At 50.2% G+C, this 128,897-nt stretch overlaps 1 protein-coding gene and 2 non-coding genes across 5 annotated transcripts; 1 reads left to right on the top strand and 2 right to left on the bottom strand.

Moving 5' to 3' along the window:
• Window positions 1–10,975: 10,975 nt before the first annotated feature.
• On the top strand, window positions 10,976–125,296 carry SLC6A9 (solute carrier family 6 member 9). Of its 3 annotated transcripts, none has more exons than XM_061567824.1 (15): window positions 10,976–11,400; window positions 29,045–29,185; window positions 83,035–83,200; window positions 101,385–101,516; window positions 103,030–103,212; window positions 103,932–104,052; window positions 105,985–106,117; window positions 111,991–112,125; window positions 114,104–114,207; window positions 119,227–119,464; window positions 120,060–120,194; window positions 121,746–121,845; window positions 123,014–123,114; window positions 123,721–123,891; window positions 124,960–125,296. In XM_061567824.1, the coding sequence occupies exons 2-15, from the start codon at window positions 29,153–29,155 to the stop codon at window positions 125,233–125,235; spliced, it is 2,028 nt and encodes a 675-aa protein (XP_061423808.1). In that variant the 5' UTR covers window positions 10,976–11,400; window positions 29,045–29,152; the 3' UTR covers window positions 125,236–125,296. The 3 variants fall into 3 exon arrangements, with proteins under 3 accessions (XP_061423808.1, XP_061423809.1, XP_061423807.1); XM_061567825.1 differs by having other exon boundaries at window positions 29,042–29,185; window positions 83,038–83,200; XM_061567823.1 differs by having other exon boundaries at window positions 29,042–29,185.
• TRNAQ-CUG (transfer RNA glutamine (anticodon CUG)) lies at window positions 107,024–107,095 on the bottom strand. The gene has a single exon. It is a non-coding gene; the product is annotated as a tRNA-Gln (tRNA).
• On the bottom strand, window positions 115,978–116,049 carry TRNAQ-CUG (transfer RNA glutamine (anticodon CUG)). Its single transcript has one exon. It is a non-coding gene; the product is annotated as a tRNA-Gln (tRNA).
• Window positions 125,297–128,897: the final 3,601 nt, after the last annotated feature.

Genomic DNA, 128,897 nt, shown 5'->3' with positions numbered 1-128,897 from the left:
GTCTAGAATGTCAGGATGTTGCAATGTATGATGTGATGATGTGGAATAAAAATATTTTATAAAAAAATATATATTATCGACTACTTACAATGCATTCGTGTGTGTACAAGAATCAATCCACTCTTATCGGTGTTACTAGTGCAATGAAATTCACGTAAGAAGAAGGGATATTTCCCGAATCGCAGGGCCGGATTCAGGTTCTTGTAGACCCCGAGGTACTTAAGTGATAACTTTCTACACAGTTAAATTTCGATTTAAAGCTTTCGTGACTGCAGGGATTCATCTTCTTGGTTCTTTCGGTAAAGTCACGTAGAATGGAAATAATAAAATAATAAAAAATAAAACATAATAAAATTATTCTCACGACGTTTCGGCCACAACGCAAGCAACCGTCCTCAGGTGGAGAGCAGGTCTGTCGAGGAGACAGAGTCTGAATGAGACAGAGTCTGAAGACAGAGTCTGAATGTCTCCTCGACAGACCTGCTCTCCACCTGAGGACGGCTGCTTGCGTTGTGGCCGAAACGTCGTGAGAATTATTTTATTATGTTTTATTTTTATTATTTTATTATTTCAATTCTACGTGACTTTACCGAAAGAACGAAGAATATTTCTACACAGTTGTGACCGCTGCTGCCCCAGGTCACCACTCACGCCGCTGTCACCACGCTTGTTTCACGCATAGCTCAACAACGCCGCCGTGACTTCCCTGGCACCGCTACTCACCATTGAGAATGAGGTTGTGCGAAAAACACCATTTGAAGATGTTCATTGATAATTTTACAAAAATCTCGAGAAGTTCATCTCCGGTGTTAATTTCTCTCACCTCGTGAAAAAAACGAGTGGCACACACATGACTCTGCCTCTTTGTATAAACACTGTGGCTATCCTTGCTATATAAATATATTTATTCAAGAAGATATCTTGGTTACATTTTTTTTATCATACAAAAAAAACATGGTCAGTACCTACTGAAGGGTCTGCCGAAACGTCGCCTATTGTGTATATATATGTTCTAGTGTTATCGACTAATGCGTTTATTTATTTTATTTCTACAATGCAGTAGTGTACAGCGTGGTCCAGATGTCTTGTGACCCCATGTAATTATTCGGCACACTTAGCTTTGCAGTGCAGAGCTTGTCTGTTCGATCTCCCGGCTCGGCAGTTACAATAGGGCGGCATGTAAACATCGCCACTGGGGAAACAAAGACGGTCGGGCGTGGTATTAGCCACCCACCCCCTCGCCTTAATAGGTGCAACTTGCTAACAGAACTTGCTCCAACAGTCTGTAAAGGCTATACCGTGGACCTTTGTGTTTGTCTTTGTACCAGGATGTGAACTAAATTATGAAATGTAATACTTACAGGGATCGTTTTGCAAGGACCCTACAAAGGGATAGAATTAATATGGTATGCTACCCCTAACGCTGTCGAATAGATTTCCAAACTCAACACACACAGAGTTATAAACTTTGCTCAAAATGCCACTCGTGTGGAGAAATCTCCTGTCCAGACATGTCGTGGACAGGCCACACAGAAGCTACGCATTCTCCGCGTGTCCGCACGTGGAGCTAGGGCGCATGAGTGATAAATATGTGCAGCCGTAGGGAAGAGGAGGCCATGCAAACAGGCACAAGGTCGACCAAAGGATCGTTGTTCAATTGTGGCCAGGAATTGAACTCAACGAGACGGCTTAATAGTGCAGCACGCTAACCACATACATGGCTCAATGTCCCACTTAATATTTTTTTCGGAGCGCTTGTAGATCTGGAGTTGGCACGTGGCTGTAGTAGCCACAGATATAGGAAGAGATGTACTGGATGTGGTGTGCCGGGTATGGACATATATTCCGGATCTCAGCCCGGCACAGCATCGGCTGAAAGTGGGCCCTGTCCATACATAAACACTGCAAAGACTGGAAGACTTTGCAGTTTTTTCCTGGATTTTTCAGTTTGCGCATAGTCACATAGTCACTTTAAGATGTTTTCTTGTTCATGTTTTTGTTTTTTGTTTGTTGCGGTTGCACCCGATTCAAAAGCCGAATGGCTCACAGGGCTAAACCAAATAAATGAATCTGAAAACTGAAATACTGTACACACTAAGACAGATCTTCCTCCTATAGCCTTCACTGGCTTTAGGTGCAAGTGCTGCTATCGATGAAAGCCGGCACGGCGCACGAGGTGGTTGGTGGCGAGCACCACGCCCGGCCGCCTTTGTCTCCCCTAAGTACTCATTTGAGGTTGAGTCGACCAAGGGGAGAGGTCCAGGACCGGTTCAGATAATCGTCACTGGTGTTGGCCGTGAGTGGAAATCGAACTCGGGACCCCACTAAGTACATACACGTCACGCACAGACGCACGCGCGTTATTTAAAAGAAACTCCGGGTATTTAGCAACAACTCCAGCGGCTGTGCTTGGAGCGCTGACCATTGCAGATGGAAATCTCACCGTGCCTTCGTTACACAACCCCGGGCAGCCGGAGCAGCAAGGGAACATCCTTAGAGGCAGAAGAAGCGAAAGGCAATGGAACCCCTGGGTTCGTGGTCCAGGACTCTCGGAAGATATCGCAGTCTCGTTTGGGTGAGTCACAGAGAGACAGGCGGAGAGTGGCTCATTTGAGTGAGTTCCAGAGAGTCAGGGGAGATGGCTCATTTGAGTCAGTCACAGAGAGACAGGGGGACCTGGCTCATTTGAGTGAGTTCCAGAGAGTCAGGGGAGATGGCTCATTTGAGTCAGTCACAGAGAGACAGGGGGTGATTGGCTCAGTTGAGTGAGTCACAGAGAGTCAGGGGGAGAGTGACTCAGTTGAGTGAGTCACAGAGAGTCAGGGGAGATGGCTCATTTGAGTCAGTCACAGAGAGACAGGGGGTGATTGGCTCAGTTGAGTCAGTCACAGAGAAACAGGGGGACCTGGCTCAGTTGAGTGAGTCACAGAGAGTCAGGGGAGATGGCTCAGTTGAGTCAGTCACAGAGAGTCAGGGGAGATGGCTCAGTTGAGTGAGTCGCAGAGAGTCAGGGGGAGATGGCTCAGTTGAGTGAGTCACAGAGAGACAGGGGGCGTGGCTCAGTTGAGTGAGTCACAGAGAGACAGGGGGACCTGGCTCAGTTGAGTGAGTCACAGAGAGTCAGGGGAGATGGCTCATTTGAGTCAGTCACAGAGAGACAGGGGGAGATTGGCTCAGTTGAGTGAGTCCCAGAGAGACAGGCGAAGAGTGGCTCAGTTGAGTCAGTCCCAGAAACAGGGGGAGCGTGGCTCAGTTGAGTGAGTCGCAGAGAGTCAGGGGGAGATGGCTCAGTTGAGTGAGTCACAGAGAGTCAGGGGGAGATAGCTCAGTTGAGTGAGTCACAGAGAGTCAGGGGAGAGTGGCTCAGTTGAGTGAGTCACAGAGAGTCAGGGGGAGATAGCTCAGTTGAGTGAGTCACAGAGAGTCAGGGGAGAGTGGCTCAGTTGAGTGAGTCACAGAGAGTCAGGGGGAGATGGCTCAGTTGAGTCAGTCTCAGAGAGTCAGGGGCAGATGGCTCAGTTGAGTCAGTCACAGAGAGTCAGGGGAGATGGCTCAGTTGAGTGAGTCTCAGAGAGACAGGGGGAGCTGGCTCAGTTGAGTCAGTCACAGAGAGACAGGGGGACCTGGCTCAGTTGAGTGAGTCACAGAGAGTCAGGGGAGATGGCTCAGTTGAGTCAGTCACAGAGAGACAGGGGGACCTGGCTCAGTTGAGTGAGTCACAGAGAGACAGGGGGACCTGGCTCAGTTGAGTGAGTCACAGAGAGTCAGGGGAGATGGCTCAGTTGAGTCAGTCACAGAGAGTCAGGGGAGATGGCTCAGTTGAGTGAGTCGCAGAGAGTCAGGGGGAGATGGCTCAGTTGAGTGAGTCACAGAGAGACAGGGGGCGTGGCTCAGTTGAGTGAGTCCCAGAAACAGGGGAAGAGTGGCTCATTTGAGTAAGTCCCAGAGAGACAGGGGGGCGTGGCTCAGTTGAGTGAGTCACAGAGAGTCAGGGGGAAATGGCTCAGTTGAGTCAGTCTCAGAGAGTCAGGGGAGATGGCTCAGTTGAGTCAGTCACAGAGAGTCAGGGGGAGATTGGCTCAGTTGAGTGAGTCACAGAGAGACAGGAGGAGATGGCTCAGTTGAGTCAGTCTCAGAGAGTCAGGGGAGAGTGGCTCAGTTGAGTCAGTCACAGAGAGCCAGGGGGAGATGGCTCAGTTGAGTGAGTCACAGAGAGACAGGGGAAAGTGGCTCAGTTGAGTCAGTCTCAGAGAGTCAGGGGAGATGGCTCAGTTGAGTCAGTCTCAGAGAGTCAGGGGAGCTGGCTCAGTTGAGTGAGTCACAGAGAGTCAGGGGAGAATGGCTCAGTTGAGTGAGTCACAGAGCGTCAGGGGGAGCTGGCTCAGTTGAGTGAGTCACAGAGAGTCAGGGGAGAGTGGCTCAGTTGAGTGAGTCGCAGAGAGTCAGGGGGAGATGGCTCAGTTGAGTGAGTCTCAGAGAGACAGGGGGAGTGGCTCAGTTGAGTGAGTCACAGAGAGTCAGGGGGACCTGGCTCAGTTGAGTCAGTCACAGAGAGTCAGGGGAGAGTGGCTTAGTTGAGTGAGTCACAGAGAGTCAGGGGAGATGGCTCAGTTGAGTGAGTCACAGAGAGTCAGGGGGAGATGGCTCAGTTGAGTCAGTCACAGAGAGTCAGGGGGAAATGGCTCAGTTGAGTCAGTCCCAGAGAGACAGGGGAGAGTGGCTCAGTTGAGTCAGTCACAGAGAGTCAGGGGGAGCTGGCTCAGTTGAGTGAGTCACAGAGAGTCAGGGGGAGATGGATCAGTTGAGTGAGTCACAGAGAGACAGGGGGAGAGTGGCTCAGTTGAGTCAGTCACAGAGAGCCAGGGGGAGATGGCTCAGTTGAGTCAGTCTCAGAGAGACAGGGGAGAGTGGCTCAGTTGAGTCAGTCCCAGAAACAGGGGGAGCGTGGCTCAGTTGAGTGAGTCGCAGAGAGTCAGGGGGAGATGGATCAGTTGAGTGAGTCACAGAGAGACAGGGGAAGATGGCTTAGTTGAGTGAGTCTCAGAGCGACGGGGGAGATGGCTCAGTTGAGTGAGTCATAGAGAGTCAGGGGAGAGTGGCTCAGTTGAGTGAGTCACAGAGAGTCAGGGGAGCTGGCTCAGTTGAGTGAGTCACAGAGATACAGGGGAAAGTGGCTTAGTTGAGTGAGTCGCAGAGAGTCAGGGAGAGCTGGCTCAGTTGAGTCAGTCTCAGAGAGACAGGGGGAGTGGCTCAGTTGAGTCAGTCACAGAGAGTCAGGGGGACCTGGCTCAGTTGAGTCAGTCACAGAGAGTCAGGGGAGAGTGGCTTAGTTGAGTGAGTCACAGAGAGTCAGGGGAGATGGCTCAGTTGAGTGAGTCACAGAGAGTCAGGGGGAGATGGCTCAGTTGAGTCAGTCACAGAGAGTCAGGGGAGATGGCTCAGTTGAGTGAGTCACAGAGAGACAGGGGGAGAGTGGCTCAGTTGAGTCAGTCACAGAGAGTCAGGGGTAGATTGGCTCAGTTGAGTGAGTCACAGAGAGTCAGGGGAGAGTGGCTCAGTTGAGTGAGTCACAGAGAGTCAGGGGAGCTGGCTCAGTTGAGTGAGTCACAGAGATACAGGGGAAAGTGGCTCAGTTGAGTCAGTCACAGAGATACAGGGGAAAGTGGCTCAGTTGAGTCAGTCACAGAGAGACAGGGGTAGATTGGCTCAGTTGAGTGAGTCTCAGAGAGACGGGGGGGGGGGGGCATTCCAGTGGTTCCCAGAGAGATAGGAAGAGAGGGATTGGCTCATTTGATTGACACACATCGCAAGGGAGATGGTATTTCCCCCAGCGTTGATGACCATACCCTGTAAGTCATCTCGAGAGTAGTCCAAGATCCCTGGACGTGGGTAGTGGTAGTTGGCACAGCAGTGCCGAGGAGTCCGGTGACGTTCAATGACTGCATTGGAAACCACCAAGTTGCCGCATGTTCCTCTTCTTGAAACATAAAGCCGTGAGTGGGGATTACGAATTGCAGCGTCCCTGGGGGGTAGGGGTGGTTGGGAACCACAACTTGGAGAGGTTTTGAGACGGAGGGTGATGTCGGTGTGACGGATGACTATTGTATCGATTGTTATATTTAATGAATGTAGAGATACGTGTGATTTAGCTACCGATGCGTGCGCCGAATCGCGCAAGTGAGAAAACGATTGATTTCGATGCGTATGTGCTGTGTGCGTGTGTACGTTGAACTTCTTTCACACCGTACGTAGCCAACCGTGCTAATCGGGCGTGCTATGAAGAAGGGCCGTTTTCCGAAACGTCGCCTAATTATATATTGTTCTACAGTGTTGTTGACGAATGGATGTCTTGACTTGTGTTATATTTGTGCTTGTTCACGCAGTGTCATTACATAATGTGTTTAACTTTTAGATTGAGTCCGGTGCAAACAATGGGTTTTGGTGACCCGTTGCAGCCACTAGAGGCCGCTACATTCACCCCAATGTTACACAATCGATTTTTGAATAGAATCTCAACCTTAAATCTCGAGAGGCGACTGCGACTTTCATTCCATGTAGCGCACAAGCCTTCCTGATGATTTATTCTGGACGATTAACGTAACGTAGAGGAAATATAACTCTCGTGAAGATGATCCGACATCAACCACACTTCTGGCATCAAGCTGCGTTGGTATTTGAGACGTCGTAACCCTGTTGAAACCACCCCGGTCAATTGATCCGAGGCATGTCCCCTGATCTTGGAGGCACGAACCAGCGCTAAAAAGACGCGCCACAGCGTGGCGGCCCTGCCGGTCGAGGCGCGCCCTGCCCCGCGGTGACACTATCCGAGCCCCGTGGTCTCATCGCGTCCTGCGAGTTGATGAATGAATTACCTCCGAGCACAATGTACACGGTACCTTGAACTTCTGTCGCAAGCATACAGTGCTCATTGGAGGTGCGGGCCGGAAGGACAACAAACTAACAAACAAAAAGCAGTTCTAAAAGAAATGAGTTTTCAATCTAAAGAAATTAGTTTTCAACGCGTGTTGGAAATCGATAGAAGACCCATGCGTATCGTGATGATATTTGTGGGTTTTTTTTCTTGTTTTAATAAGCTGCCTTACTTCGGCGGAAATTGTTGGAAACCGAGTGTGTATATTGCACAAGCATTCCTTTTTTGTGTTTCTTTTTAAAGAACACGGAGTGCCCAGAGAAAACACGCAATGCAGTGCGTGGGGTACAGTAACCAAATATTTGTGCATACGTGTTCGTTCTTCTGGTGACAATAGTGAGTCGTTGCGTCGTTCAGTGCCGAGATTCACGGTTAGGCTCTGACCGTCCGCCCTGGTTATTACCGCGCTTCACAGGAGACGTTGGAGATTACCCAACGTTATTTCGTCGCCATTCGTTTTTTTTATGTTGAAATATTTCTGGTACCCAGGTTCGTAGGGGAGTGCATTAACCACTGCGCCACCGCTCTTTGATGATGCACACAGGAATTAATTAAGAATCAACATTCGTTTAGAGTATTCGGCTGCTTTAAATTTACACGTGATAAGCCACTTTGTCGAGCTGTCATTATGGCCAGGTTGCTTCTGAAAAAGAGCGATATTGCTCAGTCGGCCTTACCTGGTAAAATAATAAAAACGTTAATGCTGGACATACACCACGCAGATACACATTCGTATACAAAATACAAGTGTCACCCCCTATAGCCTTAACAGACTGTTGGGGCAAGTGCTGTTAGCGAGCACCTATGAAGGCAGTCAACGGCACACGAGCATCCTAAAAAAACCCCACAGGTGCGAAGGAGCAACACTATATCCCGTCTTATAGAATGGACAGACGATTTTATCGTCCACGCCGTATCAGAAGCTCATGGCGAGCCCCCAACATGGGCCAACCACCTCGGCACCTAAACTCGTGGGCAGGAGGCAGATTCATTGTTGCATGGCGGGAACGAAAAGGACGGTGGTAGATGACTCGTGGAGAGCCCTTTATCCAGCAGTGGATTGACCATGGCTGATAAGGATGTTGGTGTACACGTATGCGTGTTTGAATATACATGGTGGCCTCCCAAGTTCGATTGCCGTGCACGGCAAAACCTCAGCGGTGTTTTTCTGAACCGGCCGAGTGCCTCCAATGGACATTTGTGGAAGGAAAAAAAGAGATTTTATAGCTCATCGGATTCCGCCAGTGTGAGTCTGCCTCCCCTAGATCAACTCGACCTTAAATCAGTAGGTCGTGCTCGATGAGTAGAACACCAGAACTGGAAGGTAGACAAAGACGGCCGCGCGTGGCGTTGGCCACCCATCCCCTCGTGTGCCGTTCCGGCTTTCTCAGGTGCGACTCGCTTACAGCAAATTGCTCTTCCAGTCTCTCAAGGCTCTCAAGGGGATCTTGGCGTGGGTTAAGCGGCAGAGGTCGTAAACGGGTTTTGATTCCTTACCCGTACCCGTACCCGGCCGCACCAGGGTCGCAAATGGGTACCCGTACCCGGCCAGGTACGGGTTCCCGTTCCCTACCCGTACCCGTACCCTTCCCGAAATGAGTGACAAACGGTTACTCACCAGTGACTCACGGCCTACCCGTACCCGGCCGCACCAGGGTCGCAAACGGCTACCCGTACCCGGCCTGGTACGGGTAGCCGGGTATCGTGTAGGGTACGGGTATCGGGTACTCGGTTGCAACCTCTGTTAAGCGGTGTGTTTTGGACTGCGCTGCGATCTCGGGCATCTGAGTTTTTGACTCCTGACCACGACTAATCTCGGCGGTTAAATATATTCGACCCAATCCTGGGCTTCCCCTAGTTCGACTCAGCCTCAAATGAGTACTTGGTGCGGTGTGTACGCATCCGTGTTAGGGAAACAAAGACGACCGGGCGTGCTGCTGGCCGTGACGGCCTCTATAGGTCTCTCGCTAACAGCACTTGCCCCAAATAGTCTGTCGAAGGCTATACGGTTGTTGATATTTGTCTCTTCGGCGTATGCGTTTGAGTGAGTATACGGACTTTGCATTTCCACTGAGCGAATAAAGTTCGAGGTTTTAAAAAGCGCCTTGGGGTTGGGGGAGGAGGTGGGGGGGGGGGCAAGAGGCGTCACAGCCGAGGCTGATTGACTCACATAAGCGTGGTAGCAAGAGCCGCATGCAACAACGTGGACACGGGGACAGACAGAGAGAGAGACAGAGGGAGCGTGGGAGGGAGTTCAGGAGAGCAATGCTCAATGATTCCTGCCACAAGCAGTGACCAGAAAAGGGTCAGCGTCATCCACGGTGCGTGCACGTGTACGTATCCGGTTCTGGGCTGCCTCCTAGGTTGACTCGGCCTCGAATGAGTACCTGGTGCGGTGTGTAAACATCGCCACGAGGGAGACAAAGGCGGCCGGGCGTGGCGCTGGCCACCCACCCCCTCGTGTTCTGTACCAGCCTTCGTAGATGCTCGCTAACAGCACTTGTCCCAAAAGGCTGTTAAGGGTGGATATTTGTCTTGGTAGATGTATTAATTCGTGCGTGTATCAAAGAGCGGTGGCGCAGTGGTTAACGCACTCCTTTTGGCGTCATTTGCTCTATAGCACCGCTGAGACGAAGCCATATAGGAGAATGTCTATGGTGTAGGCCAATAATTTTCGAGCGCAATGCATACATTATCAAGGCATAGTTGTTCGCACGTTTTACCACAGGCATGTGTGGTTAATGCAAACTCGATGCCTCGGAATATGTGTCGAGTTAAAGCCTTTTCTTTAAAAAAGAAATATATTATTAAGTTATTGTTTTCTCCATTTGTATGCGGCGCTGGTGGTCCAATATTTAAATGCTCTTCCCTATAGATGCAGCGGGAAGGTGGTGAATGACAATAGCCGCTCTGGTGTTCCTTTGACATTTTAGAGAAGTGAATGCATGCGTGGAATGACCGTGTTTGTGACATGGGTACGTTGCAAGTTCAACATTAGGCGCATTAGGCGTGGACACGACCCCCTACACGTAGCCTTCACAAATAACGCTTCCTCCAAGCTCACAGAGGCACGGCGGTGGAATGGGGAAGGGAGGGGTCGGGTGCTTGGGTAAGTGCCGGGAGGTTGGGGGGTTAGGCATGGGATGTCGAAGAGTTGTAAGTTGCAGTGTGTGCGCCAGTGTGTGTATCGCGTTGCGCTACGAACCTGACGACCCCCGATTCGTTTCCCGCTCACGGCCAACACCGGTGACGATTATATCTGAACCGGTCCTGGACCTCCCCTAGGTCGACTCAGCCTCAAATGAGTACCTGGTGCGATGTGTAAACATCGCCACTAGGGCGACAAAGGCGGCCGGGCGTGGTGTTGGCCACCCACCCCCTCGTGTGCCCTGCCGGTCTTCAATAGGTGCTCGCTACCAGCACTTGGCCCCTACAGTCTATACAGGCTACACGGGGGGGTCTTTGTTATAGATGAGTGTTGGGAGTGGTAGCGCAGTGATTATGGCTCGCTGCGCTATCGAGTTTCATCTCCACTGGTGAGCCAAAGGTGGCCGGGCGCGGCGCTGCCGACACCACCCCCTCGTGTGCGGGGTGGAACTCGCGAGTGGCCGCGAACAGCACTTGCCCCGACAGCCTGTTGAAGTGGGGAGTCTTTGCCTTTGTAGAGCGCTGTGGGTCAGCGCACTGCGACATGGACCGAGTTGGATGCCCGTCCACGGACTGCTCAGCGATAGCTAAACCTGTCCGACTCCTCCCTCCCCATCGCCCTAAAAGCACGAGTTGTGTGCACGGTGCGCCGTGTGAAAGACCACGCCGGACTTCGTAGGCGCTCGCTAGCGGCACTTGCCTCAGCGCCCACGACGCGTGCGGGCTACACGGGTGAGCTTTATCTTTGTCCTGGGGGGGGGGGGTGTGGGTAGGGGAAAATGAGGCAGAGTGTTAGGGGAGGTAGGTCACTTCGGGAAGTCGTAGGAAGGGAGGGAGGAAGGAGAGAGAGAGGGGAGATAGAGGGGGGGCAGGGGAGAGAGAGAGAGGCGGAGCTTTAAATGAAGAGAGAAGCCCCTTCTCCCACAGAGCTCAGCTCCACTCGCTGCCTGGGAGTGCGCGCCGGGTTTACTAGACCAGTCGGACAGACCCAGAACTTCAGCACTTGTCGTCTGCCTCTCTCTCTCTTACTCACACACACACAGATCTCTTTCGCTCAAACACACACCCATCCACCCATCTCTCTCTCTCAGTAGAGAGCGAGAAGACTCAGCGTCGCTGCAACTGAACGCAGGAGCCAAGCGCGGTGGTTCAAGATTCAACGGTCATCATCATCTTCAGTATCTCTCTCTCTCTCCCTCTCCTGGAGTCGCGGTAACTCTCAGCCCCGCCGCTATTGTCTCTGTCATACGAGTCTCTTCATTCGGAGCTGCCGGAAGTCCCCTCCCGGCCGCCTTTGTCTTCCCGGCGTCTCGGCAAACGAGGTTGAGTGATTTGTCGCACGTTGATCATGCCGCACGTGCGCGCGCAACACCACATGCAACACACGCAACACCACACGCAACACCATACGCAACACACGCAACACACGCAAGCAACGTGTGTGTGTGTGCAGGCACACGGTATTCAACACATGCACACGCTCAAAGGCTGGACGCACACGTGCACAGGAGCACACACGTAGCAACACGTGCAACACGCATACAAAACACGCACACCCACACGCAGACCCGAGAACACACAATCTCGCACACACGAACAGGAGTGTGTAGGCAGACAACACCGCGTTTACACGTGCATACACAAAGACAAAGGTCCCCCGTATAGCCTTTGACGGACTTTTGGGGAAAAGTTCAGTGACCGAGCAGCTGTTCAGGTCGGAACGGCGCCGGGAGAAGGTCCGTGGCCAACTGCCCGCACGGCCGCATTTGGTCTCTCCACTAGTGATTTTGTTTTTACACACCGCACCAGGTGCTCGTTTAAGGCTGAGTTAACACAGAGGATCCCCAGGACCGGTTCAGATAATCGTCACTGGTGTTGGTGGCCGTGAGCGGGTGCGTCGGGTGACTGGGTTCGTAGCGCAGCGCGCTATCCGCTACACTACCGCTAGCCCCCACACACACACGCGCGCACACAGACAGCGCACAGACACACACAGACACGTACAGGTGGGCACCCGGCACACGAGCGCAACACGCGCTACAGCCGCGCGACTTGAATCCCTCAACCCCAGGAAGAAAGCGGCTCCGCCACGATGATCGGATAGGGGGATAGGTTCCCCGACTTGTGCTCGCTCTCCCTCCCCGCGTCGATCATTGACACACCGGCGCTCATCCCGAGCCAGACGACGCGGCAATGCCCCATCCACAAATACAGCGGTACGCTCCCGCTACCTCCTGACGCCGTTGTCTGCGCTTGACCACCTGAATGGAAACAATTGCGTTGTTGCTCTGCAGCTACATCAGCAAGTACGAAAGAATAGGAACGGGTTAGAACGGAGAAGGAGCGGTGGCACGGCAGTTAGTGCACTGCGCTCCATACCCGAGGACACATGTGGCATGTGTACGTATGCACGTGTTTCTGTGTGTGGGTGCTGGCCACCCACCGACCCCCCTCCTGTGCCGTGCTGGCCTTCATAGGTGCTGCGTCGCTAACAGCACTTGCCCCAACAGCCTGCTAAGGCTATATGGGGGATCTTTGTATTTGTATACCTGTATTTGGGGGACGGAAGGTGTAGTAGCCGGCGCGCTGCACTACGATCCCGGCGAAATATTCGCAACTTAAATCTGGCGAATATTTTAACAGGGTAGGGGCCTCGCTTCAGGTTGACTCGGCCTCAAATGAGAGACTAACGCGGCAGGGCGTCATGTCGGCCACTCACTCCCTGGTGCTCGCTAATAGTCCTTGCCCCAACAGTCTGTTCAAGGCTAACACGGGGGATTCATTCACGTAGGTAAAACATTTTAATTAATAAAAGTAAAATAAAAAATAAAATAAAAATCACGACGTTTCGGAGGTAACACAAGCTTCCGTCGGATTTTACGGACCGTGTGTTTCGGAGTTTGTCCCAGGAACTGGTTTATATGTCTCTCGCCATCGATGATGACGATGATGGTTTTAGCCTTGACCAAGAATCTAACTTATCCGGTTGGCGAGTTTTAACTTCATAGTGCAGCGCGCTAATCACTGCGTCACCACTCCCACCCAGTAACTCGGTTGAAAGACGGCAGCTTTAATGAGAGACGTGGTCTGGTTTTTAATCTGTGTTTGTGTCACCACTGCCAACGCAGTCGCTTAAGTACTTTTATTTCATTATTTTCACCGTGGAGCCAGCAGTGTTGTGCGTGAATTCCTCAATTCTTCTTGTGCGCCATGATGAAGGGCAATTGCCCGAAACGTCGCCTGTTAAGGCCACAATGTTATTGACGAAAGAGTTTAATTGTCATCGGCACACTTTTTTCTGAATGACTGGGTTTCCGAGTTGCTTATTTATAATCTACTGCTGGATGAAGACCTCCCAAAGCCTTTTGATGATGGGGGAGGGGAGGGGGTGCTGTTGTTTGACCATACTTCACCACGTTGGTCAGTTGCGGGTTGGAAGAGATGTGGGGGGTGTCCATGACTGGTTATGATATCATTCGCCGCTAATGATGTCAATCAAACTAAAGGCAACCTGGTTCGTAGTGTAAATGATATCACTGCTGCGCCGCCACTCCCCACCAAGTTACGTTTATTCGAGATGGAAAAGTCTGTTGGAATATTTATTGGACTGATAGAAAATAATAATTCCTTTAAAAAAAAGACAACCCGTACCACTGAAAAGTGGGATCAATGTTATTTACATCAACATCGTCATCTGCAACATCGTCATCATCAGCATCATCGTGATCAGCATCGTCATTTACATCAAAATCGTTATCAAAATCGTCATCAACAACATTGGTGGCATTGTGTTCCTTTCCATGGCCAACATGCAAAAAATTAAAAAGTGCGTCATTAAAATACAAATTAGTAGCAATACCCATCATCATCACCATCGTCATCATCATCCCAACGATAGCCTCAAACACAGTTGCAAGTATTACGGAGATGATAACAACGTTCCAAGATTATACGGATTACACACGAGAGAGGGGGCCTATTCGGTAGATCTGGATCCCAGCGGGTGGAGTGGTGGCGCAGTGATTAGCGCACAGCGCGATGACCTCGACAGCCTGAGTGGAGAGTGATATCAGAACTGCTCCGAGACGCCTCCACCTCCCTTCACCAACCCGCGGTGACTAGCGCGGTGAAGTATGGTTAAATCAGCCTCCACGTCGAACGCCACTTCGGGGGAGGGGAGGGGAGGGGGATGTCTTCATCCAGTGGTGGACTGACGAGGCAAAGGCGCAGCCCTGCAAGTGCTTGCTCACGCCACTGCTGGTGGAAGGGCCTTTGCTTTCGGGAGCTGTAAGAGGTTGGAGCACCCACACTTTAACCCCACACCACGTGACCTGCTCACGACGAATTGACGTGCACCTCCGACAACTATAATCGATGGATAGAGGCAGGGGGTGGGAGGAGGAGGAGGAGGGGGGGTTAAGAAACGTTTTCTTCTCATTGCTTCAACTGCCGCGCCGGAAGATCGAATTTAACCGACGGCCCCTTGCTTTGTCCGGTGTTGCCGCTATGGCACCACGACAGCTCTCGCGCACTTACATCGGGGCTGTGAATGGGGCTGTGAATGGGGGTCTCCCACCTTGAGAAGTCACCACGGTGGCTAGGAGATGTTAACGAACTACGCCTGACATGCAGGAGGTCGTGGGTTCGATCCTGATCCTGACAGCTGCTATATATTTGGAGTTTGCGTGTCTCTCTCTCTCTCTTATCATCATCACGGTGGCTAGGAGATGTTAACTACCTCGCCTGGTATACAGGAGGTCGTGGGATCGATCCCAAACCCTGACGCCTGCTGTATATTTGGAGTTTTCGTGTCTCTCTCTATCATAATCATTATCACGGTGGCTAGGATATGTTAACTACCTCGCCTGGTATACAGGAGGTCGTGGGATCGATCCCAAACCCTGACGCCTGCTGTATATTTTGAGTTTTCGTGTCTCTTTCTATCATAAGCATTATCACGGTGGCTAGGATATGTTAACTACCTCGCCTGTAATGTAGGAGTTCGTGGGTTCGATCCTGATCCTGACACCTGCTATATATTTCGAGTTTGCGTCTCTCTCTTCCTCCGTGATCGCGGTAGATTTTTCTCCAGGTCCTCCGGTCTTTGTCCTCCACATTCAGAATCAGCATCGCGTGTGGAGAGTATTTACTGCTGTACATTTCCACGCGAGGATGATGAGCGACTTCGTTGAGCTGTCACTTGTATATAGCCAAGTCGCTTCTGAAAAATGACGATCCAGTATGTCTGGGTGGGCCTTAGTTAGTAAAAACAAAACCGAGGACATAGAAATGGTTGATTCTCAACGGACCTGTCAAGAGGAATTGAGCAGAACTGGATTTTCAGGAAACAAATCTTCCGTTGCTGCTGTTGCGTTAGCGCTGGCGCACGAGCCACAAATAACAACACTAAATTTCGATGTAAAGCTTTCGTGACTGCAGGGATTCATCTTCTTGGTTCTTTCGGTAAAGTCACGTAGAAGGGAAGTAATACAATAATAACCCGAGGACGGCTGCTTGCGTTATTTCGGCCACAACGCAAGCAGCCGTCCTCAGGTGAAGACCAGGTCTGTCGGGGAGACAGCGTCTGAAACTCTCCCCGACAGACCTGGTCTTCACCTGAGGACGGCTGCTTGCGTTGTGGCCGAAACGTCGTGAGAATTATTTTATTACGTTTTATTTTTATTATTTTATTACTTCCCTTCTACGTGACTTTACCGAAAGAACCAAGAAGATCAATAACAACACGTTTGTCACGAACGACGTTTCGGGAAACGTGGGGAGGATGCATTCAGCTTAACGTGAGATGCAAGTCTGCTTGAGCCGGCGCGGTCTGATCATTTCAAAAAGTCAGAGCTCGCGATCGGACGATTAAGCTCCGAGGCAGCCTGAGCCACGCGTCGTGGTGCGTTGATGTGGAATTTGGTAGTCAAAGGTTTTCAGCCAAAAGTAAAGGAGAAGTAGCTTTCATAGTTCAGAGTTTGACCCTTACATTGACACGTACAGTATAAACACAATGTTTTTTGTGAACGTGAAAACAAGCAGGGTTATGACAAGAATGTTGCCACAAAATGACCACATGGCCTAACCCATAACGAAACTATGGTTGGTTTCTATGCGGGTCTATAGTTCTATGTAAATGTATGGATCTCTCTGTGAGTACAATATGTTTCCGTGTGAGTCTGTAGGTGTCAGTGTTAGTCTATGCGTCTGTGTGGCTATATCGGTCCCTCAGTGAGTCCATAGGTGTCTGTGTGTGTCTGTAGGTCTCAGTGTTAGTCTATGCGTCTGTGTGGCTATATCGGTCCCTCTGTGAGTCCATAGGTATCTGTGTGTGTCTGTAGGTCTCAGTGTAATTATATGCGTTTGTGTGGTCATATGGGTCCCCGTGTGAGTCTATGGGTGTCTGTGTAAGTCTTCGGGTCTCCGTGGATGTCTATGGGTCTCCATACAGTACTAGACAATGTGCATTCATATAGTGTCCTCGAGAAGTTGGGCAGAAGCTCCGCATATTTATTGAACGTAAAGAGGCAGTCGGTGATTGTCGGCGGGTTGAAAGGGAAGATCCTGAGCCTGAACTTGAACAGGGACACGGAGTGGACACCGCACGGATGGAAGTCTCTGAGGGCAGCAGAGGAGAAGAAGCGACCGCCCACTACTTAAGCGACATGGAGCTGCGACAGAGAGCTGTGGTGGCAACCGAAATTCGTGATTATATAGTTAGTGTCGTTGACTCGTATTGGTTGTTATTCCACATATATAACTAGCAAACGCTAAATTCAAGAATAGATGCATATTTATTTTCATATTTTGTGCTTGAGTCATATCACGTTTATTTGTTTCTCACTAAACAGTATTCTCCATCAAACGTAATACGGTACATTTCCTTTCACGATATATTTTTCCCTCTCATTCTAAGCTACCATGTGCCGATATGTGTCCTCTCTCTGTGTGTCCTTGTGATGTCTGTCTGCTTGTATGTCTGTCTATAGTTTTCTAGTTAGATGTTTGTTGCTATTTCTTTTATGCCTGATGATGATTGCTTGTGTTGCAATCGAAACGTCGTAATTTGCTATTATTTTAATTTATTATTTTATCTTTAGACGTGACTTAACCGAAAGAACCAAAGAATAATTCCTGCACTCACGAAAGCTCCAAAATTAAGATTACCACAGTGGGCTTGCTATCATACATAGATGTGCTCGAGAGGTCCAGTTCTTTAAAGGAACTCATTGATAGCATCTGCTACCACGGATGGTACCGATGATAAACTATTTGGTGATGCTGCTGCTGCGCTCCATAGGTACGATTAACAATAACAAAACATTCGTCAAAAACAACACTGTGGTCTTCAAATAAATAAAATAAACATTCAGCGACGTTTCGGGAAATTATTTACGGCACGTAACATTGTTTTACGAACGAGGAATAAAATTCCACTTCCTGAAACGTCATCTGTTAAATATGTGCAATTTTAAGGCCACGGTGTTATTGAAAGAATGTGTTGACATTTCTGTTGTGCGTGATACACGCTTGAGAGAAGGCCGACCGAGATAATAATAACTATAATGTGTTCATCGTCATCGTCACAAACTGCATCTCACATTCGATGAGGACCCTTAGACGAGGTGGAAACCATCATCAGCTGCAAGGCGGTTAGCCGAGAACCAACAATTGCCCGAGCACTGCAGTCCTCTTACTATTAAGATGTTTTCAGGCAGTTAACGTGGGAGGAAACCTGATCGTCCAAAGAAAAACCCGCGCGCGCGAGGGCACAACACTATATCCCGTATAGAAGGGACAAAGAGTTGGAGGATGCATTCTCCTGGCGAGTCAGGGTATGGCAACTACCTCGACAGCATTCGTGCCATCCACCAACAAACCCCTCCGTTGCGCCCGCAGAGGCTGTCGTGATTATTGATCATGGGCCACGCGCATAGCCGCCATCGCCCAGCCGGCCGGCTCGAGATACGACGAAAGATCATGCGAATTCCGAGTGATTTTTTCATTGGCGTGCGTGCGTGGGTGCGTGCGTGCGTTAGCTCGTGTGTGTTACGTACGCACGTGTTGATACCAGCGGCCGACTGATCAGGCAGGGGCCACGCCATGGGCCAGCGGGTGTGGCCCCCTTGAGAAATCGGCAATGGGTCTAAAATGTCAAGGGCCACAAGTTCGTTAACGCGTGATACCTTGATCGATTGCAGCGGGGGCCGATCGTGCAAAACCGGAGGCTTCCAGCGGGCGCAATCCTGACAGCCCTTGATGAACAGTGCCACATCATCCTCCATAGCCGGCCAATAATAGTCACGCTTGATGGTTAACACAGTTTTCCGAACACCCAAGTGCATTCATTTCTCGTGCATTACGCGAGTTAGTTTCCCTCGGAGGACTGTGGGTACCACAACACAGGACCTCTGTAACTCAGCGTCTTATCGCATAAGGAGGCCATCATGAAGGGCAATTGGCTGGGGACTCCGCCGGAGCGGTCTTATTGGCGGCCGCTTTAATGCGGCGTCTTAGTTTCAACAGAGAGGTATGCTCCATCTGTAGGCGGGACCATTCACTGTGAGTGAGGCCCAGTCCGCGATCTGCGGGCATTGGCCCTCCCTGAGGAGGAGCTGTGCCGGCAGTCGCTAGCAACTGAGGCGCACTTCCAACTGTAGGCCTGCAATGACTAGCGGCCATCGCACATTCACATCCACCGTGCGGTACCAACCGAGACAAGGCATCCGCGTTACCGCGCTGTGCCCCTTTTCTGTAAATGACATCGAAGGAATACTCCTGCAACACCTCGAGCCAGCGGTGACAGCTGACCAGAAGGTTGATCTATGCGCAGGGAGTATTGCAAGGTGGCATGATCCGTACGAACGAGAAACCGCCTACCACACAACTAGGGCCTTATTCTTAGGTGTTTTCGGTAAAGTCACGTAGGTAAAACATCAAAATTAATAAAAATAATAAAATAAAAATAAAGATCACGACGTTTCGGAGGCAACACAAGTCTCCGTCATCAGGTGGGACAGTCACAGCCAGATCAGCTGCATCAAGTGAGGCAATGATTCAAGATGTAATCCCTTAAAAGCGAGTTGAGGGGGGGAGGAGAGGGGGGGGCTCATCAGCTCAACTCGCTTTTAAGGGATTACATCATGAATCATTGCCTCACTTGATGCAGCTGATCTGGCTGTGACTGTCCCACCTGATGACGGAGACTTGTGTTGCCTCCGAAACGTCGTGATCTTTATTTTTATTTTATTATTTTTTATTAATTTTGATGTTTTACCTACGTGACTTTACCGAAAACACCTAAGAATATGATTCCTTGCAGTCACGAAAGCTTCAAGTCTACAAGTAGGGCCTGTACAACTGTACAAAGTAAACAATGGCCGCCAGCTCTCTGCGCGTTACACAATAACGCTGCTCTGCGGAGGATAACACGCGGCTGCCATAGGCTACAACCCTTTCGGCCACCGTCGACCACCTGGGAAAGCACAGCCCCTATGCCCGTGTCGCTGGCGTCAGTATCCAGGACAAAGGGCAGCGAAAAGTCGGGGTAACCCAGGGGAGGCGCGTCAGCAAGGGAATCCCGAAGCGTGACAAACACTTCCTCTTTGCCCCAACGAAATTGTTGGTCCTGAGTGGACAGCGGGTGGAGTGACTTGGCAATAGTCACGAAATCAAGGACAAAACGGTGGTAGTACGAGGCAAACCCCACAAAACTGCGAACCTCAGCAACTGATGTAGGGGTTGGCCAAGCACGAACACACGCAGTTTTGTCAGGGTCGGAGGCAACCCCCGATGCGCTCACCACATTACCCAAATACCTCACGGACGACTGCAACAAGTGGCACTTCTGGGGTTTAAATTTGTGAGATCAACAAGGTGTTGTGGCTCACTTGTGAGATCAACAAGGCGTTGTGGCTCACTTGTGAGATCAACAAGGTGTTGTGGCTCACTTGTGAGATCAACAAGGCGTTGTGACTCACTTGTGAGATCAACAAGGCGTTGTGACTCACTTGTGAGATCAACAAGGTGTTGTGGCTCACTTGTGAGATCAACAAGGTGTTGTGACTCACTTGTGAGATCAACAAGGTGTTGTGGCTCACTTGTGAGATCAACAAGGTGTTGTGACTCACTTGTGAGATCAACAAGGTGTTGTAGCTCACTTGTGAGATCAACAAGGTGTTGTGGCTCACTTGTGAAATCAACAAGGTGTTGTGACTCACTTGTGAGATCAACAAGGTGTTGTGACTCACTTGTGAGATCAACAAGGTGTTGTGACTCACTTGTGAGATCAACAAGGTGTTGTGACTCACTTGTGAGATCAACAAGGTGTTGTGACTCACTTGTGAGATCAACAAGGCGTTGTGACTCACTTGTGAGATCAACAAGGTGTTGTGACTCACTTGTGAGATCAACAAGGTGTTGTGACTCACTTGTGAGATCAACAAGGTGTTGTGACTCACTTGTGAGATCAACAAGGTGTTGTGGCTCACTTGTGAGATCAACAAGGTGTTGTGGCTCACTTGTGAGATCAACAAGGTGTTGTGGCTCACTTGTGAGATCAACAAGGTGTTGTGGCTCACTTGTGAGATCAACAAGGTGTTGTGGCTCACTTGTGAGATCAACAAGGCGTTGTGGCTCACTTGTGAGATCAACAAGGCATTGTGGCTCACTTGTGGCTCACTTGAGGCTCACTCGTGGCGAGCACTTTGGGTGTAATGAGTGCGAACTGATGACGTGTGTCGCGAACGCATTCTCAATGTGGACGACACCTTTGCCATCATCATCAAAACAATAATTATAACACGGTGTGACCTTAAAATAAAGTAGGTCATCGGCGACTTATCGAGCAATGGGTGTGGGAGGAGGGGGGGGGGGTCTTTAATTCCCCAGTGGATTGACAAAGGGTCTGGAAATGAACGTTGATGATAGTGTCCAAGGGTTTCGACATGAGTGCACAATATTTCGATTTAAAGCTTTCGTGACTGCAGGGATTCATCTTCTTGGTTCTTTCGGTAAAGTCACGTAGAATGGAAATAATAAAATAATAAAAATAAAACATAATGAAATAATTTTCACGACGTTTCGGCCACAACGCAAGCAGCCGTCCTCAGGTGAAGTCTGAATGACTCTGTCTTCTCGACAGACCTGTTCTTCACCTGAGGACGGCTGCTTGCGTTGTGGCCGAAACGTCGTGAGAATGATTTTATTATGTTTTATTTTTATTATTTTATTATTTCCATTCTACGTGACTTTACCGAAAGAACCAAGAAGATGAATCCCTGCAGTCACGAAAGCTTTAAATCGAAATTTTATACGTTCATTTGGTTTCATTTCTAGCCCACGTGACTGTACTGAAAGAACCAAGAAGATGAGTGCACAATGTTCAAAACTTTCAACATCGATGACACGGCGTCCGTAAAAGTCCCTGAGACATCCGGGGACACGCTTTGGTCAAATTCTCGCACGATTTACTCGACAGACCTGGGCTCGGGACTCGAACCGTGTCGCAAAAGCGGGAATCGAGTTCAAGTCTCGCTGAACGACTCGTGAACTTCAACTCATGGGCTCGCAAATCGACGCGACCACGCACTGCAACACGGCCACGCATACGGGCTCCGTGCGCGCGGAGGTTTTGGGTTCGTCGGCCTTTGTTAGAAACAAAAGCTGAAAAGTGCGCAAAGAAGCGTGGAGGGGTGCATGCTTGGAACGTGACGCCGAGAGAGGAACGCGCGGCGTGGCAAACACGCGCAATTGTTACCATATTGAGCGTCAGGACCATTCAGGGAGGATTGGGCGGGACCCCATCGCGTCTCGGAGCTTTCAGGGGGCCCGTGGTCGAGACTAACGACGGAGTGGCAGCCAGAGAGGACGTCCTCCGGCAGCGGGGATGTTGACACGGGTTGACGAAGCTAGCTCTGTGGGTGCAGGTGCTTTGCGACGGATCGATTGTTGCATCGCACGACCGTGAGTGGACGACGACTGCTCGGAGAGTGGAATCGGCCTTAATGCAACAGTGGATAGAGAGATCGTGGCCGATGATTTAAAAAAAAATGTTGCGCCGAAGGAGCGCTAATTAACGAGTGAGTACACGAGGCGCTACCCCCCCACCCCCCATCCACGGCGCCGCATGTCGGATGCGCGGAGGTCGAAGTTCCCAGAGTAGCCTCTCTTTTTTTTACGATCAGTGCAAACAAGAAGATGCTCGGTGTAGTCGGCTCTTTGCTTCGTTCATCATTTCGTAATTTTTTTTTTTAACTTTGCTTTATGTAACCCTCCTCCCTCTCGCTCACTCTCTCGCTCCCTCGCTCGCTCACTCACTCGCTCACTCTCTCGCTCACTCTCTCGCTCACTCTCTCGTTCACTCACTCGCTCACTCACTCGCTCACTCTCTCGCTCACTCTCTCGCTCACTCTCTCGTTCTGCACGCAGCCCTTCTCGCAGTCCAACGGCCTCTCTTCCTCCTCCTCCTCCCCCTCTGCCTCCTCTTCCTCCTCCTCTTCCTCTTCATGCCCCGCACCGTTTGGTTTTTGTCATGCACGGCGTCTCGCGCTGCATTGTGCGCATTGTGTGCGCGGCTCGAGCTGGGGGAGAGAGGAGACACGGGAGAGGAGGAAGAGGAGGAGGTGGAGGAGGAGGAGGAGGCGAGAGAGGAGGAGGAGGAGAGAGGCGGTGGAGGCGAGGGAGATGGAGGAGGATGAGGATGCGAACTGTGCAAACACGTGGAGCGCATACAGATGCGCAAAAGGAGGCAGCCCCCCCCTCCTTCCCCCTCTTCCCCCCTCCTCCCCCCCTCACCATCCCACCCCTCCCTCTATCGCTGAGCTCTCCTCTCTCGCTCGCTCCTCACCCCTCACTCTCTCACTTTCTCGCTCTCGCCCCTCTTTTCTCTCCTCGCAATCTCTCTCACCTCTCTCCTCTTCCTCACTTTCTCAGTCTCCCCCTTTTCTCTCTCTCTCTCTCTATTGGAGCTCTCTTTCTCTCTCCCCTCTCACTTTGTGTCTCTCTCTCCAAGCTCCCTCTCCAGTCGAGATCTCTCTTTTTTACGATCAGAGGAAACAAGAAGATGCTCGGTGTATTCGGCACTTTGCTTCGTTCATTATTTAGTTTTTTGTTTTGTTTGTTAATGCTTTTCTTTATGTACCCCCCCCCCCCTCTCTGCCCCCCCACCCTCTCTCTCTACCCCCACTCGCTCTCTCTTTTATTTTTTCCACGCGTGCTCCTCTCCTCTCCCTCACCTCTCTCTCTTTTTAAATTTCTCTCCAACTCTCTCATTTTTTTTTAGCTCTCACTCCATCACCCTCTCGCTCTGTCTCGCCCCCCACCCTCTGTCGCACTCTCTCCTCTCCCTGGACACGACACTTGGTTTATATGTTGTGAACATTGCGATGTTTATCATTTCAGGGTCTGCTTTTTTAATATCCTGCACCGCGGAACAGAGACACTGTGATTCATCGTTCGTCTCCAATCGACAACAACTTCTCTCTTTTCTCTCGATAGTAAATTCGAGTGTTGCAGTGGCGCGTCTGTGTCGTGATCTGGGGAATGAAGTTGGGGTCCGGGTTATGGCTTCAGGGACTCATCACAACACCTCCATCCACTCTCCCCTCTCGCCTCTGACTTTCCCGTCTCGCTCACTCCTCCCGCCCTCCCCTCTCTTTCTCTCTCCTCACTCTCCCTTCTCACTCAATCCCCCGCCCCCCCATTCTCCTCTCTCACTTCTCCATCACCCCCCCCCCCTTATGTCGCTCTCTCTCTCTTCCCCTCCCACTCCCTCCCTCCCTCTATCACCCCTCCCCCGTGACTCTCTCGCTGCCCATTATGGTGATGGACAGCACCAGTTTTCCTATTTTCTCCCTCATTTTATCTTTCTCTCTCACTCTCTCCTCCCTCCCTCCATCACTCCCCCCCGCCCTCCATCACCCCATCAACGCTCCCCCTCCTTCCATCACCATCACCTTCCCTCCCCTCTTCCCACAAATACCGCTCCCTCCCCTCTTCCATCACCCATCACGCTCCTCCCTCCCCTCTTCCATCACCCATCAACCCCCCTCCCCTCTTCCATCACCCATCACCGCTCCCTCCCTCCCCTCTTCCCACACCCATCACCGCTCCTCTCCCCTCTTCCCACCCATCACCGCTCCCTCCCTCCCCTCTTTCCATCACCCATCAACCGCTCCCTCCCTCCCCTCTTCCATACCCATCACCGCTCCCCCTCCCCTCTTCCATCACCCATCAACGCTCCCCCTCCCCTCTTCACATCACATCACCGCTCTCTCCCTCCCTCTTTCCCACACCCATCACCGCTCCCTCCCTCCCCTCTTCCCACACCCATCACCGCTCCCTCCCTCCCCTCTTCCATCACCATCACCGCTCCTCCCTCCCTCTTCCATCACCCATCACCGCTCCCCTCCCCTCTTCCTCACCCATCAACGCTCCCCTCCCCTCTTCCATCACCCATCACCGCTCCCCCTCCCCTCTTCCATCACCCATCACCGCTCTCTCCCTCCCCTCTTCCCACACCCATCACCGCTCCCTCCCTTCCTCCCCTCTTCCATCACCCATCAACGCTCCCCCTCCCCTCTTCCATCACCCATCACCGCTCTCTCCCTCCCCTCTTCCCACACCCATCACCGCTCCCTCCCTTCCTCCCCTCTTCCATCACCCATCAACGCTCCCCCTCCCCTCTTCCATCACCCATCACCGCTCTCTCCCTCCCCTCTTCCCACACCCATCACCGCTCCCTCCCTTCCTCCCCTCTTCCATCACCCCATCAACGCTCCCCCTCCCCTCTTCCATCACCCCGCCCGCTCCCTCCCTCCAATCACCCCGCCACCCCCACCCCTCCCCCGTGTCTCTCCCGTTGCCCATAACGGTGATGGAAAGCGCCAGTTTTCCGTCTGCTGCGCTCCGTGCTCAGACGCAGATCGCTGCTCGCGCGGTTTGCTCGTTATGACCCCCGCCTGTAAATTACTCTCCGGATTGATTACGCGTGCAGCACGTTGCTTAATTATGTGTTTGCGCCTCCCTCTGTGTATCTGTGTGTGTACGTGTGTGTGTATGTACGTGTGTGTATGTACGTGTGTGTGTGGAGCGGTGGTGTAGCGATTAGCGCGTTGCGCTACGAACCTGACGACCCGAATTCGATTCCCGCTCACGGCCAACATCGGTGACGATTATCCGAACCGGTCGTGGGCCTCTCCTAGGTCGACTCAGCCTCATAATGAGTACCTGGTGCGATGTGTGAACATACATCTCCACCAGGAAGACAAAGGCGGGCGGGCGTGGTGTTGGCCACCCACCCCCTCGTGTGCCGTGTCGGCCTTCATAGGTGCTCGCTAACAGCACTTGCCCCTACAGTCTACGGCTATGGGGGGGGGGGGGGGGGATCGTTGTCTTTGTTGTCTGTTGGCTCAATGCAGGCGCATTGCACGCTCCGAGTAGTAGTATAGAGGTTGGAGGAGACGCGCTACCATATCCGGCCGCCCGAGTTCGATTCCCGCTCACGGCCAACATTAATCTGTGCCTCTCCGAGGTCTGTTGACTCAGCCCTACAAATGAGTACCTGATTTCGATTTAAAGCTTTCGTGACTGCAGGGATTCATCTTCTTGGTTCTTTCGGTAAAGTCACGTAGAATGGAAAAGTCACGTAGAATGGAAATAAAATGTTTTTTTTTTATTAGTTCCATTCTACGTGACTTTACCGAAAGAACCAAGAAAATTAGTACCTGGTTCAGTGTGTAACCACAAGCATTGGGGAGACAAAGGCGATCGGGCGTGGGTGTTGGCCAGTCACCCGCTCGTGCTCACAAACAGCACTTGCCCTCAACATGCTGCTGAGGCTATACGGGGGTATATATTTGTATGTGTGGCGCGTGAATGGGTGCGCATGCGTCGACACTAATGTCCGCGTGCCATTGGCTGTTCTCAAAGATTTATGAAATCCCATTGCCTGTGAACGAAAAATACCTCTCGCTGCATCCATTCGGGTCTCCGTGCGGGCGTGCAGATATTCCCGAATCGAATTTTGAACAGTGCTGTACAATCACATTAATAAGGGCGGTAATGGGACAGCGTCTCAAACACAAACGCAATCACACACACAAGCACACACAAGCACGCGCGCGGTGTCTATAATATCTTATTGTGATGAATCTGATCCTTAAATTTTTTACTTTGTTCATATTGCGCCGAACAAGAGCGTCGTACGACTCTATCGACCCGACATCGATCCCTGGGCAGCCGTGCGCGACGCGGGTCGCAAATTGTTCCTTGAGCATGGCTTTGAAGCTCCCTCCCCTAGGTTGACTCAGCCTGACATAACAATAAAATGTGCCATTTGTCTAACCAGGAAAGTTTCGCTGATGAGTCTCAAGGCAATATTTTTTTTGCCAAGAGGGTCCTGCATTTAAGGCGGTACGGCAATGTGCGGACTAATATCATTTGTGGGTTTTCTGCGGTGTCCTCCCTCTTGTATAGAACACTCATCAATTGGCTGATATCATCTTAATGTATATAAAGGACTGCAGATCTTGGGTACACTCCCTGGCTGTTTGCCTTTCAGCTTGGTCTGTGACGCGACGCTATGAAACTAAAACTTTCAACGATTTTCTTTTCAGGTAAGGCCCACTCAGCTATATAGTTCTTTTTCAGAAGCGACCTGGCCACAAATGATAGCTCAACGAAGTGGCTCATCACGTGGAAATGAATAGCAGCTTAATACTCTAAACGCACGTCGATTCGAAATGTGGAGGGAATCGACCACGGGGAAAACACGCTAATTCCAAATATACAGAAGGCGTCAGGATCGGAATCGAACCTATGACCTCCTATATACCAGTCAAGGGAGTTAACATCTCATAGCCACCGTGATGATGAAAGAGAGAGAGAGAGAGACACGCAAACTCCAAATATACAGCAGGCGTCAGGATCGGGATCGAACCCACGACCTCCTGTATACCAGGCGAGGGAGTTAACATCTCCTAGCAACCGTGATGATGATGAGAGAGAGAGAGACACGCGAACTCCACAGATATAGCAGGCGTCAGGGTCGGGATCGAACTCACGACCTCCTGCGATATAAAAACAAAAAAAGCATCATTATTATTATTACTACATATTATGACTAACTTAATTAGACTATTTCAGGAGGGTTCTGCATTGGGTGTTTGGCCAATGGAGTTATATTTATTTATTTAGAGTGTCTCGCTTCTTGTTGGAAGAAAACCTCGGTTCCCGTAAAAAACCCAACGACGCACACGGGCGGAGAATGTGACAAAATATAAAAAAAACATCTGCAAACATTGGGGTGCGTGTACAAACCCACTTGCTGCACTGGCACCTCGGCTTCACACTCGAGTTGGAACGGAGCCGTGATTCCTGCTTTTCGACCAAACTTAACCGTGCCAATCGCACCCCCCGATTAGCACGGCTGGCTATGCACGGTGCGAAAGAAGTTCAACATTAAAACTCTGCCCCCCCCCACCCCCTCCACCTTCTGGACTGGGAAATCGTCGTGTAGATCTGTGCTCTGTACAGCAATGAAGATCAAGGAAGCCTCATCACGCAAGAGCTAATCTTTTGTTCAACGTCTTATGATGCTGGTTGTAATCTCCAACGGAACGTCGTAAATATTGACGGTGTACATTACAATACAAATAGATTTTCGCTCTTCAACATTCCTCCTCCGCTGTTGTGCGATCAAACAAAGCAATTGACACATTTGCCCCGGAACGTGAGAACTTGATTTTGATTGTCTCTGTCGGGGTGGAGGGTTATGGTTTAGCAACAACAACAACAACAAACAGATGACATTGTGCACGACACGATAAACTAACCAAAAATAATTTACGAATCAGTATCGTGTCGTTTTATAAACACTGTATCGTGTTAATATATTTCCTGATGGTTCTGAGTCCATGCCTGGTGGGTCTTTACATTCATTAGGCTTCGAGTCAGACAGCCCCAGACGTTTAACCCGTGTGTAGCTACGAGATATTGCTTCGTATCTTGCTTCATGCCTTGAAGGAGATCTCTCATTCGTAAAGACGCTTGTGCCATTACGCCTCTCGCGTATTCGCCGGTGTCTGGATGGGACTGCATCGTGCAACGATGTCATCGTCAACGGCTGATTCTCCATTTGTGATTTTTGTTTTTACTCGTTCCTACCTCGATTCATTCAATTGATGTTCAGTCATGAAGGTTAAGCCTGTCAACCGAATGACCCGGAATGTGTCCAATCTTGCGATGTCTCGGAAGCTACGCAGGCTTTGAGCCTGGATAGTGATCGCGTGGATTTGTCACCGTGCGCAAAGCGCCGAGATGTGGTAGGGCGAGCAGGGCTACACGTGCAGCGAAATCCATTGTTGTGCTGTACTGCTATGGCTCCCACATCTAGGCTGACCATCTTATATCATCGTTTTGCTTAGCGCAAGGCGCTCTATGACAGAGTTTAAGAAGCTGTAACACAACGCGAGTGATTTAGACGGCAAGGGCAGTGTGCAAGGGCCGAGGAATGAGTGACCACAATAGCAGGCGCGTCGCGGGTCACGGGATGGCAAGGGAGGGATGGGGAGGAGTGGAGGGGCGAGGGGAGGGAAGAGAATGGGAATGGGCAACGGGAGAAGAAGTGAGGCTTTGAGAGAGGAACGTTAGGAGGTTAAGGAGGGGGATTGCTGAATGAACGGGGGTGAGGTGTGATTATATCACTGCCACAAATTGTACAGGGTGTGGAGGCCCTCATTCAGCAGTGGAGTGGCACAACAGCTAACCCTTATAAATTGTCCGTGCTAAGGTCATCAGCTGGTGATGCAGAACACCCGCGGTGGAGTTTAATTCACTGCTTGTGGAAGGGAAGGGCCTCTCCCGAAGGGAGCTCTAGAGATCCCCTTCTAGAGGGTCTTTGGCCTACTCTTCCACACACAGACAAAGACGTGCTAACCCAACAGCCCTCTCCTTCTGTGTCAGCAGGTACAGGGGCGCGCCTCCGCTTCGCGCCCTGTGATTGGCTGAGCCACCGGCTCGCAGCTGCCGTTCCGCCGTCGCGCCTGCTTGTGATTGGCCGTCTCTCGTGGGGGGATGGGCAGCAAGGAGGGCTCCTCACCTGTACAGGTGAGCAGCAGCAGCAGCACGTGCATTGGCTTCAACGTAACACAAGCGTCGGTGGTGTGGCCTGATTGCCAATGCATTCCACGGTGGGTGAGACGAAATGAACAAGAAGCAATGCGAATGATATGGTCAACAACGAGACAGGATCTTCTTGGTTCTTTCGGTAAAGTCACGTAGAAAGGAAGTAATAAAATAATAAAAATAAAACATAATAAAATAATTCTCACGACGTTTCGGCCACAACGCAAGCAGCCGTCCTCAGGTGAAGAACATGTCTGTCGATAAGACAGTCTATTTAAGCTGTGAGGGAGGAGGAAGAGAGCCTTGACAAAAGAATTTGCATTTGAAGAGGAATTTAGCATATTTATGGGAAATGCAGGAATGCGAATAGTGCTAATTGTGAAATGCGTGGGAGGTGGGCGGGGGGTTTTCAAAGTCATATTATGCCCATGCATTATGCAGGATTAACGAGACAGAAATTGACCGTTTCTGGAATTTTTGAATAACGGGCCCACATTCGTGCCAGTTTTGCTGTTTTCCTGGTTCTTTCGGTAAAGTCACGTAGAAGGGAAATAATAAAATAATAAAAATTAAAACACTATTATTAAATTATTTAAGTATTTTTATTTTAATTATTTTATTAAACATATAATAAAAATAAAAAATTATTATGTTTTATTTTTATTATTTTATTATTTCCCTTCTCGGGAGCTCTAGAGAATTAAACATAATATAATAAAGTTATTTTATTATGTTTTATTTTTATTATTTTATTATTTCCCTTCTACGTGACTTTACCGAAAGAACCAAGAAAGATGAATCCCTGCAGTCACGAAAGCTTTAAATCGAAGTTTTTCTGTTGTTTTGCTGCCTTGCCACGCTTGGGAATTGGTGTACTTATGCAATTTGAACGTATCTACTTTATTCATTTAATCAATTTGTATTTACTGATTTGCTTACCTTGACTATACGTTGCACTGCTCTCGGTTGTTTGTATTGTTCGTTGCTGTAACGTTCTGACCCGCCGCTACTGGACACCGGTGGAAAGGTAACTTCATAGCTCATCGGATTTCTCCAGGATAAATACAGATTCTGAATTCATTAAATCAATGGAGAGGGGAGTGGTGAAATGCGTGACATTTCCAGTAAAGTAGTAATAGGTTTTTACCCTTTCAACTGGTACAAAAACTGACACCTTTATACAAGGCATCATGTTTGCAATAACCACAATACAAGCAGTCAAAATGCAAACAAAAAGAAACAACTCTGATAATGATATACACTGTATTTGAAGTCCTTAAAGTTGATTGGTCCATGATGCCTTGTATAAAGGTGTCAGTTTTTGTACCAGTTGAAAGGGTAAAAACCTATTACTATATTTTGCCACTGGTAAAGGAGATGTCTCATAGCGTAAATTTCCAGTAAACTAGACCAGTATGCAGCATTGGCCCAGAGTGAAACTGGTCCCCCATGCCCCCCCCCTCAACCCTTCATAGTCCAGGACCTGTGCTCCTCCGATCCATAAACCCCTGGTTCACTTACACAGCCTGCACACGTGACACCTAAGCCACTGGGTCCCATGTTAGTCTATGGGTCACAATGCTGGACTATGTGAGTCGAGGTGCATGTGTGTAAACGTGTGATTATTGAGGATACAACGTGTTGAGTAATTTTGATCAGAATTTGATGTAAATTCACATCACACGCGTGGCTGTGATGCGTGTGCACGTGGGTGAGAAGTCCGTATACTCGCCTAGTACACGTTCTAATGGACTCACAGTGTGGAAGGGATAAAGGGTCTTCCCAACGTGCACCATAATCCGCTGCTTTGGAGGAGATAATAGTTGAGCGATCACACAGTCGTTTGTGAAACACCCACACCGCACAAGGTTGCGATGTGGCCAGGAGTTGGCAAGTACAGCCAGTGGGCTCGTGAAAGTCGTTTATGTGGATATTTAAGTGATGTCTCCTCGTGTGCACGGTGTTTTTTTTGTTTTCTGTGCACTCCGGTTTCCTCGCACATGTTAAACCTAACCTTTAAATATACCAATGCTATCTTGTTCCCAGAGCCTCAAACTCGTGTGCTACGAACCCATGACACTCAGCCTATTGGTGTGTAGCTACAAGATAAGAGCTGTGTTTTTATATTAGGTGGCAGCTTTCTTTTTTTGTAGAGTTCAGAATTTTCCTGAAAGATTGTCTTGAGACTCTGTGAGGCCTTGCTGCCGGGCAGTGGTGGCACACGGCTATAATCCACTAAATGTATGTGCGTTGAACTTCGCTCACACCGTACGTAGCCAGCCGTGTTAATCAGAGGTGCAGTGGGAAGGACAACAAACTCAACACAAAAATCAGTTGTAAAGAAAATGAATTTTCAAGCTAGAGTGCACAGCTTCAGAGACTTCCTAATATTGGAAGGAAGGCCGTTCCAGATGGCCACGGAAGGGACATCTAAAAGTGCCCGATGCGGTGACCTTCTTCGTTCGATGGCCAGCCAAAAGCCGCTGCGAGGATGACCAGAGTTCGTGTGATGGTTTACGCTCCTGGACGAGATGAGTAAGGTGTTGCAGTTCATTTGCGGCAAGCACTTTGTGTGTATTCATAATCAACGTTTTTGGGTTTAGATCGCGTTAATGTGTCGTAACCCTCCACCACCCGACACGGCCAATTGCATCCAGCATCATCAGGCGAATTGCCCGATGATGCTGGATGCAATTACCAGCGAAACGTCGTACTCAAATTGTAAATGTTGTGGCTTCAACACACCGGTGGGCTAAAGCAGTGAACTATTTGTCCTTTGTCAACGTGACACTTTTTTACTGATTGGCCGTGTCGGGTGGTGGAGGGTTACGACACATTTATAAATAACGCGATCTAAACCCAAAAACGTTGATTATGAATAACATTGGTCGCGAAAGCCTACGTGTTAAACTGACTTTGTGTGTAATCGGCGCGACCTCACGATGTATCCGTTCGGTAACCGGAAACCAATGCAGCTCAGCGAGCACTGGACAGACATGGTCGGACCTCGCAGTCCCAGTCATGACACGTGCCAGATACATTTGTATGCGCTGCAGCTTCGTAATCTGGAGGAAAGGGTAGGTGGATCACACAAGCAGGGGCGGCCCTTGACTAGCTGCCAGCCCCAAGGACAGATCTACGCTGAGGTTTTTGGTATACTGGGGAACACTTTGCCCCTATTTTCCGTTTAATTATTTTTTTGCGTGTTTTTTTTTTAACAGACGCATCATTATTAGGTCCGTCCGTCCGTCCGTCCAACCAATACATTCTCAGAAATGTTGAGAAATTAATTATAATTTATATTCCCTCTGCACGCGCACGTGAATCTTCGTTATTTTATCTGTATTTTTTGGCATTCAATTTTTTTTTTCACTCGAATTTGGTGCCCCTAGGCGACCGCCCAGTTCGCCTGCATGGACTGGCCGCCCCCGGCACACAAATGCTGTGAGACTTTCTTCGCGTGGGTATCGAGATAACGCCATAGCCTGGCTTGCCAGGGGAAGGTGGTACAGCAACGTGTGGGCGAATATCGGTGACTTTGTGGTGTTGGTATGAGCCCTGGGGATGGAACGGCGCTGGACAAATTAACGTGTTTCCTATTTGTTATTATTGTGGGATAGAGTGTTGCCCCCTCGCACCTGTGAGCTTCACCCCACGTCCATCATGAATTCCCTGAATCCAACTCAATGTATATAAAGGACTGCAGAGCTTGAGAAATTGTTGGCGTTGGCTGGCAGACCGCCTGGCTGCTGCCTTCCGTATTATCTGTTAACAATACTGGATATCTTTGAAAAACAGCTTCATAGCTCATCGGATTCCTCTAGTCTAACTAAATATTCATGTTCTGTGGTTCCTCAGTGATTGTCAAATGCAAGTTGCATTCACAACGCTACATATATACACACACATATATACAACTAAACATTATTATAATTTGAATTATTATTGAATTATATAGTTTTATTTCTTGTATCCGAGATGACTGCACTGATAGAAAGAGGAAAACATGGGAATTGGGAAGACATGCAAGTTAAAGACTTCATAGTGAATATAAAAATAGTACGTGGGCATTATCCCTTCTGTAGCACACGTGGCTAAAACTAAACTAAAAACTAAACTATTTTATTTACTCGGTAAAGGCCACTGAGCTATTAGCTGGTTTTCAGAAACGACCTGGTGACGAACGACAGCTCAACGAAGTGGCTCATCGTGTGGAAATTTACAGCATGCCAAATAGTCTAAACACGTGATGTTGATTCTAAATGTGGAGGGCAAAAACCGGAGGACCTGGAGAAAAATCCACGCGGCCACGGGGAAAGAGAGAGAGAGAGAGACACGCAAACTCCCAATATGTAGCAGGCGTAAGGGTCGGGATCGAACCCACGACCTCCTTCATACCAGGCGAGGAAGTTAACATCTCCTAGCCCCCGCGGCGACGAGAGGAGGCGTTCATGGCCCGTAGCGAGAGACTCGGGGCAGTAGCAGCCAACAGAGGAAGCAAGCCCGAGAGGACGTCCACCACAGAGACGGAGGCATGAAATCGGCTGGTCCGTAGGAGCGGGGCGGATCTTTTCACATCACGCGCCCACGTGAAGTGATGACAACAGCAGCTCGGGGGGAGGGGGGAGAGCTTCATCCAGCAGTGGATTAGATCGTGGCTGACGTTTGACGATGAGCAGGAGGATGAGGGGGGGGGGCTTCACCCAGCAGTGGATAGAACATGGACGACGACGAGGACGATAATCGCAGTGAAAACATTCGAAGACGCAGCAAGGGTCAATCAGATGCCTGTTTCCTCAACCCATCGCGACCGCCTGTGGCACACACACACACAGCACACACACAGCACACACACACAGCACATACACACATCACACACACACAGCACACACACAGCACACACACACACAGCACACACACAGCACACACACACATCACACACACACACAGCACACACACACAGCACACACACACACAGCACACACACACACATCACTTCGTCTCCCCCCGCATTCCCAATACCCTAACCTTTCTCTCCCTCCCCAAGCCATCCACCCCACCTCCCCGTCCATCCCCAAACAAATGAGACCCCCCCCCCAACGAATCGTGCATTGAGGGGGGGGGGGGTGGTGGGGGTTTGCACAAATGGCAGCACTGAAGCAGAATGGAACAGCGCAGCAATCCGCGTTGATGTTGAGCGCGCACGACGGGCTCATAGCGAAGGGGGGGGGGGTGCAGGGGGGGGCAGCGCTTGGGCAGAGCGGCCAACGCAGATGTGTGTAGCCCCCCCCCCCCACGGGCTACGCGGGTGCAAGGGGGTGATTGTGGGGGGGGGGGGGTGCAGGGAGAGGGGGTGGGGAGGGGGAGGCGCTGAGAGGGAGGGAGTGGGCGAAAGTACTATAGGGGTAGAGGGGGTGCAGAGTGAGTAACGGAGAGAGGGAGGGGGTGGGGGTGGGGGGCGAGTGAAATAATGAGAGGTAAAGAGATGTCGACACTCTCCCACCCCCAATCTCCTTCCTCCTCCTCGAGTCTAACCATCTCTCGCATCATCTTCAATCCTCCTCCTAGACTTGCTTCCTCTCCCCCACCACCTCCTCCTCTTAGTGTCTAACCATCTCTCGCATCATCTTCAATCCTCCTCCTAGACTTGCTTCCTCTCCCCCACCACCTCCTCCTCTTAGTGTCTAACCATCTCTCGCATCATCTTCAATCCTCCTCCTAGACTTGCTTCCTCTCCCCCACCACCTCCTCCTCTTAGTGTCTAACCATCTCTCGCATCATCTTCAATCCTCCTCCTAGACTTGCTTCCTCTCCCCCACCACCTCCTCCTCTTAGTGTCTAACCATCTCTCGCATCATCTTCAATCCTCCTCCTAGACTTGTTTCCTCTCCCCCACCACCTCCTCCTCCTCTTAGTGTCTAACCATCCCTCGCATCATCTTCAATCCACCTCCTAGACTTGCTTCCTCTCCCCCACCACCTCCTCCTCCTCTTAGTGTCTAACCATCTCTCGCATTATCTTCAATCCTCCTCCTAGACTTGCTTCCTCTCCCCCACCACCTCCTCCTCTTAATGTCTAACCATCTCTCGCATCATCTTCAATCCTCCTCCTAGACTTGCTTCCTCTCCCCCACCACCTCCTCCTCTTAGTGTCTAACCATCTCTCGCATCATCTTCAATCCACCTCCTAGACTTGTTTCCTCTCCCCCACCACCTCCTCCTCCTCTTAGTGTCTAACCATCCCTCGCATCATCTTCAATCCACCTCCTAGACTTGCTTCCTCTCCCCCACCACCTCCTCCTCTTAGTGTCTAACCATCTCTTGCATCATCTTCAATCCTCCTCCTAGACTTGCTTCCTCTCCCCCACCACCTCCTCCTCCTCTTAGTGTCTAACCATCTCTCGCATCATCTTCAATCCTCCTCCTAGACTTGTTTCCTCTCCCCCACCACCTCCTTCTCCTCTTAGTGTCTAACCATCTCTCGCATCATCTTTAATCCACCTCATAGACTTGCTTCCTCTCCCCCACCTCCTCCTCTTAGTGTCTAACCATCTCTCGCATCATCTTTAATCCACCTCCTAGACTTGCTTCCTCTCCCCCACCACCTCCTCCTCTTAGTGTCTAACCATCTCTCGCATCATCTTCAATCCTCCTCCTAGACTTGCTTCCTCTCCCCCACCACCACCTCCTCCTCTTAGTGTCTAACCATCTCTCGCATCATCTTCAATCCTCCTCCTAGACGTGTTTCCTCTCCCCCACCACCTCCTCCTCCTCTTATTGTCTAACCATCTCTCGCATCATCTTTAATCCACCTCCTAGACTTGCTTCCTCTGCCCCACCACCTCCTCCTCTTAGTGTCTAACCATCTCTCGCATCATCTTCAATCCTCCTCCTAGACTTGCTTCCTCTCCCCCACCACCTCCTCCTCCTCTTAGTGTCTAACCATCTCTCGCATCATCTTCAATCCACCTCCTAGACTTGTTTCCTCTCCCCCACCACCTCCTCCTCTTAGTGTCTAACCATCTCTCGCATAATCTTCAATCCTCCTCCTAGACTTGCTTCCTCTCCCCCACCACCTCCTCCTCTTAGTGTCTAACCATCTCTCGCATCATCTTCAATCCTCCTCCTAGACTTGCTTCCTCTCCCCCACCACCTCCTCCTCTTAGTGTCTAACCATCGCTGTGTAATTACTAGACGTCTAATGATGCTTCAGTTCGTTAATTAAAATTGATTTTTTTTTATTCGCTCACGATTTCCGCGTCGACGTTGTGCGCATGAGCATCGATCGTTGATCACTTATGTTAATTGTATGTTTATCAGGGCTGTAGATATTAAGTATTGCGTGTACGCATGTTGGACTTCTTTCGCACCGTACGTACCCAACCGTGCCAATCAGAGGTGCGGGGGAAGGACAACGAACTAAACACAAAAACCAGTTCTAAAGAAATTAGTTTTTAACCTAGATGTCAAAGTGCATCGCTCCAGTGGCTTCCTCGTATCGGAAGGGAAGAGCGTTCCAGACGGCCGCGGGAGCGCATCTGAAAGCGCGCGGTGCGGTGACCGTCCTTGTTCGATGGCCAATCAAAAGCTGCGAGGATGACCGGAGTTCGAGTGACGGTTTATGCTACTTGACCAGAGCAGCGAGTGATTGTGGTTCACTTGTGGCAAGCGCTTTGTGTGTGATGAGTGTGATCGTGCCAGCCACGCTGCGCCAACCGATGCTACCGTTTCATTCAGGCGAACGAACGGAAAAAATGGAACGATACGGATGAGACAGAATCAACGGGAAACAATACAAATGAGATTGTACAACAACAACAAGAAGAAAAAGCGAGATAGAAATGAATACATGCATTGATTTCTTGAATCACGTTCCGGAATGGTCACAATTAATCGAACCTCTGTGGGGGCGGTAGGAGCGGGGAACGAGTCCCTCCACCGGCTCCCCCCCTCCCAGCGCTTGGGCCCTGTGGCCTTTGGGCCCAGAAGCAGTTGCACCGCCTGCACACTCGATAGCTGCCCCGTTGATTTGCACAAGTTAATCGCGCTTAACTTGGGCCGCTTATATAACAAAGTGGAGGGGCCTATTCCAACCAAAGTGTTTCGCACAAATCGACATCATCATCATCATCGTCGCCGTCGTCATCATCTATCGTCAACCAGGTTCTATCCACTGCTGGATGAAGACCTCCCGTTGCCACCTCTTGCCACAATCCGACCTCCTCTCCCCATCTCTGCAAGTGCTCCATGTGAAATGAATGTTGGTTCTGAATATAAATATATATTTTTTACGGGAATAAATAATAAGTCCAATCCGGGAGCATGCATTCCTACCTACTTATGCGTACTCTTGGTTCTTTCGGTAAAGTCACGTAGAAGGGAAGTAATAAAATAATAAAAATAAAACATAATAAAATAATTCTCACGACGTGTCGGCCACAACGCAAGCATTCAGATGCTGTCTCCCCGACAGACCTGGTCTTCACCTGAGGACGGCTGCTTGCGTTGTGGCCAAAATGTCGTGAGAATTATTTTATTATGTTTTATTTTTATTATTTTATTACTTCCCTTCTACGTGACTTTACCGAAAGAACCAAGAAGATGATTCCCTGTAGTCACGAAAGCTTTAAATCGAAATTTACTTATGCGTACTTCCAGGGGAATTTATATTTGTTATGGTTAGGGTCATGGGCAGAGTTTGCGGGGAAGAGGGGGGCACGGGGGGGGGGCAATGCCCCACCCAAACTGGGCACATTTATTCATTTATTTTCAGAAGTTCACAATTAAGAAAAAAATATTGCACCCGCGATTCCTAATTTGAGGGACAAAGTTAACCCGTGACCCCCCCTATCCTCCCAAATACAGATGTCAAACTCTGGCTATGCTTAGGGTTACATTCGTTCATAAATCGACATTGTTGGGGACAAAGTGACGACTAAGCCGATGGTTCAACAATACTGAAAGAAGACCGAGCGACTGCGTCACAAAACACTTTGAGAAGTGGCATCCAAAGTTAAGTTTCAGGTGACAACGCAATGGGTATACGGTACCCTTCGATACAACATGTTACTTTAGCTACTATACAAACAAACACAATCCAAGGTCGTGGTACCAATACGGGGCTTAACTTCTCACTGGATGTTCTCCGGTTTGCTCGTGTCTCGTGGGCACGCACAGCTGGAGCGAGGCGCATACTGGACGTGGTGTGCCGGGCACGAGAACGTTTCTCTGGGTCGCTGATCCATAGATATCCAGATGAAATTAAAGCCTGGACTTGTATATATTTCGAGGGTGGAGCAATATTTGTGAATTTACTTCCTAGAGAGAACAAACATTCAAGGGAAAGACGTATCATGTGACACGGACATCTGAGCAAATGAACACGGAGCTCAATTCACGTTCTTCCAAGTGTCGACTTTCGTCTCGACCTAAGTCTGTGGGTCTCTATGTGAGTCTCTGTGTAAGTCTTTGGTTCTCTGTGTAAGTATCTAAGTCTGTGGTTCTCTATGTACGTCATCGATTTTATGTGTAAGTCGGTGGTTCTCTGTGTAAATATGGCAGTCTCTAAGTCGATGGTTCACACGCCAAAAAACTATATTTATCCGTCATGGCCAGCAGCTTAGTCGTACTAATCGGGTACTAGAGGGCGGAATATTTTTTGAACCCGGCAACAAAGCCGTGTTTCTTTTTTTAGCACACTCAGGCACATGTGAAGGGTAACTCTAAGTATATGTTGCATCACTCTTGAATGACGCTACGGTGAATGTGTGTTGATGTGTGTACTGCTGGAGGCCCCGGAGGGACAGGCGTCTATGACGTCTCCTGGTCAAATCCCATTTGGCGGAGCCAGGAGACTGAATCTTTACCCTCGAGACTCCTCCAGAAACAACAAAAAGCCACTACGGATGGCCGCGTGGAATATTCGAATGCTCATTGCGGAGGAGAGGCTGCCACTCCTCTGTCGGGAGCTGGACTGGTACCGCCTGGATCTCTGTGGTATTTAGGAGGTCCGGTCGACCGGCTCTGGCTCCTGCCACAATGAGGGGTGGACAGTCCTCTACTCGGAGCAGGAGACTGCCAAACAACAGGGAGTGGCTCTTCTGAACAACAGAATGAAGGGGGCGTGGGAGCGTGGCGGTGAGGTGTGGGAAGCTGTGAGCCCCAGGCTACTTTGGGCTCGCCTTCCCATCAACCAGAGGCGAGGTGTGGTGGTCGTGGTTACTTATGCCCCCACCGAACACGAACATCCGTGGAGGGATGCAGGCAAGGCCAATGAGTCAGATGCCTTCTATGACCTCCTGTCACAGGAGCTGGCTAAAGTGGCCCTTCGAGATAGAATCATCTTGTTGGGTGACTTCAATGCCCAGGTTGGTCATGATGCTAGCACCTGGTCTGGAGTGATTGGAAGGCATGGACCAGATCAGCTCAATAACAATGGTAGGAGGCTGGGAGATTTTTATGCAGCCCATGGGCTTGTAATTACCAACACGCTGTTCCGGCATCGGCGCATCCACACAACATCATGGATGCATGCCGGGTCCAAGCAAGAACATCTGCTAGACTACATAGTGACGGAACAGCAGATGCGATTCCATGTCCTTGACACCAGGACCTACCGTGGAGCTAATCTGCCCACTGACCATCGACTTGTCATCTGTAAGATGACGTGGACCCCCTAATGGATCATCTTCGGCCGGTTAGAAACATTTAGGCTGGCCTGCCTACGATCCATCCTGGGTTTAACCAGGCTAGATTGCGTGAGGAGCTCACATATCTTTGAAAGATCTGGACAAATTCCCATCGGTGAGTTCCTCCGGTAGGCAAGGCTGCATTGGCTGAGTCATGTAGCCCGCATGCCCAGCCACCGCATGCCTAAACAGCTTTTGTTCATGATAATTGGTTCTTTACCCTTCTATCTGGCAACAAAACTGACACCTTTTTTGCAAGGAGTCATGTTTGCATAGACCGCAATACCTGCAGTCATAATACAAACAAAAGAACATAACTCTGATAATGTGCACATTATCAGAGTTATGTTCTTTTGTTTGTATTATGACTGCAGGTATTGCGGTCTATGCAAACATGACTCCTTGCAAAAAGGTGTCAGTTTTGTTGCCAGATAGAAGGGTAAAGAACCAATTATCATATTTTTACTGGCAAATGAGGTCCCCATAGAGCTTTTGTTCAGCCGGATCGAGGGGGCTAAACGGGCGCGGCACGGGCTAAAGAAGAGGTGGTGCATCAGCCAGTCATCTTAGTCAGTCGATTTGTGGCACCTGGGTCTGCCCCGTGACCTCCTGCCAGCGGACCTTCGACACTTCACGTGGCCTCAGCGTGCACATGGCCTGGCACAAGCGTCGTGGTGATGTCACCGCCACTTAGTGGCGAATGGCGGCTGTTGTTGTTGTTGTTGGACTGCCAGAGGTGTTTGTGAGTTCTATTAGACCCTGGGTGAGTAAACCTCATGGTCCACCCTAAACCCGCACTAACCATGGCAGCAGATGCGGATACCTGATGATGCACAAATGGAAAATGTTAAACTCTCCAGTAGCATGCGACTGTGGTTATCCAGAACAGACCGTAACAACGTATAACGACGCAATTGCCCTGATTCACCAATACGAAGAAGACATCGCAGCGACGATGCACTCCGCTGCGGCACCCGGCGCGTTTGCCTGGCTTTGACCACCTGCGTGTGAAATTGTGGTCGTTTCTCTGCATCTACATCAGCCGTACGGACGACAACAACGAAGCGAGTTAACAGCCCCCCACCCTCGCTGTAGACACACTCAGCTCATCGTCGTGGGTGTCGGCGCTTCGTCTGGCTCCTCGCCGCTGTAGTTCATCAACTCCAGGTCTCCACTGAATGTGACACCTCTGGCCCCAATAGGCTATTACTCATAAGTATAAGTAATCGGTACGCATTTCTGTTTGCCTATCAATAGATTTACATCAATAGACCGATTGATCGCTGCTGGCAGATGACTTTTATTTATGAATGTCGCGATCATTGACTGTAGCAAAATGTTTAGGAATAAGTCATCTGCCTGTATTCATCAATCAGTCTATCGATGTAAGTCTATTGATCTTTATGTAAATATATGGTTCTTTGTGTAAGTCTGTCACTGACAATGCAAGCCTATAGTGCTACGTGTAAGTCTGCCAGTATCTACGTATCTACGTGGTTGTCCGTGGGTCTACGTGAAAGTATAAGAGTCACTGTGCAAGTGTTGTCAGTTTCTACGGTTATACGCGTGTGATGCCTGTAAAAGTTAGCACGAATTATATCATACGTATATTGGTTATTGAGTCTATTACAAGACACACCTCAACTGAATTGATTGTTGACACAAGTGTGGTTCCAACAAGTTACACTTGAAGATGCGGCAGCTAATGGGTGAAATGTTACGAGTGTCAGAAGACAACGTCTAGTGGCGATGAACGTGGTGTGAGTTACGGGGAGTTGTGGAGTCGGGCCTCCATATCAGCCGGGGTCTGTCTGGGTCAGAGGGAACCCTGGAAAATATTTCATCATTCGGCACACCACATCCAGTATGAGTACTGTGCATGGTTCCCTAAATCAAGTAACGATGTAGGCCACGCGGGTATTTCAGATGATGAAATTATTTTTTTTTTGCAATACTATTAGCAGCACTGTCCAGAAGCACGTGATTGGAATGACCGGACTGTGAAATTTCACTTGAGCAAAGTGCATTGGTTTAAAAATCGTGATCACAAAATCACTGTTTGCGTTCACACGAATCCTGTTGCGTGTAAATAGTGATGCACAAAAAGAATGGTGTTCGTGTGCGCGTGTGCGTGTGTGCGTGTGCGTGTGCGCGTGTGTGTGTGCGTGTGTGCGTGTGTGTGTGCGTGTGTGCGTGTGCGCGTGTGCGTGCGCGTGTGTGCGCGCGTGTGTGTGTGCGTGTGTGCGTGTGCGTGCGCGTGTGTGCGTGTGTGCGCGTGTGCGTGTGTGCGTGTGTGCGTGTGCGCGCGTGTGCCCCGCGGGACTTGAGATGATAAAGGCGGTTCACACGCAATGGTGACAGGGCCCTGCTGTTGCGTCCACTGAACCTACGCAGCAACCCTCCCTGTCTTTATCTCTGTCACTCGCGATCTCTAAACCCTCAAGGGCTCTGGGCACGGACCAAATAAACAACTGACGTCTCAAATTTTGACGTCTCAAATTTCGATTTAAAGCTTTCGTGACTGCAGGGATTTGTCTTCTTGGTTCTTTCGGTAAAGTCACGTAGAAGGGAAGTGATAAAATAATAAAAATAAAACGTAATAAAATAATTCTCACGACGTTTTGGCCACAACGCAAGCATTCAGACGCTGTCTCCCCGACAGACCTGGTCTTCACCTGAGGACGGCTGCTTGCGTTGTGGCCAAAACGTCGTGAGAATTATTTTATTATGTTCAATTTTTATTATTTTATTACTTCCCTCCTACGTAACTTTACCGAAAGAACCAAGAAGATAACGTCTCAAAGTTGGGCCGTGCGCCTTATAATCCGGCAGCTGTGTGCGTGCGCGCGATCGGATTTTGCGGCGGGGGGATGTTGATTGACAACTGGGAAACAAGACTGGGATGGATGTGCGTCTTAATTTCCGGAGCATCCTATAATCCAGATAATGCGGTAATTATGTACGAGTACAATGTATACGTACTTGGCCCTAAGATGGGAATAACCTCAATGGTGTCAACGAATATCTTACTCTTAGGTTTTTTCGGTAAAGTCACGTAGGTAAAAAAATTCTTGATTCTGCCTCTAATGTTGCGTCAAACTGACATCGGTGCAGAGCCATTTGTGCGAGATAAATTGTGACGGGCAGCTTAGGGTTGCCGCGATGTGGCGATACCACGGTATATCGTACAAGCTAAGGTCCCCGATAATCGTATCGTGAGAACGATGTTACAGCAATGCTACGGGCTAAACATAAAAACACCCACAAATTACTCTTATGGAATATACTGTACATAACAATAATTGCCGCCTACATTTCTGCGAAAACTTAGCAAGACCCTTCTGAAAATTAGTCATGATACTCAGTGATGCTTTCCTGGGTAAACAATAATCCTATATTGATACCTGGCTACAAAGTAGGAACCCAGTAATTGCGTCTTGATGAAGGTTACAACTGCTAAGACAAACAACCCAGGTGACAGAAATGTAATTGGCTAATGATGCCTCGATAGGTAGCGTGAGAGAACGCTGTGATTGGCTATTGATTGGCTTGCTTTGATTGGCTGCTGATGCATCTATAGGTAGTGTGAGAGAACAACGTGATTGGATACTGATGCCTCTATAGGTAGCGCGAGAGCACACCGTGATTAGCTATTGATTAGCTTGCTTTGATTGGCTGTTGATGCATCTATAGGTTGTGTGTCTGCTCAGTGTGATTGGATACTGATGCCTCTATAGGCAGTGCCCGTTGACAGAACAGCAAGACAATAATTGAGGCCTAATGAAAACACAACAGGAAACGTGTACTCGGGTATAAAGTGATCCGACTGAATTCCTATCGGAAGTGTGTATTTAGTATGCTGATCCGTGTCTGAAAACCTCATGATAACCAGGTTTTCCCTCAATAAAATACATTCCTGCGGAGGGAGCTGGTAGGAACGTTGGGTTGCTCGGTCAATGGCCAGGGTCAACGGCGGCGTGGCGTATTCCGCAAATATGCCCGACTGTGAGGGCGGGCACAAGCCGGCGTGAGTAGGTTAAACGTTGAGTTTTATAAGGGCACCACGGGGTGACCAGCCCCTCCCCACCCAGCCCCACCCCTCCCACCGCCCACCTAGCCCCACCCTCCCCACCCAGCCCCTCCCCACCCTCACCACCCAGCCCCTCCCCACCCTCCCCACCCAGCCCCTCCCCACCCTCCCCTCCCCACGCTCCCCTCCCCACCCAGCCCCTCCCTCCCCACCCAGCCCCTCCCTGCACGACGGATACAATAATCCCTTGTGGGCTGGTGTAACTAGGAGGTTCCTACCAGTATAATGTATACATATGAATATATAAGTAAGTGGGCTTGGGCAGAACACGTCACTCCAAGTTGACGATGGCCGATGGTCAAAGATAGTGAAGGAGCCGCAGCCAAGAGAGGGACTGTACCCGGTAGGACGTCAACGGAGGAGATGGAGCGATGAAATCAGCTCGTGCTGTTCCGCGATCCAAGTGGATTATCAACACCGTGAGAGATGGCGACGGCTCAGGGACGCCTGCCTTCATCCAGCAGTGGATTGGTGATGACTTTCTTTTACTCTTAGGGTTTTCGGTAAAGTCACGTAGGTAAAAAATAAATAATAATAAATAGTAGAAATAATAGAAATAAAATATTTATATTATTTATATTATTTTATATTATAAAAAAGTAATAGAATAATAATATAAATAAAATATTTCTATTATTTCTATTATTTTATATTATGAAAAAGTAATAGAATAATTAATATAAATAAAATATTTCTATTATTATTTAAATTTTTTATTATTTTTTATTTTTTACCTACGTGACTTTCCCGAAAAACCTAAGAATATGAATCCCTGCAGTCACGAAAGCTTCAAATCTATAATAATACTTTTTGTTGTCAACAGTGCCTGAGTAACAAAGGCCATATGAGCCCGCACCCTTACAAGCGGCCAGCAACACGCAGCACTATCGAAGTCATGGCAGATGAGAGTTATAACACGCGTCTTGAACTGAGCACGGCTATGACCAGAGCTGGGGTAAAAGGGAGGATGATGGGGAGAGGGGAATTCCCCAGTGGAGCGGTGCGAGGGGAAATGCAGACACAGCGATTGCGGCCTGCAGCGAGTTGGCACAGAAGGGGGCACAGGTGGTGCGTCCGACACTCATCCTCAGTCAGACAACCCGTGGCACCTGGGTTCTGTCCCGTGACCTCCTGCTGCACGCAGTGCGAGCCTCCGACACTTCACGTGTGGCCTCAACGTGCACCTAGCCTGGCACGAGCTCTGTTGTAACGTCAGCGGCACTTTGTGGCGAATTGCGTCTGTAGTTGTTGTTGGTGGCGGTGGTGGTTGGACACAGTACGGATGACGACGAAACAGTCGGTCTGTTTGACCGAGAGCTCAACATGGGTGATGCTGACGGCCCCAGCCTTCAGCTATTGCCAGGAGAGTGTCGTACATTGCATCGGCTGCTGGCAATGAGACTGCGTATTGGGTTTGAAGAAAGGGCACTGGTGGGGGGGGGGGGGGTGCGAGAGAGGGGGCTGTCATCATTGCCGTGCGTGGGTGAGCGCACCGCTGGCAACTTCTGAGTCCCAAGCTGTTCGCCGTCTGCAAGGGGAGCCGTCTCACTCGCGATCAGCAACGCACGCGACCCCCGGTGCCTCGACAATGCGCGTGCTCTTCCCCAACGTTCTAAGGACGCACCCCCAAATGTCCAAATGTGTGCCCGGTGTCAATAAAGTCTGGAGAAAAACATAAGAATCGGTTTTAGCCTTCATGGCAATGAAACTGGTTTGAAGATGATGCCAAGGCATCACGTTTGCATTAACCACACATTAATTGTGGTGAGCATACAAGCAAACATGCTCTGATAAGATATGCATTGTAATATGGGACCTTTCTTGCCGGTATTAAAATATAACAATAGGGTTTACCCCTTCTGGCACTAAAACAGGTGTTAAGATGTTAAGACACCAAACATAATTATGTTTTAAAGGAATCCTCTCTGCATTGACCACAATACTTGTGGTGAACATGCAAACAAAAAACGTGCTCTGATAACATTGGTCAACAAAAAAAATTCTGGCCTGGACTTTTGCAGCTGTTTTAGACTAATTTCAAGGTGCTGATTCCAAATCTGATCTCAGATTTCCTCTATCACATCTCATTTTTATGCTATCGGCATACCCCATTTTCATTGATTTTACCCGAAATTAACTCTGTCACTTATGATTGCAAGTTGTTGCGAGTCAGTGACTGCTTTAGTGTTAAAATATGGTGCTGTATTTTTAGGATAGTGTGTTTATAATATCATTTTATGTAGATATCCACATTCATTTAATATGTTTCTTCCGCAGCTTTTATTGAAAATGCAATATTCGATATCTCAAAAACCCGATGTGATGGACAAAAACTGATGCCAGATTTGGAATCAGCACCCCAAAATTACCTTAAAAGCGTTGGAATACCTTATGCCAGAAAAAGTGTGTTGACCAGTGTATAAGTATAATATGGCATTGTCTGTGAAACTGATTGGCCTACACCAGAGACAGCTTTCTTCATGGCCTCGTCTCACCGGTGTCAGACCACAGAACGACAAAAGGCGAACAGCACAAAGGCAATGCCAGCATTAGAACACTTATCGTTGGGGTCGAGCAGTTACGTCTATATATAGTCGCATCTAAATATAAAATCTGGTCACACACACACACGCGCGCGCGCGCACACCTACCGCATTGTAAGACGCACTCACAACTGTTACTTTAAAATACTCTACAAGTGGATGAGATGAATCTACACAAGATAAGACACGAAGACGAACCACAGATCAACGGGATAGGCAGCAGCAGCAGCAGTAGCCACACGTTTGAGCTGGCGCTACCAAACAATTTCCAAGCTATACTCTTTGGTTATTTTGGTAAAGTCACGTAGGTGAAATTAAAACAAAACAAAATAATATGAAAAATACTAAATTAAATCACGACGTTTCAGATGCAACACAAGCTTCCGTCATCAGGTGGAACTGCTATAGCAAAATTACTGCGTATTTAAATTTGCTTATTTTCACCTACGTGACTTTATCGAAAAAACCAAAGAGTATGGATCATTGCAGTCACGAAAATTTCAAATCTAGAATTTCCCAAGCTCTGCGGTCCTCTGCTTGTGCTTTGCAACAGCTTTATTCGCTGAGTCGCTTTTGTTTATCGCGTGTAAGGGAACGTACCTCGAGGCGCCCTGATGCGAAGGGTGCTCCATTAATTATTTTTTATTATTTTTATTTTTAATTAGCCTAAATGTAGCATGAGCACACCGCGTTCTTGTAGTGTGCCTTACACCGCGTAATTGAATTTAATCTGAGACGCGAGTCGATGCTCGCATTTCGAAGTGTCAGCGTCGACGTCTGATGGACGAGTCAAAGAAAGCGTCGTTAGCTTGCCACGATACATCTGCCGTCGTTTACAAGATTCAGGGGTCGAGGTGTAGTGCGAGTGATGAATTGTGAGCATTGCCCCGTCTAGTGAATGGATCGTGATGTAAACGCGATGTCTGTGTTAATGGCCACCTTTGGGAAATTACCTTTAAAGAGACTGATGCCTTGTACATGTACTGTATATTAGCAATTTACTATTTTATATATGTGTGCGTGTGCCATTTTTCTCCTTGGCAGATGAACAAAACTGCTAAACGAGGGATGTAGTATGTTGGTTTTTTTTAACGCGGGCTGTGTGGTTTTGCCCCGGAGCGCCGTACGAACGTGGACTTATGGTTCGCAGAGAGATGAATTAAAACTCATCTTCTTGGTTCTTTCGGTAAAGTCAGGTAGAAGGGAAGTAATAAAATAATAAAAATAAAACATAATAAAATAATTCTCACGACGTTTCGGCCACAACGCAAGCAGCCGTCCTCAGGTGAAGACCAGGTCTGTCGGGGAGAGTTTCAGACGCTGTCTCCCCGACAGACCTGGTCTTCACTTGAGGACGGCTGCTTTCGTTGTGGCCGAAACGTCGTGAGAATTATTTTATTATGTTTTATTTTTATTATTGTATTACTTCCCTTCTACGTGACTTTACCGAAAGAACCAAGAAGATGAATCCCTGCAGTCACGAAAGCTTTAAATCGGAATTAAAACTCGTGAAAAGATAGACGTCGAACGAGAAGCACAAACGAGCGAGAGAGGAGTGTGAGAGAGCAAGAGAGAGCAAGGAAGAAGAGAGAGAGAGAGAGTGAGGTGAGAGCGAGGGACAGCTGCACCGCAATCTAGGAGAGGGGGTAATCGAACGGCGGCGCCGGTGAGATATGACACGGCGAGCGATCGAACCTTGGGGATCGCTTCATGGAGAGAATGACAACCGATTGAACACGCGGCGTTCAATGGAAGCGAGAGAGATGGAGAGAGAGAAAAAGAGAGAGTTTGTATCACCCCCCACCCCTTCACAATCTGACCTCTCTACCCCCTGCTCCCACCTCCCCCTCCGACTCTTCCCCTGGAACCTGTCCATCTGTGAATAATCATTAACGGGCGAATGCACAGACACGCCGAGTTTGTTGACAGCTGCGGGCACCGCGGAGCGAGATGATCTGAGTTCGGGTCCAGGCTGGGGTGCAAATCGTGAATCGAGGCATGTTTCCCCACCCCCCCCCCAGCTCCTGCTGCGCGTGTTTTGCCAGTGATTGTACGCTCACCGTGGTATGCTTTCAAACGTTTGTCGCGTTTTAATTTCGCTCGCTGCTCCTCCACCGTGGGTCGCGTAAGTTCATCTTACGGTAAATAATCACAGCTCTTGTACGGCGCGCTTGACCGCGCGGATCGCGACTATTTGATTAATTCGATTGAAATCGTTTTGGTGGGAAATTGATTGTCACATCGCTCACGTTGAACATGGGAAATCCATCGTGGTATGAATCTAAAATATATCATCATCATCAACGGCCATGATCAACCCAATGGGCCATGGAGGTGGAGCATAATAAATCAGCTTGCTTGTAGGTGCTCAATGGATTGTTGCATCAATCAAAGACAAAGACCCCCCCCCACCGTGTAGTCTTAACGGACTGCTGGGGCAAGTGCTGTTTAGCGAGCACCTCTGAAGGCCGGAACGGCACACGAGGGGGAGGTGGAGGGGGAGCGGTGGTGCAGTGGTTAGCACGCTGTGCTACGAACCCGACGACCCGAGTTTGGGTCCTGTTCACGGCCAACACTGTTGATGATTATCGGAACCAGTTCTGGGCCTCCCCTTGGTCGGCTCAGCCTCAAATGAGTACCCGGTGCAATGTGTAAACACCGCCACGAGGGAGACAAACGCGGCCGGGCGTGGTGCTGGTCACTCACCTCTGCATTGGCCTTCATAGGTGCTCGCTAACAGCGCTTGCCCCAACAGTCTGTTCAAGGCTATACGAGGGATCTTTGTCTTTGTTGCATCGATCTAACTCATGCTTTATCCAGCAGCGGATAGATCACGACTCGTAATGATGGTGCAGTAACAGCAGCAGCTCTAGCCATAGCTGTAGTAGGAACAGCAGCAGTGGTAACTGCAGCGGTTACTCTTAATTCTCAGGATCCCGGCTGCCGAAATGCAGAGTGCCTTCCAGCGAAGACGACGCACCACTCGCATATGTGCGGATATCAGGCCATTTGATTGAACGATTGATTTATTTTATCTGCAAACAGCTTAGTCATGCCAGAGGATGCATTTGTTAATGTATGCATGTTGAACTTTTTTCGCACCGTACGTAGCCAACCGTGCCGATCGGAGGTGCGGGGTAAGGACAAGAAACGAAACACAGAACGCAGTGCTAAAGAAATGAGTTTTCAATTTAGATGTAAAAGTGGCATCCTAATATCGGAGGGAAGAGCATTCCAGACGGCCGCAAGAGCGCATCTGAAAGTGCCGCGATGCGGTGACCGCCGTCTTTGCTCGATGGCCAGCCAAACCCCGCTGCGAGGATGACCCGAATTCGCGCGATGGTTTATGCTCCTTGACGAGCATAAACCGTCACGCAAGGTATTGTGGTTTAATTTGGCAAGAACGTTGCGTGTAATGACTGCGACCTTTACAACGTGTTCGTTCGGCAAGCGGAAGCCAGTGCAGCTCGGCGAGCACTGGACGGACACGGTCGGTCCTTGGTGGCACCCGTCGCGACCCAGCGCCCAGCCAGAGAGCAACCTGCTCATTTGGCGAATTGCAGCGGCGTTGCGCTCAGACTCAACCGCTGAGCCCGATCAGCGGACGCAGCCTTCGAACGATGTGTGCGGCGTCATCGCGCGCCGTGCATCGCCCTGTTAAGGTCACACACAGAGTGTTGCTATTGATGAGTGTGTTAAATTTCAAATTTCAATGCGTGCTTGGGCACCTCTGTCGACGCAGCAGCATCATCATCATCATCATTTCCCGCACCTTCGATTAGCACGGTTGGCTACGTTCGGTGCGAAATAAGTCCAACATGCATCGGCATCGTCGTCATCATCGTCATCGGCATCGTCGGCGTGAGCGGGTGGTTTGTCTGAGTGATGGACTCACGGTTGCTGCTGCCCCTCTGCGTGCGCCCCACAATATGCGCGCGTTCGCCACGCGGCGATCAAACCGAATTTGAAGCCTCAAGTGCCCGGCTTGGGGGATGGCCGTCATCCAGCGATGGATCGACCACCGCCGCTCTGTGATGACAATGACGGTGACCCAGAGTTGACCCGGCAAATTAAATGACAAACGCGCGATGTATTGCGATGGGGGTTTTGCTTCTTCTTTTTCTCCGCGCAGTAAATTTTTGACCGGGGCGAGGCCATCAACTCTGCTTCACCTCAAGACGCCGGTTTAACCCCACGTGGTGCAGCCGAAACCCGTCGATAGAAGCCCCCCCCCCACTCCGGCACCCCCCCCCCCCTCCTCCCCGAGCAAAGCGACCACCCCTTGACTTGAAAATTTACGGCAGCGCGTGTCCGGGCTGGCGGTGGCCGCCGACCCCACGCGATGACCCTCCCTTTCATTTCCACCGTTCGCTCCTCATTCCTCTCGCACGCCACTCGGGCGGCCCACCAGTCACCGACAGCGCCTCTAAAACATCCCGCGCCTAAATTTACACACACGGACCGCTGCCCAGAGCGGTGAAACGCAACGTGATGGAATTTAGACGGATACGGTTTTTATTTACCCCCTTCCCCCACTCCTCAATTCTGGGGGGCGGGGGTGCGCTATCGGCGGCACGTGATGCATGCATGTTCAACTTCTTTCGCACCGTACGTAGTCAACCATGCTAATCGGAGGTGCAGGGGAAGGACAACAAACGAAACAACAACAACAACCGCCATTCGCTACTAAGTGGCGGTGACGTCACCACGACGCCTGTGCCAGGCTAGGTGCACGTTGAGGCCAAACGCAACACACACAAACATCGCTTGTTGAAACTCGCAGAGGAGTGCGCGAGAAACGGATGTCACAATTTGAACGCGTTCAACCACGCGATTAGTGGCCAGCTGTTTCATCCTACAGCGGGCTATTTCGGCAAGATACACAATGCAGTGATATCACGTTGTGCTGCTCTAGCGGATGTGTTATTAATACAACGATGTATTGTTTGCCGACGGCTCCTCTCGAGCCACGGGGTTTGTGCCAGGTGCGTTCCGCTCGCTGCCGGGTGTCGTCACACTGCACCGGCGTTGTTCGGATGACCGAGGGGAGAGAGGCCATCAGAGATGTGGAGCCGGCGACTCACGGGACCCGGGTTCGAATTCGGTTGTGAGCCACCGCTGTTTCAACTGGGTCCTCGAGTGTAGCAAGTTTGATCGCCGGTTTCACACCGTAGTAGGCTTTAGCCACCTATAGTAACCACAATAGAGGTTCGTTTTTGGGTTAGTTCGCGTAAATATAAATGCGTCGTGAAATTTCGCCACCACCAGACGCAGCCGATTAGTGAGGTTTGTCGCGTAAACAGAACAGAGCGACAGAGTTTAAACTGAGTGGCATGTTTTTATTTACGTGTCGATCATCACTAGTTGGCTGCGTCGGGTGGTGACGGGTTTGACGACACATTTATATTTCATGCTCTTAGCCCGACCGACCACTGACTGCACGAAATCGCACTAAATAAGATAGACACACGCATCTTGTACTGCGCGTATCTCAAATCAACCGGTACGAACAAATGGTTTCGCCAGCCGAATCGTGACCCTCCCCCCTTCCCCCCAAAACATCGTGACCCCGAGTCTTGGCAATTCGTCGAAATCGCTCGTAGCGAGTGAATCCGCTTCGAGTTGAGAAGTTTGCCCCGCGTCCCCGCTCAGATTCCCCCCCCCCCCCCCTCGAGTGCAACCTCTCCCGCTCTCTCTCCCTCTTCTCTGCCTCCGTCAGTCGGCACCCGGCAGCTGCCGATGGGGCTGGACGCGACTCTCCCACTGCTGACTTGCTCTCTTCATGGCCATCGCTTTTTTGTCGACACCGACTTCTCCCTCCCTCTCTCTCGCTCTCTCGCTCTCGCTTTATCTGAGGTCCTCGTGTGCGCCGTTAAATTCCACCTCGCGCGTGGACACGCGCTGTGCGTGGCTCCTTCGACGTGGCCATGATTGTCGAACTTCTTTCGCACCGTACGTTGCCAACCGTGCTCATCGGAGGTGCGGGAGAAGGGGGCAACAAGAAACTGTGCAATGCACCCCCACCGACGGTGGTCATTTGTTGGCATCCGCGATATGTTTTTTGTGTGTTCCATGGCCAAACTAAAGAAGTCTCTGCAGGGCTTAATTCCCCGCTGAATGTTTTCCGTGTCGCCAGTCGCATGGAATGGCTGGCACATGACGAGCAACAGCAGCTATATAGTATGTTGGACGCTGTGTGCCAGAACATGGGTATATGTTGATATTAATCCCCTAGCCTCTGTATCTTGATCATCAGAGTCTCATTCTGGCCTAGCCTGCTCATAATTATCGTCGTCTCGTTTCATGAGACGCTGCTCTCATTGCGGTGATGGTCAGCGCACTTGTACGTGCCATCCAAAAGTCTCCGGTTGGATCTCCGGGCGCGGCAGTTGACACGAGGAGTCGATTTCCTAAAATCCGTCCCGCCTTCTGTCCCCGTAGCGTGGAAGAGTAGGCCAAATAACCCTCTGGAGGAGCGCTCTAGAGCTCCCTCGAGTGGAGGGGCTTTCCATCAGCAGTGGCGCGAGAAAGCATTTGCAGGCCTGCGTCTGCACCTCTCCCCGGACAATTCACGCCCGCTACGGACGATGCAATCCCTCACTTGCAAATAACCACAGCCGACCCGAGAGAAGTGCGGAGAGAGCGTGGAGAGAGGGAGGACACTGACTCCTCTTCTTGGTTCTTTCGGTAAAGTCACGTAGAATGGAAATAATAAATAATAAAACGTAATAAAATAATTCTCACGACGTTTCGGCCACAACACAAGCAGCCGTCCTCAGGTGAAGAACAGGTCTGTCGAGAAGACAGACTCTGTGGCCGAAACGTCGTGAGAATTATTTAATTATGTTTTATTTATTATTATTTTATTATTTCCATTCTACGTAACTTTACCGAAAGAACCAAGAAGATGAATCCCTGCAGTCACGAAAGCTTTAAATCGAGACACTGACTCCATTTCAGAGTCGGCAGCAGCAGCATCATCAGCCAGCGGGGTCGACCCACGGTGGCTGTTTAGAATTCCGCCCTCCGGGAAAGGCGTGAGCTGCAATGGGGCCCCGGTGCCTCTGAACACCGAGGGCGTGGGGCGTGGGGGAGGGAGGCTGGTGAGCGTTTCTCCTGTGGCCAGAGTCGCGCAGCAGGCGACGTGGGGTCACGGTACGCGCGGGTCAGCGAATCAACACCGGGGTCAAGAGGGGGTGGCGCGGTCGTCAGGGGAGGGGGGGGGTATGGGGGAGGGGAGGGGGTCAGCGGTGGGTGGGGTGGTGACCTGATGGGACATTGCTGCCACGTGTATCCACACATCCTGCACACGCTGCTGCGCCCAACGCGATCCGCACAGCAGCTGGAGGGAGGGGGGCGTGGGGGGGGCAGATGAAGTTTCAGTGAGCGGCTGCCCCCCACCCCCCACTGAGTGTGGGGGTCACAGAGCCGTGTGATGTGAAGAGTAGGTCAAGTCTTGTGAACTACACGGGTGGGAAGGCTCTGTACTGACCCCCTGTACAGGCAGTGGTGGCATTGGTGGTGGTTTTTATGGTGGGGGTTGGAGGTGATGGCAATGTTGATGATGATTATGATGTTGGTGGTGGTGATGCTGGGGGGGGGGCAGTGGTGGTGATAGTTTTATTAGCGGCGATGGTTTTTGTGATGATGGTTGTGGTGGTGGTAGGTGGTGATGATGATGTTGGTGATGACAGTGATAATGATGGCGATCATTATAGTACGTAATAATGATGGTAGCGATAGTAACGATGGTAGCGATCTCTCTCTCTCTCTCTGTGTCTCCACCACAGAAGTCGTTATTGCCCACGCGGGGCCATCGAGCATTTGACGAACGAAACGACCCTCAGGGGGCCTCGTTCTGGCGAGCAAAAGCCACCACTCCGTTTTCACCGCAGCGCGATTGCCAGGCAATGCAGGCAAAGGAGAAAAATATTTGAGCGCAATAAAAAAAAGTCAGATGTCGAAGCGTACCCCATCCACGCTCTTTTGAGCAATCTCGAGCCAGCGGTGGAAATTCCTCATTCCTATGGCAAGACTCGTTGAGTCGTCATCACGGGAACTGCTGTTGACTTCCTTCCTACCATTACGAGTATTTGACTGCTGTACGTTTACACGTGAAAAGCCACTTGGTCGTGCTCGCATTTGTGACCAGGTCGCTTCTGAAAAAGGAGCTACATCGCTCAGTTAGCTTTACATGGTAAAATAAAAACTGTGACCATTTTATTTAGTGATTTTCTTACATTTCCTATACTTTGCACTCCTATCGTGTTTTTGTTATTGTTGTTGTAATTGTTTAGTTGTTGTAATGTTCTGACTTATAGCTAAGTGGGCCCTACCTAGTATAAAAAAAATATATATACAAAAATAAAGAAGAATACTCTTAGTTCTTTCGGTAAAGTCACGTAGGTAAAAAATGAAATTAAAATTAATAAAAATAAAATAATAAAATCACGGCGTTTCGGAGGCAACACAAGTCTCCGTCATCAGGGGGGTCTGTCACAGCCAGATTTGCTGCATCAAGTGAGGCAGGGATTCAAGATGCAAGCTCTTAAATACAAGTTCAGGAGGAGGAGAGGGGGGAGGAGCTTATCAGAATGTGGTAGCCAATGAATGGAACGTATCGGGAGGGGGGGCGGGGCTAAAAGAGGGGACGAGGTGCTCGTGGGCGACGTGGACGTGTTTGTGCGCAAGTCCCTGTTGATGCACATGATAGAGAAGAAACGAAAATGCCCATGTTTATACCAGTGTTGGCTGACAATAAAGGGAGTACCGTTAAACGCTGGGGATGTTAACACTCGGTAAAGTAAAATAGTGCCTGTCAGATAAGATGGTCCAAAAATGTGTAGTTAAATCGTTTATTTTTGCATGCATAAAGAAGAATGATTGTCCAGGCTCAAACCCGCTTTGGCTTTCTGCGATCTGGCGATGTTCTGGAACATTCTCGGGGCGCTCGCGATTTGGTCGCATGCAGTGGCCATGTGCATTCTGCGGCTCAAACTCGGGAGGCAAACCACCGTCGTCGTCGTCGTCCACGTTTTCTGACCCTCACACCGCCCCCGCCCCCACCCCCACCTCTTCCTCCTCTCTTCCCGCCGCGTCTTCCGAAGCTGGCGCTCATTCCTTGAATGCGGAACGATATACCGAGTGACATTTGCAGCCTTGGCACGGATGCGGGCGGCAGCGCGCGGTAAAAATTTATGGAGCAAAACAACGGCCGATGTGGGGGCTTTTCCAATCCGTTCCTCGCGTTAACGAAGCCTCATGTTTCCCGTCTGGGCCGCAAATCAAATTGCTGACGGCCAATTCTTTCTTGAAGCCAGAGTCCAATAATTTACATTACTATTCCAGTAAAATAATAATATGGCTGCGAACTGAACTCATTATTTCGTCACTTTGTAAGGAGCTGAGAGAGATGATAGCGAAGACTTGGAAAGTACGTCATCCAGTAGTGATTAGATCATGGCTGACGTGGATGCATTTTGTAAAATCTGTTTTCTTATGTTTTTTTTGTTTTCCTAAAATGTTGGTGTTATAAAACGGCCTCCAAAAGATGACATCACAGATCCACCATGGAAGTAATTTTGGTTGCCTCTAATTCACACGACAGGGGCTGTCACCTTCTCGCGTGCCCTGCTTTAATGGTGCTCATTGCATGCACATTACCACAATTTATGGCATTTAAACCCTCATTTAATAAACGATTTTCCCACGAGGTCATTGGTGACTGGGCTTAGGGTCATTAACTTGCTACATGTGAGAATGCAGTTTAATAACGGATGGCTTAAACCCAAATTCAAACCCAGGATCTCAAATCTGCCAGTACAGTTGTCTCTGCCACAGCGATTGATGGCGAGATGTTAACTATCTCGCCTGGTGTACAGGACGTCATGGGTACGATTCCGACCCTGACGTCTGTATATTTGGAGTTTGCATGTTCTCTCCGTGGTTGCGTGGATTTTTGTTCTCCGGTTTTTCCCCACCACATTTAGAAATTTAGAATCAACGTGCGTTTAGAGTGTTTGGCTGCTATAAATTTCCACGCGATAAGCCACTTCGTTGAGCTATCATTTATGGCCAGGTCGCCTCTTCTGAAAAAATAGTTATTTAGCTCAATGGGCCTTAACTGGTATAATAAAAAAAAGGTTTTTTTGGAGTTTAGATTCTTATCGGCCACGCTGAAACTCAGCAGCCATGTTCTAAGCACCCCCCCCCCAAGTTCACTCACAATTTAACGCTCCACTTAAATTCTGCCCCCCCCCCCCACCGACGCCCTTCACTTCCTTTCGTTGACTTTAACTTTCAACAATGAGGTGGGGACTTTGATGTTGAGGGCTTACGCCGCCTTAATGAATGAACTGCTACGCGAAAACAAAGAGGGAGACCCCCAGAGAGAGAGATAAAGAGCTCGGCTCCACTCCGGGGGAAATTAGAGACCTGAATCAAGAATCCTAAGAATGCACACTCGCCGGGCGAGCGAGGGGTGGTGGGTGACCCACAGGACCGCAGGCTGCGCCTGATCCCGCGACTTCACGTCATGCGGCCCGTGGGCCACATTGGGTCGACTGCTTGGAAACGGCCTTCCAAATAACGTCTGATTCACCGCGTGAAGTTTTGTCCACTAAATTTATGTTGATCAAAACAAGAAAATAACAAGACAAAAGGTTTTCATCTTCTTGGTTCTTTCGGTAAAGTCACGTAGAAGGGAAGTAATAAAATAATAAAAATAAAACATAATAAAATAATATAATAAAATAATATAATAAAATAATATGATATATGTTTGATTATTTTTTTATTATTTGATTACTTCCCTTCTACGTGACTTTACCGAAAGAACCAAGAAGATGAATCCCTGCAGTCACGAAAGCTTTAAATCGAAACAAAAGGTTTTGTTATATTTTACAAGTTAAGGCTCACTGAGCTCCATAAGCTGTTTTTTCAGAAGCGACCTGGCCACAAATGATAGCTCAACGAAGTGGCTTGTCATCACGTGGACATTTACAGCAGCTAAATACTCTCAACGCGTGATGTTGATTGTAAATGTGGAGGGGAAAAAACGGAGGACCCGGAGAAAGATCAATTTGTTTGGCGAGTGGGAGGTGATTGTTTTGCTTACATAACAATTTGGTGGATATAGATGGTGTTGTTGTTTTTGCGTTGATGGTGGGGGAACACAGCCGTGAAATATTTAATTGCTGGAAGCTTCTTCAATTTGCTGAAGTAGCTGCCAACAATGTGTGCATCATCCATCACCATTGGCTATCCTGGTCTCTTGAGTTCTCACCTGCCCCTAATGGATGGTGAAAAAGAGCTTAATAGTTTATTGAATTCCTCCAGTATGAATACAAATTAAGATTTTTATTCTGGTTAAACAAATAAACTTACCTTGAGTGGGATCAATATTTTCATCATCATCATTTTTCTCATTCACCATCACTACCACCACCATTTACATGATTATCATCTCTATCGTCATTATAATCATTAAGATAATCACTGTCATCATCATCGTCACCACCACCGTCATCACCATCATCACGACCATCATCAATAATTAATCATCACAAATATCACCATCACCAGAACTTCACAAGTCACAGTCTTCAGAAACAGATCTGCTCACTACGCGCTCCCACGTGACCAGCAGCGGCGCGTGTGCTCTCAGATCGCAATGAACTGTGGGTACCCGGACCCTCGGGGGACTGTGAGACCCCGCAACAACAAACAACAACAACCACAACAACAATGAAAACACGGAGAGAACAGAGACCGCGTGGACAGGCCGCGACCGCCACCGCCTCTCTTGACGTCGCTGCTGCTGCTGTTGCCGCTGCTGCTGCTGTCGCGAGAAGACATCGCCCCAGGCGCTCCTCTTGCCTCGCTCGCAGATTGAGAACGGCAGATGCCGCGTCTCACGCGCGGCGGGCCTCGTTAGTTCCGTGCGAAGGAAATCGGCCTTTTAATGTCCTTCAAAGATTTTTTTCATTTTTGACTTTTTATTTTACCAGGTGAGGCCCACTGAGCTATGCGGCTCTTTCTTTCAGAAGCGACCTGGTTGCCACAAATGATGGCTCAGCGAAGTGGCTTATTGTCACGTGGACATTTATAGCAGCCCAAATACTCCAAATGCGTGATGTTGATTCTAAATGTGCATAGAAAAACCGGAGAACCCGGAGAACAATCCACGCCACCACGGGCTGGTGAGAGAGAGATAAAATGCAGACTCCAAATATACAGCAGGCGTCAGGGTCGGCATCGAACCATCGGCGTGCCTCATCCATCCTCCGGGGCAGCGATTCTCCACCGCCTCAACCCATGCGTGGTTTAGGTGGCGGTGCAGGCTGCAGCGTGGATACCGTGCAGGATAAAAACAATTTAACGTGCACGCACGGGGAGGGTGGTGTGAGCACAACACGTTGCGTCGACGAAACGCACTAAAGCGCAGCGTGACCACGAACGCCCCTTATTGACGCACCGCACGACACTCGACGGCAATGAGGTTAAACATATTATTTAATGTTTAACTTCACAGGACAGGCCGCGTGCGCCAGCAACACAAATATCCGTCTCTTGCGAACGGCGTCACGGGCTCTTTAATTTCGCATTCGTTTCGACAGTAGCAGCAGCGGCATCGGCATCAGCGGCGGCATCCGACGCGTGGTGCTGCCGCGTAAAACACCGGGACCACAGAGCCACGATGTGAGATACGCACGGGGATGATGGGGCAATCATTTATCCGGGGGAAGGGAGGTGGTGGTGGGGGGGGGGCGCTGGGAGGGGAAGAGAGAAAGAAGACTCTTTGCCATCGCGTGGATTTTATTACGGCGACTGCAAGCAGAGCACTGGAACCGTAACCGGCGCAATATATAAAAAAGCAATAATATCGCCCACGTCCCCAAATGTAAATCCCAAGTTTCATTTTAACGCTGGCGGGATCCAAGGGGCCCTCTCCTCTGTATGCAACACGCGTCCCGCAGACATTCCCACAGCTAGCAGCAGCAGCAGCAAGTCACCGCCAACAGCGGCACATCCATCTCCCTCCTGCCCGACGCGTCTCTTCCGCTTATAATCTTTTGGTCATATTTTGCCGAAATTAAATTATTTGGTTCGATGCTGCTGCTGCTGCTGCCGTATATTTGTCTCCTTCGTATGGCTGCTGATGTTGCTGTCGAGTGGTGGTTGTCAGCAGTGCCGGATTAAGCTGGTGCGGGGCCTGCAGCAAATGTTATAAAGGGGCCCTAAATAAATAAATAACATAAATATTAAAGCACACATTTTTTACTTGCATAGTAATGTAATTGTATTTTTTCATTCGCTATTCAGCCAGATAATACGACAAATCACTGACCTTAAACACCCAGTCGTTCATAAACATTGAAGGCGGTATAGTCCTGTTTAACACGTAGGCTTTCGCGACCAATATCATCCATAAGAGGGTTTTTTGGTTTAGATCGCGTAACCCAAAAAAACCCTCTATTACTGGGGTGATTGATGAGCTCCCGTTTGTAAATCGGACATTGAGTCGAGGCTTGGTGGATCACACGCAAATCCATAATAGAGGTTTTTTTTTGGGTTACATCGCGTAAATATCAATGTGTCGTTAACCCGCCACCACCCGACACGGCGAATTGTAAAGCTTTGTCAAGTAGAGAACACGTGTCAATTCGTTGCTACTTCAGCACACCGGTGTGTTCGACAATTAACTCACTGCAGCAAAGTGTGGACTCCACCCATTCCATCTGTATGGGGCGACAGAGCGTTGCTCCCTTGCACGATTGGGTTTTCTCCGGGTGCTCCGGTTTTTCTCCCACGCGTAAACACTCATCATCAACTGGCGGGTAACACCTTAATACACACACACACATATATATATAGGACCGCAGAGCTTAGGGAAGGAATGTTGGCGCAGTACTGTGGTTTGTCATCGCACCTCTGAGTCGATACAAGTTGAACTAATTAGCAGCATTTAATGATATATATGTCAACCAAGTCTGCCTCCCCTCTACTTCAGCAACTCCCATTGACCAGAATGGTGAAGTATGGTCAAACAACCTCGACGACGCGCCATGCCGAGAGCTTAATCTCCCCGTGGATTGACAGCGGGCTGTACATTCTATGCAGTATTTATTATTTGAAAAATATATAATGTGTCAATTATTTATTAGGGTCGATCGCATGTGGTGGGGTAACATATAGATACTTCCACCTCTTACGAGAGGTCAGGTCAGTGTGGAAGAGTAGGCCTAAGACGCTGTACATGACCTCGTTACAAGGCCCTTCTGCCAGTCGTGGCGTGAGCGAGCAACTTGCAGGGCTGCTCCTGTACCACGTGTCGTGTGCTTGAGTCCGTATGTATGTATGTTGAACTTCTTTCACACCGTACGTAGTCAACCGTGCTAATCGGAGCTGCCGGAGGACAACAAATGAAACACGAAAAGCGTGGAGTCCGTGAACTAACCAGGATGGGCCAAGTTCTCTTCCAGCTCACGACCAATACATTATAAGTGACAGCGAATATTTGAAACCAGTCTCGGACTTCCACTAGATCGACTCAGCCTTAACAACGAGTACTTGTAGCTCAGTGCAGGATTAAGCTAGTGCGGGCCTGTAGCATTAAGGGGCCCTAAATAAATAAAAAAAACACATACATATTAAAACACCAATTTTGTACTTGCATAGTAAAGTAATTGTATTTTTTCATTTGCTATACAGCCAGATAATACGACAAATCGCTAACCTTAAACACCCGGTCGTTCATAAAAGTCGAAGGCGGTATAGTACTACAGTAATAGAGCAAGTGCAGAATCACTGAACCGGAATTGATAGCTTGAAAGCATTTAGCGCGTGGCCCTTAAATGTGCGAGGCCCGTAGCTACATATGCAGCAACTGTTGCTACGAGGATAATCCGGCACTGCTATAGCTGGTGCAGTGTATTGACATCAGCACTGGGGCAGCCGTACGTGGGTGTTGGCCACCCAGCCCCTCGTGTGCCGTGCCGCTCTTCAATAGGCGCTACCACTCGCGAACGCAGCACTTGCCCCAACAGTCTGCGCGTAGCCCAGCCGGTGGACCTTTGTCTTGAGGCTCAAGTGAGAAAGTCGATACAGCGAGCGTGCTGTGACGGTTCCATCTGAAGACGGAAGCTTGTGTTGCCTCCGAAACGTCGTGATTTTTAATTTATTTTTTATTTTATTATATTTTTTATTAATTTACATTTTTTACCTACGTGACTTTAACCAAAAAAACCTCAGAGTAGGAAGAGAGTATATTTCGATTTAAAGATTTCGTGACTGCAGGGATTCATCTTCTTGGTTCTTTCGGTAAAGTCACGTAAAATGGAAATAATAAAATAATAAAATAAAACATTATAAAATAATTCTCACGACGTTTCGGCCACAACGCAAGCAGCCGTCCTCAGGTGAAGACCAGGTCTGTCGTTGTGGCCGAAACGTCGTGAGAATTATTTTTATATTTTATTATTTCCATTCTACGTGACTTTACCGAAAGAACCAAGAAGAGGAAGAGAGTATTTTTAAATTAATATTTGCGTGGAGTCAGTCGAAGGCAGGGGGTAGGGGGGGTGGGCAAGCAAAGCGTTGTGAGTTGGCGCGTCCCGCGGGACTGTTGTGGTAACGCGGTCGCACGAATCGCGTATTCACCGCCACGCTCCAGTGCCTCAATGGGCAGGGCGGAGACTCCGACCCGTCGCCCTGACCACAGGCTGACGCCTGCCTCGCTCCCTCGCTCCCTGTCTCTCCCCGCTCCTCCTCCTGTTCTACTCTCCCAAGTCTCTCCTCGCCCCACTCTCTCGGTCTCTCTCTCCTGTCTCTCCCCGCTCCCCCTTCTCCTCCTCCTGTTCTACTCTCCCAAGTCTCTCCTAGCCCCACTCTCTCGGTCTCTCTCCCTGTCTCTCCCCGCTCCCCCTCCTCCTCCTGTTCTACTCTCCCAAGTCTCTCCTCGCCCCACTCTCTCGGTCTCTCTCCCTGTCGCTCCTCACCCCTCTCACTGTCTCTTTCTTGCCTCGCTCCCCCACGAATTCTGATATCTGCAAATACCATTAGGAGCAATGACACAATAAAAACAAACACATTCCATTGGAACCTCATTTGCCAGTAACAAAATATGATAATTGGGTTTTACCCTTTTATCTGGCAACAAAACGGACACCTTTTGGCGTCATCTGGTCCAACACCATGTGAGACTAGGCTATAAAGAAAGCTGTCTCGGGTGTGGACCAATCAATTTCAAGGACAGTGCATACATTATCAGAGTTATGTTTTTGTTTGCATTCCGACTGCAGGTATTGTGGTCAATGCAAACATGACTCCTTGTAAAAAAAGGTGTCAGTTTTGTTGCCAGATAAAAGGGTAAAAAAACTATTATCAATTAACAAACACATTGTTACCTATACCAGGCTAGATCACATTAAAGCCGAAAGTCTCAGTTCTATCCTGGATGTTGCTATAGATGTCAGGTCACGAGAGGAGATCGCCAATGTGAACTCACTGGGAACTCGCCATCGTGAGCAGTTCACAACGACGCCGCGCAGCGCTCGCTCGCTCGCTCGCTCTCGAACGGACAGAGGCGACTCGGAGGCGCGAGAGGCATTCACAGACGAGAGGCAATCACAGACGATCCGGGAATAAAGCAGCGGCAGCAGCAGCCAGGCGGCGGTGAGCCAGCGCTACCAACAATTTGCCCGAGCTCTGCTGCACTCTACATATATTGAGGTGTTTATCGTGTTTTGTACAAGTGGGAGGAAACGGGAGCACCACGAGAAACGTTTCGCGTGCGAGCTGGGGGGTAGCGGGAGGTCACCTCGATCGAGGTGGGGGGGGGGGGTGAGGGGGTCAGTTGTAACTTCTTACATAACCGTGCATCATCTGCCAATCGCAGCCGATAATATCCCCCACCACCTCTCCGCACTCGGAATTCTTTGACGGCGTGAGTCCATCGTGATCGCGCACGTGTTTGCTCAGAGCGCAGAGAGAGAGAGGGTCTCTTTCTGCATGTGTGTGTGTCTATGTGTGTTTCTGTGTGTGTCTCTCTCTCTACATGTGTGTGTGTCTATGTGTCTCCGTGTGTCTCTCTCTGCATGTGTGTGTGTCTCTGTGTCTCTGTGTGTGTGTCTCTGTGTCTCTGTGTGTGTGTCTCTGCATGTGTGTGTGTGTCTATGTGTCTCCGTGTGTCTCTCTCTCTGCATGTGCGTGTGTCTATGTGTGTCTCTCTCTGTGTGTCTATTTGTTTCTGTGTGTGTCTCTTTCTGCATGTGTGTGTCTATGTGTCTCTGTGTGTCGTTCTCTCTCTGCATGTGTGTGTCTATGTGTGTCTCTGTGTGTGTGTCTCTCTCTCTCTGCATGTGTGTGTCTATGTGTCTCTGTGTGTCTTTCTCTCTCTGCATGTGTCTCTGTTTATGTGTCTCCGCGTGTCTCTCTCTGCATGTGTGTGTCTATGTGTCTCTGTGTGTCTCTCTCTCTCTGCATGTGTGTGTCTATGTGTCTCTGTGTCTCTCTCTCTCTGCATGTGTGTGTCTATGTGTGTCTCTGTGTGTGTGTCTCTCTCTCTCTGCATGTGTGTGTCTATGTGTCTCTGTGTGTCTTTCTCTCTCTGCATGTGTCTCTGTTTATGTGTCTCCGCGTGTCTCTCTCTGCATGTGTGTGTCTATGTGTCTCTGTGTGTCTCTCTCTCTCTCTGCATGTGTGTGTCTATGTGTCTCTGTGTCTCTCTCTCTCTGCATGTGTGTCTGTCTGTGTGTCTCTCTCTCTGCGTGTGTGTGTCTATGTGTCTCTGTGTGTCTCTCTCTCCGTCCGTGCGTGCGCACCGCGCCCGTTCCGCATTGTGCGGCACCCGCCGCGTTCACGCGCGCCGTCATCCCCCTTGAGCCCATTCACCGCCGGCGATTCCCTTCTTCCTCCTCCTCTTGTGAACGCGGAACGGAGAAAATCGCGTCGGAGAGAAAAAAAAGCTCATCCGATCGCGCGTTCATAATTCCGCCGGAGAGGACGAGCGTTTTCACCGAGCATAAAAACATATATTTACTTAACCGCCCGCGATCATATAATGCGATGACCGGCCGACTTAAGGGGGATTTTCATAATGGCCGTGTCGGAGTCATTGACCCGGCATCGCTGAGATCCCTCCGAAGTTAGAATCCGGGCTTTCCAGCGTGCTGCGTGGTGAGACCGGGTCCTCGAGTGTAGGCGAGATAATGGTCTTAGCCCGGTGGACAAATGACTGCACAATAATAATAGAAAAAGCATCATATTAACTGTGGGTGTTTTTTTTATCATCAATTTGGCTTGGGGTTTATAAGGGCTTTGAGAATTTGCAGTGTAAATTTCGATTTAAAGCTTTCGTGACTGCAGGGATTCATCTTCTTGGTTCTTTCGGTAAAGTCACGTAGAATGGAAATAATAAAAATAAAACATAATAAAATAATTCTCACGACAGGTCTGTTGAGAAGACTCTGTCTCCTCGACAGACCTGTTCTCCACCTGAGGACGGCTGCTTGCGTTGTGGCCGAAACGTCGTGAGAATTATTCTATTATGTTTTATTTTTATTATTTTATTATTTCCATTCTACGTGACTTTACCGAAAGATACAAGAAGATGAATTTGCAGTGTTTACATAAGGTTATCTCTGAGATCGCAGACGGAATTCTGGGACATTATCTTCCAGGGCACCGGGTGATGCACTGCTCGCTTTTAGTTCCAAACGGGAATCTCTCTCTCCACGTTGCGATGACGCGACGCTCATCGCGAAAAACTGCGATTTGTATGAGAGAGAAAAAGCTGCAGAATTGGACTCAAGCAGACATCATGTATATGTGTGTGTGTACACCATTCGCATGTACGAAATGATATATATCGTGTTAGTGTAGCGTGAGCAATAACATTGTAATTCATGAATTAATTCATGAGCAAGGGGGTCGATTTCAGCTCCAACATTTATTTGCACGAAACGTTGATTTCCAGTTGCAGTCGCCCTGTTTAAACAACACATTCTGGCCAGACAACATTGGTCCAGAGAGTCCACGGGCTTCTGGACTTGCATGGCGCGGGTTGTTATGTCAACCTTTGCTCTGTGGGGGCAGAGAAGGGGGGGTGGGCACGGGGTCCCCCAGTGTCTCGAACTCGACTCCACGCATCTGTGAACGTCTACGCTACGAAACCTTCCTGATTTCCTCTGCCTATGACCGACCGCCTCTATCCCTCCACAAAATCAACCTGCGATCCGCACGTCCTTGGGACGCGACCGTCTGTCCCTCCCCGCCAAACCAACAACACATTTATTCTTATATAGAGCCATGGTCTCTCACGATCCGTCTCTTCCCTTCCCTGTGCTGTACACCGCAATTCATCTCGATTTCTCGCTGTCTCTCTGTCTCAATCCCTCTGCCCCCCCCCTCTTCTCCCTCCGTCGTACCTCAGACACTTCGCTCCCACCTCTCCCCCTCTCTCTCACCTCGTGTTGTGCGCGGTGCCTTTAGCGCCAGAGCGCGTGGATTTGTAGCGTTTATTTTCATTTGTTTGCTGGTGACTTTGTGTGTTTCATAACGAAATCGCCTCCAGTGCTGTTGCTGCTGGCGGCAATAAAAGTTGTTTAACAGTCAAAGTCTCTCACCTCTCTCCCACTGCTTGTCGCTTTCGCTAGATCGTCTCTTTCCGTTTTGCTCTCTCCCCGCCTTATCTCTGTCTCACCTATCTCCCTCCCTCGCCTCCTGTCTCTCTTTTTTTACGATCAATGGAAACAAGAAGATGCTCGGTGTAGATGGCACTTTGCTTCGTTTATCATTTCGTAATTTTTTTTTAAGTAATAACTTTACTTTATGTAAGCGCCCACCTCTCGTTCACTCTCTCGCTCACTCTCTCGTTCTGCACGCAGCCCTTCTCGCAGTCCAACGGCCTCCGACGGGTAGTTCATATCTGCATGCAGAGCTCCCCGTCATCTGCCACCGAGCACACGGCCTCCTCCATCGCCCACTGCTCCTTGAAGGCCGGCACGGCGCTCTCTCTCTCTCTCCTCTCCTGTGCAGGACACACAGCCGGGGGGGGGGCAGAGGGGGGCAGGGGGGGCTGATGCCAGCATCACCGTCGCGTGCAGTGGTGCCGTTCTTCATCGGTGCCATTTCCGCGAGCAGCACTTGCCCCAACAGCCTGTTGCTGGGGGGTGGGGGGGCGTCTTTGCCATTGATGTACCGCGATCCATTTCCCAGGGATGAATCGATTCGCTGTCACGCGATTTTGAAATTGCACGTTTTCGTTTCTTTTTGGTCGGGTCGCACGGTGGGGAGGGAGTGGGGAGGGGGCGAGGAGGGGTGGGGAGTGGGTGGGGAGGGGAGGGGAGGGGGTGGGGAGGGGGAGGGGGTGGGGAGTGGGTGGGGAGGGGTTCCGTGGCCTCCAGTTATTTGCGTCTCCGAGGTCAAGAAAACCCGAGTTCGCCTCCCCTCCATCTCGCTCGGAATATATATATTTAAAAAAAAATCTACAAACGCTCCATCAGCTGACCCCTCGTCACCTCCTCATTCCTGACCCTCGACTCCCTGTCACGCATCCCTGACCCTTGACACCCCCCCCCCCCACATCTCCTCCCTCTACACCGGAGGTGTGAAAAGTTTTTTCCTTACTTAGGGCCGGAGGGGACGGACTTTCGAATACCCCTGACGAGGTCACGCATCGGTTGACAGGGAAGCGAGTTTCACCCTGGGAGTGAATGCGTTGACTGTGAGACGTGGGCTCCACCATTACACGAGAGGTGACTGGCTTGAGCGCGTGCAAGCTCTGAGCGCGGCGTTGTTGCCTGGTCGAAAATGTCCCCCTCGGGTACCCGATTAGTGCGGCCGAGGTGATAGGCCTCCGCCTGCCGTGTGGAGCGAGGTCACGTGACCTACCTGGCCCGTGGGCTGTTGTGCCCCCCCCCACCACCACCACTCTCCACACACGCTTTCCACTCCAAAGACAAAGATCACCCGTATAGCCTCGACAGACGTTTGGGACAAGTGCTGTAAACGAGAAGCACATCTTCTTGGTTCTTTCGGTAAAGTCACGTAGAAGGGAAGTAATAAAATAATAAAAAATAAAACATAATAAAATAATTCTCACGACGTTTCGGCCACAACGCAAGCAGCCGTCCTCAGGTGAATAAACAGGTCTGTCGAGAAGACAGCGTCTGAATGAGAAGCACATATTATGAAGGGCCGACGTGGTATACAAGGAGGTGGGTAGCCAGCACCACGCCCGGCCGCCTTTGTCTCCCAAGTGGCAATGTTTACACCCTGCACCAGGTACTCATTTGAGACTGAGTCGATCTAGGGGAGGCCCAGGAACCGGTTCAGATAATCGTGGCTGGTGCTGGCCGTGAGCGGGAATCTAGCTCGGGTCGATGGGTTTCGTAGCGCAGCGCGCTAACCGCTGCACTGCCGCTCCCCACTACGCACGCCTCCCACTCCTAACCCACACGCACACACGCACACACTTTAATAACTTCTCACCCGGCATAATTTCCTTTGCAGGCAACGTGGCCTGAATGTGAGATGCGTATTTCACGAGCCTCCGTCCTTTTGTTACGCAATGTGTAGCAGTCTCTCTTTAATCCAACGCTCGCGCGCAAAGAGGTGGTATCAAAGTTTAATGTTAGGGCCGCTCATTCCATTTCTAAAACTTTCTTTATTGCAAATATCCCATTTATCCCATTGAGCCAATATGCTTGGACGACAATTTTTTTACAACTAATTTTCTCAAGTAGTTTTTTTTTTCTTTTGCTCCCTTTTGCCAGCTATTACATACGGATCCGAAAAATGACATTGAAAATTGAACAAATGATGACACGTGCGCAGAGAAACGTTGAAGGGGCGTGATATGTCATCTTCCTCGCCTGGTATGCAGGAGGTCGTTGCGTTCGATCCCGACCCTGACGCCTGCTGTATATTTGGAGTTTGCCTATCTCTCTCCTCGTGGTTGCGTGGAATTTTCTTCAGGTCCTCCGGTTTCCCCCCCGCCCCCGCCTCCACCCCCACAGATTTAGAAACATGCATTTAGAGTATTTGGCTGCTATTAATGTCCACGTGATAAACCACTTCATTGAGCTATCACTTGTGTTCAGTTCGCTTCTGAAAAAGAGAGCTGCATAACCCAGTGAGCCTTACCTGGTAAAATAAAAGAGTTTAGTTTTATTTGTATTTTTAAAAACGATTTGCTTACCTTTCCTATACTTTGCAACTCCTATCGTGTTTTTTAAAGTGTTTGTTGATGTAACGTTCTGACCCTTCCCCTACTGGACATGTGAAAAAGAGCTTTATAGCTCATCGGATTCTAAACTAAAACTGTATGTTTTATCTTCTTGGTTCTTTCGGTAAAGTCACGTAGAATGGAAATAATAAAATAAAAAAATAAAACATAATTATAATATATTATATTACTTTGTATTATAAAATAATATCATATATTAGTATATTATTTTGTATTATAAAATAATAAAAATAAAACATAATAATATAATAATATATTATATTATGATATTATTTTGCATTATTTTATTATTTCCATTCTACGTGACTTTACCGAAAGAACCAAGAAGATGAATCCCTGCAGTTACGAAAGCTTTAAATCGAAATGTATGTTTTATTTTAGCAGGTATAACCCACGGATCAATAGAGCTCTTCTTCAGAAGCAACCTGACCATCACAAATGATAGCTTGATGAAGTGGCTAATCGTGTGTAAATGTAGAGCAGCCAATTTCTCTGGATTCCGGTATAAATAAAACATTATGATTCTGAAGGGACAGGGAAAGCATTGGAGGGACATTACGCAGGGTGTGTGGGTACGTTTGAAAAGTCCGTGGGCCTCGGCAGTCCCCGCGTCGCTAGAAAGGGGAACGATGCCAACACTTCTTCTTGGTTCTTTCGGTAAAGTCACGTAGAAGGGAAGTAATAAAATAATAAAAAATAAAACATAATAAAATAATTCTCACGACGTTTCGGCCACAACGCAAGCAGCCGTCCTCAGGTGAAGACCAGGTCTGTCGGGGAGACAGCGCAGCTTCAGACGCTGTCTCCCCGACAGACTTCCCTTCTACGTGACTTTACCGAAAGAACCAAGAAGATGAATCCCTGCAGTCACGAAAGCTTTAAATCGAAAGATGCCAACACTTCTCGCTGGAAGGGCAGCACCAGGAACTCACGTCCAAGAGGGGACGCTCCCCTCGCCAGAGACGGAGCGATGGAATCAGCTCGCGTTTAGATCGTCGCGACGTCAGCGGAATCATCACCGGCCAATGATGCCGGTGATGATTTAAGCCTTTTCGTCACCGCAGCGTAATATTTGGACAACGCTGCTGTTTGCGGCGGTGTGACCGGACGCTGCACTCATCCCCGTATTTGTCTCTCCCGGTGCCCGTGCACAAACATCGCATGGAACAGACCCAGGTGCTATCAGTTAACCCATCGCCCACTCACACGCGCGCACACACTGATCCCCCGCATAGCCTTTAGACTGTTGAGGAAAGTGCTGGTAGCGTGCGCCTATTCACGCTGGGACCAGAACAATACCTCCTCCCCCACGACCACCACCACCACGTGGTGATGTTTACACACCGCACCAGTTACACATTTAAGGCTGAGTCAACCAGGCGAGGTGGTGTACCGAGTGAGAGCAAGGGCTCACTGGCAGAGCAGGTCACGGGGCAGACTCAGATGACCGGCAGATGCACCAACGCGTTACGTGTTCGCCGCCCGGCGCTTCGCTCGTCGTTGTGAGCGTCGCTCCTCCGCCCTCCGTTGTTAGCGGAGGACGACCGCATCCAACTGCCCAGTAGCTTCCTCCACGAGCCTCCTCCTTCACACACACATGCACACATACGCACATACATCCCCGTATAGACTTAACAGACTGTTGTGGCAAGTGCTGTTAGCGAGCACCTATAAAGGCCGGCACTGCACGCGAGGGGGTGGGTGGCCAACCCGACCGCCTTTGTCTTCCTAGTGGCGATGTTTACGCACCAGTAACTCATGTTGAGGCTGAGTCGACCTAGGGGAGGCCCAGGACCGGTTCAAATAATCGTCACACCGGTGTTGACCGTGAGTGAGAATCGAACCCGGGTCGCCGGGTTCGTAGCACAGCGCGTTAACCGCTACACTACCGCTTCCCCCACACGCACACGTACACACACACACACACACGCACACACACACACACACGTACACACACGTACACACACGTACACACACACGCACACACATACGCACACACACACACACGCACACACACACACACGTACACACGCACACACACACGCACACACACGCACACGTACACACGCACACGCACACACACACGCACACACACACACACGTACACACACGCACACACACACGCACACACACACACGCACACACACACACGTACACACACACGCACAAAAAGATAAAGACCCCCCGTATAGCCTTAACAGACTGTAGGGGCAAGTGCTGTTAGCGAGCACCTATGAAGGCCGGAACGGTACACGAGGGGGTGGGTGGCCAGCACCACGTCCGACCGCCTTTGTCTCCCCAGTGGCGATGTTTACACACCGCACCAGGTACTCATTTAAGGCTGAGTCGACCTAAGGGAGGCCCAGGACCGGTTCAGATAATCGTCACTGGTGTTAGCCGTGAGCGGGAATCGAACCCGAGTTGCCAGGTTCATAGCGCAGCGCGCTAACCGCTACACACGCACACACACACACGTACACACACACACGTACACACGCACACACGTACACACACACGTACACGCACACACACGTACACACACGCACACACACGTACACGCACACGTACACGCACACACGTACACACACACGTACACGTACACACACACACACGTACACACGCACACACGTACACACACACGTACACGCACACACACGTACACACACGCACACACACGTACACGCACACGTACACACGCACACACACACGTACACACACACACGTACACACACACACATGGATTGACAGTTTAACTCATGGGCCCATCGTTGTGATTTTTTTCCGCGAGTCGGAGGCTTTGTGCAATTCATTAATTGATCAACAAACTCCAAATCCATAGATAATTAATTTAAAAAAAACAATTACAGACAGACATGCTGCGTGACGAGGGCTCGTAATGCAGGTCGCTTCACAAACCCCGTTGACAACCCACTGATGGATGGACGTCTTCCCTCTCCGTGCGTGTCACGGTGAGTAACCACGCTGCAATGAGAGATTGTGCGAATATGAATGTTGATCTGTGATCCACGCAACCTCGGTGCCAACCCGCTGGATCACACACAATTGGGGATTTTTTCCAATACGCGTGTTGTGTTTGAATTATTCATGCGTCTTTGATTAAAACAAAATTATTTGTGAGTCCGTGAGCCTTTATGTGAGTCTATAGGTCTCTGCGTGAGTCGATGGCTCTGCATGTGAGTCTACGGGTAATTTTCGTGTGGATGACGGTGTACAAAACAACTGCAGTTGTACATTGAGGTGGTGAAGCCAGAGGATTGCGTCCAGAGTAGCGAGCTGGTGGCATTGCTGTAATGATGATGATGATCACTCCTCACTTAAATTTCGATTTAAAGCTTTCGTGACTGCAGGGATTCATCTTCTTGGTTCTTTCGATAAAGTCACGTAGAATGAAAATAATAAAATAATAAAAATAAAACATAACAAAATAATTCTCACGACGTTTCGGCAACAACGCAAGCAGCCGTCCTCAGGTGAAGTCTGAATGACTCTGTCTTCTCGACAGACCTGTTCTTCACCTGAGGACGGCTGCTTACGTTGTGGCCGAAACGTCGTGAGAATCATTTCATTATGTTTTATTATTTTTATTGTTTTTATTCTACGTGACTTTACCGAAAAAAACAAGATGATCACTCCTCACTTGTATTTGTGAATCGGAACTCGTTCGATATCTCATAGTTCTGTTCTACGTCACCGTACACTGCCGGAAATTGTTTAACATTTTCTATTCGTCCGTCCGTCCGTGTGAGTGAGTGTGCGCCACGGTGGCTAGGAGATGTTAACTATCTCGCCTGGTACGCAGGAGGTCGTGGGTTTGATCCCGACCCTGACACCTGCTGTATATTTGGAGTCTGTGTGTCTCTCTCTCATCATCACGGTGGCTAGGAGATGTTAACTACCTCGCCTGGTACGCAGGAGGTCGTGGGTTAGCACCCGACCCTGACACCTGCTGTATATTTGGAGTTTGCGTGTCTCTCTCTCTTATCATCATCACGGTGGCTAAGAGATGTTAACTACCTCGCCTGGTACGCAGGAGGTCGTGGGTTTGCACCCGACCCTGACACCTGCTGTATATTTGGAGTTTGCGTGTCTCTCTTATCATCATCACCGTGGCTAGGAGATGTTAACTACCTCGCCTGGTATGCAGGAGGTCGTGGGTTTGCACCCGACCCTGACACCTGCTGTGTATTTGGAGTTTGCGTGTCTCTCTCTCTTATCATCATCACGGTGGCTAGATGTTAACTACCTCGCCTGGTACGCAGGAGGTCGTGGGCTTGCACCCGACCCTGACACCTGCTGTTTATTTGGAGTTTGCGTGTCTCTCTCTCATCATCACGGTGGCTAGGAGATGTTAACTACCTCGCCTGGTACGCAGGAGGTCGTGGAATTCTATCTCGATCCTGACGCCTGCTTCTTATTTGGAGTCTAAGTGTCTCTCTTATCACCCACCCTGACAATGACGTCACTCACCCACCTCGACAACGACGTCACTCACCCACCTCGACAATGACGTCACTCACCCACCTCGACAACGACCCACAAGCTGCTATTGTCCCTAGACAGGTCTTGTAGGGGTCCCGCAAAGCGGTGAATGTGGGGAGAGGCGGGGGGGGGGTGAGAGATGTAGGCGGAGTGAGAGTGGGGGGCTGTGGCTGTGGGTGAGAGTGGGGGGCTGTGAGAGTGGGGGGCTGTGGGTGAGAGTGAGGGGCTGTGGTTGTGGGTGAGAGTGAGATGTGTGTGGTTTATGTGTGGTGTGTCGTGTGTGGTGTGTGTGGTGTGTGTGTGTGGTGTGTGTGTGGTGTGTGGTGTGTGTGTGTAGTGTGTGTGTGGTGTGTGTGTGTGGTGTGTGTGGTGTGTGTGTGGTGTGGTGTGGGTAGTGTGTGTGTGGTGTGGGTAGTGTGTGTGTGTAGTGTGTGTGGTGTGGGTAGTGTGTGGTGTGTGTGGTGTGTGTGTGGTGTGTGTGTGGTGTGTGTGTGGTGTGTGGTGTGTAGTGTGTGGTGTGTGTGTGGTGTGTTTGTGTAGTGTGTGTGTGGTGTGTGTGTGTGTGGTGTGTGTGTGGTGTGGTGTGGGTAGTGTGTGTGTGGTGTGGGTAGTGTGTGTGTGTAGTGTGTGTGGTGTGGGTAGTGTGTAGTGTGTGTGGTGTGGGTAGTGTGTGGTGTGTGTGTGGTGTGTGTGTGGTGTGTGTAGTGTGTGTAGTGTGTGTGTAGTGTGTGTGTGGTGTGTGTGTAGTGTGTGTGTGGTGTGTGGGTAGTGTGTGTGTGGTGTGGATAGTGTGTGTGTGTAGTGTGTGTGGTGTGGTGTGGGTAGTGTGTGTGTGTAGTGTGTGTGGTGTGGTGTGTGGGTAGTGTGTGTGTGGTGTGGGTAGTGTGTGGTGTGTGTGTGGTGTGATGTGGGTAGTGTGTGTGTGGTGTGTGGTGTGTGTGTGGTGTGGTGTGGGTAGTGTGTGTGTGGTGTGTGTAGTGTGTGTAGTGTGTGTGTGGTGTGTGTGTGGTGTGTGCACTGCGTGCAATGTTGGAGAGCGGCGGTGGTAACCGCGGCTCGCGCACTGTGCTGCGACCCCAGTTGCCTGACAAATCTTCCCAGCGATCAGTGACTTCAGTGATATCACGACCGGTCCCAGGCCGGCCCCCACCCACCCCTTCCATCGTCTCGGTCGACTCAGCCTCAAATATGCGTGAACGTCGGCGGCTCATAGAGGCCAGCAGGCGTGCCGCCGTGATGCCCTCGACAGGGGCCCGCTCAAGGCACTCGCGCTCAGCGGTCTCTTAAAGGCTGCACGGGGGTGGGATCGAATCGCCGGCTCTTGTGATGAGAGATAGAGTTTGGGGGGGGGGGGGGGGGTGCGCGTTAAAGTCACGTAGGTAAAACATTAAAATTACGTGACTTTACCGAAAAAAAACCTAAGAATATGAATCCTTGCAGTCACGAAAGCTTCAAATCTAGAATTGATGCGCGTAACATTTCCCAACAAGGTCCATTGCTTCACTCGTTCCCAGCAGTGCCCCAGCTACCGCGTTGTGAGATCTCGAGTCTGCCCGCCTCTGCCCGTAATCGCATCGAGACACCCAAGGGGGGTGGCATTGGCGTGCGGGCACGTGGCCACGGAGGCCGATATTAAAACAAAGAGCATCAGCAAAACCGTGCTGTGTGTGCGTGTGGTAAACCGCTAGAGTGCCCGTGGTTCTTCACGTTTCCTGCATATATATAAATGCATAGGGGTTTGATGAAGCAACGTAGTTGTAACGTACGTGCCCGGGCTTCAATTGTGTTTTCGATGATTTACCTTCTGAACAAATCTGTCCACGTCTCGCACGCCCACGGGATGTTTCGTGCACCACCAGGTTAAGAACCAATGGCCCTTCCGAAAGACGAACCTTCAACTAATCTTCGATGTATATTCCTTGGGTCTTTCGGTGAAGTCACGGAGATGGGTTCAATGAAAATAACAAAAAACTACGACGTTTCGATCGCATCACAAGTGGACGTCCTGATGACGTCCTGATGACGGACGCTTGTGTTGCGATCGAAACGTCGTCGTTTTTTGTTATTTTTAGTTATTTTCGTTGAACCTATCTACGTGACTTTTCCTGAAAGACGCAAAGAATATGAATTCCTGCAGTCAACGAAAGTTTTAGTTCAAGATTTAATCTTAGATTTAGTTTAAAAATAAATATGATGATATATTTCTTGAATGTTATTAAACCCATTAGTTATCAAAGCCCTTATCGTGCATATGATACTTTGCTCATACAATGTTGTTGTTAATCATAACGCCGATAGTAATCCTGGCAGATTATCTGCAGGTGCCACGCGAATGCTGCGCGCGTGCTCGTCATGGGTGGCGAGACGCTGTCGCTTTTTATCGGCTTTGGCGTCACACCCCACGTCAGGCGAATGACTTGGGCTCGTCAATAACAATCATTGATTGTATAATCGAAGCGTTTAGCACGAGACAGAGCCATGTGTAACTTTAGGCTGATCCTGCCCTTTCGTATGGAAACGTGACATTTTGTAAGATTACATGGACACTGGGTGGCTCAAAAGCCAGGACGCATGGGCTATTATAATCATGTGAACACATCACACGGGTTATTTTATTTCGTTTAGCCAAATGTTCAAACTGACTCCCATTGACATCAGTGCAGTGGAAAGACAATCACTGCCAATGGTGGTGGACGCTGTGCTGGTAAAGACGGATTTGTTGTTGGTTGTGGTGGTTTTAGTGGTGGTGGTGGTGGCGGCGGCAGTGGTGGTGGTGTTGATGTTGGTAGTGCTGATAACGGCGTTGGGGATTTTAGTGGTTCTAGATTTGAAGCTTTCGTGACTGCAAGGATTCATATTCTGAGGTTTTATTTGAATTTATTTTTATTTAACTTTTATTAATTTTACATTTTTACCTACGTGACTTTACCGAAAAAACCTAAGAATAAGATTTTAGTGGTGCCAATTTCGGTGGTGGTGGTGGTGGTTTTGTGTTTGGTGGTGATCGTGGTGGCTCTGGAAGTAGTGGTAGCAGTGGTGGTTGTTGTTTTGGTGGTGGTGGTGGTGGTGATTCTGACCACCCACCCCCTCCTTCGCGTACCGTGCCGGCCTTCATAGGGGTCGTGGTGATTTTGTTGTTGTTGTTGTTGGTGGCGGTAGTGGTGGCGGTAGTGGTGGTGGTAGTGGAGTGGCGAAATTACGGCTGGGGATAAGCGATGGGGTTGTGCTCTTGCCTTGAGATGGAAGCTGGGGGCTGGGGGGTGATGTGTGTGGTGGGGGAGTGTGTGTGTGGGGGGGGGAGGGTGGTGAGGACGGGGGCGAGTCTACGACTTGACAGATTGCTCATAACGCTTCCCACCATCGCCCGAAGCATCGCACCATCAATCAACGTCGACGGCTCGAACGCGGCCCGTGACTCGCCACCGTCTCCGGCTGGGCAGCCTCGCTCTGCACGGCGACAGCAGCGAACGCCGCGTAACAAAAAGAAAAAATATAGTTTAAAAATAATTGTTTGTACTTTTTGGTTCTTTCGGTAAAGTCACGTGGGTATAAAATAGAATGAAGCACGACATTTCGGGCGCAACACAAGCGTCCGTCATCAGCGCCCGAAGCGTCGTGATTTATTTTATTTTTCTACCCACGTGACTTTAGCGAAAGAGCCAAAGAGTATGGATTCCTGCAGTCACGAAAGCTTCAAATCAATCATTGTTTAGTTTGAATTCTGGTTTAAGTGGCCGGGGAAAGTCGTCACGTTTGAAGGAAGATGTAAACCGCTTTGTGAACAAATGATGGGACGATAAAAAAAAATCACGTATTACGCAAAGGATGATGTAACAATCACCAACGGGCGTTCCTAATCAGAAGTCTTTAATCAGCTGCACAGAAGCCGAAAGGTATCTGTCAGGGCAAAACGCAAATGCTTGTTTGAAAATGCACTTCGTGTTTTGTTAAGCTGGATTGTGTCTTCTTCACCTTCAGCGTGGTCCTTTGATCAATGTGGCTGGTTTCCTCTTGCCTAAGTCCCTAACAGCAACGGAACTTTACACCACAGGTTCATTACTCAACTAAAACTATTAACTTTTTATTATTTTACCAGGTAAGGTCCCACTGAGCTACGCAGCTCTTTTGCAGAAGCGACCTGGCCACAAATGATAGCTGAACAAAGTGGCTTATCACGTGGACATTTATAGCAGCCAAATACTCTACAGGCATGTCGATTCTACATTTGGAGGGACAAAAACCAGAGCAGCCGGAGAAAAAAATCTACTCAACTACGGGGAGAGATCTTCTTGGTTCTTTCGGTAAAGTCACGTAGAAGGGAAGTAATAAAATAATAAAAATAAAACATAATAAAATAATTCTCACGACGTTTCGGCCACAACGGGGAGAGACACGTAGACTCCAAGTATACACGTTCTCCCCGTGGTGGCGTGGATCAGGGTCTGGATCGCTCCCACGACCTCATGTACACCAGGCTACTGGACATATGTGAACAAGAGCTTGATAGCTTATAGGATTGCTCCAGGCAGTTAACATCTCGTTACCGGGACACCCCCATATCGGATCATCGTTGCGAGCGTTATTATTATGCAGCCGCCTCCTCCACGCCCCTTGTTAAAGACAAACGGATGGATAGATGAACAGAGCTGATGGCAAACCCACTTTCAACCAAAGCATTACAATTTCACAGATCCTATCTCTTGGGCTACGCACCTAGGCTGTGGTGTGTCCCAGGCTGACCTGTGCGAGTTATAGAATGCCGACAATGAGGTGGTGGTGGTGGGTTGGCTCAGACGTGGAGCCGGCACCGCTGAGATCACTCGTTAATAATCCTGCGGAGGGAGCTGGTAGGAACGTTGGGTTGCTCGGTCAATGGCCAGGGTCAACGGCGGCGTGGTGTATTTCGCAAATATGCCCGACTGTGAGGGCGGGCACAAGCCGGCGTGAGTAGGTTACACGTTTAAGGGCACCACGGGGTGACCAGCCCCTCCCCATCCAGCCCCTCCCCACCCTCCCCTCACCACCCAGCCCCACCCCTCCCATTTTTGGATGCACGACCGATGTACGGACGGACACAATAATCCCCTGTGGGCTGGTGTAACCAGGAGGTTCCTACCAGTACCAGAGTCTCGAGTGTAGCGGATTGATTGTCTTAGCCCGGTCACCATTTACTTCACGAAAAAACACATTTTAAAAACCCCACTTTGTTAAATTTGGTTCATATGTGCTTAATGAAATGTGCAGTGGACACCTGCTGGCTATCTACCCATAGATTGTGATGTTGATGATGACGACGACGATGCACTTAATTTGGCTAAATTCTCGCGCTGAAAATTAAAAGACGAAAAAGGAAGAGCTTTTGATTGCAATGAGCAATCTTTGCCGGGCATTAACACCGCGTATCTGTCACAGAATCTGTATTTATACCGGAGGAATCCGATGAGCTATGAAGCTCTTTGTTCACATATGTCAAGTAGATGGCGGGTCAAATCTAGTTTCGTGGCGTCATCTTCCGAGGGACGTTCTCTAAACAGGAGGCGGTGCCCCAGGAGGTCCCGGTAGGAATCGCCTCCGTCCGTCTTGATGGCACGATGCCATGGGGCGCCGTTGGGATCTAACTCTGGGGAAACGTACGTACGTGCACTGCACGAGGCTATCATCAGGGTCGGCGGATCGCATGGTGATGGGAATCACGGTTCTTGAATCTCCGGCATTTTGGCTAATTTTGTTATAAAAACGCTATTATTTTTTCTTCATTTACCACGTAAGGCCCACTGAGCTGTTTAGCTATTTTTCAGAAGCGACGAAGTGGCTTAACGTCACGTGGAAATTGATAGCAGCCAAATACTTTAAACGCACGTTGATTCTGAATGCGGGGGGGAAAACCGGAGGACCTGGAGAAAAATCCACGTGACCACTGGGAGAACATGCAAACTCCAAATAAACAGCAGCAGGCGTCAAGGGTCGGGATCGAACCCACGACCTCCTGTACACCAGGCGAGGTAGTTAACATCTCCTAGCCACCGTGATGATGATGATGATGGAGAGAGAGAGAGGGACATGCAAACTCCAAATATACAGCAGCAGGCGTCAGGGTCGGGATCGAACCCACGACCTCCTGCATACCAGGTGAGTGCGTTAACATCGCTCCACCACGGTGCCCTATTAACTGCAATTGGGGGGGGAGGGAGATTATGGGCTTAGTCGACGCCCGAGCCAGGGTTTGAACTCGTGACCTTCCGATTGTGGAGGCCGTTGAGGCTATACGGGGGATCGTTGCGGTGGTGAGTGGCGTGCGTGGGAGGCCGGATTTTTCACGTCTCGCCACCACCAGCACCACTGCAGCTGTGATCTACCTCGCTCCGAGTTGCATCGCCACCTCACACGGCACCCTGCCGCCTGCTCGCTGCTGCTGCTGCTGCCGTTTCCGCTAATTTACAGCGGTGACGTTTATTCATTTATATGATGCCTCTTTATTGCGTTTGCCCGTGGCTGTGCATTTCACTGCGGGGATATAAAAAAAAAACAATAACAAACCTCTACTCATTCGCCCGCTCGCTAGCCTGTCCGCTAGCCCGCCCGCCCGCCTGCTCGCTCTCTCGCTGCCAACTTTGTATTTAATATTTTTTTTGACGACGAAATTCGCTTTTTTTTTCAAACTCCCGGAAAAGTATTTTTTTTTTACCGCATTCGTGCGTTGCTATTCCCAAAAGCAACCACGGCAATTTCCGCTTCAGAAGCGACACTCGCCAAAATGTGGCTCGCCTTACCCCCGCGTAATTGAGATGTTAGAGATTATCTCTGATGGATACATCTACGATATCATCACTTTTTAAATGAAATTGGCCAAACATATCAACGCAGACATCTAGTTATTAGGAAGCCACTGGAGCTATGCACTTTTAAATCTATATTGAAAACTCTTTTCTCTAAAACAGCGTTTTGTGTTTAGTTTCTTGTCCTTTCCCCGCACTTCCGATTAGCGCGGTTTGGCTACGTACGGTGCGAAAGAAGTTCAACAAACATCTCAATGCTGAAGAAGAGGCTGGAGACTCTGATCTTAATTTATATGTTTAGAGCGCCTTAAATCAAGGCGCTTGACGTAATTTAAAAAACGCTACCAGCACGAAATGTTTTATAGGGCAGGAGCGTGCTAGGGCTGATGAATGGGTGGCCAAGATAGAGGGCACCTGGGGGTTCGGGAAGAGTAGGGGAGGGTTGGAGGGAGGGAAGAGGAAGACTATTTTACTATTTGTATTACCAGGCAAGGCTCACTGAGCTATATACCCATTTTATTTGGAAGCGACCTGGTCACAAATGATAGCCTAGTGAATTGGCCTATCGTGTGGAAATGCATAGCAGTCAAATACTCTAAAGGCATGTTTCTAAATGTGGAGGGGAAAACCGGAGGACCTGGGAAAAAATCCACTCATCCACAGGGAGACAGAGAGAGAGAGACACGCAAACTCGAAATATACGGCAGGTGTCAGGGTCTGGATCGAACCAACGACCTATTGTATTCCATCTTCTTGGTTCTTTCGATAAAGTCACGTAGAAGGGAAATAATAAAATAATGGAACGCTGTCTTTCCGACAGCTCTGTTTCTTCACCTGAGGACGGCTGCTTGTGTTGTGGCCGAAACGTCGTGAGCATTTTTATTTTATAATGTTTTACTTTTATAATTTTATTATTTCCCTTCTACGTGACTTTACCGAAAGAACCAATAAGATGAATCCCTGTAGTCACGAAAGCTTTAAATCGATATTGTATACCAGGCGAGGTAGTTAACATCTCCTAGCCACCGTGGTGCCCTATGGAGAAGATGTGAGCGTTAAGAGATGAACAGGAGGAGGTCAAGGTCTTAATGTACAAGCGAAGTGATGCCTTGTCCGAATGAAACAAGGAACATTTACTGCTAACTGTTATTGCTGCGATAAACACCTTGAATGAAGGTGACATCAACATAATTGATATTACGAACGCATTATACCCAAACGATGAAACGTGAGCGTTGTATATTTTTGTGGAAATCTATTTGTGCTGATACACCACTGTCAACGCAGTGCCATAATGTTGACATGTTTGCACTATTTACCTGCGACTGTGTCAGTGAAATTGGACAACGCGGTGTGTATCACACGTCCAGTATGTAAACACTCGCCATAGGTCGTGTTGTATATTTGGACGATTGCCCAAAATTATGAAATCACAGCACAGCTGTTCCCTCAACAGATGCCAGTCATGACTAAATGTCTGCGCATCGGATCGGAAATACGTTGTATATTTAGGCCAACACATCTCTTGACATGTTCAAAGCGTTGGGAGAAAAAAAACCCAAACTGAATTTGTTTAACTGGCAACTGATGAGACTCACAAAGTCGAAACGGGCCCACAGTTTGACAACTTAAGCTAACGCTGGTTCACAATGCCCATCGGCCGACGGATTGCATTTTAATTTCTCAATCCCAGTCTTCGTGACAGTCCGGTTCACCTTTTGTGCTCTTACCAACATTTTCCATTCGTGTGCAAAACCGAGCGAGTACACACGCTCCACGGACCAGATGATTGCTATTCGTGGCATGCTGTACCGGGTCATACGGACTGGAGTCGAGGAAAATTGGATGACGTTTTAAGTTTGACGTTTTTTCGTGGCGCGCTGTTTAATTGTGGTGTGATGCTGTGGTGTGATGCTGTGTTTGTGACGCTGTATCATTGTGGTGTGATGATGTGATGCGACTCTGTGCTGCTATGCTGCGGCGTGACTCGCTGTGTTGTTTTGTCGTGACGCTGTGTTGTGACGCGCTGTGTCATTGTGGTGTGATGCTGTGGTGTGATGCTGTGTTTGTGACCCTGTATCGTTGTGGTGTGATGATGCGATGCGACCCTGTGCTGCTATGCTCCAGCATGACTCGCTGTGTTGTTTTGTCGTGACGCTGTGTTGTGACGCGCTGTATCGTTGTGGTGTGATGCTGTGGTGTGATGCTGTGTTTGTGACGCTGTATCATTGTGGTGTGATGATGTGATGCGACTCTGTGCTGCTATGCTGCGGCGTGACTCGCTGTGTTGTTTTGTCGTGACGCTGTGTTGTGACGCGCTGTGTCGTTGTGGTGTGACGCTGTGGTGTGACGCTGTGTTGTGACACGCTGTGTCATTGTGGTGTGATGATGCAATGCGACCTTGTGCTGCTATGCTGCGGCATGACTCGCTGTGTTGTTTTGTCGTGACGCTGTGTTGTGACGCGCTGTGTCGTTGTGGTGTGACGCTGTGGTGTGATGCTGTGTTTGTGACGCTGTATCGTTGTGATGATGCGATGCGACTCTGTGCTGCTATGCTGCGGCGTGACTCGCCGTGTTGTTTTGTCGTGACGCTGTGTTGTGATGCGCTGTGTCGTTGTGGTGTGACGCTGTGGTGTGATGCTGTGTTTGTGACGCTGTATCGTTGTGGCGTGATGATGCGATGCGACTCTGTGCTGCTATGCTGCGGCATGACTCGCTGTGTTGTTTTGTCGTGACGCTGTGTTGTGACGCGCTGTATCGTTGTGGTGTGATGATGCAATGCGACCTTGTGCTGCTATGCTGCGGCATGACTCGCCGTGTTGTTTTGTCGTGACGCTGTGTTGTGACACGCTGTGTCATTGTGGCGTGATGATGCAATGCGACCTTGTGCTGCTATGCTGCGGCATGACTCGCCGTGTTGTTTTGTCGTGACGCTGTGTTGTGACGCGCTGTCTCGTTGTGGTGTGATGCTGTGGTGTGGCGGTAGCAGAATGGTGGTGTGGCTCTCGAGGGCCGGGTGGCGAGCCAGGATGAGAACGCGAAACGGGGAAACTGGTCGAACCAAATCGAGTTCATCCTCACGAGCATCGGCTACGCGGTTGGCCTCGGGAACGTGTGGCGCTTCCCCTACCTCTGCTACCGCAACGGTGGAGGTAACGTGAACACCATACCACACACACCTCACCACCGCACGCACCGGACCACACACCTCACCACCACACGCATCATACCACATACCTCACCACCACATACATCATACCACACACACCTCACCACCACACGAGGTAATGTGAACACCATGCCACACACACCTCACCACCACACGCATCATACCAAACACACCTCACCACCACACGCATCATACCACACACCTCGCCACCACACGCACTGGAACACACACCTCACCACCACACACACCATACCACACACCTCACCACCACACGCATCATACCACATACCTCACCACCACACGCATCATACCAAACACACCTCACCACCACACGCATCATACCACACACCTCGCCACCACACGCACTGGAACACACACCTCACCACCACACACACCATACCACACACCTCACCACCACACACACCATACCACACACCTCACCACCACACACACCATACCACACACCTCACCACCACACGCATCATACCACACACATCTCACCACCACACACCCCTCACCACCACAAGCACCATACCACACACACCTCACCACCACACACCCCTCACCACCACACACCCCTAACCACCACAAGCACCATACCACGCACACCTCACCACCACACGCACCATACCACACACACCTCACCACCACACACACCATACCACACACACCTCACCACCACACCTCACCATACCACATACACCTCACCATACCACCACACACACCATACCACACACACCTCACCACCACACACACCATACCAAACACACCTCACCACCACACCTCACCATACCACATACACCTCACCATACCACCACACACACCATACCACACACACCTCACCACCACACACCCCTCACCACCACACACCCCTAACCACCACAAGCACCATACCACGCACACCTCACCACCATCCCTGACCATATCACATACACCTCACCATACCACCACACACACCATACCACACACCCCTCACCACCACCCCTCACCATACCACCACACCTCACCACCACACCTCACCATACCACCACACCTCACCATACCACATGCACCATACCACCACACCTCACCATACCACATGCACCATACCACCACACCTCACCATACCACCACACCTCACCATACCACATACACCTCACCACCACATACACCTCACCATACCACCACACCTCACCATACCACACACACCTCACCATACCACACACACCTCACCACCACATACACCTCACCATACCACACACACCTCACCATACCACCACACACACCATACCACACACCCCTCACCACCACACCTCACCATACCACCACACCTCACCATACCACGCACACCTCACCACCACACACCCCTAACCACCACAAGCACCATACCACGCACACCTCACCACCACACGCACCATACCACACACACCTCACCACCACACACCCCTCACCACCACACACCCCTAACCACCACAAGCACCATACCACGCACACCTCACCACCACACCTCACCATACCACCACACCTCACCATACCACGCACACCTCACCACCACACACCCCTAACCACCACAAGCACCATACCACGCACACCTCACCACCACACGCACCATACCACACACACCTCACCACCACACACCCCTCACCACCACACACCCCTAACCACCACAAGCACCATACCACGCACACCTCACCACCACACCTCACCATACCACACACACCTCACCACCACACACCCCTCACCACCACACACCCCTAACCACCACAAGCACCATACCACGCACACCTCACCACCACACCTCACCATACCACACACACCTCACCACCACACACACCATACCACACACACCATACCACATACACCTCACCATACCACACACACCATACCACACACCTCACCATACCACACACACCTCACCATACCACACACCCCTCACCACCATACGCACCATACCACATGCACCATACCACCACACCTCACCATACCACCACACCTCACCATACCACGCACCGTACCGCCACACACACCTCACCACCACACCTCACCATACCACCACACCTCACCATACCACCACACCTCACCATACCACACACCGTACCGCTGTGTGGCGCTCCCGACTGTCACGGGGTGAACACCAGGAACTGAACGTGGCACAAGGCAAGTGAAGAAGAGTGCGCCATGGCGACGCACCGGACGTGGGGCTACTCGAGGTCAAGTTAGGGTTAGGGATAGGGTGAGTACGAGCGCTTGCTTGACTAGTTTAGTCGGAGGGTTGAATGGTTAAGGGTACGGTCTGATTAGTCAGTATGGTCAGGGTTAGGAGCAGTGCTCGTGCTACAGTTTGACTGGTCTGGTTGGCGAGTGTGTTAGGGTGCAGTGGTAGTAAGACAGGGCCCTGGCTGGCTGGTGGGGTTGGTATTGACACTGTGCGCTGATTGGCGAGTGTGTTAGGGTGCAGTGGTAGTAAGACAGGGCCCTGGCTGGATGGTGTGGTTGGTATTGACACTGTGGTTGATTGGCGAGTGTGTTAGGGTGCGGTGGTAGCCGGGGGCATGGCCGCTGTTGGCTGGTGTGGCTAGAACGATAGGCAAGTGAGTCTGGTTGGGTCGTTCTCTCTCTCCTCCCCCAAACACTCTGTCCGTGGTGTCCCGCTGCCAAACTCGGCTCTTCCCTTTGCGTTCGCATTTCACATTTGGCATGCGCGGCGTCGCAGTTCAAACACAGACCTCGTTTGGGACCCTCGTCCCCCGCTCAAACCCTGCTTATTGATTAACTTTGTCCAATCCTCAAGAGTCGGTGGGGGGCGAGGGTGGGGGGGTCACGGAGGGTGCAATACGAAAAATTAGTTTGAGAGTTTTGCAGGTTGGCCTTGGAGCTGTGGGTGGATTGATTGGGCTCGTTACCGTAACCCAGGCTTGGTGCCGAGATGTTCACTCCTTCGCCCGGTACACAGGAGGTTGTGGGCTCGATCCCAACCCTGACGCCTGCTGCTGTATATTTGGAGTTTGCGTGTCTCTCTCTCTCCCCGTGGTGGTCACGTGGATTTTTATCCGGGTCCTCCGGTTTTCCCCTCCACATTTAGACTCAACATCACGGCGCGTTCAGAGTATTTGGCCGCTGTAAATGTCCACACGATGAGGATGTAGTGGTGGTATTGACGTGCGCCGGCAGTGATGGATCACGGGGCGCGGGGTTGGGCACGCGGTGTGGGCGTGGCATGGACGCGCGCGCCGGTGGTGAGGCGCGCTCACACAAGCTGGGAAAAGAGGATCGTAGCGAGTGCGCAGTGATTGGTCAGATAAGTGAGTACTCTCAGCGACGTCCGCAGGAGGGGTATAAAGGGGGACGCGCGAGAGCACTCGTGGTCAGTGTTAACCAGTTGAAGACCGAAGACGGGGTGGAGGAGGTAGGGGCCCTGTGTGGCTCGGAGCCGAGACTGGGGGGACCGTAGTCCGACGCCCGTGTGGGTCGGGACGGTGGTACCCAGAGCCGAGACGGGCACCCCGGCTGGGTGTGTCCCGGAAGGCTACAGGGCGTAAGAGCCCGTGTCAGTACAGCTGAGTGGGTGTTGGTCACCCGTGTAGCTGAGTGGGTGTTAGTCACCCGTGTAGCTGAGTGGGTGTTGGTCACCCGTGTAGCTGAGTGGGTGTTAGTCACCCGTGTAGCTGAGTGGGTGTTGGTCACCCGTGTAGCTGAGTGGGTGTTGGTCACCCGTGTAGCTAAGTGGGTGTTGGTCACCCGTGTAACGAAGTTGTAGTTGAGTGGGTGTCCGTCACCCGTGTAGCTAAGTGGGTGTTGGTCACCCGTGTAACGAAGTAGGGTGTTAGTCATCCGTGTAACTACAAGTTGGTGAAAATAAAGAGTGTGCTACCCGTGAAGTCGTCTCCTGCCGAGTTACTACTTTACAAGAAGAAGCCACCCCATTGAGCTTTCGTTGGTGGCCGGGTCGCTTCTGAAAAAGAGCGATACAGTGGAGCTCAGAGGGCCTGACCTGGCAAAATGCAAAAGTAGTTTATAGTTTTAGTTTACCTTAGGATTTGATGATTCCTATCAGCAGCGGGGGGCCACAGACACAGCGGTGGGAGTTGCGAGAGCACCCCACCAACGAACGACCCCGCCGCGGTGGTGACTGCGTCGATGACGATCGGAAATACGCGAAGTTCTCCCCCACCCCCCGCCCCTCACGCCCCATCCCCGCCCCCGCCACCCCCCAATTTCATAACGGTTCCTACGGAACAGAGGTCGCAACCGGGTACCCGATACCCGTACCCTACCCGATACCCGGCTACCCGTACCCGGCCGGGTACTGGTACCCGCTTGCGACCCTGGTGCGGCCGGGTACGGGTAGACCGTGAATCACTGGTGAGTAACTGTTTGTCACTCATTTCCCAACGTTTTGTCTCTTCTCACAATTCAAGTTCCTAGAATCAACCCACCCGCGCCTGCAACATGGCTTCATCCCAGAGATCGCAATCGGGTACCCGATACCCGTACCCTACCCGTACCCGGCCGGGTAGGGTACGGGTACGGGTAGGGTACGGGTACGGCCGGGTACGGGTACCCGTTTGCGACCCTGGTGCGGCCGGGTACGGGTAAGGAATCAAAACCCGTTTGCGACCTCTGCTACGGAATGACAGTCATGCTACATTTACACAAACTCCTGTGCCCTCGTGACTCAGTGCCCGAGCTCACGGGCCTGCCCGTGCGCCGCCGCGTATCTAAAGTTGTTCGTCATCGGCGCAAGCGGCGTGTCTTTCACGTCGTCGCCGCGGCGTTGAAAGGGGAGGGGGGGGAAACAACCACGGGGCTCTATATCGCCAGGACATTTTTGTTTCTCTCTCGCTCCAAAATCTGCGTGGGTAACTCTGAGCCGTATTTGAAAATTGTGGGGTAGGTGGAGTGGGGGGGGGGGGGGGGTATACGGACCCCACGACAGCCACAGTCGTGAAAAACAACAAACGCTAGTTCGACGTTCCAGTCCATCATCATCATCAGCAGCAGCAGCAGTTGCAATCGCAGACATGTTCTATCCACTGCTGGATGAAGGCCTCACAAAGAGCCACCGTCGCTATCTCTCCCGGATTCGCGTCGCAACACAATCCATCCGCGCAGTTCCGATCCGATTTCACGGCTCTCCGTCTCCCGTGGCAGATGAGTTGTGTTCGTGAGACGTCGAGATGTGGCTGCCATACCCCAAGATGCTTCGCACAAAGAACGGGGAATCTGCAACGCCGACGTGATCTGAAAAAGAGGGAGGAGAGAGAGAGAGAGATGTCATAGAATCCATTTGTTACTTTTACATTTTTCCACCCAGAGGTGGGAGGCCAGGGCGTGATGTTGGACAGGGTGTACAGAGGCAGAAGGTGAAATCCAACCCGAATAAATGTGTCTAGTAAACTTTGTTTTGCTGTTTGGGCCTGCCCCCCCCCCCCACACCGATTGAAAACCGGCCAGTTTGCTCGGAGGTTTCTCGGCTCAGAGACACTCTCTCCAGGGCGAGAATGAGCTGTATTATTATTATTTTTATTTTGGCAAATAAGACAGACGCAACTTTGCGTCCTGGCAGCTGCCGCGTTAGCAGCCTTCATCGCGGATGGTTAAATACTCGTGCAAAGTGTTCCCCAACTGCGCGCGGATGCTTTATTCCTTCCTGGCGTTGCCCTTTTCGCCGTCGTCGTTGCGGAGATGGCCCCCCGCTCCCTCGGGTGTTGTTTCTTTAACGCTTCTTTACCCCACCTCTTGCGTTCCGGTGGCTTAGCGGCTCGTCATTAATGCGTAAAAGTCAATGGAACAAGAGTAACGACACACACACACACACACGCACACCACAACACACACGCCACAACACACACACACACCACACACCACACACCACATACAACAACAACAACCGCCATTCGCCACTAAGTGGCGGTGACGTCACCACGATGCTTGTGCCAGGCCAAGTGCACCTTGAGGCCACGTGAAGTGTCGAAAGCCCGCTGGCAGGAGGTCACGGGGCAGACCCAGGTGCCACGGGTCGACTGACCGAGATGACCGAGATGACTGGCTGATGCACCACCTGTGCCCCCTACTGTGCCAACTTGCTGTGCTTTAGCCACCCGGCGCTCCGCTCGTTGTTGTGAGCGTCGCTCCTCCGCCCTCCGTTGTTGTTGGAGGGCGACTGCCTCCAACTGCCCAGTAGCGTCCTTCACGAGCCTCCTCCACTGAGGCCGATCTTGACACCGCTGGTACCAGTCATCGGCAAGTCCACTCAGCTCCACGTCCTCCTGTACCACATCACTCCATCTCTTCTCCAGCCCGTGCCGCGCCCGTCTAGCCCCCTCGATCCGGCCGAACAAAAGCTGTTTAGGCATGCGGTGGCTGGGCATGCGGGCTACATGACCCAGCCAACGCAGCCTTGCCTGCCGGAGGAGCTCACTGATGGGACTTTGCCCAGATCTTTCAAGGATTTGTGAGCTCCTCACACAATCCAGCCTGGTTAAACCCAGGATGGATCGTAGGCAGGCCAGCCTAAATGTTTCCAACCGGCGAAGATGCTCCACCAGGGGGGTCCACGTCTCGCAAGCGTAGAGAAGGGAGGGAATGACCGTGGCCGAGAAGACCTGAAGCTTCGTGCGGAGCGACAGACCAGGTAGCTTCCACACAGCGTTACGCAACCGATGAAAAGATATTGCCACTCGACTGATTCGGAGTGAGACCTCTGCTGATAGACTGGAGCCGGTCATAAGCACACTGCCCAGGTATGGGAAACTCTCCACTCTCTCCACAACTGCCCCATCACCAATTGGGAGTTGTGGGGGTGGAGTGTCCGATGGTACAAAATACCCAGGCAGGTGCTTGGTTTTGGTGGGGCTGATGGTAAGGCCCCACCTCTTGGTGGCACGCTCCAGTCTCAGCAGCAGCGTCTCCAACTCCTCTTCTGAATGAGCAGCTATTACCAAATCATCGGCATACATAACGTGGTTGACCAATAGGGAGCCATCCCTTGATCGCACCCGGGCGTCGATCAGCCTCCCATTATATCTGTACCAAATGGAAATTCCTCCGGTACAGCTATTGAAGGCTTCACGAACTACGCGGTCAAAATAGATGTTAAATAATGTGGGAGCCAGAGGACATCCCTGTCGCACCCCAAGGTGTACAGGGAAAGGCTCCGACTCCCGGCCACGTAGTTTTACCCGGGCCCGCTCACCATCATGAAGGTCCTTAATGATCGTGAGCAGAGGGTCAGGGACTCCGAAAGCACGAAGAACAACCCAGAGCCCAGTCCTACTGATGGTATCATAGGCCTTGACCAGGTCAATAAAGCAGAGATGTAGGTCTTTTTGGAATTCCCTACACCTCTGCTGTAGCAGACGGACAGAAAATATGGCATCTGTGCAGGACCGCCCTTTCCTGAAACCGCATTGGGGCTCCGCAAGCCTCTCCTCAGCGTGCCTAGCAAGGCGATGTTGAATAATCCTTGCCAGGACCTTACCCGGCACACTGAGGAGTGAGATGCCCCTGTAGTTGTTACAGTCGGTACGGTCCCCCTTCTTAAAGAGAGGAACCACCAGGGCATCCTTCCAGTCCTGCGGAACCCGTCCAGTGGTCCAGACCGTTGTTATGATGTCATATAGGGCAGTCTGTGCACAAACGCCACCCTCCCTCAGCATTTCGCTTGGGAGATCATCTCTGCCCGATGCCTTCCCTGGTCTCAGACTCCGGATCGCCCTCAGTACTTCCTCAACAGCTGGCACCTCAGCCAGCCACTCACAGGGGGTGACCTCTTCCAATATTTGAGGCACCGCAGCCTCAGCAGGGTTATCACCACTTTGTGCCATGATGTTTTCCTGGCTGAGAGAATTTCCCTCCCCCAGGACTTCACAGAAATGCTCAGCAAATCTGCAAACCTGTTCCTGGGGGTCGGAGATTGGATCACCGTTTTTTCCTCTAATGATGGTAATAGGTGTGGCGCTGCAGGTTACTTTTTTGATGGAGTTAAATAGTGATTTGTGATCACGGGCCACTGAGGCAGACTCCATCTCCTCAGCAACCTGCGACCACCACCCATCCTTACAGCGCCTTACGGCTCTCCGAACTTCCGAGCGAAGGCTGCGGTAAACCTCCTCATTCTCTGACGTGGGATGCTGTAGGCGATGAGAGTGGGCCTGACGCTTTTTCTCAATTAACCTGAACACCTCCTCTGTCAGCCAGGGTTTCTGGGAGGTCTGGACCGCGTACCCAAAGCAGCCATTGCAGCTGCATGAGTCACAGTCTTAAACCTCGCCCATTTCCCCTCGACATCAGGTGGAGTGGGGGACGATGCCAACCCCAGCTGCAAGCGATGATGAAATTCTCGCTTGCAACTTTCATCAGCTAACTGAGACCAGGCCACTTTTGGTTGGAATGGGATCCTGGGTGTACACCCACCACTAGAGTGGAAGAAAGGCAGGCGCATCTTACAGATGACTAGTCGATGGTCAGAGGACAGATCAGCTCCACGGTAGGTCCTGGTGTCAAGGACATGGGTTCGCATCCGCTGGTCCGTCACTATGTAGTCCAGCAGATGTTCTTGCTTGGACCCGGCATGTATCCATGATGTTGTGTGGATGCGCCGATGCCGGAAGAGCGTGTTGGTAATTACAAGCCCATGGGCTGCACAAAAATCTAGCAGCCTCCTACCGTTATTATTGAGCTGATCTGGCCCATGCCTTCCAATCACTCCAGACCAGGTACCAGCATCATGACCAACTCGGGCATTGAAGTCACCCAACAAGATGACTCTGTCCCGAGTGGCCACTTTAGCCAGCACCTGTGACAGGAGGTCATAGAAAGCGTCTGACTCATCGGCTTTGCCTGCATCCCTCCACGGATGTTCGTCTTCGGTGGGGGCATAAGTAACCACGACCACCACTCCTCGCCTCTGGTTGATGGGAAGGCGAGCCCAAAGTATCCTGGGGCTTACAGCTTCCCACACCTCACCGCCACGCTCCCATGCCCCCTTCATTCTTTTGTTCAGAAGAAGAGCCACACCCTGTTGTTTGGCAGTCTCCTGCCCCGAGTAGAGGACTGTCCACCCCTCATGGTGGCAGGAGCCAGAACCGGTCCACCGGACCTCCTGAATGCCACAGAGATCCAGGCGGTACCGGTCCAGCTCCCGACAGAGGAGTGGCAGCCTCTCCTCCGCAGTGAGCGTTCGAACATTCCACGTGGCCATCCGCAATGGTTTTTTGTTGTTTCTGGAGGAGCCCCGAGGGTGAAAATTCAATCCACATACACACCCCACAACACACACACACGCACCACAACACACACACACACCACATACACACGCGCACACACCACAACACACACACACGCACCACAACACACACGCACACACACACCACAACACACACGCGCACACACCACAACACACACACACACACACGCACCACAACACACACACACGCGCACACACAAAAACACGGCCAACGAAATTCAGGCACGTACGCATGAGCGGGTCGGCGGCGCTCTGCGTGTCGTCGGAAGAGAAAGGGGGAATTTACATTTCACAGAATTAATCTGGCCGCACGCACAAAGCTACGATGTATGAATATGCTAATTCCGGCCGGCAGAGGAAGAATAAGAGGTGAAGGAGGAATGGCGTGGAGGGGGGGGCGGGGGAAGGGATTGGGGGTGGGGGTCACGAAGAGGGACAAAAACAATCGACACGAAGAGGGATCTGTGTGTGCGGACGCGTCTCGTTGCGAGCTGTCTCGCGGGGGGTCAGCCGCCCCACCCCCACCCCCCTTGGATTTACGAAAAAAAAATAGAATCTCAATAATGAGGGAACCATCCCACACGGCGGCGCGCGCTTTACGAAACCTTCCCGTGGTTTATACTAAAAAATTTATCGTCCCGCGCAAAGTCACCGGCACAAAGGGCCCGATTCACGGCGCGCTAATTGATGAAATGTATAGGCCGGGCAAAGTCAATGAATCTCTCTGCCTTCTGAGAGGGGGTCAGTGCCAGCCACGGATCTCCCCCCCCCCCTTCTTCCCCTGCCCTCGCCTCCGCCTCCAGCTCTTGTCACCGCATCCCCTTATCCCATTACCCCTCCACCACCACCGCCCACCTTAGAACATGCATGGGGTTTGTGGGAGAAAAGGGGTCCCAACGTAACGGGGGGGGGGGGGGGGTGGCTTAACCCTCTTACTCCATCATTGTCATCATCATCATCAGAGCCAATGTCCTCACCGAATGTTTATTTTTCAAGTTGCTGGAAGTTATATTCCATGAAATTTGAACGTTTAAAAAAAATCAGAATGAAACAACAATCCAAAGTTCAAGAAGATCGTTTTTGTTGTCGCGATGCATCGGTGGCCGAGCCTGAGACCATTAAACTCGCTGCGCACTCGAGAAGGCGATTCACTCGCGGGCAGCCGCAACCTGGTTTCAAACCCAGGCTTTCATCGGTGCGTGCTCAGTGAGTGATTCTTTCACACGGTCGTTATGAACTCCCCAAGCCGTCCAGTTACCACCATCGTTGACCCCATTTCGAAAAGAGCACTTTCATCGCTCGTCGTAGAAGTGCATTGATTGCCGGTGCTGTGATCTGGACGTCACAAACACGAATCACGGGTTACAGACATTTAAACGCACGCACACACACACGAGTTACAGACATGAAACACGCACACACAGTCAGGAACGTTAAACACGGCCGTGTACGTGGCTTTCTGAACCCTGCGTTAGTGTCGGGAAGCCGTGAATATTTATCGCCTGCCCGTGACCGTGCGGATCCGGAAACACACACGTACATTAGCAGAGAAAGCGGAGCGAGAGCTGAAGAGTTCCCGAGGAAGTAAGGAAAGGCGCAAGGTTTGAAGTTCACTGAGAGATGAAAGGTGGGGGGAGCAGCAACGTGGTTTCGGAGCATTGGATCGCAGCTTTGTTGGAACCCTGGTGAGGCTACCAACCCTCAAATACATTCGTGCAGGGATAGTAGAAAGAAAATCATCGCGTAGCTGCCACAAAGTTATTTAGCGATGCTGCTTACTGCGTTGGCAGCCGTGCTCCAGCAGAACCAACTGATGACTCCGTGCACTCGTCAAAAACACCACCACCGTGTGTGGCCTTAAAATGAAACGTATGAAATACAGTAGCCGACGTTTCGGGCAATGGCCCTTCTTTGTAGTATCTGCAACTGATTCGCGGAGTATTTCCCGTGGCGTTGAGTAGCTTCAGCGGTCTACAGACCGCGCGGTGGGGAGCTGCCGAATTGGAGGACGGACACAGGGAATGGATGTCACGTGGACTATTAATAAACGTGTTCTTGGCGGTTGTTGTTCAGGACTGACCACCGCATCCCACTGAACATGGAACGTCGGGCCAACGTTGGCCGAAGGGCTCCAACCACATGCCAACGTCGAGCCAACGTTGGCATGTTAACTGGGATATCTTAGCCAAGAGGGTGGAACGCGTTCCGAGAGTACATACGTTGCGGAGATGGAGCGATGAAATCGGAGAAAAACATTCGGGAGCATAGATGGAGTGTCGCATCGTAAGACGTGTCGACGTCTTGGGGAGGCCTCGGCCCAGCAGTGGATAGATTGTGGCTGATGGGCGGCGGTGATGGCAGTGGTGGTGGTGGTGATGATGAATGTACGTGGTGGGGGAGGGTGGCAGCAGCAGCAGCAGGGGACCCACGAGTCTTTGGGCATGAGTTCAATACCGCGATCACGTTCCTCTTTTTACGACTGCCAGAGGCTGCCCACGTAATTAGGTTAGATTGGACTACACTGCGGCTCTTGTTTGTGAGTGTGTTGTGTTTCTGCTTTTGTATCGTATTATTATTGTTGTTAACTACACTATGGGGACCTCATTTGCCAGTAAAAATATGATAATTGGTTCTTTACCCTTCTATCTGGCAACAAAACTGACACCTTTTTGCAAGGAGTCATGTTTGCATAGACCGCAATACCTGCAGTCATAATACAAACAAAAGAACATAACTCTGACGCCTTTTGGCGTCATCTGGTCCAACCCATATGAGACTAGGCTCGAAGGAAAGCTGTCTCGGGTGTGGACCAATCAACTTCAAGGACAGTGCACATTATCAGAGTTATGTTCTTTTGTTTGTATTATGACTGCAGGTATTGCGGTCTATGCAAACATGACTCCTTGCAAAAAGGTGTCAGTTTTGTTGCCAGATAGAAGGGTAAAGAACCAATTATCATTATTGTTGTTGTTAGCCTGTGTTTGTTTTGAATCGTCACGTGGCTCGGTGCAGTGTATCATAGAGAGGGATGGATGTGTGCAGTACGGTCATTTACGCTTCCGAGATTGCAATGTCACTTCACCTGCTCAGCTCATGGGGCGCAGTCAACGATGACATTGGGAGTGAGCAGCCGACGATTCTGTAGATTGTCGCGCTTCAGATTTGCGATTCGATGCAATAAGCGAGTCTTTCTTTTCAAAGCACAGTAAAACCTTGGATTGCGAGCATAATTCGTTCCGGAAACGTGTTTGTAATCCAAAGCACTCGTATATCAAAGCACTCGTGTGTCAGGTGTGATCACGTGACGCTCGGCAGACAAAGCGTATACGCGTACTACTCGTATTGCAAGACCTCGCTCGTTTATCAAATTCATATTTATTTTAAAAAATTGCTCGTCTTGCAAAACACTCGCAGACCACGTTACTCGCAATCCAAGGTTTTACTGTAACTATATGTACACACAGTGGTAGACGACGTCTCGAACAAACGGCCCTTCTTCCCGATATAAAATAAGCAATTAAATAACAAGGGCCATTGCCCGAAACGTCGGCCACGTATTGCATGTCTATGGCCATGTTAAGGCCACTGCGTTGTTCGCGGATGAATGTGTCGAGTTGTGTTTGTTGTCAACCGTGCTCGTGCACCACTGCCAACGCAGCAGCAGCAGGAGCAGCAGGAGCAGCAGCTGCTTCGCCAAATAATTGTCGTCACTTACCGAGGGTCACATGAACCAATCACACACGGCGCAATGCACGAGTCCACAGTAATTGACGATCGCAGTTGCATTCTCCTCTCGCGCATGATGGCGATGTCAGCAGCAGCAGCAGCAATGGGGCTCAGGAACTCGAGGGCAATGACGAGAGGGCTTCACAGCAGAGAGAGAGAGAGAGTTCGTGTCGTGTTGCTGTTCCTCCGACGTTGAAGGAACGAGAGACTACAGTGGTTTATTTTATGGGTCCTTAGACTAACATTGTCCATGGACTCACATTGCTTATAGACTAACATTGTCCATGGACTCACATTGCTTATAGACTAACATTGCCCATGGACTCACATTGCTTATAGACTAACATTGCCCATGGACTCACATTGCTTATAGACTAACATTGTCCATGGACTCACATTGCTTATAGACTAACATTGCCCATGGACTCACATTGCTTATAGACTAACATTGCCCATGGACTCACATTGCTTATAGACTAACATTGCCCATGGACTCACATTGCTTATAGACTAACATTGCCCATGGACTCACATTGCTTATAGACTAACATTACCCATGGACTCACATTGCTTATAGACTAACATTGCCCATGGACTCACATTGCTTATAGACTAACATTGCCCATGGACTCACATTGCTTATAGACTAACATTGCCCATGGACTCACATTGCTTATAGACTAACATTGCCCATGGACTCACATTGCTTATAGACTAACATTGCCCATGGACTCACATTGCTTATAGACTAGCATTGCCCATTGACTTAAATTTTCTTATAGACTAACATTGCCCATGGACTCACATTGCTTATAGACTAACATTGCCCATGGACTCACATTGCTTATAGACTAACATTGCCCATGGACTCACATTGCTTATAGACTAACATTGCCCATGGACTCACATTGCTTATAGACTAACATTGCCCATGGACTCACATTGCTTATAGACTAACATTGCCCATTGACTTAAATTTTCTTATAGACTAACATTGCCCATTGACTTAAAATTGCTTATAGACTAACATTGTCCATTGACTTAAAATTGCCCATAGACAAACATTGCCCATAGGCTGAACATTGCCCATATACTTGAAATGTCCCATAGACTAACATTGCCCATAGGCTGAACATTGCCCATATACTTGAAATGTCCCATAGACTAACATTGCCCATAGGCTGAACATTGCCCATATACTTGAAATGTCCCATAGACTAACATTGCCTATAGGCTTAACATTGCCCATATACTTGAAATGTCCCATAGACTAACACTGCCCATAGGCTGAACATTGCCCATATACTTGAAATGCCCCATAGACAAACATTGCCTATAGGCTGAACATTGCCCATATACTTAAAATGTCCCATAGGCTGAACATTGCCCATATACTTGAAATGTCCCATAGACTAACATTGCCTATAGGCTGAACATTGCCCATATACTTGAAATGTACCATAGACTAACATTGCCCATAGGCTAAACATTGCCCATATACTTGAAATGTCCCATAGACTAACATTGCCTATAGGCTGAACATTGCCCATATACTTGAAATGTCCCATAGACTAACATTGCCCATAGGCTGAACATTGCCCATATACTTGAAATGCCCCATAGACAAACATTGCCTATAGGCTGAACATTGCCCATATACTTAAAATGTCCCATAGGCTGAACATTGCCCATATACTTGAAATGTGCCATAGACTAACATTGCCTATAGGCTACTCGATGATTGCGTATGGCAGGGAGGTTCTGGTGCTGCTGCTGCTGCTGGCCACGAGGAGAGGGCTTCAGCGGGGAGAGATTCGGGTCGTTGCCGCCGCTGTTCCTCCTGCTCCGTTGAAGGAGAGCAGACAACAGCGGGGTTACACGCTCCGGTGCATAGTTCGGGTCGCATGGGTACAATCCTTAGACACAACTAATATCGTCGTGAAGGCGAATTGGACGTCGTAAATTCAAATGGCAATGGGTGTATCACTGATCAAAATGATTATTCGATGCATCGTGACACTCGAACGCCCATGCAAACACCAGTGATATACTTCATAATTAAAAGCAACATACCTATTTGCACAAACAGCGTATGTCAAAGTGGACGGGCTTGCACAGGATGCAGCGGGCACGTCCGCTACGGAGATGGAGCGATGAAATCGGCTCGCGCGTAGGACCTAGAATCTAGCTGCTGTGCACAAGCGCGATTTCAAGCTCACTGATTTGTTAGACTGGCTCACTAACCAGTCTAACCAGTCTAACCAGTATAACTAGTCTAACCAGTATAACTAGTCTAACTAGTCTAACCAGCAGTCTAACCAGCAGTCTAACCAGTGTAACCAGTATAACCAGTATAACTAGTCTAACCAGTATAACCAGTATAACCAGTATAACCAGTCTAACCAGCAGTCTAACCAGTCTAACCAGTCTAACTAGTCTAACTAGTATAACCAGTCTAACTAGTCTAACCAGTATAACCAGTATAACTAGTCTAACTAGTCTAACCAGTATAACTAGTCTAACTAGTATAACCAGTCTAACTAGACTAACTAGTATAACTAGTCTAACCAGTCTAACTAGCCTAACCAGTCTAACCAGTCTAACTAGTCTAACTAGTATAACTAGGTTGCCCATCAAGTGATCTTGATGATTTGCGACATCACAGGACAGTGAGGGCCGGCAGCGGCTCGGCTGTAGGCCTTCATCCAGCAGTGGGTAGATCAAGGCTGATGAAGCTAGAGCGATATTGTAAATAATAACGATGACAAAAATAGTCATTATGGTGATGTTGTTGTATATGTGGCGAGGTGGTACAGCGGTTAGAACAAATCAGCTCGCGTTAAAGAGGTTGCGGGTTTGAACCCCACTCAGAAATTGACTCGGCTCAGAATCCCTTTCTCGTGAATGAAGTGAATACCAATTTGTGGGGACTCGTATGGATTTTACTCGCCTCCGCCGTGGTCATGAGCCTCTCCCGACGCTCGCTGGAGGAGGATGGAACGGGGTGGGAAGCCAGTTTGATTTGACTTTTAAAAATTCAGTTAAAATATGGCAATAAAACCCAGTAATATGGTCCTCTATGAATATTTAATATCCTGTTTCAAGTATTATAGCCAGCACGGCCTTATCTCCATTCATAATGCATCAACGCACCGAATCAGCAATTTCATTTAATTACAGCATGAGTCACAATGCCAATCAATTAAATAAATATATAATAAAGCTTACTTTTTTTTCCTTCCTACGGCACCAACATGGTCAATGTCATATACAGCAGCAGCAACAACAACAATGGGATTTATTTATCCAGCAAAGTGTCACTGAATATCAGGACTCACGTTCAGGAGGGTGCCACGGTGGCTAGGAGATGTTAACGACCTCGCCTGGTATGCAGGAGGGCGTGGGTTCGATCCCAACACTGACGCCTGCTGCTGTATATTTCGAGTTTGTGTGATCTCTCTCCTCGTGGTCGCGTGGATTTTTCTCCGGGTCCTCCAGTTTTTCCCTCCACTGTTAGAATCAACATCACGCGTTTAGGGTATTTGGCTGCTATACATTTCTACGTGATAATCCACTTCGTTGAGCTACCATTTGTGGCCAGGTCGCTTCTAAAAAATTTACCCGTAAAAACAAAGTTTTTCACTATAAATCCTTTATATGCGTGGCGGCTAGAGTCCTCTCGTCTTCTGGCTTGAGATGGCTGCCACCTATGGGTCAGATGATTGTCTGCCACCATTAAGCAATTGGTAATTAAATATAATTAATTTTTTCTCTAAACAGTGTAAAATTTTTCACGAAAATTTATTGTCACGCACAACGAATCTGTGTGCAAAATGTCAGCTCGATTGGATCACGGGAAGTGGGTTGAAAAACGACCGAAAGATTTGCACGGTCGTAAGCAAGCAAGCAAGCACGCAAGCAAGTGAACTTAATATAAAGGATTTTAAAAAAGAGCTACACAGCTCAGGGTGGCCTTACCCGGTAATATATAATAGCTAATAAAAAGTGGTGATGAAGATTGGCCAATGTTCATTTTAAATAATTCGCATTTAGCTTCTTGTGGAAGGAAACCCACTGCACGTGCGAGGGGATAGCACCTTTACAACATACAAATCAGGTAAATGAACCTACTTGCTGAACTGCCACCTCTCGGCTACATCAGCTCGGGGAGGTATCACCAATCTCTGCATTATCCACCAACCCTCACCGCCAAAGCGTTTCTCCCCGCACCTCCGATTACTCCCCCCACCCGCACCTCCGATTAGCATGGTTGGCTACGTACGGTGCGAAAGACGTTCAACACACATCCAGTCCAGTACATAGCAGAGGTCGCAAACGGGTTTTGATTCCTTACCCGTACCCGTACCCGGCCGCACCAGGGTCGCAAACGGGTACCCGTACCCGTACCTGATACTCGGCCGGGTACGGGTAGCCGGGTATCGGGTTGGGTACGGGTATCGGGTTGGGTACGGGTATCGGGTACCCGATTGCGACCTCTGGTACATAGGTCACAGAGGCGTGCAGCACCACGCCTGGCTCAGTGAGCGATGCACGATCCACACGGATGGGTTGGGGTCAGGGTTAGAGTCAAGGCTAATGGCCTGGTGGGGGCATGGAGGGCTGGCTGACTTTAACGATGGCCAGCCATCACGAGCCATCGTTTGTCCACTGCTGGATGAAGCATTTTTTTCAAGTGACGGAGGACAGACCCGCATGAGCCGTGATCCATCCGCTGCTGGATTAAGCCCTCCCCAAGTCTCCTTGGGTTGCTAAACCGTAAAACGATGTTGACCAGCGGCCATCACCCCTCTCCGACGACTCATCCCGCCCGCCGTCATCCAAGCGTGCGTAGCTTCTCGGGTCGGGCCGCGTGTCGGGCTATTTCAACTCTCCATGCTGTCGCCATGCACCATCGCGTGGCGACGCCTTCAGCAGCTGAGTCGGGTGGCCTCGCACAGCGTAAGGGGGAAGAGCTCGCGAGCTCGCTAGAGAGAGAGAGAGATGGGGGCGAGGGGGGTGCTCTACACGGGGCCTAACGTGGACACCCGCGGTCCCACGTCGTCCCTTGCCGACGAGTATCGCTTCTTGCTTCTCGATGTAATCCCAGACATGTGAGCTGCACGGGAAGTGACTGAGTGATGTCCTCTCCTCCTGCCGCCCCCTCCCCTCCCTGTCGCCCCCACCCTCTCCCCGGGCCCGGCGGTGCGCGCTGCAGGAGCGTTCATGTTCCCGTACTTCATCATGCTCGTGTTCTGCGGGATCCCTCTCTTCTTCCTGGAGCTCTCCTTCGGCCAGTTCGCCAGCCTCGGCTGCCTGGGCGTTTGGAAGGTCAACCCGCTCTTCAAAGGCACGCGCACGCACCTGTGCCACACACACACTCACGTGTGCACACTCGTGCACACCTGTGCCACACACTCACCTGTGCACATCTGTGTGCAGGACGTGCACTCACCTGCACGGATGTCCTCTTCTTCTTGGTTCTTTCGGTAAAGTCACGCAGAAGGGAAATAATAAAATAAAATAAAAATAGAACATAATAAAATACAATTCTCACGACGTTTCGGCCACAATGCAAGCAGCCGTCATTCAGACGCTGTCTTTCCGACAGACCTGTTCTTCACCTGAGGACGGCTGCTTGCGTTGTGGCTGAAACGTCGTGAGAATTGTATTTTATTATGTTCTATTTTTATTATTTTATTATTTCCCTTCTACGTGACTTTACCGAAAGAACCAAGAAGATGAATCCCTGCAGTCACGAAAGCTTTAAATCCGATGTCCTCTTGTTGAAAACTGTGTGCATTTACCTGCAAACGCCTACAATCATCTGTACAATCACCTTGACAAAGACAAAGATTCCCCGTATAGCCTTAACAGGCTGCAGGGGCAAGTACCATTAGCGAGCACCTATGAAGGCCGGCACGGCACACGAGGGGGTTGGTGGCCAGCAATATTGTCACACGCGTGGCCCTGTTTACACACAGCACCGAGTACTTGTTTCATGCTGAGTATACCTAGGGGTAGTGCAGCGCGCTAACCGTTGCACTACCACTCCCCAAACCCGCATACGCTGACCTGTTGACAGCTGCACCCAACATGCAGTCACCTGTCTGCATGAACAACATTCACCTCTCTGTATGTTCACGCAGCGACACGTACTCAGCTGTGCACATCTGCACACCACATCAAGTTTACCTCTCGCTATGGTTGTGCCACTGCCAGCGCAGTGCCAGTGAACACTCGCTCCTGATGATGGTGGTGATGGTGGCGGTGATGGTGGTGATGGTGATGGTGGTAGTGGTGATGGTGGTGGTGATGGTGATGGTGGTAGTGGTGATGGCGGTGATGGTGGTGATGGACAACACCGCTGTTGCTTGTGCCGCCAACCACTCTCGGCCTAATCTACCCCCCACCACTACCGCTCCCCCCACCACGACCGCTCCCCCCACTCGCCACCCCTACCGCTCCCCCACCCCCCACCACGACCGCTCCCCCCACCACTACCGCTCCCCCCACCACGACCACTCCCCCCACCACTACCGCTCCCCCCACCACTACTGCTCCCCCCACCACTACCGCTCCCCCCACCACGACCGCTCCCCCCACTTTTTTTCCAGGTCCTCTGGTTTTTCCCCTGCAAATTTAGAATCCACGTCATGCGTTTAGGAGTATTTTGCCGCTACGAGTGTGCACGCGATGAGCCACTTCAGTGAGCTCCCGTTGGTGGCCAACGGGAGCTGTCCAGCTCAGTGGGCCTTACCTGGTAGGTAAGAACAATCATTAAAATAATAACAATAATAACAGTAGTGGTGGTTTTTCACGTGTCTCCTCCACCCTTCCCTCCGTTCTGTTCCCGGCGGCAGGCGTCGGGTACGGCATGATGGTCGTCTCCAGCTACATCGGCATCTACTACAACGTGGTCATCTGCATCTCCTTCTACTACTTCTTCGCGTCGCTCACGCAGTCGCTGCCCTGGACGTTCTGCGGGAACCCGTGGAACACGGAGAAGTGCACCAGCGTCTACGACCCCGTGGCACTCCTCAACGGCGAGTGGCCGGGCGCGGGCCCCCCCCGCCCCGCCCCCCTCGCCGCCCCCCCCCCTCGCCCCCAACCTGCCCCCCTCGCCGCCGCCCCGTTCCCCCAGCCCCCCTCGCCCCCCTCGCCGCCCCCCCCCCTTCACCCCCACCCCGCCCCGACAGAAAGCATCAACCGGAATTCGATCGGATTCCGGTCGATGGAGAGATTCAGCTGTAGATATGGGGGGCCGGTGGGGGGAGGGCAGGGATTGGGTTTGGGGGGTGCCGATATTGAGAGCGTCTGTCATTTAGGGGTTTGGCGATGAAGGGGGTTCTGTAAGCGCAGGGGGTTTCCGTAATTCAGGGGGTCCGTACTTCAGACGCGTTACGTCATACCTGGAATTCAGATTTCATGGAGTGCGTTCGGTGGCCCCCGCACAGTCGAAGCTACTCGGACAAAGTCCATCGACGAGAGAGAGAGGGCAAGGTCACCGCAGCCGCGATTGGCGAACCCGCGTCCCTGTGCTCTGCCCGTGCAGTAACCTCGCACTCTCAGCTCTTTTTGGAGATTCACTTCCTAGTAAACAAAACAAATTAGGCACCCTTTCATTTATTACAACAACAACATGTTTCAGCCCCTTCCTCCCCTACAACCCCCGCGAAACAAATATGTACTTTTCTCCTCTCCACCCCCCCAATCTCAAAGAGTATTTGTCACCCTCTGCCCGTCGCCCCGCTGCGTCCCACAGGCACGGCCAACACGAGCCACGTTCCGGAGGTCGAGATGGGCCCCGCCAACGCGATCCTCGCCAACGCGTCCGAGCTGGTGCACGGGGCGGTGCGCGCCAGCCCCAGCTCCGAGTACTGGAAGTGAGTTGCGGCATTCGTCGAGCTCCGAGCCCCCCGCTGGGCTGAGATGGATCCATACTCTTAGTTTTTTCGGCAAAGTCACTTAGGTAAAAAAATGAAATTAAAATTAATAAAAATAAAATAATAATAAATCACGACGTTTCGGAGGCAACACAAGTCTCCGTCATCAGGTGGGACCGTCACAGCCAGATTTGCTGCATCAAGTGCCGTCACAGCCAGATTTGCTGCATCAAATTTGGCTGTGACGGTCCCACCTGATGATGGAGACTTGTGTTGCCTCCGAAACGTCGTGATTTTTTATTATTTTATTTTTATTAATTTTAATTTCATTTTTTACCTACGTGACTTTACCGAAAAAACTAAAAGTATGGATCCTTGCAGTCATGAAAGCTTCAAATCTAGAACTGAGATGGATAGTTCGGCAGACCGCAACTCGATGCTCCAGTGAGCCTCTATCTGCCAGAGCCTCGCTCGAGCTGCTGGGGGCTAATGCTCGCTGCTCGCTGCTAGAGCCTCCGGCTGATAGAGCTAGAGCCTCGCACTGCGAGAACCAGGGTCGCCCTTAGGCAGAGGCGTAGCTAGGGGGGGGGCAGGGGGGTACATATGTCCCCGGGCGCCAAGGTAAAGGGGCGCCAAAATTAGGCTTACAACATTATAACTTATTGCGGCGGGCGCGGCAGCCTGAAACTACTGCACAAATCTACACCTCAACCTAAAAGTTTATATATCCCGCCACACACAGCCTACATGTCATGTAAGTACATTTTGGTATGTGATTAAACGGGGGGGGGGGGGGGGCGGGGGGGGCGCCAATTTTATAGTTCGTCCCCGGGTGCAAAATATCCTAGCTACGCCACTGCCCTTAGGAGCAGGCAGGAGGGCAAAGGAGGCGATTTGCGTCGGGGCCTCGCACGATGAGCACGGTTGGCTACGTGACGCTGCGAGCGAAGATCAACATACAGACAGACACAGAGTGCCCCACACCGGGTCTGGCTTTTGCCCGTAATGAACAAGGGGACCCCGCCTGGTTTACTGTCCCCGGCCGCCAGGAACTTCTGGACGACCCCGCTCAGGACCCGAATCTTAACTCTAATCCTAGCCTCTGGCAGTTAGCCTCCAGCACCCGAGCTTTTAGCTCCGAGCACTAATTTTAACCCGAACTATAGCTCTAACTCCAGAGATCACAGTAATTCACGACCCTTAGCCGTAACCCTCACCCTGACCCTTACTATAAGCGGGGACTGATGGCTGGTTTTGATATCACTCGCCATTGTGCGTATCTGTCTCGATATGTTCCTGTCTCTCAGTCTACTCATCCATTTCGTCTGCCACTATTCTTTTGCTCGATTATCTGCTCTATCTTGTCAGTCTGCCTGAGGGTACGTCTGTCTGTCAATCTATCTAGCTGTCTATCAGTCTCTCCATTCATCCAGCTCGTAGCCGCTCCTGCCTATCTGCCCAACTATCCATCTGAAATATAGATTTGAAGCTTTCGTGACTGCAAGGATTCATATTCTTAGGTTTTTTCGGTAAAGTCACGTAGATAAAAAAATAAAATTAATAAAAGTAAAGTAATAATAAAATAAAAATCACGACGTTTCGGAGGCAACACAAGCTTCCGTCTCCAGGTGGAACCATCACAGCACCCTCAACCAGTATATATACAAGGACTGTTTTCTTGGAATTTCTCTTACTTGAAACATCAATCGTGCTGTGACGGTTCCACCTGAAGACGGAAGCTTGTGTTGCCTCCGAAACGTCGTGATTTTTATTCTATTTTTATTTTACTTTAATTAATTTTAATTTTTTATCTACGTGACTTTACCGAAAAAACCTAAGAATATCCATCTGCACCCTAAACCCAGCCCTGACCATAACCCTCACTTTCCACCGCTTGTCCTGTGTGCCCCCCCACCCCCCCATCCCTGCCAGGTACTATGTCCTCCGTCTGTCGGACAGCATCGGAGAGTTTGGTGAGGTTCGCCTGCCGCTGCTGGGATGTCTCGCCCTGTCCTGGGTCGTCGTCTTCCTCTGCCTCATCAAGGGAATCAAATCCTCCGGCAAGGTGACCTTTGAACCCCACTGGCTACTGCCGCCACCCTCCGCTTCCTCCTCCGCTCCGCTTGGTCATTTCCCCCGCACCTCCGATTCGCACGGTTGGCTATGTACGGTGTGAAAGAAGTTCAACGTACATACATAGTGAGGCATGCAATGAGTAACCGTTCTCTGCTGCCCCCCCCCCCCAAATCTTTAACTATCCCCCCCAACCACAACAGCCCACCGCTCCCCTTCCCCGTCCGCCACTCTCCAAAGTAATTTCTGAGTTTTAGGAATCTTGTAATCATACTTCGAGGCCCTTTCTTTATCTATGAAAAGCTCACATGGTACCAACATGTTAAGTTCAAAGTTCATTTATTAGGTATAGCCCTGTGAGCCATTCGGCTCTTGAATCGGGTGCAACTGCACCCGATTCACATATGTGTTGGCGAATAATGTATAAAAAAATATATCTATATATAACAACAGCAACAATGCAATTTATTTATCCAGGAAAGTCTCACCGAGTCTCAAGATTCGTTTTCAGGAGGGTGCTGCTGCTCCATTGGGATGTTTGGGAAATTGCATTCACGAGGGTTTGGCTTCGTGTGGGAGGGAGAAAGGGATACCCCGGAGAAAACCCAGCGTGCATGCGAGGCAGACAACACTCAAACTCCGCACAGATGGATTCAGGAATAAATTGTATGTACAGTACTGCCATCTCCTGACCACCTCTGCAAGTGCAACCTGTTATCACCACTAGCACGATACGTAACGGCACGTGCACATTCGCACAGAAGCAGCTCATTTTGACCGATAACTAATTTTAGAGACCTCAGATAAATGCACAAACGATTGCTTTTATTTCACTCAATATAATGAATTACAATAAAAAAAAAATATTGATGCAAAACACTTACAAAATAATGCTCTAAGGTCCCACCGAGATTTGAACTCGGATCGCAGGATTCAGAGTCCTGAGTGCTAACCATTACACCATGGAACCTCCACACTGGGGCCACTCACTAAGCTGACTCTTGGTCGCATCCCAGACCCTTCCCCATCCCAACTGTCCACCAGATTCAATTCCAGCTCGAGCTTGCATTCGCAGTCGGTCAAAGTGCAATCGATCGCTCGCCACTCGGTCAACACCAAAGTCAACATCAGCACGGGGGAGACAAAGGTGGTCTGGCCTGCATATGGTGTGCGCCACCCGGTCTCAAACTAAACTATGAACTAAACTATTTTCTGTTTACCAGTTGAGGCTCACTGAGCTGTGTGGCTCTTTTTCGGAAGCGACCTGGCCACAATCGATAGCTCAACCAAGTGGCTTATCACGCGGAAATGTTTACAGCAGCCAAATACTCTGAACGCACGTTGATTTTCTAAATGTGGAGGGAATAGCCGGAGGGACCCAGAGAAAATTCAACGTGACCAAGGGCAGAGAGAGAGAGAGACACGCAAACTCCAAATATACAGCAGCAGGCATCAAGGTCAGGATCGAACCCACGACCTCCTGTATACCAGGCGAGGTAGTTAACATCTCCTAGCCACCGTGATAATGATAGAGAGAGACACACGCAAACTCCAAATATACAGCAGCAGGCATCAAGGTCAGGATCGAACCCACGACCTCCTGTATACCAGGCGAGGTCGTTAACATCTCCTAGCCACCGTGATGATGAGCGAGAGACACACGCAGACTCCAAATATACAGCAGCAGTCATCAAGGTCAGGTATACCAGGCGAGTTAGTTAACATCTCCTAGCCACCGTGATGATGAGAGAGAGACACACGCAAACTCCAAATATACAGCAGCAGGCATCGAGGTCAGGATCGAACCCACGACCTCCTGTATACCAGGCGAGGTAGTTAACATCTCCTAGCCACCGTGATGATGAGAGAGAGAGACACACGCAAACTCCAAATATACAGCAGCAGGCATCAAGGTCAGGATCGAACCCACGACCTCCTGTGTACCAGGCGAGGTAGTTAACATCTCCTAGCCACCGTGATAATGATAGAGAGAGACACACGCAAACTCCAAATATACAGCAGCAGGCATCAAGGTCAGGATCGAACCCACGACCTCCTGTGTACCAGGCGAGGTCGTTAACATCTCCTAGCCACCGTGATGATGAGCGAGAGACACACGCAGACTCCAAATATACAGCAGCAGGCATCAAGGTCAGGATCGAACCCACGACCTCCTGTATACCAGGCGAGGTCGTTAACATCTCCTAGCCATCGTGATGATGAGAGAGAGAGACACACGCAAACTCCAAATATACAGCAGCAGGCATCAAGTTCAGGATCGAACCCACGACCTCCTGTGTACCAGGCGAGGCAGTTAACATCTCCTCGCCACCGTGGTGCCTCTTGCGTGCACTGCGTCGCGCCGCCCTTACTAGAGGCTCACTAACATCGCGTTGCCATGACGGCCTCTAAGCTCGGCTAACGGATTCTGGGTACCGGAGGAGAGGGATGGGGGGGGGAGTGAGGGGCCGGAGGGGGGGAGGGGGATGGGAAGAGCCACGGGGAGGGATGGGGAGAGTGGCGGAGGAAAAGAGGAGGAGGGGAAGGACGAGGAGGGAGATGAGGAGGAGGAGGAGGAGGGGACCTCGGCTTTGTGTTTATTCCGTGAGAGTTCCCGCGTGCATCTGGGGTGGTCCTGGCCGCACAGCGGTTGCAGTGACGGCGTTTTCGTCTTTTGCGGAGAAGAGGAAGAAGATTGATCGATCGAGCCGAGACGGGTGGAATGGGACTGAGGTGGGGGGCCGGGGGCGAGAGCCATTGGGGGGGGCTGACTTGGTTTTAGCGGCGCGCACGCCGGGAACAATGGCCACAAATTTCTGGTCCCTTTTCATCGCCGTGCCGACCCCTCCCTCGTATTCCGAGGGTTCCCACGGCCCCAAGCCGGAGGCCTTGGGGGTGGCTCCCTCCTTCCTCCACCCCCCACCGCTATCGCCCCCCTCCACCCTCCCCCCAAAAGAAACTGGTCGCTGCCTCCCAACGCCATCCACCGCTAGCATCACCCAATATCACCCAACACCGCGCTGTTCACATTTGACACTCTCGCTGCAACTTTGTTACACACTCTCTCTTTCTTTCTCTCTCTGTCTCGACTTGGCTTCTACCTGTCTCGCTCGCTTTCTCTCTCCATCTCGCTGCCTCCCTGTCTCCCCCGCCTCTCTCTCTCTCTTTTTTTACGATCAGTGGAAACAAGAAGATGCTCGGTGTATTCGGCACTTTGCTTCGTTCATCATTTCGTAAACTTTGCTTTATGTAAACCCCCACCTCTCTCTCTCTCTCCACCTCCCTGTCTCCCCTTGACTCCCTCTCTCTGACTCTCCCTTTAACTTCGCCCGCTCTCTCTAACTTGCATTTGTGTTGCTGGTGACCTTGTGTATTTCGAATCGAAATCGCCTCCAGTGCTGTTGCTGCTGACGGCAATAAAGGTTGTTTAAAAGTCAAAGTCTCTCACCTCTCTCCACCTCCCGCCTGCTCAGCACCAGTCTCGAAGTCCCCAGTCATACAATATGTTTAAATATGATTCGTAGAAGTTGCTTGTGCTCCTATTACTACTCAGTGCCTCGAGCGAACACTGCGAAATCGAACGTTGGATTCATTAGCCGATTTTTTTTACAAGCATTAATATTTTAACTAACTAAAGTTTAAGAATTATATTTTAAAAAGTGTATAATACGCCTACGGACACTTTAAAGCAAAAGTCACGCGATAGTGAATTTTAGTTCACACCAAACACAAAACGGCTAAACTTGAAAATCCAACGCGATTGTTTTTGGCACGAGGCTAAGCAAAGCACAACCCACGTTCCCGTCTGCACGTTGAACTTCTTTCACACCGTACGTAGCCAACCGTGCTCATATCCGTGGCCGTAGGCTCTGATCAAATCGGCCGTAGTGCGTCCGATCGCGTGGACACGAAGCAGGGATTCATATTCTTAGGTTTTTTCGGTAAAGTCACGTAGGTAAAACATTTAAATTAATAAAAGTAAAATAAAATAAAAATCACGACGTTTCGGAGGCAACACAAGCTTCCGTCTTCAGGTGGAACCGTCACAGCCACGACAGCTGGATCAAGTAAATGAGAGATTGCAGGAGCTTACGTGATACAGCTGTCGTGGCTGTGACGGTTCCACCTGAAGACGGAAGCTTGTGTTGCCTCCGAAACGTCGTGATTTTTATTTTATTTTACTTTTATTAATTTTAATGTTTTACCTACGTGAGTTTAACACGTAGGCTTTCGCGACCAATATTATTCATAATCAACGTTTTTGGGTTTAGATCGCGTTATTTATAAATGTGTCGTAACCCTCCACCACCCGACACGGCCAATCAGTAAAAAAGTGTCACGTTGACAAAGGACAAATAGTTCACTGCTTTAGCCCACCGGTGTGTTGAAGCATCATCGGGCGAATTGCCCGATGATGCTGGATGCAATTACCTACGTGACTTTACCGAAAAAACCTAAGAATATGAATCATTGCAGTCACTAAAGCTTCAAATCTAGAACGAAGCAAGGGACTGAGCTTGCCGAACAGTGCTTTGGATTGGCGACCGCCACGCACATACCGAGGTGCCAGAGGGCTGCGGTGCTTCTCATGCCAGCTCGCTCAGAACAGCTGTGGGTGGCAGCGGCTGGATAAGTGGCTGGATGAATTATTTATTCGGTGATGCCGATGCCGCCGCTGCCTACTGGCCGCTGTCGCTTTGGCAGTGGCGCACAAATAACAACACGCAAAACTCTTCAACGCGTTCGCCAAGAACGCCGTGGCCTTGACAAATCAAACGAATATAATTGGCGACATTGCGTTTTCCCTTCTGCATGTGGAGGGGCCACTACACCCTATCTCTGCGCTGTGAAGGAGTAGCCGTTGCCCGAAAAGTCGGCAATCATATTATTTTTCTCTTTGTTTTTGCGAATGAATTCATGTGTGTGTGACCTGTATCTGTTGCATCTCCAGGTGGATTACCTATAACGTTGATTTCCAGGTGTGTGTGTGTGTGTGACCTCCTGCCAGCGGGCGCTCGACACTTCACGTGGCCTCAAGGTGCACATGGCCTGGCACAAGCGTCGTGGTGACGTCACCGCCACTTAGTGGCGAATGGCGGTTGTTGTTGTGGGGAGCGGTAGTGTAGCGGTTAGCGCGCTGCGCTAGGAACCTGGCGAAACGAGTTTGATTCCCGCTCACGGCCACACCAGTGACGATTATCTGAACCGGTCCTGGGCCTCCCCTAGGTCGACTCAGCCTGAAATGAGTACCTGGTGCGGTGTGTAAACATCGCCACTGGGGAGACAAAGGCGGTCGGGCGTGGTGCTGGCCACCCACCCCCTCGTGTACCGTTCCGGCCTTCATAGGTGCTCGCTAACAGCACTTGTCCCTACAGTCTGTTAAGGCTATACGGGGGGATCTTTGTGGTGATGCCTGTTGCCAGGTGCGCTACGTATGACGTGTACTTTTATAGGTGTGTAACTGTTTCTTTTCCCGAGTGCGACACTGGGATTTTCCCGTCTCGGTGCTACTCGACCTCAGGGTGCTTTACCTGTGGCTGTTCGACTTTCATGTGCACTACCTGTTCAATCTACAGGTGTGCGACCAGATATCGGTGTGCTATCTGTGTCTGGTCCTCCTCCAGGTGTATGTACAGGTGTGCTACCTGTATCTCCTCCACCTATACATGTGACGCAATATCGGAGTGTTTTACCTGTATGTGCCCAATCTCTAGGTGTGTTTCCTCCACCCCTAAGTGCGACACCACCTCCACGTGCGTTACCTGCAGCTCTTCCGCCTCCACGTGTGCTCACGTCCTGCTTGCCCCCCCTCCCCCCCCCCTGTGCCCCGCCCCCAACCTTCCACCCCCACCCCACGCATCGCAGGTGGTCTACTTCACCGCCACATTCCCGTACGTCGTTCTCTTCATCCTCTTCATCCGCGGCGTCACGCTGGACGGAGCCATCCAGGGCATCTCCTACTACCTCACCCCGCAGTGGGATAAGATCCTGCAGGCAAAGGTACCTTGCACGCCGCGCATGCGCAAAACAGACACGGATGCAAGCGACATCGTAGCGTGACGTCGGGGTTTTATGTCGTTGTCATCGGTGTCGCGGTCGTCGTTCGTGCCGATTGCAGCTCGCAGTTGTTGATGAAACCAGGGACACGAGCTGCCAGGCAGCTAGACAGCTGGCCAGTTCGTGAGGATGGAGCTGCCAACAATTTCTCAAGCTCTGCAGTCCTCTCTATATCTGTTTTCAAACAAACACGGTCGCCGCATCGCGCAGCGCTTTCAGACGTGATTCTGCGGCCGTCTGGAACACTTCCTTCTGATGTTAGGACGCTTACTGGAGCTGTGCACTTTTAAATCTAGATTGATAACTCACTTCGCTCTGATTAGCTTGTTTGGCTGTGTACGGCGGGAAATAAGTTGAACATACATACATATTCTTGGTTCTTTCGGTAAAAGTCACATAGAATGGAAATAATAAAATAATAAAAATAAAACATATTAAAATTATTCTCACGACGTTTCGGCCACAACGCATTTCCCATAAATATGCTATATTCCTCTTGATATGCAAATTATTTTGTCAAGGCGATCTTCCCCCTCCAACCCAGCTTAAATATACGCTCCAAGCCTGGGGTGTTTCATTCAGACGCTGTCTTCCCGACAGACCTGTTCTTCACCTGAGGACGGCTGCTTGCGTTGTGGCCGAAACGTCGTGAGAATATTTTATTATGTTTTATTTTGATTCTTTTATTATTTCCATTCTACGTGACTTTACCGAAAGAACCAAGAAGATGAATCCCTGCAGTCACGAAAGCTTTAAATCGAAATTCATACATACATATTGCAGATGTTTTCAGCCAATGAATGGGCGTTTAAACATCATCATTTGTCATCATGGTCGTCACTAGTCACGGTCGATCCTCGCTGCTGCGTGAGGGTCTCCCCCATGCCGCCTCCACCTGCCACGATCTTTCAAGGCGACAAACCACTCGGCGCCAGCTGCACACAAACTCATTTTGTCGCTCTGTCTCCCCGGTGGGGTACCGAGTAGCGGAGCGTTGGTTGTAAACCGATGACCCGAGTTCGATTCCCACTCACGGCTACCAACACCGCTGACGATTTGCATGAACGGGTGCTGGGCCTCCCCTAGGTAGACTCAGCCTGAAATTATTTCAGGCTGTCCCCGGACTTACGAACGCACGAACTCGCACTTGCGAATCGAACCGCGGAAACTATTTAGAGTGTTCGATGCAAATGCACACTATTTCTTCTTATTCGTGAGTTTAACAATGCTTCCATATTTTGTTGAACCGTAACACACTTTACAGCATTCATCGTATGTGCATTAAAATACAGTACATTATTGTATTGCGACCTACTAACAAACGGAACCTCGGAACAGACCCCCGTTTGTAAGTCGATGACTTCCTGTACCTGGTGCGGTGTGTAAGCATCGCCACTGGGGAGACAAAGGCGGCCGGGCGCGGTGCTCGCCGCCCGCCCCCTCGTGCGCCGTGCCGGCCTTCATTTGCGATGCTCCCTAACAGCACTTGCCCCAACAGTCTGTTGAGTCTACACGGGGGACCTTTGTCTTTGTATATGTGTACGTGTCACTCGGCCTCAAATGTGTACCTGGTGCGATGCGTAAACATCGTCGCTGGGGAGACAAAGGCGGCCGGGCGTGGTGTTGGCCACCCACTTTTTCGTGTTGTCGTGCCGGCCTTCATAGGTGCTCGCTAACAGCCCTTGCCCCTACAGTCTGTTAAGGCTACACGGGTGATCTTTGTCTTTGTGTACGTGTCACTCGGCCTCAAATGTGTACCTGGTGCGGTGCGTAAACATCGTCACTAGGGAGACAAAGGCGGCCGGGCGTGGTGTTGGCCACCCACTTTTTCGTGTTGTCGTGCCGGCCTTCATAGGTGCTCGCTAACAGCACTTGCCCCAACAGTCTGTTGAGTCTACACGGGGGATCTTTGTCATTGTAGGTGTGGGGCGACGCGGCGTCCCAGATCTTCTTCTCTCTGGGCTGTGCGTGGGGCGGCCTCATCACCATGGCCTCCTACAACAAGTTCCACAACAACTGCTACAAGTGAGTCATTATCATGATTATTATAATAATAGTAGTAATCCTATGCAAGTTTGTCTCCGCCATAGGAACGTGGAATTTCCATTGCTGGCTCAGGGATGTGAGCAGGCGATGAGCGCTGTCGCAATGCTGCTCATTTGAGAAGGAAATCACTTTGACTTTTTTTCTAAATTGTAAAAATAATAACAATGATCTCCGTTTGTCCAGGGAACTAAAACATCGCTTGTCCCGTGGAGAGATTCTACCTTGGCATAGTAATGTGGAATTTCCACCCCTGGCTCAGGGTAGTAAATGGGACATGATAAATGAATGCCCTGACCTGTAACCTCTCTCTGACTTTGTAAAATAATTCCCTGTATTTTGGGGGCAATCATAATAATTATAATATTAACCAATTATAATCATTGTGCCCTTTTCCCAAGGTCCTGCTCCAGTGTGGATGTTTGAGCAATTCCATGAACGAGTTGTTTTGCTTGTGGGATCAGACCGCGCATACCTGGAGAAAACTCCACGTCACCGTGGTGGCACGGTGGCGAGATGTTAACTACCTCGCCTGGTATACAGGAGGTCGTGGGTTCGATGCCGAACCCTGAGGCCTGTTGTACATGTGGAGTTTGCATGTGCTCGCATGGATTTTTCTCTGGGTCATCCGGTTTTCCCCTCTACATTTAGAATCAACATGAATTCTGTCTCCCTCTAAGCTTGCTTACCTTACTCCCCTCCCTTCGTACTCATTGACATGTAAATGTTTTCCCTACCCCCTCCCTCTCTCTGCCTCCGCCCCCCTCTGTCTATTTAAGGCCACCCCACAGAGACGATCACCTCTCTCTGTACCTGGGTTGCTCTCTCTATGTATCTTGGTGATATCTGTCTGCTTATATGTCTGTCTATAGTTTTCTGGTTATATTCTATGTCGCTATTTCATTATACCTGATGATGATTGCTTGTGTTGCAATCGAAACGTCGTATGCTATTATTTAATTTATTATTTTATTTTTATACGTGACTTTACCGAAAAAACCAAAGAATAATTCCTGCAGTCACGAAAGCTCCAAAATTAAGAATGAATTCAGAGTATTTGGCTGCTGTACATTTCCACGTGATAAGCCACTTCGTTGAGCTATCATTTGTCACTTCTAAAAAATTAACACGTAAAAACAAAGTTTTTCACTATAAATCCTTTATATGCGTGGCGGCTAGAGTCCTCTCGTCCTCTGGCTTGAGATGGCTGCCACCTATGGGTCAGATGATTGTCTGCCAGTATTAAGCAATTGGTAATTAAATATTTTAAAAAATCCCTAAACAGTGTAAAATTTTGAAACAAAAATTTTCACGAAAATTAATTGTCACACACAACGAGTCTGTGTGGAAAATGTCAGCTCGATTGGATCACGGGAAGTGGGTTAAAAAACGACCGAAAGATTTGCACGGTCGTAAGCAAGCAAGCACGCAAGCAAGCAAGCGAACTTAATATAAAGGATTTTAAAAATATCTCAATGGGCCTTACCAGCACGCATACAAAGCGCCGTACGATTCAATTGCTGTACCGCCATCTCCTGGCGGCCTTGCAGAAGTGCAATGCATTGTGTTACACGTGTACGCCAAACCCCCTATCCACAGTTAACTCGTTACGCTTGCAAAGTCACGCAAAAAGCAGCGTGCAGTCTGATCAACAACTCTTCCGATACTAATCCATTGCCCGAAGTGTCCTCATTATAAACGTAGCTTTTTTTTAAATGTTACAACTGAAAATATTTACAAAATATTACTCCAAGGTCCCACCGAGATTTGAACTCGGATCGCAGGATTCAGAGTCCTGAGTGCTAACCATTACACCATGGAACCTCCACGCAGGAACACATCACAATAAAAACCCTTAGCCGTACGCCACCAAGGCTACGTGGTCGGAAACCCCACTGTGAAAAAGGGCCATTGCCCGAAACGTCGCATATATATTCTATATTTCCTTTTTAAGGTCACACGGTGTTGTTGACGGAATGTGTCGAGTGGCTGTTGTACGTGCTTTGTGCCACCGCTGCCAATTCAGCAGCAGCAGCAGTAGCAGCAGCATCGCCAATAATCTGCGAGGAAATTAATCGGAGTGCCCGGAGGATAAAAAAAATCGAGCGTAGACCTCAAAAGCTTCACGCAGATAAGATTCAAGGATCTATTGCTGCACCTTCATCTTTTGGCCATCTCGTAGCTCAAGCCTACGACACTTGCTATTATTCCCTGGCGGTCTACCACCCAAGTTCAAACCAGCGTCGAAAACTCCCCTACCCGCGCCAGATCTATGAAGCCACCTTCTTCACAGACACTCTTCTTCCTCCCAGCCACGCCTCCTCTTCATAACCACGCCTCCTCTTCCTCCCAGCCACGCCTCCTCTTCATAACCACGCCTCCTCTTCCTCCCAGCCACGCCTCCTCTTCATAACCACGCCTCCTCTTCCTCCAGCCACGCCTCCTCTTCATAACCACGCCTCCTCTTCCTCCCAGCCACGCCTCCTCTTCATAACCACGCCTCCTCTTCCTCCCAGCCACGCCTCCTCTTCATAACCACGCCTCCTCTTCCTCCCAGCCACGCCTCCTCTTCATAACCACGCCTCCTCTTCCTCCCAGCCACGCCTCCTCTTCATAACCACGCCTCCTCTTCCTCCCAGCCACGCCTCCTCTTCATAACCACGCCTCCTAAATTTCGATTTAAAGCTTTCGTGACTGCAGGGATTCATCTTCTTGGTTCTTTCGGTAAAGTCACGTAGAATGGAAATAATAATATTTTATTATTTCAATTCTACGTGACTTTAAATAATAATATTTTATTATTTCCATTCTACGTGACTTTACCGAAAGAACCAAGAAGATGAATCCCTGCAGTCACGAAAGCTTTAAATCGAATGGAAATAATAAAATATTATTATTTCTACGTGACTTTAGCGAAAGAACCAAGAAGATGAACCACGCCTCCTCTTCTTCCCAAACACTCCTCCTGTTCTCAGCCACTCCATCTCCCGGGTTCACTTCTCCATCTACATCAGCCGCTTCTAACGCCGTGGGGTGATTGATGGAAGAAGAAGAAGAACCCGCTCGACACATCGTTCGATCACACTGCGACCTTCAAAAGGGAGACTTCAAATAAAAGATGAGGCGACGTTTCGGGCAACGGGCCTCGTTCGTCGCACCGGCCCTTTTTACCCCAAACGATGCCTCATACGTTTGCTCCTCCTCCCTTGAAGGCCACGCGGTGTGACTGACGGATGCGTTCTTGCAAGTTGTGCTCTGTACACCGCTGCCAACGCAGCAGCAGCAGCAAGCAGCAGACGAAGCACCGCCGAAAGTAATTTCGAGTGATTTAACGTGGCGGCTTGAGAGGCAATTTCCACCGCTTTCACTGCTCGGCAGAACCCCGCCGCATTACATCGCCACTGCAGAATGAGCTCGCAAGGGCTTCCACAGGCGCAGATGGGCTCACCAGATTGCCTCGGATCAGACTTGCGTGCATGCGGCTAAACGGTCCATTTGCCACCGTTTTTGTTGATATACGAAGATGGTTGGTACGTGGTTGGTGTATATAGATAGATGTCCAGCCGGCTTGGAAAGTGCAGTCTCCAACCCGTATTACCCACTCGATCACCCTGGCTTTCCTCTTTATGTGCGACGAATGCTATGCTCTGTACGTGCTAAAGATCGTTAGGACCCTGTACTCGTTTTTTGCAATATATGAATGTCTTTGTCTTGTTCGCTGATGCTGCTGCTGCTGATGCCCTGTTCACGCGGCACCACGGGTCGATCTCCCGTGTGAAAGAGCCGTGAGACCTGATCAACACAGGAACCATCATCCGTGTAACAAATAAACTGAACGCACACTCAACTCAAAAGGGGTCATTTTCCCGAAAAGGTCACCTAATTTCAAGTTCAAGTTCATTTATTAGGTATAGCCCTGTGAGCCATTCGGCTCTTGAATCGGGTGCAACCGCAACAAACAAAAACAATAACATGAACAAGAAAACATTCTTAAAGTGACTATGTGACTGAGTGCAAACAGAAAATCCAAGAAAGACAGCAAAATATTGCAGAAAAAAGCACCATACACCAACGCTGTGTGCACAAATCCCAGTGGGATGCAAGTCAAACAACAACAACAACAACCACAAGACAACTTAGATTAAGGCCATCATTCTAACTCCGTACTACAACAAACAAATATGGCCAAACCAGTAAACTTTTCGAAATCACCACTGCAAGGCCACACACACACCCGCCCACGGTGTCGTTATTGATTTGTGTTGAGTTCGGTTATTGTTCGTTGCACTTGTGCACCATTGTAAACGCAGCAGCAGCATAATCGGACAAGTATTATTCACGTGTAAGAGTGGACAACATAACCCTCGCGAGTCCAAGTCTAAGACTCGAGAGGGAAGAACTGCCCATAATATTTTCAACCGATTACGTAAAACGTGAAACCTCGTGTCATTTCGTTTTCGCATCTATGGAGGCCCCCGCATTATGTGAGGCCCTATAAGCTGTAGAACCTACTTCGCTTAGGCCTAAATCCGGCCCTAGGTCGGAGAGTTCGTTTCGCTTTCAAAACGGATAACCGACAGAGATATCGTCTAGATTTGAAGCTTTCGTGACTGCAAGGATTCATACTCTTAGGTTTTTTCGGTGAAGTCACGTGGGTAGAAATAAAAAATAAAAAGTCACTAAGGTAAAAATTTAAAACAAATTATAGAAATAATAATAGTAGAAATACAATTATATTTTAATAAAATAATATTTTATTTCTACTATTATTATTTCTATTATTTTTATTTTTACCTACGTGACTTTTTATTTTTACCTATAATAAAATAATATTTTATTTCTATTATTATTTCAATTTTTTTTTTCGAAATAAAATATTTTATTTCTACTATTATTATTTTTATTATTTAAATTTTTTTTATTTTTACCGACGTGACTTTACCGAAAAAAACCTAAGAGTACAGAGATATCATCCCCCGCCCCCCTTCCACCGCTTGCCAGGGACACGGTGATCATCACCCTGGCGAACTGCGGCACCAGCGTCTACGCCGGATTCGTCATCTTCTCCATCCTGGGCTTCATGGCTCACCACCTGGGCGTCGAGGTGTCCCAGGTGGCCGACCAGGGCCCCGGGCTGGCCTTCGTGGCCTACCCGGAGGCCCTCACGCTGCTGCCCATCTCCCCGCTGTGGTCCGTGCTCTTCTTCTTCATGCTCATCCTGCTGGGACTCGGCACGCAGGTGGGTGGCGAGCGGCGGCGGCGTTTGTTGATGTCGTCGTCGTCATCATTTTCATCATTATTGTCGTCGTCAGCGTTGTCTTCAACGTCATCATCATCATCTCTGTTTGCTATACAATATGACCATCTTAATTGTTATTGTCATGAATATCATCATTGTTATCATCATCAACGTCGTTATCGCTTTCATCATCGTTACGTTATCAGTTGCACGGCGTGGGGAGGCCCTCATCCACCAGTGGATTGACAAACGGTCTCTACGAGCTCATGGAACCTTGTGTGTGTGTGTAGTGTCGCGGTTAGCGTGCTGCACTACGAACCCGGTGACGATAATCTGAACCGGTTCTGGGCCTTCCCTAAGTCGACTCAACCTCAAATGAGTACCTGGTACGGTGTGTAAACATCGCCACTGGGGAAACAAAGGTGGCCGGGCGTGGTGCTGGCCACCCACCCCCTCGTGTGCTGTGCCGCGCTTCATAGGTGCTAACAGCACTTGCCCCAACAATCTGTCAAGGCTACACGGGGGAATCTTTATCTCTGTCTTTGTGTCGACGATCGATCGATTGTTGAACCACGTTGTCTGCACCACTTCTTAGTTTTGTCTGCTGGAGACGCTGGTGACGGCCATCGTGGACGAGATCGGCAGCGACACAATCCGCCGGCGCAAGACGTTCGTGACGCTCGGGGTCGCGGTGGTCGGCTTCCTACTGGGCATCCCGCTCACCACGCAGGTGCCCGCACGACCCGCGTGCGCACCTGCAAACACGTGCGCACCTGTAAACACGTGCGCACCTGTAAACACGTGCGCACCTGTAAACACGTGCGCACCTGTAAACACGTGCGCACCTGTAAACACGTGCGCACCTGTAAACACGTGCGCACCTGTAAACACGTGCGCACCTGTAAACACGTGCGCACCTGTAAACACGTGCGCACCTGAAAACACGTGCGCACCTGTATACACGTGCGCACCTGTAAACACGTGCGCACCTGTAAACACGTGCGCACCTGTAAACACGTGCACACCTGTAAACACGTGCGCACCTGTAAACACGTGCGCACCTGTGTACACGTACGCACCTATATACACGTGTAGTGGGTTCACGTGAGAGACACCCTTGACTTTGGAGGCAACACGTTTATTCTATGACCACAACGGGGTAACTACATAAACGTAACAACGGGATAACTATATAGCGGTAACCACCACGGGGTAACTACATAACCGGGTCAGGCAGTTAACGCACAGCCTGACCCACAATGCCGAGTGTGAAGACCGAAGAGTGAAGACCGAAGAGATGCAGCACGGCAGGTTGCATTCCAGTAGACAGCCCGGATCGGACCTCGGGACCTCCCTTTTATGCCCCTCAGCGTGGCCCGGATCCGCCTCGGCCACTCCCCCTTCTAGAACTCCCTAGAAGACTCTGGGCCTGACATCACGTGTCCCTTCTGTCACCTTTGGCCCACATCCTTACCCTGCCCTGTCACGTGCCCTTGCCAGCCAATCGGGCTGCTACATCCTCACACGCGCTCTCTGTCTGCACGCCGCGAGAACCATGCTCCTCAGGGACCATTTACCATGACATAGCACACCCTGCTGGCAGAGAGGGCTACTCACACTCCAGTTCTCCTCTCTATAAGTAATGACCCAATATATGTCACTACACACGTGCGCACCTGTGTACACGTGCGCACCTGTGTACACGTGCGCACCTGTGTACACGTGCGCACCTGTGTACACGTGTGCGCACCTGTGTACACGTGCGCACCTGTGTACACGTGCGCACCTGTGTACACGTGCGCACCTGTGTACACGTGCGCACCTGTGTACACGTGCGCACCTGTGTACACGTGCGCACCTGTGTACACGTGCGCACCTGTGTACACGTGCGCACCTGTGTACACGTGCGCACCTGTGTACACGTGCGCACCTGTGTACACGTGCGCACCTGTGTACACGTGCGCACCTGTGTACACGTGCGCACCTGTGTACCCGCTCACCACGCAGGTACAGAAGCGCTGTACATACTTGCACACCTGTACACCCACCCACCCGCTTGCCTGAGCACAATGCAGGAAGTGGCACACCTGTACAGCTGCACAGTGCTCACTGCACGGGCCTCAAACAGTGCTGCTCCTATTGCACCCGCCAACTCTGTACCCCCCAACCCAACCCCGCACCCCCTCACCCCCATAACACTGCCACCCCCATACCCCCAACGCCACACCCCCAACTCTCAACTCTGCACTCCCCCCCCCCCACCCCACACAACCATCTTCAGGCTGGCATCTACTGGATCCTGTTGCTGGACAATTACGCAGCAAGCTTCTCTCTGGTCATCATCTCCTGCTTCCTGTGCATCGGGATCAACTGGATTTACGGTTACTACCACACCCACCGTGTCCGCTCCGCTTCTCTCTCTCTTCTCTCTCTCTCCTCTCTCTCTCTTCATAAACTCTCCCCGATTACGTACGGCGTGTACGAATGGAATAGCGCTCATCATCATCAGCATCATAGCGCGCCAGGGCAGACATGGTTTAGTTAAGACTCGGCAGTTCTCAGTTTGTATTTCCAGATTTTAAATAAAACGTCTCTGAAAGGAAAAAAATCTATATAATAATCGGTGTTGCCATTTTCGGCAATTATACAGGTGTTAAGATGCTCAATCAGAGCTGTTAATGCCTTGATATTCGCATTGCTTTTGTGCTGTTAACACATTTGGCGTTTTCTGGTCTGGCACTGGTGAGGCAAGGCCTGGTTTCTGGTTTAGGCCATTCAGCTTCAAGGACAATGCATACATTGTTTATTATCGAAGCTCGTTCGTTTGCATGTTTTACCACGAGCATGATGTGTGTTTAATGCAGACTTGATGCCTTCCGATAGGTGTCTATTTGGGTATTTGAACACCTTAACCTCCTATATCATTGCCGGTAAAGGGTAAAGCCTTTTCTTTTTTTCTCATCATCTTAATACCGACAAAAAGGGTCCCATAGAAAGTCCCTGTCTATAATTGAGGGATAGCAACTCGGTAAGACACAAGAGCTCATCATCTGCCAGAGAGTATGAATTTGTCGCGAGGCGGTCGATTACAGTTGATGAAAAACAGTGAGTTAAGTTGATGCTGCTATAATGTGTGGGGAGATGATACAGTTATATAAAAAAGATAACTAAGTAGATTTACAAAACATTTTAGTGAAGGTAGCGTGGGTTACCTTTAAATTTTAAAAAAAATGTGGCTTATCAAGTTGAACATACTATACCCAAGTGTTTTCCTAGAGAACCATATGGGTAATCACAACAATAACAACAACTTTTAAATATGTACCTACGAAACCCACACTAAAGAATCGTTCGGGACTCATCCCCGCATCTTCGATTAGCATGGTTCACTACGTAGGGTGCGAAAGAAGTTCAACACGCATACGTCACCTGCATGGAAATGCTTGGCCAGCACCGATGGCGTTGTGTGTGTGTGTGTTTGAGCCGTGTATAGCTTCGCCTGCCCTAACCACTCCTTGCTCCCTCGCCCTCCCACCTCCACCTGTGCAGGTTTCCGGAAATACTTTAAGGACGTGGCTATGATGCTGGGCAGGGAACCGCCGGTCTTCTTCAAAGTGTGCTGGTGCTTCGTGTCGCCCGCCATCATATTCGTACGTGAACACGCGCGAGGGGGGGTCCTCTCGGGGTCGAGTGGGGTCACGTGGGGTCACACGGGGTCACTCGGGGTCACGCAGGAGCCACGAGAGGTCACGTGGGGTCACGTGGGAGCCACGAGAGGTCACGTGGGAGCCACGAGAGGTCAAACAGGGACTAAGAGGGGTCACGCGGGGCCATGGTTTTTCGGAGTCGGTTCGCGTGTTGAGCATTTACTCTCTGAAGCTTTCGCCACAAACTACTGCAGGCGTCCTTTTTGAGAGTTGAGGTTGGGTTCCTGAAGAAGCTCCCAGAGTGTGGTGCGAAATGTCGAACGTGGAGCCAAACAACGACGGTTGCTTGTGTCGCAATCGAAACGTCGTATTCTATTATTTAATTAAATTTCTTTTTACGTGACTTTACCGAAAGAACCAAAGAGTAATTCCTGCAGTCACGAAAATCTTCCAATCAAGCGCTTAAATAAACTATTCATGATTATTTTTTACGCGCAAGATCAATGCCAGGCAGGCGGTTCTGGTGGTGGCGGCGGCGTCGCTGAAATGCGACTCCGCGCGCAGCGAGCTTACTCCCCCCTCTACTTTTCCCCCACCTCCGCTCCTCAGTTCATCCTCATCTTCTCGATGGTGCAGTACGAGCCCCTGCGCTACGAGGGGAAGCTCTTCCCTCGCTGGGCCGAGGCCCTCGGCATCCTCATGGCCGCCTCGTCCGTCATTTGCATCCCGGGCTACGCCATCTACCACCTCTGGAGGTTACCCGAGGGAACCTTCCTGGAGGTGAGCGGGGGGGGGGGAGATCTTTTTCACCCGCGAAGGGTTTACCGTGGGTGCTTACAGGAGGAGTGGATCGTGTGGGGGAGTGGTGGTGTAGCGGTTGGCGCTACGCTGCACTACGAACCCGGCGACCCGAGTTCGATTCCCGCTCATGGCCACCAAAACCGGTCACGATTATCTGAACCGGTCCTGGCCCTCCCCTAGGTCGACTCAGCCTCAAATTAGTACCGAGTGCAGTGTGTAAACGTCGCCATTGGGGAGACAATGGCAGCCGGGCGTGGTGTTGGCCACCCATGCCTTCGTGTGCCGTGCCGGCCTTCATAGGAGCTCGCTAACACCGCTTGCCCCAAGAGTCTGTTAAGGCTACACGTGGGATCTTTGTCTTTATTGTCAACATCGGACCACCTCTCTAGACAATGCACGCACACCGTGGGTTTTGACCGCAGTAGCATGAGAACCTCACCCCTTGACTCGGCTCATCAATCCTTGAGAGTGGTTGAGGCCCCTGACCCACATGAGCCAACCAGACACCTAACAAGCAACCCGAGCACGCCCCCTAGGAATAGCTTTGCCCTTGACCCCAACAACCCTTAGCTTCTAGCCCTAACCCTAACCACACCAGCCAACCACAGTGGCGAGATGTTAACTACCTCGCCTAATGTACAGGATGTAGTGGGTCTGATCCCGACCCTGACGCCTGCTGTATATTTGGAGTGTCTCTCTCACCGTGGCCGCGTGGCCACGTGGATTCTTCTTCGGGTCCTCTGGTTTTTCCCTCCACATTTAGAATCAATGTGCGTTTAGAGTATTTGGTTGCTATAAATGTTCATGCTTCGTTGAGCTATCGTTTGTGGCCAGGTGACTTCTGAAAAAGATCTGTACTCCTCAGTGGGCCTGACCTGGTAAAATAAAATAAAAAGTTAATAATTTCATTGTTTGTAGATGCTCGTATTAGCTCTACCCCGTAATCTTTAAACCTAACCCTACGATCCCTCCCTCCACGTCTCCCCCGCCCCCCCCCCCCCCCCCCCCCCCCCCCGCTTGCCACCTCCTCCCGCCGCCCGTTCCCAGCGCCTCAAGCAGTCGGTGACCCCCGACCCGTCGTGGGGTCCCGCGCTGCGCGAGCACCGCACGGGACGCTACGCCGTGCCGGGGGGGGCGCCCGGCGCGGGAGCGGAGGCGGGGGGCTTCCCCGGAGACGTGGAGGGGGGCACGGAAGGGGGCCCCACGGGGGCTCTGATCGTCGCCGCCGCGGAGGCGAAGGAGGCGAAGGATTCGAGCGCTTTCCAGCAGCCGCTGAACGGACCCAAGCCCACCGCCCCGGACCTGCACGAGTCGTGTCTGTAGGAGGAGCGCGACGGCAGGCGGTTGTGGAGGTGGTGGCGGTTGTGGTGGTGGTGGCGGTTGTGGTGGCGGTGGCGGTTGTGGAGGGGGCGGTGGTTGTGGAGGTGGTGGCAGTTGTGGAGGTGGTGGCAGTTGTGGAGGTGGTGGCGGTTGTGGAGGTGGTGGCGGTTGTGGAGGGGGTGGTGGCAGTTGTGGAGGTGGTGGCAGTTGTGGAGGAGGTGGTGGCGGTTGTGGAGGTGGTGGCGGTTGTGGAGGTGGTTGTGGAGGTGGTGGCGGTTGTGGAGGAGGTGGTGGTGGTTGTGGAGGGGGCGGTGGTTGTGGAGGTGGTGGCGGTTGTGGAGGAGGTGGTGGTTGTGGAGGAGGTGGTAGTTGTGGAGGTGGTGGGGGTTGTGGAGGAGGTGGTGGCGGTGGTGGCGGTTGTGGAGGTGGTGGCAGGGGGGGGGGTGTAAGAGGGATAGAGAGGGGGTAGAGACAAGGCAGGAAGGGTGTTGTGTAGGGGATGTCGCGTCGTTATCGTAATTGTTGTTGTTGTTGTTGCTGCACGGGAGGCGAACGTCCGGGGCCTGTCTTGTCCGCTAGGCCTGACACACGCGCACAGACAACGGCGACAACAGCCGCCATTTGCCCACTAAATGACAGCGACGTCACAACGGCAGCGCTTGCGCACCGACACACGTGGGCGCACGCGCGCGCACGTGCATTCATACATGTGTTCTGAACCTCGCTACCCTGCGTACACACACATATATCCGTCGGTATGTAAATGATGCAGCGCACACCATTATATAATATCCATATGTGACACACACGTTGAAACACACACGCGTGCGTGCATGATTACATTGTGAAGACTGCAATTCATGGACATGGAAACATACATACATAAGGCTACATACCTAACGACGCAGGGAGAGATTACCCCGTACCGCCTTTAACCGATTGTTGGGACAAGCGCTGCCAGCGATATTACGTTAAGGCCACATTGGTGGACGGGTGGCCAACACTACACCGGGTCGCCTTTTTCTCCCCACTGCTGTTTTACACACCGCACCAGGTGCTCCTATTAAGGCTGAGTCGACCTAGCGGAGGCCCAGGACCGGTTAAAATATTCGCTGTCACTGTTATTAGTCGTGAGCGGGAATCGAACTCGGGTCGCCGGCTTTCGTAGCGCAGTGCGCTAACCACCGCAACACTACCGCTGCACACACGCGTGTCCACACACATGCACGGACGCACACACACGTGTCCGTACACACACACACACGTACACAAACACACGCTAACATTTCACAGCTGCACACACGCGAGACATCTGACACAGAGACATGGGCATTTCAAGAAGTCCGCTCGCTCCGAACGATTACTCCACTCGCCTGCCAGGAATGACTGTAGGCTCAGCTGCGATATCAAAACCACGTCAATTTGTCAGCGAATGTACGCAAAAACTGCTATTATTTTTATCGTGTTTTTTTGTTTTTGTTCATCGACAACAACAAAAAAGTGGGAGACGTTTGCGATTTTTATCATCATTTACAGTTATTGTCGTTATTTGTTATCACTCTTGAAGATAGATTTGAAGAAAAAAACGAAACGGTAATTTTATTTGGGGAGGGAGGGGGGGCTAAGGCATCCCCCCCCCCCCCCACCGCGTGTGTTTTGTAGGATTTATCGAAATGCCTGGGGAGGCCGCTAAGAACATTTCAATTCAAGACCGGCATGTGGAGAGGGGGGGGGGGGGGCGGGAGTTATACGGACGGGTACGCAACCTAAAAGCAAACGGCTCTTATCTTGTAAGCTACACATCCATAGGCTGTCTGCTGACATGAGTTTGCAACTTTGTAAATGTGCGGGGGAAAAAAAACCGACAAAGATTTGAAGCTAAGGTTCATTCATTCAAAATTAAGGAACGGGAGGTTGGCCCGTGTGGGTCACGAGGTCAGAGCGCTGAGTCGACTTTGGTTAAACTTTGTTGGCAGGTCCACATTGTTGGCAGCTTCCAGGTCACGTAAAAAAATTAAGCATTCAGCGGTTAAACTTTTCACAGCTGTGCTCCCCCCGCCATCAGCACAAAACCCAACGATCCCATCGATAGTCACCAAACTATTATGTAAGCAAAAAAAAAAGCATACCAAACAAAGTCATATTTCTCCGGGTCCTCCGGTTTTCCCCTCCACATTTAGAATCAACATCAACGCGTTGAGAGTATTTTGCCGCTGTGCATTTCCACACGATGATACGCCACTTCGTTGAGCTATCATTTGTGACCAGGTCGCTTATGACAAAAAGCTCCGTAGCTCAGTGGGCCTTACCTGGTAAAGTAAAAATAAATAGTTTCGTTTTAAATCGGTTAGTTTGGTTTAAATTGGGGTTTTCAAGTGTGTAGCGAGTTGATGACCATCTCCAATAGCTGTGCAAAAAAATGATTACATTTGGGTTGTCACGCAATTTAACTAATTTACGCTTCTGAGAATTTCCACGACAAAAAAATGTATCGCTTTGACTGCCATATGACGGACATGTATCCGTATCGAATCTGATTGAAGGGAACTCAGAAGTAGTTCTTTGGCATCTGCTTTTTTGGGCTATTCTCCAAACACACGGGGTGATGCACGGTTCATACCGAACGTACGACTCGATGTCGATTGCACGATGGTAATGAAGTTTGGAGAGAGAAAGAAAACATCCAGCTTACACATGAACTGATTTAAGTTCGTAGTACATTGCCACTGCACGCATGCAGTGAGAGTGCACTACGCGACTTGAAATGCTTTTTTTCCCTCCCATTCAAGAAGCTCCGTGGCTCAAGGTCAGGCAGCGAAGGACACAACATTGCCTGGAAGATAAGAGCCGCGCGTTTTGTGGGGTTACGCCCGAAGTCAATTAAGTGGCTCGGAAAGGTTCAATTCCTGGCACCAGACAATTTTTTTTTTTCAAATTCACCAAAAAAACAACTCAGCACTCTGGCGAGCGTTGTGCAGGCGGTGCAACTCCACCGGGGCACCCTGACCCGAGAGGCCAAGGCGCTGGAGAAGGAGGGAGGGTGAATTAGAGAGGGGGGGGGCATGCCATTTCTAGTATCAGGGCCTATGCCAACCACGCTACGCCACCGATGAATTTGATGGTGATAATGTTGATGATGATGGTGGTGGTGGCGATTATGGTGATGATGATCAATATTATCGGTGGCATAGCGATCGAGCGGGCGACCGACCCATGCCAGCCACGCTACGCCACCGATGAATATGATGGTGATAATGTTGATGATGATGGTGGTGGTGGTGGCGATTATGGTGATGATGATCAATATTATCGGTGGCATAGCGATCGAGCGGGCGACCGGCCCATGCCAACCACGCTACGCCGCTGTTGAATATAATGGTGATAATGTTGATGATGATGATGGTGGTGGTGGCGATTATGGTGATGATGATCAATATTATCGGTGGCATAGCGATCGAGCGAGCGAGCGACCGGCCCATGCCAGCCACGCTACGCCACCGATGAATATGATGGTGATAATGTTGATGATGATGATGGTGGTGGCGATTATGGTGATGATGATCAATATTATCAGTGGCATAGCGATCGAGCGGGCGACCGGCCCATGCCAGCCACGCTTCGCCGCTGGGGCAGTGCCCAATTCTTTCGGTGGTCCAGTTTGGAAG

Source organism: Lethenteron reissneri, chromosome 39, assembly GCF_015708825.2.
Source record: "Lethenteron reissneri isolate LAM-NWPU_2019-01 chromosome 39, ASM1570882v1, whole genome shotgun sequence".
NCBI classification, from domain to species: Eukaryota; Metazoa; Chordata; class Hyperoartia; order Petromyzontiformes; family Petromyzontidae; genus Lethenteron; species Lethenteron reissneri.
The sequence above is the reverse complement of the archived record's forward strand: the minus strand, read 5'-3'. Positions and strand labels throughout refer to the sequence as shown.

Bases quoted from the DNA above. Each gene is read 5' to 3' on its own strand.
- SLC6A9 (XM_061567824.1), top strand. From the start codon at position 29,153: ATGGGCAGCAAGGAGGGCTCCTCACCTGTACAG. The intron at 83,201-101,384 runs GTAACGTGAACA...TGCGCGCTGCAG, and splicing joins CTGCTACCGCAACGGTGGAG to GAGCGTTCATGTTCCCGTAC. The intron at 103,213-103,931 runs GCGAGTGGCCGG...TGCGTCCCACAG, and splicing joins CCCCGTGGCACTCCTCAACG to GCACGGCCAACACGAGCCAC.